A 144,179-nucleotide genomic window follows, 5' to 3' on the forward strand; every position below is an offset into this window, starting at 1 on the left:
GTAATCATTGTTTTCAGATAAAGTGATTGTGACTATTCTTCAAGTTTATGATGATAGAGTAGAAAGAAGTTTCATTTCTCAATCTAATGACTAATGTTTTTACAAATGCTCTACTGGATGAAAAAACTTGTGTTTTGTTGAAATTACTCTGTACAGGGGAAAGGTTGAGGGTTTTTTTATGGCTTTTGATAAAACTCTGAACATACTCCATTTTCATAAAACATCCCTGTATAACATAAAATACCTTTTTTAATGAATAGTCATATACATTTTCACACGTCACAGAGGAGGTTTCATTGTCAATACAGGAAAGCTGGTTATAGGAGGGAAGTGATTTGTCTATTTAGCTGAACTGAGTCTGTCCAAATTCTGTGTAACTGATTGTATGGGATAATAGCTATAATTTCATCTAGACAGGAGAGGGGAGATGGGAACAAGAAAGTAACTTTTCTCTGGTCATGTTGTAATGTAATTAGTTGTCTGTTTTTCAGTTTTTTGCCTCCTTTATCAGTTTTTGAAAACTTATTAGCATTTTTTTGTTTTGCAACTGGTATGAAAAATAAGGCAATTTGTTCAGCTTCACATGGGCTTGTATTGTAAAGCATATTTGTAAACATATATAGACACATACATTTATAAGAATGAAAACATTAATGAGACTTTAGGTGATCTCAGCTGGTACATTAGAAGAACCAGCAAATAAAATATCTGGCTTTTCAATTGCAAAGGATATAAAAAATAGAAGCTCAGATTGTGTGAGGAACACAGAATTCACAGAATTTTTCAGGTACCTGTCTTTGACCATTATGTTAGAGCCCAGCTATTAAAAAAGTCTGATTACTAGTGCTTAATTTCTTTCTACTTTTGCCAAAAGAGATACATAGCACCTCATACCTTTTTTCTCAATTATGCACACCTTTCCCTGCCCCCCAGTTTCTAATGAGATAGTACAGCAACCCCCAGAGTTTTCAGAAATATTTGTTTCTTGAAGGCATCAGTTTGGGTGTAGCAATTCGACTGCCAGCAAGCCGCAAACCTCTTTGCAAGAGCTTGGTCTCAATGTTGCTCCCTAACAAGAACTTTGGTGAATACCAGGGGCCACACTGATCATCTGGGCTTTGCAGCCTCCCTGGTGTATTTTCTGTGATTACTGCCATCCCAGAGAAGAGTTTTGTCAACAGATAAATGTTCTCCTATTATGAATAAGAAGACAGGCAGATGGAGAGCAGCTTGGCTTTTACCACTGCTCCTCAGGGCCCCAGAGCAGCACAAACATGGGATGCACTCCCACTCTCAGCTGGTGGGCACCAGCTCCTTCCAGCTTCTGGCTTGTAAAGTTCACAGCAGGGATAAGCATAAACAAGGGCAGTCAAATGGTGGAAGGGAAGAAAGTAGGAGAAAAAGACTGAGAGAGAGAGAGAGAAGCCAGCAGCAGGAGGTAAAAACTGGGCAGAGCAAACAATTATGGAAGCTTCAAAGTTGCAAATATGTCAGTAAGCAGCATTGGTGAAGAGGGGATCTAGGAAGCAAAGCTGATAATAGAAATCATGCATCTGAGAAGCTACTGGTCTTTCTCAGAAATAACAACCTTTTATCAGATTTTTACCACATTCAATTGACTCATAGCCAGAACTGCAATTAAGCTTCAATATATTTTATAAAAAATAGTACTTAGTTTACTTTCACATAAGTGAAGAGATACAATTGCACAATGGTGGTTACAATGGTAGAAATACATACTGTTGATAAAATGTTTGCAAGAGATTTAAAAACATACTGTACAGCACCACATCTGAAATTGGATGATGGCAAAATGAATCACAGCCTTGTCTAAGAAAATGAAATTCCTACTAAATCTGTTTTTCGGAATAAATAAAAAAATACAATGTGCAATATGTGTCCGACACTACTGAAATATTTCCTGAAGTTAAGCAATATATTAAAACAAAAAATGAGGTAAAAAAAGACATTCATGCATTTAAGCCACCATTAGTCTCTGACTCTAAAATAAGGCAGATCATAATCTTTTAAAAACTGTCTTTAGCCATTTAAATCCTCTTTAGTGCTTTTCAAGACAAGGTCTTGACAGACCTTGCAAAATCATGAGTTAAGATGCTTTTTATTTCTGACAGATCATTTTTGACAGATTCAGCCATATTTGAGATGCATTACATAGTAGAAAATGTTGCTTTTGTTTAATGAAGAAAGAAACGTAAATTAAAAGGAACTGAGAGAGATGGATGCTTTTAGAGTTAATCACAAATGAGACTGCTTTGAGGGAGGGAGGGATAAGGGAAATAAAATTATGTGTCATCCTCAGTTTTAATGATGTGGAAAAGGGTGACGTTAAACAGGACTTGATGTCCATTATTCCAGGCATAGAGAGCTCTATCTCTTGCATTGTAGTCAAGCATGGATATATGAAAATACTGATTATGGAAAGGAATGTCTGTGTACTCATAAGTGGAGGTTTTTGTGGAGTAGGAGTAGTAGACCTTGGCTCCTGTTAAGTGCGAGTTAGTGACATACAAGGTGCCACAGATCATGAAGGATTCTCCAGCACTTCTCTTTGGGTAGCCCGTGCTCCAGCTCTTCAGTACCTCCAGCGTATCCTGGTTCAGCTGGCTGATGACAATGTTGCCTGCATTCTGATTGGTGGCATAGACAGCCCACAGCCCAATTTCATCTGCCATCAGGTCGATATCAGAGAAGCCCCCCCAGGTGTAAGGGTAGACGTTGTGGAAGCCAGCGTACTCCAGGCTACGCTGCGCCAGCACCCGCCCCGTGTCGAAGCTGTACTTGATGATGATGTTGCTCTGGTACTTGTTGAAATAGAGGGAGCCATTGTAGACAACGTGGTTGGTTCCTGCCCATTTGAATGGAAGGTTGTATGTCCTTGATTCAGCCCCACTGACGAAGTCTGCGATGGATTTGTATTCACGGACAATTTTATTGTTGGTGTAACTATCCATGTACCAGACCTGGAAAGGAAACAAAGATTGGGAGTGACCATCTCAAACACAGTGTGTAGTAGGTGATCATGATATGGCATTGGGGAGTGTTGTGGTTTGGTGTCAATGTGTTTTCCTCTTGTGGAGAAGCCTCCATAACATTAACAAGAGGGACTTCTCTCCCTAAGTGAACAGAAGAAAGACTATTTTAGAGGCGGTAAACTGACTGGGAATTTTAGGTTTTGTTTCTTTGCATTGTCAGTGGGAAAGAAAAGGTTGTGGGGTGAGGAGAAGTGTTCTGAAGGGTTTGTTTTAATTCCTACTACTTTTTTTTTCCTTTTAGTTACTGTTGATAAAATTTTCTTTATACTCTTTTAAAGTTTTGAGCCTGCTTTGCCTTTCTCCTAATCCTATCTCACAGCAGGAAGTGAGTGCATGGGTGATTGGCCAGCACTGAAACCTGCCACACTCTTTGGTGCATTGGCCAGAAAATGTTAAAATTGAGGAAATCTTAAATTGGCAAACCAAAACCACTACACAAAGACCTTGCATAAAAAAAAGGAAAACAAGTTTTAGCTGTGCAGCAGGCTATGAAAGTGCAGTATTGCCCACATTCCTGTTACAAAAGCAGGAGGAACTCTTGAACTTCTGAATCAAACTTACCTGTACAGGTGAACTCTCAACACAACTGTTACTAACTACAGTGTCTGCATTTTCAGAGAAATTTAATTCTGGATTATTCAGTGTTTGGGTTTCTGCTATATCGTGCTTGCTTAAAGGTATTTCTAGAGACTAATAATCTAAGAGAGAGAGATGGGATATTGGCATGTGAGATAAACTTGAATTTATACTTAGGAATAAATGTGGTTAATATTTTTATAACTGATTCTCTATTCAAGGAAAAATAGTCTTAGTAAAGGAAACAAAACCAATAGCAATGAAAGAGTAAAGTTTCAAAGCCATTTTCCCCCCTTAAAACAGAATTGTTACTTTTTTAAAATGTTCCTTATGCAACTTCCATTCCCCCATTTTTTTCCTTCATGCAATTTGCTTTTTCTCCTTTTAGTTTCTCAGAGTTTGATGCTTTCCTAAAGGCAATTGAGATTTCTGGAGTCAGTAGCAAACATGCATGGACACAGTGGGCAGGGGAGAGCTGCACACAAATCTTTATTTATTTTCCTGTTGTGTTTTCTGTCTCCTGTGGTTTTTTTTTCTGTATTCAAAAAATTAATGTTGTGGGTTTCATACAAATGAAACCTAGAGTTTTGACTTCCAACGCTCTTTGATGAAGAGAGCATCTTCTCAAAACTGTAGCCAATTTGAGATGCTACTGCAGATCCAAAAAGCAAAACAATAACATAACTTGGATATGATAAAGCAAATTATCTGACTAGAGTCTACATGGGGCCTAATCCTGCCAATTTTAACTGTGCTGCATTATGGGTCCTGTTCTTGGGTAAAAATGTTGATGCTTTAGATTACTCTGGTTCTAAGACCTAAGCACAATTAAATATGTTAGGAAATAAAAAAAAAATTAAGTTGTTAGTTCTGATAGATGGTTGTCAACCCTGAAAAAATTGAAGTAAATGGCACAAAAGTGCTTAGATAACTTTTGTATTTGGATATTTTTCCAAAAATACTGTTGCTTTTTCTCTGGATATGTTTGAGTGTGAAAATGACTGAAGCAGAAAAACGTGCTCAGGAATGTAACGTGCTAGGGGAAAAATATCTTTTAAAAGATTAAAATAAAGCAAGACTCCAGGACACAAAGATAGTCCTTAACATACTCGGTTATTCTTCTCTGATGCCAGTGGATCTGTCATCCAGGCTCCAAATCGGGTTCCAGATATCTTCACTGTAATGGGGCCTGTAATTTTCATCAATTTGCCACATGCTGAAATCAAAAAAATCAAATGCATTAATGCACAACTCTCCTTGATGTCAGGGCACAAGACCAAATGCTCGAAACTACACAGTGGCTCCAGGGGATTCAGGCTTATGTTGAAGATTGATTGCCACCTTCACAGGAGGAACTTTTCCATATTGAAGAGTAATATAAATATGCAAAAATATACACATAAAATTTTATTTGTATGTGTTTTTGTATTTACATCTTTGTAATTTACATTTTGTATTTACATCTTACATCAAAGCACAGTTGTGGTCTTTGGGCATAAGCTAAAATACAACCGGTAAAATATCTTCTGAGCTGAAGAGCATTTAATAATAATTGAAATGAAGACATAATTCCCCTTGCCTTTTGCCCTCAGAAAGTTCAGCACAAAGCTGGGATTGATGGATGTTTCAGTTTTCCATTGGCCAAGGTAACAAGGTGGTGAAGGGCAGACACACAAATGAGCTTGTACACACAACATTGCTGTACTCTAAGCTCGTGCCTGACTGCCCCTGCTTACACACACATGGCTCTTTCTTTACTGGAGCCTGCCTGGAGAAAGTGAGTATGAGAATTATTTAGCAAGCCTGGCTGTATTGGTTGGCTTCTAATCTATTTGGCTGCCTGGGAGGAAATAATGGAAGTCAATACCATCTCAGATGCTGACCTTCCTAACTCAAAAAATCTATATTTTAGGGGACATTAATAAGATACCTCTTAGAAACAAGCTCCTGGTGGAATTCATGTGTTTACCAAGATGTAATATCACACAGGGGTGTGCATGCAATTAGGTTGAATAGCACGATTTTAAAGAAAAGAATGTAAAAAGAAGTGAAACAATTTTTTAAATTTAAAAGGAAGTGCTCCTCTGTGCTACATGGTTGTGCTATACTGATAACCATATCTATCTAGGAAATGTAGAAACAAATGATATCTGTGTTGAGAGGGAATTTATTCAGCTCATAAGAGAGGGTCACATCAAGCCTGAATTTTATAGTCTGTAACTGGAAAGGAATGTATCATGCCAGCCTATTTGAGTCACTTAGAATGGGGTTAATGCTGTGGTGAAAACTCAGAGGCTGCTTGGGTATTTTTTGTTCACAGCCAGGGAAGCTGGACATATCAGAAATGAAGATAACTGAATGCATGCTGAGACCTCAATGAGCAGGCTAGGCTGTGTCTATTTTCTGGGTCAATTAAGAGACATTATTAAGAGACATATCTCAATCTATTTAGGTTGCAGTATTTTGAAGATATTTTTGGAATTTCCCATTTTAAAGAACTTTATAGTTCTTTTTTTAATACTTGGCTATGATAGGACATAATTTTTTATTCTGGACTTTTTTTGTGGGTAGGCTGCTAGCATTGTGTGCTGAGTGCTCTTTTTCTGCAGCATGAACTGCTATTAGGTTGGAAGGTAGAGGACTATAGCCTATCAAGGTGAAAGCTTTTATTTTTAGGTGGTCTGTTGGTAAATAGTCTCAGAAATGGGCATGAGATAACGCTTCTGAAGGTGTGAGTTTGAATTTAGAATACTTAATTTGGAATGAGTTATCAGAAAACTAATAAACAGAAAGAAATCAGAATAACAATTACTCCTGAATTTGTAGTTTCTAGGGTAATTAAAACACAGTGAACGCATGAGTTATAAGGTATGCTAATAGTAATTGGTGCCTTTACATCATAGTATTGCAATTAATGGGAAAGCATAAAAAGAATTTGGAATCTGAAGCACTGTTTCTTCTATGAAAAAAAGAAATCCAGGAAGCTAAAAGTGGACTCATAATGAGTTATGAAGTTTTGCTTCTGAATGGGCAAAACTATGGAAGAGCCCCTGGCAGAGATGTGAGGGCTCCTTGAGGCACCTTTTGTGTCGGGGGCCCAGGCAGGGCAGGTGCATGAAGACTCCAGCTGGGCTCAGCAGTGCCAGGCCAGGTGGGAGCAGCATGGGCATACAGCAAGCTCGAGGCCCTGGAGCTGCAGCAGGACAGGGCTAAAAGCAGGGGGTGTTTGCAGTCCCTGTGCAGGGTGCACACAGCTCTGGGGCTGTTTGGCTGCCGCTCTGTGTGTGAGGAGCTTTTGGAGGTTAGAGAGCGATTCAGACATTTGTATGCCTAAGTGTCAGTACAGCGCTTCCACTGTTGTATTTATCTTGAATGTATAGCTCGCTGATTAAGAGTTAGTCACACATTGTCAATAATTAATGAACCTCTTCAGCCTTCATTTAGTTTAAACTATATGAATAGAACTGTGTACCCCTGTCACAGGAGTTAGATGCTTTTAGAGAATAATCTTTCAAAATGTATTGAGATGCTGTTCAATGTGAAGAGATGACTTACTTCAGCTGCTAAATGATCAGCAGTTTGAGTCAGGGTGAATTTCTGATCAAATCCTTATTCCCAGACAGCATGCAGTGATCAAGAGAGGAAGACTCCTAGGAGAGCTGCTGTACAGCTGGGGGGCAGCTGACTGAAAAAATGACAAAGCTTCCCTTTTTGGCATAACAGAACAGAGCACTTTGTAAGAAGGATTTTTTTTCCCCTCCTGCCCTATAGTAGGTTCCATTTTTCTTTTCCTTCCTCATTAATCAGAAATCCATAGATCTGCCTTTTTTTTTTCCCTTGGCAGAAGGGAAGGTACCAAAAGTTTTGGTTTATAGCGGTTTGATTCCCTGATAGAAGGACCAGATGCTAGTAAAAAGTTAGGTCAAATGCATCTCCATACCTGTGAAGAAGTTCAGTAACTCTAAGAAAAATGTGATACTTTTAGGCTTTCTTTTTTTTCTTTCCCTAGGGGGTTCAGATGGGGATACGCAGAAAAGCAGGGGGATTTTTAGAAGCCCTCAGTCTCTTTTCCTTGGCTTTGAAAGAAGCAGCTGCCCTACATTAGCAAGTTTCAGCCATAATTGATTGTAGTAGTTGGAAAATCCCAATCATAGTCTTTTTAGATCCTAAACTGAGCTGTACAGGAAAAATCCTATGCAGAATCCAAGTGTTTCTGGCTTGATTCCTTTCCTGCCACAATTCTGTGCAGTGGATTCCTGTAAGTAAGTCTGTCCATGATTTTCAGTATTTATTTATATTTAGGAAGAAGTTGAGCTTGAAGCGACCATTAGAAGAGAAAATAGATGTACTTCTGTACAGCCTGTGTGCTGTGAAAGTCCATGAGGCAGGATGTGTAAGGAAAGCTCCAGAGTGATCAAGTACCAGGAGGAGGCTGTGATAGTGCAGCTGGAGAGGAGTTGTTCTGGAATAGCTAGAAATGGGTGGATAGTCCCATCCTCTGTGATGTGACTGAATATTGGTAACTGTCATATAGAGCAACTGAATGTATCATTTGTAGAAGGACTGGCAAGGGAAATAAAACCACAACATTCTCTTGAAGTGTCCATAAGCATCATTATTATGATTTTTTTTTGTAGGTAATAAATAAGGGAAAATGAAGTGAGGTTTTTTTGGCACTTGCAAAAATGCATTCCAAATGTTTTACTGCTTGGACTTTTCTGCTTATGGTCCACTTTGTCATAACATACTAAAATGAGTGAATGAAGAATTAGTTCTTAATGAATGTATATCTATTTTCCTGCATAATATGAATCCAGGAAGCACTATAATATAGTTATTAGAGTTTGCTGAGAGGAAGTCCCTGGATTTTTCTGCATAAGTGCCATGACTTGCTGTGTAATCTTTGTAAAATCCATTTATACTTTTGGGCTGCTTGTTCCTTCATCTACAAAATAGGGATAAGAATCTATATCTCTATTGTCCAGTTTTATACTAAATGATATAAGTAAAGTTCTTCAAATTCCAAAGGGAAAGATGCTTTGGACGCAGAAGTACCACTGCAATCAACAGTCTCATGCCTGCACTAATAGCTCCTCTGCCACTGATGTAACAGAACTTCTTTGGATACATAGAATATTAAACTTTGGAATTTTTAACAAAAAATGTTACCGTTAAATATTGTTCAGACTCTACATTATAATCAGATGCAGTTAGACCTTAATCTGATATATATCTACTCTAATTATATATCAGAGTATTGGCTTCTATGAATGCTACCCATGTAAATTTTATTCTAATTTCATAAACATGTCATGACCAGAATAGGAGGGTTCCAAGCATCTTGTGCAACCTGCATTCTCTTATAAATACCCATGACTCACAGGACTATCAGCAAAGGACTCATACATGCATAATTACATGTGAATTTGGAGTGTGTGTAATCACATGCACTCTATTGCTACATGGTTAGCTGCATGCACCCCTTAAAAGTTTTGTCAACTAATTTTCCAGCAGCTTCATCTTGAATTCCAAGAGGAGGAGCAAAATTCAGTCATCACAACTGCTGTGGTAACCATTAAACCTCAGTGAGAGCAAGAGAACTGCTTAGTGTACTGCAATGAGTGCTGAAAGTGTTGCCAGTGCAGATGGAAGAGCCCTTTTAAGTGGCCAGAACAATATAAATAATGCATTATACTGCTGAAAAACACCTGCTGGGGAGAAGAATAGAGAGTAGCTATTGCATACACTGATTAGAAAATTGTATTGTGAAATGCAACAAAATAAAATCTATGAAGATTCAAGCCAGGTCCTGTGGCACACTGGGGCCATTGGCTTCTGGCTATCAGCTGGCATGGAGAGGCACAGCTGGGTCATCTCCAGCATGGCCAGTGTGGCCACAAAACAGGTGCTGGCATGAAAGCTGCTTTCTTTTTATGCTCTCTGATCTGAGCATGCAGCCCCAGCTCTCAGCAGTTACAGGAAGCCAAACTGAGGCTGCTTGTCCTTCAAAAGGCACACAGGGATAGGCCAGAAAAACAGCCAGTCCATTAGTAGGGGACCATAAAAGTCATTTAAGCATCTAAGGCCAGGGAATAATGCCAATAAGGATGAATGATTCTGTGTTACATCTTGAGAAGGTCCACTCCCTTTTGTTAATGGGAGTTTAATAATTTATTTTATACAAAAACTTTGTCTATAGTGGTAATGTACATAATTTTAACGTTTTTTTTTCATTAGGTACATCAAGAGATTAGAGTGTGTTGCAGGAATTCAGGATAGCTAGGATGTCAATACACCTAGTAATTCCATTGTACAAAATATATCTCGCACTCACTGCTTCACTAATTGTTGTTACAAGATGCTGTAAAAGCAAAGCCAAACAAGATACTTGTAAAACTTGATTTTTGGTATCTAATAACGTACTGAAACACTCACTATCAGAAAATACTGTTTATTCACAGGAATTTTCTTGCTTGCTGCAGTATTGCAACACAGCTGTTTTCTCCTGACTGCCTTCTGTCAATGCAGTAATGTGCTATATTTTGGGTGTACTGAGGGGAAAATAGGATCATAAGAAATTTCTGTTTGAAGAAGTCTTTCATGTATTTTAGCACATCACCACTGTGCTATTTCCAGAATAAAATAAAGAAATAAATTATTTAAGAGGCTAACTTAACCTAGATTTTTCTCATTCTACTGCATCACAAAAATAAGGAGGCTCTGCTTATCCAGTTAAGAAGAGATTTAATGTCCTGGGTAGCATTTAAAAGTAAACATCCCACACTTGGTAACTAAAACACTCATCACAGTGTCTCAGGCCTAAACCTTGGAATTTCAAGTTTATTCATGTTTAGTGTTAAGTCAATTGTTTAGTGTTAAGTAAATTGTGAAATGTTTATTTTTCATAAAGGGGCTGGATTGTTTCCTGTAATTATCCAGGTTGCAATAGTGATCCATTCAGAAATCTCCAAATGCATGGATAGACTGGGAAGAGGGAAGACTGCATTGTGTTTGTAAAGCAGGTTACCTATCCCTGATGGAAGTTGAGGCTGACACTTGATATTGATCCTTCATGCCCTTAGTTTTAGTAGCTGATACTGAGCTAGTGCTGATTTTCAAAAATGCTCAACGTTTGACTTGTAGAGGCAGTTTGGGAGCAGCCAGGGTGGAGGTGGCCTGAGGTAAACCTGGTGCAGCAGCAGCAATGGATTGCTGCTGTGCATCCTGCAGAAATCATGCTTTGGTCTCTGTAAGTTGGATGTGAAGTTTGGTTAGATTGTAATGCTAATTGGAGAATGGGAGATCTCCTTAACACTAATATTACAGGCTAAAGACATTACAGTCAGAGTGGCTTCTCAGGTGACACAGCAAGGTGCCAGGGTTATGGTGTGGACATCTCAAAACTGATTCCATTCTACTTCTCACTGTTTTTTTCACGCTGACAGCCCAAAGATGTCTCTAGTAGCAGTGTCTGTCTGAGCTTTTTTGAAAGAATATTTGTAACTCTCCAAGTGGTTTAACCTCAGATTTTGAATTTGCCATCTGTTATGATTTTTCATCTAATTCATTTTGTATACAGTAAGGCATTACATTATGTCATGTACTTAGAATGATATAACTGACCTTAGGTTGTTACTCTTGTCTTTTTTTAGGGTAGCAGAGATCAGAATATAATGCAGTCTTTCATCAAAGAAGCAAACAAATCCTCTCTCCCTCCAAACCTTAATCTTTCTAAAGAGAGACAACTAAAAATGCACAGCCAAGACAAAAATTATCCATGAACTTGTTAACTTACTGAGCTTTTTCATGCAGTCACGAAGCCTGGTTTCTAAATTGACTACACGCTGGTGTAGTTCCTCATAGTCATAAGCACCAATTTCTTCCTGAATCCCAGTGAGCACAGTAGACAGATTCCTGATTTCCTCCTTGAACTGTGTGATCAACTTGGCATCAGTTTTGTATTGTTCCAGAACTGGGATCAGTGGCAGAAGCTCGTCCATCTTTTCTTTCAGCTCCTGTTAAAGGCAATCATATGTGCATTAGAGATGTTTAAAGGAGTTCAATCCCCTAATTTCCTTTAATGTAGTATTTATGCCTGACTATTAAAAAAACTTGAAAATTATTATTTTAGTTAAAAATCTATTATTAGTCTACTGTGAAAGTCTCAGACACTTCAGACTTAATGGTAGTAAGCAGGAGATTCAATGCATGAGAGAATAGTCTTTCTATTGAAAGTAAAGAGCTATCTTCAAGTGATCTGGACCAAACCCATTGACTTTCCATCTAGGGGATATAAACCACCCCTAAGTGTGTCTTTCATCAGAGATAAACAGGCCTGAACTCACAGTAGTGTTCAAGATCATACCTGGTTTACAGAGCAGTCATATGTAGTTGGTGAGCTGGTAATCACTATTTCATTCCCTAGAAGTACTAAATTCTTTGTTTTTCTCAATGTCTGTTGAAAAGTGCTTATTTCTATTTCAGCCACAATGACAGAAAACTTTTTCTTCTGAAGTAAAAATCCACAGTTCTGAACTGTGATTTGTACTTGTCAACTCACTGCATCACTAAATGCTTTTGAACTTGCTCAGTTGACATCTCTGCTGGAATATCACCAATGGTTTTTTGGAATGTGCAGTTGTTGCATTGCCAATGCTATTCTTAAACATTGACTGAAGGAAATAAGACTCCATCTTGAAATCTCAGACTGCCCTTTTCTCAGAATTTTTTGGACTCATACTTTGAGAATTTGTCCTAATCTGTAGCATATATTGGTTGCCCATCTTTCATTTCTTAATTATTCTTTTAAAAACAGTAATAATAGGGGCTTTACTAAATTTAAACCAATTGTTTGAAGTTGTTTTTTGTTACTATTCTGTAGAAAATGTCAAAGAATCCTTGTAGTCAAAAGACTTTGCTTTACTGAAATGTAGCAGATATATCATTATATATGGATTTCAGAGTATTACGTCTGTTGATTCTTTTCTCAAGGGGTCTTCCAATGACATTATGGCAGCAGTTACCAAAATGGGCACAAAGAAATGAAGTCCTTTTGTTTACAGTTAAAACTATTTTTATTTGGCTGTTTTTAATAAAATCTTAACCTAAACCTACTTTATGCCTGTTAAAATGAATAGTAATTTTTTCCTTGATGACAAGGGAAGTAGGCTTTGTGACAGAGAAAGAATAGCTCCAGAAAACAAAATTATTGTTACTTCATTTTGAAATTATGAACTTAGGCTTCAGTTCTGTGGGACAGTGAATGGCCAACTCAGGAAGAGAAAATATTTTTGAGTTAGTGAAGGTAATATATTCCTGGTAGCATTTATACCAGATGATGTATCATATTTGAGCAAACTTGCTGTAACTTTTTGTGGCAATCAGATACCTCCTGCCTGGCACAAAGTATAGACTGAGTATATGCTCAAATGTGATCTGGACCAAATTTGTACTCCTTGGTTCTAGTCAGCATGAAAACACAGATTTAGAATATCTCACTTCAGTAAACCATATAAAGTTAATTCTCGTATTTTGATTTATGATAAATAAATTTAAAAAAATGGCTTCTGCTGACACTCCAGAACTTGTTGCTGTGATGAGTGGTACAAGAACTAATTTCTGTTGCAGCACAAATAGTTGGTAGATGTGTTCTGGCACTTCGTGGCAGTTGATATGAAAGGTAATATTATATCCAACAGGATTTCTTTGTCTCAGGAAAGATAAAGCACTGGAATTTGAGTAGACTAAATTTCAGAACAACATATTGTATTATTTTGACTTTTAAAATTATTTTGTAACTGGATTGGCTGGAACTCTGTTTTATACTCCTGGCAAAGTGTCAAATGAAGGTAAATGACTGGCCAATCGAAATATTGAATATTTAAAAGGTTAGAGCACTGGAGTGCTCTGACCTCTGATATTGTGTATCAGGAATTCAAATTTTGGTATTTTATTCCCAAGGAAAACTAAAATAATAATAAAGAATATATAATGGAATTATGCAAATGTGTTATTGTAGCAATAAGGGATAAAAGGGAAAAAAGGTGAAGATATTTTCTATTAACTAAAAACTTGGGCGAATGTGCTCCAACAGCTCTAAACTAAGAACAATTATATAATTTATAAAGCTTGGTAGTCAGATCATTAGTGTACTTAATTCCTGATGTTATTAAGACCCACTCGATATTCAGTAGCTCTGAAGAAAACCCCTAGACCTCTTGGCTATGTAATTATTTAGGTATCTAACTCTAGCACCAATTGGAAAATTAGGTTCATTTTATGTGAACCTTCAGAAACACTTCAAAAATATGTACTTGCTTAACATAATGTAATCCTCAGAATGTATTTTCTAGCACCTATTTTGTGCTCTCACAGTCTTGAAAGATTAATTTATCAGACTGTATTTAAAGAATTTAAATACTCTATTGAAATATTTTTCTCCTGAAGAGTACCTCAGGTAGCTTTTCAGAATACACAATATTACTTGTAGTATCTGTAACCCTTCTTCCTCACAAAAGGTTTGGCTTGTGGTTTTTGTTGTCATTAAAATTCAGTGGAAGTCTTTTTTTTAATCACACAATTGTGACTGGGAGTGATTGCCCTCCTCCTCATCCCAAATTCAAAACAGCAGACCTTCAAACAGGAAATTAGATCTTAATCGTACTGGATAAAAATTACAATAAACTGATTTATTATAGCCTTTCTTCCCTTCAACTGCAGTAAATGTCATAGAACACTATGAGCACAGAACTCTACTTGTTTGCTATTAATTCCACTGGATCTCCCCCTTTAGTACTGGAGCTCGAAAGAATGTAAATTTCTCAGTATGACATGCACATTGATACAGAAAGAACAGGAATCTGTTTATAGTGACATTTCTCTCATGACTTAATAATTAATAATTCCTCCCTATTACAATTAAATTGAACAGAGCAAAATATTATCATCATAAAGGAAGATTTATTATGCTTTTCTTTTAAATGGCACCCTTGGAGGAGCATTTCCAGCTGAGACCTTAGCAGTCCATGCACTGTCACTCAGCACATTGTTTCCAGCAGGCTTGGGAGTTACTGTAAAAACTGGAGCTACCTGGAAGTGCTTTGTCATTAACGTCTTCCGATCGTCTTCAATCTGCCGGAACTTGGCCTTCAGCCCCTTCATTTGCGTCTCCATTTTTAAAACATACTGGAAATCCCTCTGAGTCCGTAGATTTAAAACTTCAATAGACTGGGACATGTTCTGAACCTGTTAAAGAAGAGCACTCTCTAAATGCACTTTCTGTTGCTTTGCTTTTTTCCCTGGTTAAATGTCAGGCAATGAAATGCACTTCTGTCAATTAGCTGTGAGTCATTCTACCACAGTACAGCTCTACATTCTGTACCTGCATGATGGGACAAATACCAGGGAACAGGGCAAGGCCTTGAAGCCAAAAATTGTTTGGACTACTTAGAGGTAAAGAGAGAGATAAATCCTTTAAGCATCATTTTCACTGGGCTCAGGCAAGGCTGTCAGGCAATGAGTCTACTTTGAGACCTGTAGTAGATGTGGCTGTGGTTCAGAAGGTGCTCATATAGCATATATTTCCTTCCAGGCACTTTGGGAGGGACAGGACTGAAATTTGGAGATTTTGGTCAGTATGAGGAGCATGACTTTCCTTGTTAGTAGGCATCTATAGAATTACTCAATATAAGGCATTCATAACACTATCCAGAGATAAGCCGGGCTGTGTTAATCACTACAGAGGTATTTCCCCATAATTCCATAAGTAAATGTAAAATTAGAAACTTTATCCAGTTGTCTCAGTGGTAGAAAACCACAATTTTTCTTCCAGATGAAAAGTAGTGAATGTTTAGGTAACTTCTGCAGAGCAAGTGAGGACTTTTGTAGCTATAGGGAGGACTTTCACCACAGTGATGCAAGAGTAACTGTCATCCAGAGTAAATTACACATACATTTAATTACACATACATTGCTGTTATGAAAGCCAGCCATAAAAAGAACACACTTTCCAAGTGTAGTTATTTTGTTTCAGCAAATGTTTTGTTTTTCTAAAACATGAGAAAGCTAGACTGCAGTAAATGTATTAGGCACCTTATTGAAGTTTTGGCTCAAACAAAACATATTGTACCTTCCTAAGGAAAGACAAACCCAGGAGTTTGCAAGAATATGCAGTATTTCAAGAGATATTTATGTTTGGAGCTAACCTATGATCTGCAGAATGTATGGATTTAGAAACTACTCTTAAGAATAGTATACATTAATTATTGTACAGTTGCCACTAATGGTTTTGAGAAAGGATTTTTAATGAAAAATGCAGAGCAAAGACTGGAATATTCCTTTCTTTAGTAAACAGCATGAGGGGAGGCAGCTCCTTTTCTCTGCTGGTCCATCAATGTCCTCTCCATGGATCTCATGTTATGGGCTCTGTCAGCTTGAAACTTTGTCCCTTCTGGAGTTCATGGAAGCACAGAGAGCAAAAATCTATGGGGATCTGGCACTATATTAATACTGGAATGATTTTTCTGTAGCTAGAAAAATACTAAAAATTGTGTGGTAAAAATGTATTTTCAAGTCTACATTTTATGTCGATTTTTGCTGCTGTTCAAACAGTCTCAGGCCTCAGCTTCCGTACCACTGGCTGTGATACAGTAACTATAACCTTGCTTACTTATGCAGGGAATGTAGAATGTTTGTGTTTTCATAGTTGCAGCATTTTTCTGTTGATGCAAAACAAGACTTCATTGGTTTCACCATATGTGCAATAGTGGATAACACTGGAATTAAGAATTAGGCTGTTGGGGAAAATTTGCACCATTAGAAAATGAATAAATAAACTTGAGAAAAAGAAACAATGAAAAAATTAGAACTGTTTATGCTCTTCAGTTTGCCTTCAAGATGCTGTGGTGTCTCTCTCATTATTTTTTGATAAGAGATGAGAAACGACCTTCAGCAGTCTCACGTGATTGAAGCAGAAGCTGTAGTTTAAATCCCTGAGCTAGCCTGAAGTGGGATTTGTAACTGATTTTTACACAGAAAAATCTGTCCTGTTGTATGTAAGAAAGAATTTGGGAGGACTGACTAAGAGAGGAGATGAAACTTGGGTTGGGAAAGGTGTGATGTAAGGAAAACAAATAACAATCAGAGACGAGAACACAGATAGGGGATACACCCTGAATAACAATTTTTATCAGGTAACTCTTCATTAGTTCATGATGTATTAACTGAGAAGGAAAGCAGTAGGTTTCCATGGGAAGTTTAATGACCAAGAGGAGGAATTTTTTGGGAAGACTTACCTTCTCTAGTAGTTGTCTGAGCTGCCTGCTTTTGGCATCTCTCGAACACAGGTTTTGTTCAGGTGCAACAACAGTGCAAATGCAACGGCCATCAGGATCCTGGGCTGAACTATAAACTTGCCACCCTTCCTTGGGGCTAATCTGAGTCTGTAACAACAAAATAACAACAAAGGAACCGAACTGACTTTTTTATTATTTGAAAAAAACACTGCAGCAGAATAGTTTTATTTTTGCAGTACATGTCTGCAATGAGGTTCCTACTAGCCAACAATTATTACTCCTCACTAATTAGTTTGGTAGTTTCCCAGTTTTGCCATATCTCAGACCTTTGCAATAGTTCTCTAGAAGAGTTTAGGACACGCAATTTCCAGGGTGGATGAGAATGGTACTCTGCTTGTGATTCAGCACAAACCAGGTGATTTAATTCTCTGCAGAGGGGCATTAGAGTGTTTCATCAGCCAAGAACAAACCTGTCCTTTCAGCCTGGATGACTTTTACTTTAGACTAATGGAAACAACAAAGACAGGAAAGAACAAACATATGAGCCTGGGGAGAGCACAGTGTGTGACTCACAGGTGGGAACTGGCTCTGCAGCACTTTGGGGTGGGGAACAGGTTTGCTCTGGAAGCTGCACCTCACAGGAACTGCTCCCCCTGGGCTCCCAGTGCACTTAGCCAAGGGAACAGGGGCTTGCTCAGGGTGGGATGGAAAAGTGTCTGGTTGGGCCAGGGGAATGGGGCTCATGGCAAGCAAGCCACTGGGAGATTAAGACACTGCATGTCCTTCACTGGGATAGTAGAAAACTGGAAATTCCTAACCTGTTCTTTTTACAGCAACCATGACTGAGAAAGAAAGGGGAAAAAAAAATACATTTGTTTGCAGAGCAGGGTGACACTGAACTGCATTTAATGTTTGAGTGGGATTTGGTATCTCTTTAATGGGATGTACAGAAATAGTGTAGGAATGACAGTAAACAATATAATGAGATGATTGAAAGCATTCAGGCGATGTAACTTAACAGATACAAGAAACAGTTTTTGAACTTTCTTTTTAAATTGTAAATTGCAGTTAATATTGTGTTTTATTCTTTCCTAATATTGTACTGAGTGATGAATTTCATGGTACAGATGCTAATGGATATCATTGAAGTAATTTTGGTCTGGACACAGTTGGAATCAGTTGCTATTTATATTACACAATTGTACTCAGTGCCAGCAGAGAAAGTGATTATTTAAACTGGGAAGCTTTGATACTGATGCTTTCCTGGCAGCTTAGTGCAGGAGTTGCAGAGTTCCTCATCTCTGAAGAGGTGCCAATATCTCTGTGGACTGACTCGTCTGAAGAAGTAATTGAAGATGGCAGTAACCTTCTACAATTTTGGCTACATGAATCTTATGAATTTTTCTGTTATTCCTCTATTTGGAAATTTAGGCTTCCTTCATTAATTAGGATGGGTAATATAAGTGATGGCAGAGAAAAACATGCATGTGTGCAAAGGTGCACTTTGCTTTATTTTTCTGTTATTGTTTTAGTTTGACATTTAGTCCCTACTTCAAGCAGAAACTGCTGTGCTGAATAAGAGCTAAAAGTCATCAAAACCTCACAGAAGCTACTGCATCAACTTTTCAAACGCAGGCTTACTGCTGACAGGCCTTAGTAAACAAGAAAGAAAAGAAATAACAAGTGGAAAACAATAGTAACTTTTAATAGTTCTTGAAAATCTGGGGAAAACTGAGGAGTTCCTATAAAGTCCAATATTAACCACTGCCATGGCAGGCTGCTGTATTAAAGACTTAGTTCACTTCTAAAAGATTTAGTTTTTCACTTGCACTGTCATATATTCTAAAAAAACTGTTACAGCTACCTCTGTTGTTACTGTGGTGACAGGTCAAAGGACAGTACCTTACTTAGGATGCTTGCTTAAACAGTATTTTCTGGCTTGTCTTGCAATTTCAACCCTGGTACTGTAACAGGGCTCAAAAGAGGAGTCCCTTTACCTGACCCCACATCCTTGTACCATTCTTCCAGCTGAAGGCAGGAAATTGGGAGGTTTTGTCCTTTTTTTTACATTGTACAACACACACAATTTATGAGCTGTGTATGCGCTGGGAGAGAAATTCTGGAGAAGTGCTCATGCTGCAGAGTTCACTGGAGAAGCTGCAAGTGGGGAACTCTGGATGGCAGCCAAAAATCAGTCAGTGATGACCCTGGTATTACTGAGCACTTGGGGCATAAAGTCTTTCAACCAGCATCTACAGTTTTAAGAAAGGTACCAGATTTGTGGTGCTTGGTTTTGTGTAAAAAGAACCCTACATGATTGTAATTCATGTTTTTTTATTTGGCAGATATTGCCAAACTCAGATAATCAAGTTTTTATGATCACTTTCCCAGCTCTACTGGCACTCTTGCTAGCCTTATGAAAACTAAAAATGTGCACATAGCTCAACTCAAGGAGTGAAAAGAGCATTCTTGAAGGCATTCTTAATATTTAGAAGGCATTTCTATCAGCAGTGCCTTGTTGTAGCCAAGGGGAGCATGACAGTTTTGTGCTACTTGGAATCTGAACATATCAGTACAAACACATATATTTGTGTGTGTGTATAAATATATATATATATATGTATCAATATATATATCTCATAATAACTAATGTGCCTCTTGTAGTTACACAGTGGCAACTTTAAACTTGGATGTAAATGTGATAGGGAACTTCTACTTATCATATACAGCCACAAGAACTAGCAATACATACTGTGACTCAGTGAAATGAAATTACATTTAAGGAACATAGAACTTTTCTTGTATTCTCAGCTTGCTGCTCTAAAAGATAACTGATTTTTTCTTACAACATATTTAATTTTGAAGTATTAATATTTATAGACTAAATACAGTGATTTTCTGCAGTAGTATTTTTCCTGCATGCATATATTCAATCATTCAATTTTGGTTAGTAAATGCATAATTGTTAGTTACAAAATTCTGAGTTTTGAGAATTGTGAACTGCTATACAAATAATTACATTTATATTTTACATAACCTACTATTATATAAACATCTGATTGCAGTTACACAAAAAGATACATAGACAAGAGTGTTTTACTAAGCATTTGGGAAAATTATGTTCTAATTTAAATTATGAATACCAGGATAGTGTTCCCTCTAAAGTAAAAAGTTACTTGACGTTTTAGGCTTCTCATGAGTTCATAGGTATTCACAGCTTTCCTGGAGGTTTTTATTAACTGAGGCTGCTGTATATGAGCATCAATGATACAAAGTGATATTTCTGTCATTTTTATTATTCCCATTAGCAGCCTTTCAAAAATTCTGGTATCTAACCTCCTAGTACCAATTTTATTTTGTTTCTAACAGCTGTTTATTTGTTTAACTGTATTCCAATAAAGAAAAATAGGAAGGAATCTGACCCTTTTTATATTACAGTGAATAGTTACTAGGTAACATTGTCCAATTTTCAAAAAGAAAGCTACTGCCAGATATAATATTCTAAACAACACAATGCATTTTTCTGGAGCAGTAAAGATAGGAAGAACAGTCTAGACAAATGAAAAGACATTGCTGTACTCTTTTTAGCATTTCATGCTCAAGGTGAAGGCATTTGTTGTTACATATTTAAGGATACTATTTTGAAACCTTCCTGTTCATAGTAAGACCACAACATGCCCACCAATTTGCAGTTTTATGATGCCCAAAAATAAGCATGCATTAAGAGATGAAGGAAGATTAGCAACTAAAAAAGAGATTTACAAAGAGGCAACAAACTAACACTTTTGCTGGCACTTAAATACTAATTCAGCATTAAGATAGCTTGCAATATACAACAGCTACTTACTAGAGAGTCTGAAGTGGTTATTCTGGTGGTATTTAGTCCTACCAGAGAAGGGAGAGTTTGGGACATCCAGTTAGAGATCATTGCCATGGTACTAAGAACAGCACCAAGCTTCAGCAGTGGAGGGCTCATTGCTGTGGAGCTAATGAGTTTTCATAGTGAGTGATTATCATCCCAGTGCAGGCTGGCAGTGAGAGGCGTGACTGCAGCACACAACATCCACAGCAGGAAAGGAGATCAAGCTACCCAGATTTAATCATCCATTAAAAACATCCACGTCCTCATCTGCCCTCTTTCTGCTCTTACTAACAAATACTTATGAGTGTCTTATGCTGACCACTAAATAAACAATCCTTTCTATGCCTATAGTCATTGCAGTTTCCAGTGGGAGATGGCGTGGGTGAATTATCTCTTTATAGGTGCTAGACAGTCAATTAGCCCTTAATTAGTTCAGTCCAGGCAGAGCAGAATGTTCCTGTCTGAAATGCAAAAACCTGAGCACAAATAACCCCCCTACTTCCCATCAGTGCTTTGGCAGAAATATGCTCAAGCCTGTTTGTAAATATGGTTCTGTACTTGTCCATGGGGAAGGGGCAGAACTATCAGCCTGCTCATCAAAGCACCAGAAACCTTTCTGGTCCTCCTGTGATTTGCTGATCTCTCATAAATCACAAACATCAGAGACTTTATTATTTGCACAGCTTGTTATTAAGATCTTTATTGTTCATAAAAGACCATTGAGGCTGTGAAGAGTCACATTTCTCAGTGTTCTTGTTAGTTTACAAGTTTTTGTACCAAGAGTTATTGCATTACTCCCAGGGTTGGCAGACTCACTATGTCTTCATTGGTGCTGGGATGGGAACAGAAGATAAATTGGGGATCACGCATTTTGAGACTTCTTTTGGCTTTGCTGTTAAATCTTCTGCTCTCTAGTGCTGTAAAAGGAACTGCAGGTTCTGTAGCAATTTATCTTGCTTATATATTGAGTGTGGGGGAGGAAAGAAAAGCAGAAAAAACAGTCTAGAAATCATTGTGCCATAGGGGCAGTTTTACTTTTTAAGAATTATTTGTAAAAGAAGTGCTGAGCGAGGACTTCTAATGGCACTTTTTAAAAGAGAAAACTTGCATAAAGTTTGCTCAGAGACAGGCTACTGCATTTTCCTCAGGGCAGTTATGGACTTAGTTTCTGAATTTGCTTCAGAAAAGCAAATTACTTTTTCTTAAGGACTTCTGGCAGTGCTATGAAGGAACCCTGTGAGCAATGAAACTGAAGGGATGTATATTTATGGGTGTGTGTCAACATGGATGTATTTATTAAAGCCACTGTAACTCTGCAAACAGTTTTTCAGATTCTCAGAGTTTATGCATCAATTCAGGGTAGACATTTCTCTTTCAATATCCATTCAGAATGATTTCCATAAATCTCTGCAGTTTAAGGAAGACACATGTAAACTCATTTTTTAAAAAAGGCAATGAAAACCCATTGAGAGCTATTACATAAACTTAAGGAGTCGCCCAGCAACAGAATATAGAATATCTGTGTATCCAGGTATTAAGTATCTTGTGCTAGTTACACAGTAATGTGGGCTGTGAAATATTTCAAATACTCAAAAAATTAATTCACTGAAGAGATTTGTATACAGTGAAACACAGTGAAATATATTGATGGTAGAAGTTGTGCAGAGATGGCAAATTTGAGAAAGGCTATGTGATCACAGCTGTTTTGCTTAGAATATTTTCTGTGTTTCAGGAGATAAAGTTGATATAAGTTTGGATTGCCTGATAGTGGTCATTATGTACATTTCTCTGTAGAGAGAGTCCCTGTGGTCCATTTGTGATATGGAGATTTTGAGACTGAGAGCTGAGTCAGGCCTTTACCTGAGCCTGATGAAGGGCTTAGTGGCAGGAGGCATTTGAGCCTTTCCCTGAGTCTGTGTTTCTGAGGAGAGGGGCTCAAAGCCGTCCCCTGAACACATGTGCAAACTGAACCATCCAGACTGACATCAAATTGAGGCTTTTTGCTGAACTGTCACATTTCATTGGCAATTTGTCAATTTCCCAAGGACCTCCACTGATTACTTCCAATATGGACTAGGTAACATTTGACAATGTTGGATAATTTTCCAGTTTTATTAGATTCTTCTGAAGTGTCTCAGCATCCTATCCAGACCTAATACAAAAAAGATTCTAATTCATCAGTTTTATCACCTTTTTCTATTCCCATCCTCTTTCAGAAGTTTAATAAGCACGGTGATTCCCTCAGTTCCAGGACATTTCCTGAATGTAATGATAGAATTTTGTTTTACCACACTGAATTGCAGCTTTTGACATTTTTGGTTTTCTTCCCTCCAACATTTGCTATTTCACAGAAGAATGTAATTGGTCTCCTTCTGAATTTTAACATTGGACAAAATATATTCAAAAGGCAATAAAAGACTTTTCTGATGCCCAGATTAAAAATTATTGTTGATTATCCTCCATCCAGGGTATTGTCAGCTCCTGGAAAGAATGCTGCTTGTTGAGTTATTATGATTAGTCCTAACAGATGACAAGCTTCTTGGTTCTTGTGACAGAATATTCGTTAATGCAGTTTAGCATTTATTTTCTTTCAACTGGTTTAAGTGCAGAAGAGAAAGCTTGCTGCCATGTGATTCCCAGTATTGCTGCTGGATACATCTTTACAGAACTCAGCAGGAGGTGATCCTCCACTCCTCTGGCTGGTTAGGTAACTTTGCGTTACCGGAGCTCTGGCATGCCCGTGCTGCTGAAGTCAGACCTGCTGCAGCTGCACGGGGCCTTTAAAGCCCCTTTGTGCTGCAGTGCAGGGATCAGGGCAGCTTGTACAGGTGTCTGGGAGCCCGGGGGCTGCAGGAGTGAGGCTCACCTGGGAAGCTGGAAACCATTCCTTCTAAGGGACCTGCAAATGCATGGCAGCTGCAAAGGGAATGGCAGCCCAGGGTGTGCCTGCACAAACAGGGACAGCACGTGCTCTGGGAGATTGTCAATATTCCACATACCTGATATTTTCCATTTTGTGCACCCACTTGTCAAGTATTGCTTCAAAGCAATCCTTGCTTCTGTTGCTAGAGAAGATGCGCAAGGAAACACAGTCTTACAGATGTTTTCTTCCTGAACAGTGGAAAACTCAATGAAACTATATTTTGTTTGTGTTTTTACCAGAACTAAGTGTTCAAACCCCCTTTTTGTTAAGGAAATTAAGTGTTAAAATATTTTTAGCTGTATTTTACCATAAACAATTGGGTAAATTAAAAAATGGCAAGCAAATAGTAGAAAATTTTTCTACCGCATCTCAGGTCACATATACAAAGAGAGCCATAGAATAGCTGAAGAGTTGTTCTCATATTGTTAGAAAGTAGAAACAAAACTTTATGATCTGTGTTTCATTTCAGCTCTGTATTTTCTGTTTTGTTGGTTCTTTTTTTAAAAGTTTCCATTTCACATTTCTAGTTTATGGTTAACTGCTCTGAACAAAAGCTAGAATACAACAGCAATTCTAAAATCGGAACAACATTCTTTATTACCCTAAATTTCTGCTGGTATGATAACTTCCTCTCTTAGTTAACTTCTAAAGTCAGTAAAAGCTGAAGCATCCATACAGAATAACTTCAGATGCCATATTTTGATCTTACATAAAAATCTGTTAATCTGTAGCAATTTCAATGTTGTTAATCTTATTGTAAACTAGTTCTGTAATAATCAATTAGTATATTACAAATTACTAGGGTCATTAAAGGTATTATTTAAGAGCCTTATTTAATAAATAGTCTAAAGGCTCTTCTAGTCTCTGATATTTACTTTTGCTTTGAGATCCTGTTTCATTTTGATAGGGATTCAGTCTACTGAAAATGAGAATACATCCCAACATTATCTTATTACAACTGAGGTAGTAGGATCTCTGTACTGTAAAAAGTAATTAACATCAGTATTAGGAACAGCAACAGAGCAAACGTCCTGAGTCAGCAACATGTGAAAATATACCCAGCCATCCAGCCCAAAAACTAATTACCTCCTGGCCAGAGGAAAGCACTGATTTTAAGAAAGAGGAAATTGTGACGTTCAGCCACAGCAACTTAACCCTGATGTCAGCGTATTTAAAAAACAATGCTACCTTAAAAAATTCTTACAATTCCAAACTGTGTTCATGGGTAAATGCTATGATGTAAACACCTGAAACCTTCCATTTTATGATGCACACTCATGGCTCAGCTGGCTTAACTACATTCCTTTGAAGCAGAGCAAAATCAGGAATCTTAAATCTCAGTAAGTTTGTATTTGAGCTCAGTAAGTAAGCTCAAGAAGAAAAGCCAAACCTTCCCTCATTGCACTGTTGTTCTACAGTGTATTTAGTTCTTTATCTTCTCTGATATATTGTGCTCAGTAGTACATTGGTTTAAAAAATGGCAGTTCATTAGTCATGTTCCTGAGTATGATTATTTATTCACATTAGGTTAATGCATGCACAAAGCAAAGTTCTCAGAACTGGAATGGCAATTACCATTCCTAGAGCTGCAGATGGACTGAGAAAGCACAGACTTGTACTGTCAGTTCTACTGCAGTTCTCTGAATATAGAGAATTGTGCCTTCTTCCTCTTACTCTGGTTTTGTTCAACAAAACCCTGTGGCTTTGCAGTGCTACCTGTGAGTAGCAATATCCAGGTTTTTTAAGGGCAGTTTGAGAGGTACGTGCCCTTTCTAGAAAATCTCTTTTCACAGCTCATCAGTGCATATACAGTGACATTCTGCAGTCAGGTGTCTCCACTTAGAGAAGTATTGAGCAAGGGATTTTTAGTCTGTTGTCCATTACATGTTTCTGTACCACTGTTCTTGAGGTGAAGTGGTCTTAACTATCTGCTTGTTAATTTTTCAGGCTTCAGGGAGCTTCTTTTGAATGAAGACATTAAAGAACATTTTCATGTTTTTTTCACACCTATTCTCTTGTGTTCTGCTGTTAGCAAATCCCAAGTGTACAAAATAACAAAGTAGTGTCTCTACAGAAGAATTAGTTCAGTATGAGAATTGACTGAAACAGGAAACACTATGGGCAGTCTGCTTTAGCAAAGTCTGCAGTTAATTGAAACAGCTGGGAAAATAAATGGGTGGTGAAGGACTAAGTGAAATAAAAAGAAAAGCTTCTTCTGTTGATTTTCTGCCATTTTAATTTCCAGTAACATTTATATCAGGTACTCAATAAAACCTCATAAGCTTTTCCCTCGAATGTGTGATGTGATGATGGACCTAATGGGAGTAAGCATATTTTCTAAAATATGTGGAGACATCTATTTAGTAGATAATGACTGAAGATTGTGCAGACAGTCCTCCTTTTAACAGAGACTGGAAATCTGTATGCTTTTAGAGTATTCCGGGATCCCTTATCTTGCTCTTTGCAATGAGGATGCAGTGTTGGATGGTTCTGGGGCTGGAATTTGTTGCAGTTTTGTTTTCCTTGAAAACTGTATGGATTTTATATGAGAATTTATACAGAATTCCTCCTGGAGTAATTCTCATGCTTAATGTACTATTTTGGTTTTCCATCTTGAAAAGACATATTATTCTATTGAGGCTGGATGAGGTAGGTGAGCTGGCTTAAATTGAAAGTAAATTTTAAGAAATTAAAGGAGCTGAAACTGAAATTCTCTGTGAAGTTAGATCATATATAATCCTGGAAAGAGTTTGAGCCATGAAAATCAGTAAATTCTGTAGTAATTTAATAAAATAAGTGGTTTCAGCTGGCTCTGACTGCAACTAGATGTTCAAAAACAGAGACCTAAGGTATTTAGAGCCAAAGTGCATTTAGAATGTGACAATGGGCAGTATAACTGGCCCTTCCTCTGGTTAATGCAAGCTTACAGCTTTGCAGTCAGCACTTAACTGAACTGGAGCTTGCCTGTCACATTTAATAGATACAGGTAAATTTGTTCAGTGCCTTTTTAAAATCTCCTTGAATCTTTGCAAGTGAGAAGAAGACAGAAATGAAGAAAGTAGAAAAGGGTTTGTGACACAAAATTCCCTGTCAAAGGGGAATTTTGTCTTAGGGAAAGGACTTAGTGGGGTATGTCTCCAGTTACAAATACAAAAGGGTTGGGGTAAGGGGTTGAATGCTGGCCCACAGCAAACCATAGTGCTTGTTGGTGCCACACACCCTAATTACCTTTTCCTTTTATGCCTGGGCATGACTCAGTTTGATGGTTTAGACATGGATGCAGCATTTCAACAGGAAAAGAGTTTTGCTGTGTGGAAAGGAGCTGTCCCTCAGAGCCCAGAAATCAGCTCATCTCCTTTTTATTTAGCAGCTGTATGCTGTATGGCTGTATTTGCATTTGGCCAAGTGCTGTCTTTGGAACTGAGAGCAAAGGAACCATGTACTGTTTGATTTCTGCTGCATTCTGACAAGCAAGTCTTTGTCTGTTCTTTGTAAATTTACAGCTTTGCATTAGAGAAACACTTGGCTGTATTCTCCTATATTTTCCAATGCAGATAATTGTCAAGACTGACTAATAAAAATTAAGTTGGGGAGGTTTATCCTGCTGACTTGCCCTTCATCTCACCATGTTTTCATACATTCTTTTGGCAAGTCTCTTAAACTGTCACACCATGCTGATACCCTTTTCTAATATATCTGTCATATACTCTATAGAGATGAAATATGGAAAAATTCTTCAGAAGTTTAAAGCTGAGCTTACTCACAGTGGTTCGGCAACCCACAGGCTAAAGTACTAACCAAGAGTTTATAGGTTTAAGCAGCATGGCACTGATAATGGCATTTAAAGGCTGTAGCATCTTCCTGTTTGGATTTTCTAAGAATGGTGGCATTAACAATATTTCCTTCCTGAGATATAAAGATCTTTTTCTGTAGGTAGAAATTCCAAGAAAGAAAATTACATTTCTGTTCAGAAAGCACCACACGTTTCCTGCAACATCTTAAAATAACAAGATTTTGTGAATGTGTCTCACTGCAAGCAAATCCACTCTTAATGTATTCTGCTTCTTGACACCATCCTGGAAGGCCTGGTTTACTTTTAAATAGGGATGAAAGCTTACAAGTAATGTAAGTGAATAATGAGAAAACTCCATGGGCAATCTTGCCTGCAAGACAGAGGTGTTAATCCAAATGCTGTGGCCAAACTCTAGTAGTTAGCTTTGTTCTGTTGAGCAAAATGCTTCTTGCAGTTTCAGTTGGATACTTAACCTTTTCTAAATGCAGTGGAGTGCTTTGAATACAATGAGCCAGGCGCTGTGTTTCAGCTCAGTAAGACATGCTGCTTTTCAGTAGTGGGTAAAGCAATGTATGGATATGCCACAAAGCATGATCCCAGATGCTGTAAAATACTTCTGTGTTCAAATCTGGGTATAGAAAGTAAGCACTTGCTGTTTTCTAAGGCTGTTTCTGAAACTGAATAATTCTGAGAACTGAAGACATTTATTTGGGAATCAAAATTGTATTACTTGAAAAAATAATAGAGGCTATACAACAAACCTTACTGAAGTTATGACATATGTTTTTCTTGCTGCCTTTTAAATTTCCTATTTATGTTTTACAGAACAGAAATAAAAGTTTTAAATACTGTTTCACTTTAAGGGATTCAATTGCTCATTTCTATTAATCTTACCTTGCAGGAAGGAAGAGATGGGGAAAAAACAGCTCTCAAAAAACTGACATATTTAGTGGTGAGCTATTAGGGATTACTGCCTCTTTGTTCCCACCTTAGCACTTGAATATACCAAAAGAAAGATGCCAAAAAGACAATTCAAAGCATCTTTTAAACAAAATTTAGTATTTATGTATGGGCACAGTGGCAGTCATGGTAGTGTGCCCATGCTCAGCCTGGTCATTCTGTCACCTTGGGCATACTGCCTGCTGTGTGAAGGTTGAGATTCTTCCTTGAGACTTTACAAAATCCTGAACAGGTTAATATTCTTAGTTGCCTCTTCTTAGAGACAAAGGCTCTGTCATTCATACAGCTCATGATATTCCAGGATCTCAGGCTCAGTAAATGTGTTGGAAAACCAGAGATTTCTACATTGCTTTGAAAGAAGTGATTTGAATTCTGACTTCCCTTCCTCCATTTCTACCAGGGGTTTGACTCAGGTGTGATTGCCACACCACTCTGTAGACTTTTAGTATCAGCACAATGCTCAGAAAAATCCACATGGGCAGCAGTTAGCATCTATTAGCAGAGGCCATATTCTTTTGATTACAAGTGGTGTACATTGAAAGTTCTCGTAAAACTAGCACAGAAAATTGTGAGCCAAAGTAAACACTGACATAAATGTAGGTATTTTTACAAATTTGTGGAAAATGAAAACTGGAGACATAATCTAAACAACTATGTTCACAATATAAGTATGTAGTTTGCACGGTAGTACTTAAAGGTAATAATTTCAACACCTGTGACTCTTCACCCTGTCATGTGTTATCCTTTACCCTCTCCTTGTGTCTCTAAAAGAGGCATTGAATTCTGCTCTCTGAGTAAGGAAGTTGTGGTCTTAGACTAATACTGGGTGGTTTTTCAGCTGCTAGAGACCAGGACTGCAGCAGCTGAGGAGCTGGTGGAAATGGCTGCGCTTTGTGCCTTTGCACAGATACAGAGCAGTGTCTGATACTCCAGGCTGGGACACTGGAGGGGAACAAAGCTGTTACAGCTCAGTAAGCAGGTCTGACACCAAACCAATCTATCACTTATCCCAGACAAAAATGTCATTTTTCATCTTCCAAATGAAGATGAAAATGTGTTTTAAAAAACCTTAACAATGCTCATCAAGTCACATTGCAGTCATTCTTTAACAGTTGCAGTTTATGACCCAAGCAAACAAGGTCATTCCCAATTTAGGACATGACTGGAATTTTGCAGTTTTGTGGGATTTAGTGAGCTGACAACAGTGGAATATAAATGATGAAGACTCAGGTGATATCCCATCAGAAGCCTTCTGACACTCTTCATAACCCGTATTTTTAAATGTCTCTTCAGCACTTTAGGCTATTATCAACTCCAGCAGTTAATCCCCACGTGCAGTCATAATCCTCTAGTTACAATATCAAAATTAAAGCACCACTATTATCTCTCAGGAGAAAAACATGAAATGAGTGAGGAGTGAGCATCAGTGAACAGCTTAGAAGCAAAGATTTCATTTACAGAGAAAAAAGTTTCTGTCCACAAGAAGTTCAATGCAGGCATTTATTCTAGCTTTAATGAGGGCAAATTCACCAACTGAGCATCACAAAGTCAGTGAGTCTTTAAAGGATGGCTTAGCAATGTGCCTATGAGAATAAAATTAATGGGTAATGCTGGTGAAGTTTTACATAAGCTTTTAGATCTAATTAATAAAAAAGGGCCAAGATTTTGATTAATGAAGGCATTTACATAACCTTAAAGATTTGATATTAATTTTACAGGGAGATTTAACTAACTTATTAGCAAATGGCAGAGAAATTTAATACAATATTTCTACTAAATCTTGTAATTAGTTTCTGCAGCTTGGCTAGCAGTGCTACAGAAAGTAGAGCTATTTGTACAAGAGCAAAATATAACTCTGGACACAAAAGTTGTGCTGGAGCTCTGAAAGTGTTTTCAATCCAAAAATACAATTTTAAAAACATGCACAAACTCATATCAAGGACCACAAAACAAGAACAGAAAATTTCAATCAAAGCCACTGTACAGTTCAGACTATAAAGTTCTTATCTGTGTTTTATAGCCCTCTCTCCTGACCAAGCAAAAAAATCTGTTCTGAGATTTTGTCTTGCATTAGTGTATTCCTAGCCAAGATTCCCATCTCCTGCTTCTAAAAAAGCACCAAAACATTAAGCAATAACAGTAAAAACTACTAACATGAAACTGGAAAAAAAAACCTTAACCAATTTGTCAAAGTGCTTGTGGTGTTAAGGTAATTAAATAGCAATAAAAAAGCATGATGGCTCATAATGGTTAGCTTTGAAAATCCATTTTAGATTTACAACTAGAATAAAATTATTTAAAATCTATATAAAAGGAGATGGTTTACAGAAATGGGAAGATGCTGAAGATAATATTGTGGAACTCAAAAGTGGGAAACTGAAGAAACTGTATTTCACACACTTTTTTATTGACTTTTTGCTTTTGATGGAACAAATTATTGCTTATTTGTTTTCTTATGAGTACAACAGAGTCAATCTGTCACAAATAAGGAGAAAAGTGATTCCAGATGGAATCTACTTCAGCCAGTGCTTTGGGAAAATATTTATCTTTGGGGCCAGATGGAATGCCATGGGGTTATTTGAAAGAATTAGTTGTTGTTTTTTTTTTTTTTTTTAAATATAGCATATAATGGAGAAAAAAGAAGGTGAAAGTACATTCACTAGTATGAAAATATGGCTGCTAGAGGGAACCTCCTCCTGTCTGTGCTCCTACTTCTCTCTCGTGGTCAAGGGGAAGGTGGGCAGGCCCACTTCTCATCTGCTTTAGAATATTTAGGAAACAGACTTCTGCAGGCCTTGTATCTAATGCAAGGGATAACAACTTTAGCCTCAAGACTGTTAATAATATCCTAAATTAACCCTTTTGGAAGATCTTTTTGTTTTACTGCCACACACACTTTTTACAGACAATATAAGTCATTTCCTGAAGGGCACTTCAACAAAACCCAACCTGATTTCATACCACATTTATTGGAGGGATTTAAGGGGAGTTTTAAAATAAAGTGCTAAGTTTTAGCTCTGGAGTAACTTAATTACATGACAGTCACTCTGCAGACAGTTTGTGCTCATTATAGTCAAAACCAGTTTTTAAAGGCCAAGTGTGACTTGCACAGTTTACACCAGAGCTCTATCACAACCCTCCTGATTTGGATAGATTACCTCTGCTCACATTGTTAAACTCTGCTCTGGACTGTGAGATTTTGTGATACGTTGTTCAGTGAACTCAGGATACAGAGAAGTTCATGAGTTAAAGGGAAACTCAGTAGATAAAGTTTGTGACATGCCCATTTTTCATCCATACATTAAATTTATCATTGGGGATTTTATCAAATGACGGATATAAAATAAAATGTTTCCTTTTAATAAATTATTAATAGGTGAAAGACAAGTCCTTAGGTTGTAAATGACTTTTTGATCCTCAGAAACTTGTCAATCAAGTCATTTCACATAAATTCAATGGCTTATTAGTAAGAAGAATGGATGTTTTTGGCTAAGCAACTAATTCTTTTTAAAAGCATTTAGAATAAGTATCAGTTTAGGCACTTTATTTGTTTTGAAAAATTGATAAGCGACCTGAAATACATTCATTTTGTTGCTTACACCCACAGTCTATGGGAATGCTCCAGTGCCTGGAAAGCAGGCAACAAAAACACACCTATATGGAGACATTCAAGCAATCTTGTTTTATTCTGATTTCTACCCTCATGTTTTGCTGCTGGCAGTCTTTCCTGTTTGTTTATTGTTAAGTTTCATGTCTGAGCTATACAGAAGCTGTTTGCAGCTCTTGTGTATTTTTGATTCTTCAGAACTCCTGGTTATGGTTTCTTAAGCCATATAAATTGCTGATTCTTTCCCTTAGAAACCATTTTCTCTATCTGTTGGTTCAATAAATGATACAACTTCCTAAAAACTTTTCCTGGCTTATATACATACATGAACCTGGAACCCTCCCTTAATGTGTATTAGTTTTCTACAGTGCTACAGTTTGCTTTCTGGGGTTAGAACAATTGAGTTCAGCTGAGATTCACAGATATGGATCTCTTTGCAGAAGAACTCTAGATTTGCAGATTTTCCATCCTCCCTTGCAGGATCAAAGACTCTCCCAGGAGCTGGAGCTTGAGGGTACCTGTATTAATTAACGGAGGTATCAGACTGTAGACCTAGCTTTGCTAAATCCTTCTAGTGTGATAAGCCTTCCTAGTTCAGACTTTCCTTGTTGTTACTTGAGGGTATAATGAATTACCTATAAATAAATTTTGGTCTGTGCACTACATGCAGACCAGCTAGGAAAACACAAATTAGTATCTCAATCAGTGTTCCTTGAAGGCTTTAATTTCTGCTATGAATTCCATGTACAGGAAATGCCACTGCTATAAATCCCTTGAGCTGATCAGCAGTCTCAGAGACAGAATATAATGGATTTGGAAATATTTCTTTCAAAATATAACAAGATCAGGTAACACACCAGAGCAAGAAGGCAGAATGGAGGAGATAAAAAACCCTGGTTTACAAGGCAGATGAGACTTCAGCTTTTACCTCAGTAGCACTGTGCTCTAGAGATAAAACGGGAAAGCCAAGGTTGTATAATGCTAATTCTATTTAGATACAAATGTAATTTATTGTTTTTACTCTTTCTCTTTGCACTTTGGGTCTTGGAGGAATTAGTGTTTAATTCAGCAGATATTGTTCCTGCATTGCTGCAAGTTTATGTTGTCCTGGACTTGGCAAGAATACTAGAATCTAATTAAACCAGTATAAGAATGAAGGCTAGGAGTCAGCAGGTGCAAGAGATTCACAGAAAAAAAAAAGGTAAAATCTCTTGCTTTGACTCAAAAGTGAGGTATCAGAAGTCAGATACATTAAGCAGGGAGCAAATGAAGTCTCTAGTGCAGCTTGCTTGGCAGTCAAAAGAATGTTATTATAATAGCTTTTTAGTGGAGTGGAAATATCCAATTTCCCCCAAGACCAATCTGGCTTAGCAGTGCAGACTTTCTGACTTCATATTCTAATGCTTACTTCACAAGATGCCTCATTTCTCCTTATGTAATGAATTGGAAACAACATTGTTTCAGAGCACAAAGTGCAAGTGCTGCTCCATTAGATAAAAGAATTCTCAAGGAACTTTACAAATAATAAAAAAGAGAAAACTGACCCTACAGTCTGCATGCGAAAAATTTCATATTTTAAATATTAGATGCCTCTAGAGATGATTATCAAATATTATTTATCTCTAAGACAATCTGAGGAAAATAGTGTGGCTGATATAACAACAGAGTTCCTTTAAAAATGCAATGGAACGTGAAAGGGCTGAGAGTTGGGAATATCAGTATCTTGGAAAACAAAAACACCCCTAAACAAGAAGGTGCTTTATCATATGTGGAGGGACTGATTATATTTCCAAATTACTTAACACTGTGACTTATGCCAAAGGTATAAGAACTGCAGTGTAGCTGTAACATAGTACACTGTTTTATGCATTCTGAATGTAACCAGCAGGATAAAAGCCTTTCAGCATTCTATACAGACAGCTTCGATGCTGCGCGAATTCAGTCTTGGGTAATTGTGAAGAATCTAAGGCAATTCACAGTCTGTATTCATATTGTAATTTAAGCCTTCTGGGTTGGCAAACAGTTGTCTGCAATCTATTGTAAGAGAGGAAAAAAGAAAAAAAATACTTCACATGCTAATATAAGATTAAAGAAGAAAGCAGGGAAGAAGAATACAAATAAAAGTAACAGATTAAACTGAACAAGGTAATATTCTTTACTCCTTATCCTATGTGACCCTTTCTTAAGACATTTCCTCAGTCTAGTAGGATGCTCCTACCTGGTAATACAGTCTGCCAAAGAAAACTACTGCAGCTGAAAACTGAGCTCTTTCAGAGAGGGCAGGATGGAAGTGTAAGAGTGAAGGCTAACAAAAATCGAGAAACAGGAGCTTTCTGATTTGTGTGAGAATGCTTTGGGACTCTCTGGCTGTCCTGCAGTGGCTGAGCAGGGATGTCTGAGCATGAAAACTCTCTGGATTACATGATTCTCTCTTCCTCACTGTTTTCCTGGAGGCATTAGTTGGCATCACAGGCTGCACTCAGCTCCGGGTTATGCTGCAATGAGCAGGGACTCCTTGAAACACCAAGGCTGCAGTAGCAAGTGATTTATGAGCATGTCAGTCCTTCTCTGGTGTTTTTACTGGATACATGTCAGAGAGTCCTGAAAGGCAAGCCTGTAATCTTTAGGAAAATGCAGCAGAAATGCCAGCCCCTAGTACTGAGATACAAATTTAAGGGAAAAGGACTGGTGTGTTATTGTCTCTCATGAGTTCCTTATGAATAGTAAAGGAGTGTGGACATATCACTAAAAATCTTGTGTATAGTGCTTTTTGATGGTTTTTATTCCATGCATGGAAGAATCCCAGTACCCTGGACTGATTTAGTTTTACTGAAGCACAAAGATACGTAAATATGAATAAAAATTTTTGTGGCTCAGTGAAACAACTATTGTTCTAATCAGCAACTGGAGAGAATTTTCTGTATGAATTGGTTATTTAATCCCTGAAATTAGGAGAGAAGACCTCATATTCCACCTAATGATTATTATTTCAGCACATTTTTTGGCTACTTATTACACAGATTCATAGATATCCTATAACTAAAGGGATATATGCAAGACTCTGAACATGGGTTCTGACTCTGAAGTAATATGCAAATTACTGGTTACTCTTTGAAAAGAACATTTAGATTTGAGGAACCTGTAATGCAGCTTTTTAAAGAGTTTTATAAAATATAATATGAATTTATGAAACTGCGTCATACTCTCAATCAATTAGTACATTTCTCCTTGCAATGTTACATGACCAAGTACCGTTGACTTCACAGATATCTGTGTTTTAGTGGGTTTCTGAAACAGGAGACAGGTAAACCTTTCCAGGCAAGTCCATCCTGTGCTGCTCTAATGAGAGGAGCCCTTGCAGAGGACAGCAACACCTCCACTTTCTGAACCTAGACCTTGCATTGTGCTGAAGAAGGGAAGCTCAGGTTGTTTTAATACAAGCATCATCCTGTTGGTTGAAATAGAAGGGCTCTAAGAAACTTTCCTAGGAAACCAACATCAAGTCCCTCCTTTGGAACATGTTTTTAAAAGTCGCAATGTAAGTTACCATCTCTTGCAACTGAGACAACATCAACAAAGGAGTTAATGAACTGGAAGTGATATGAAGCCTAAAGGGGAACATAAGGAATGCCAGATATCTTTAGAATAACACTCTTGAACTACAGGCTGCATATAATTTGTGACATCTGATCAAGCACTAACTTGATCAACTGTTTTCCTTTCTTTGCCATAGCACAGTATTTGGATCTCCTCAGTCACACCTGCACATTCCATCAGCCAGCTCCATGCACAGTTACAAGTTAGGAGGAGTGAAAACTCTGTAATGCTCAGACAATTAGTTCACTGATTTTGAAGACTTCAGAGCAAATGGCCTGAAGTCTTAGTTTGAGACAAATGTGTTCATATTACTTTTGAGAAAATGCTCTTATGACATCATCTGTCAGCATAAAGCACTTTAATTTTGGCTGTATTTCTAGGGCAGGGCTAAGAGTTTATGATGCAAGTATGCTAAATTATTCTGTTTTGGAGGAATGGATTAAAGGCATTTTGAAGCTTCTGTTTCTAGTTTATCTTCTATGATTCTGTGAGTGTTCTGGTGAAGGTATGGAGCACGAGATTTGTTTCTGGGCGGAGGGAGTGAACTGGGAAGGAGAAAAATTTCTGAAGTACCTAAGAGAGTTTTTTTGCTTTTCATTTGAGATTAAAATGGGGGGATAGGATCACCAAAAATACCATTCAAATGAGCAATGCTTTTAGAGGGCCGCAGAGTGGCAGAAAATGAGCTCTTCTGAGCTGACAAGAAAGCAAAGCTAATGTCAGTAACTACTGATTGGGCTCACGTCCACTAAAAGCAGTCAAGCAGAACAATGGTGGCATCTATGCATAGATAAAGTAGCTGTGCCTCCTTAAATCAGTAGTTTAAGTTTGGAAAATTTTTAAAGACACTGTTTCATTTAATATTTTCTTTGTGTTTGTATGTGAGCTCAGACTATGAAGTGAGAAGGCATAATGAAGGTTAATGGAGCTCTCAGGTTCATGCAACTCACATGAATTAGAAATAATTTACTAAGAGGAAGCTTACCAAAATCAAATCTAAAAATACTTTATGCAGAGTTCATAACAGACTAAATATCACTTCCAGACAGCTGCAGTGTAATTTTGCCAAAATGAGATAAAATAAATGCCAAGTGTCAGAGTGAACAAAAGAAGGGTCCCTCCTGTGTCCCTTTACAAATACTTTTTCTTCTACATTATTGCTTTTGTAAATGGGGAAGGAATAAGAATGGAAAGAACAAGGAACATTAAAAACCAAAATGAGCTCTGGACCAGTCTTTCCTTCCTCTCATTGGTACAGGAGTATATACTCCTGAAATCTCATAATCTGAAGTCAAACACAACAAGCATCATTCTCTCTCTTATTTTGGTAAACACTTGGAAGCATTATGAACTCAGCATCATATTGTGAGCTCAGCTGTGTGACCGCTGAGGAAGAACGAGTCCTGTTCTTTTGTTCTTCCCACAGGGAGCTATAGAGAATTTCAGAATAGGGAGGAATACAAAAACAATTCTCTTCCCAAGATAATATGCCATTGCAAATGAGGCAGTGTGACAAGAATAGTAAATTCTTTCTTTTATTAATAGCAATAATTAACATCTTTGGGATTAAAGAGGGAAAGAAATCTTTCTCTGTGTTGTTCATATAATATAAACCAATCTAATGATCATTGAGAATAGTATCCCAGGGCATACTTTGGAAGTAGATGACCTATATGGTTTCCAAAGGCTTTCTTTACAATTTTATAAACAGAAAGAATGTCTCACTTCATCTGGAAATGAGTTGTACCTATACGTGCTAGAAAACCTTGAAGGTTTTGGAACACAATTTTCATTAAGGACAAGGGATCAACTTGTGTCACTTGGCACTTCCATCTTTTCAGGTTCAGTCAGTAAAGAATAGACTAATAGTACAGTGAGGGTTTCCTGATAGGCATGCTGTGGAAACTCCATGGAGAGGGAGCTGCCCCAGCAGTGCAGTTAATCAGCCATCCCCTAAGGGCCATGGGAGCTTCTCAGAGGGACACCCAAAACTGCTTCATAGGGTTAATCTTAGCTTATCCAAGCTTGGGTTCTTTGGTCAACCAAACTTGAATTCACAGAAAGTGTTTAAGTCTGGAACAAGTCTGACTGAATTATTTTCTATTTCATTGTGTTTCAAATTTTAACATTTAATGTCAATATTTTAATGTGTTCAGTCCAGCCTAGCAACAAAGAGGAATTCTAAAATCCTGTTACTTTCCATGTGCTATGAAGAATGTTTGTTCTTGTCATGAATATGAACCCACAGTTAAATTGCTAAAGCCCTGGAGTGACAGCAAGGGAGGTAGAGCTGGAAGTGACCTCTATTGATTGTAATTGAATACGCTGGTGGTGAAATCTAGCCTGTGACGTGCAGATTTGGAATAATTAAAACATAACTTGTGGACAAGGAAGGAACACATTTGTATGCTATTTCACAATGTATGGAGAATATAAATGCACATTGTTTCTAGACTGAGTACAATGAATACCAAACACTAGGTAACAACATATTCTCTCACCATTACACAGGGTAAAGGTAATCTTATATTAATAATGTGAAGCAACTGTTATGCAGAGCTAAATCCCCAAATTCTTACTCAGTTAGACAGGATAAGGATTAAGAATTTTGTTCCATATTGCCTGTTTACCAAACCTAATTACTTGGTTACAGGTGTGCACGGTAAAAGACATTGTCTGTCACTGTGCCCAGAAAGAATGGAACCATTCTCTTTTTCACATTCTGGTATTGCACTGTTCTCAAATTAGTCCCTGGAAACTGAACTAAAAAAAACCCCAGAAGTGTGAGTTCAAACTACCATATCTGTATTTTGTAGATATCCAGTCCTGGTGTTAGCAAAAAATGAAACAATGTCTGCGTGATAACTAATAGAAAAATGATGAGTGAAACACTTACTGAATATAAATGATGTTCAGTTCCATAAACATTTCTGTGTATGAAATGCAACTCTGAGTGTTCTTTAAGGTTGCTAGTGATGACTCTAAGCATCAAATGTCACTGTATTATGCAAGTGTATCTGTCTTCTCAAAAATTATAAAGGCACATTGTGTCTTCTGATATCTAGGACTAACCCTGAAGTGACTGTCTCCAGTATGGTACCTAGCTTACACCACTAAGGATGTCACCATTTTTTTCTCTGGAAATTGCTTTTGCTCATTGGTTCACCAGACAAATGGAATGAAGACACTCAGTATTAACTTCTGTTTCCAAACATAAAACACAAATGACTATTGTTAAGGGCAGAAACAAATCTTTATATGTGCCTGATCAACTCAGAGTAATCTGCAATAATTGATGCGTTTGCTGGAATATGTTGGTTTATTTGAATATTAAGGCTTTACCAGAACGAAATATTTATGGAGTTTTATTTAGTTAATGATGAACAGGGAGTAAATAGCAGCATGACTTTCTTTGTTAAAACAGTTTCAAGGAGAGGAGAAAAGGCAATTAAAAATTCCTCTACACAGAAAACAGACTTTTTTCCAGTGCTAGAATGGGTCCTCAGCCAGAGTTCTCTGAGAACCTCTGGTGACAGAAATGATGCAAAAAATGTCTCTTGTTATTTCAGCTTAGGATTCCTTTAGTGAGGAGGAGGGAAGGAAGAAAATGGGGGCAAGGATATTAAATAATGGTGGACAGATTTTGTCTTATCTAACTTTTTAGTGTTGTGCTGATGTCAGGCCCAGGCACAGCCAGTAATTACTGGCTTGCGGATGGCAGCACCACTCTAGACTCAGTAACACCACAAAATTACAACTGGGAATTTAGTTAGAGTCAGATCTTCAACTGGTATAACTTGTTTGACTTGTGAGAGTGCTCAGGGGGTGCAGCATTTCTCAGTTAGAAACAGATACCAGAGATAAGGCCATAAGTCAATCCTCAGCCTTTGCCACTGTTTCCCCGCTGCACTGCAGACAGAGTTTGTAACTACACTGGTTATTGTACAGAAACACTGACCTAGGGCTCCTAACACATTTTAATTGTACCTGAGACTCCAACACATTCTCTTTCTAGCTACAGAATAAGAAAATCTATTTTCTTGAGATTGTACTATACAAATCCCTTGTGAATCCCATAAAAACAGTCATGTTGTTTGCTCTGCCTACTCTTTCTCTTATGGAAGATTTCTTTTATTTCTTCTGCAGTAATGTATGATATCCTTAAAAGACAGAACTCTGGACAAAAACAGAACAGGATGGCTTAACAGTTCGCAGAAACACAGTACAAGATAGCACAGTTCAAAGCAAATTCATACACTGAATCCATTCATAATTGCATATTCACAGCAGGCCTCCAGAACAGCAGCAGTGGAATGTGTTAGGCTCTATCTCACTCTTCTCAGAAGTGCTGAGAGCCCCACTCTGTAGTTAAAAATAGACTGCACTGTATTCTCAATAATAAGGCTAAGCAGATAATTTGATTTAAACAATTTAACAAAATTAGCTTTCTCTTTCACTAGACTCAGTCTAAAAAGAGTGCTATTTTCAGCAACATTTCTATAAATAGATCCTACTGCACAGCTATTTTATGAATAATTCACAAATCTGAATGCTAAACTTTGAACAACTTTGAATTGATAAGCCATAAATATATTGGTATTTCTTGAGTACACAGAAAATTTGTTATCTTACACAAATGCAAGTACAAATTATAAATGTGTATTCAAAATTATAGTATTCACCTAACATTCTGCTTCGTCATTGATTTTGCTTGATAGGAAAGTAGTACAAATAATTTTTAACCTACACTTGTTTAAAAATCAGAATAGCTATTTGTGAAAGATTTCACTTCTGTTTTCCTTCCTATCTACTGAGGGCAGTGTGTTAGGAAATACAAATATTGAATAATTTGCTTTTTCATCCTCACTTTCTTCAGAGGTGTTTTGCACTGACGTGCTTGTTCACAATAATCTCCTGTCCACATGATCTGTGATGGGCACAGCCTGCAGACACAGCCAAAGGTATGGGAACACTCTAGCTCACAACTGTTGGATACAGCAGGAGATACAGCCACAGGGCTTTCTTCAGGCACTCAGCAGTGTATTTTTAATGAAATATATCCCAGTCCCAATCTATTTGGGTACTGTTAGGCTTATTTTTATTAACAGGTCAGTGCCTTTATGAAAGACAAAATAGTCTTCAGGTATTAGCAATTTTTTTCAGATGCTCCTATTTTCAGTGTTTCCAGGCTGTTCCCAGTAGAATTATTTATTTTAACCTCATATTGTGTCATTTGGATTTCTTATCTTCCCTTTCTAAGCCTATTCTTTCCATTTTTCATAGTACCTAGTACATTTTTCACAATGTGTCCACTAGTTAGCTTATTACTTCCATCCTTCTTTACATCACAAACTCTCAGTTTCACAGCCTGTTCATTTGAGATAGATTTTACATTTTATCCTGTAAGGCTCATATCTTGTGCATTTTTAAAATGTATGCATGTTCCAAATGACACAATTCAAACCAAACATTTTTGGTGCCACGTGACAACAGAAGTTGTTGTCTCAAGGGACAACAGAGACAACACAGTGCAGGTGGTCCTGCATATAGCTTTGAGTTGGATTTAGAGCTCTTTTTTCAGTCAGCAGTGGCATAGTCCTCATCCACAGTCAGGCATTTAAGGGTTTGTTCTGAACTCCCCATTACCTCCAGTGCTATCTTTGGTCTTTCAGCCAGCTACTCTTCAAGGAAGTTGATCTCCAAGTAGAGAGTTGTAATGAACAGACAGCATGGCACTCAGTTATACTGAGTTTCTGAAGGTAGGGGCCCAGAGGGACTAGAAAGTGAAAAGGTAACATTGGTCATTCTTAAGTATTAGAGGCTACTAAAACCAGAAAATCACAAAATACAAACAGCATATAGCCAAGAATGCTAATGAGAATGGGAATGTGAGTGTTGGATGATATCTAATTGCATGTGGTTTGGGAAAATTCTGAAGGAGAAAAGATGTAACCATGTGTCTATTTAACAGAAGAACTGAGCAGTTAGGGCTTATCAAGCATATTTTTCAGTAATCAGCATCACTCTTACCATCCATTTAGAAAGTGATTTGGGGAACCACATGAGAAAACATGAATGTTGTCAGGGTCTGAACAAGGGTCATGTCCCTTCTATAGACATGGACCCACTGGCTTACTCAGTCTTAACCTTACTTAATTTCTGTGCTATTTCTAAATGGGATAGAACTATTAGCAACAACAATTAATTTTATTCCTGAAAACACTGGTGAATGTAATATGGATGCCAATAGCATCTGGGGAAATTTTTCTTCTGTATAAGCAACAGTGGCGACCTTAACCATTAGCGTAGCTTGCACACTTGACAAATCTAGAGCTGGACAAATTGGAATACTTCAACTACTGCCAGTATTGCAGTATCTGTGAAAATCCCTTTTCCTTCATTTTCTCAAAAATCAAATCAAATCAAATTCAAGGCTTTCTATGTTGCCTGGTGGCTTCTTGTACAGTAGCCTTGTCAGAGACATCAGGGAAGCCTGGTGTCATTCTGTCTTCTTTAGGTTTTGAAATATCCAAAGGAAGAATGTTTCTTTCCTTCTCATGCAGGCTGGAAGAAACTTAAACTGAGCCAACAAAGTCCTTCCCTTGTGCATCACATCCACCAGGGTAATTTCATTGTCTAGTCTGACAAGTAGAGGAGCAGATCTGCCTGTACATCCCTGCACACACAGGTGATGTTGAAGGAGTTGGAAGAACAGATGAGTTGCATTTGTGGTCATCCTCATGTGCTGCTGTCTGAAGCACAGAGTGAGAGGAGGAAGAGGGGGAAAGCTAGCACTGACTGAAGTATAAATAAAGGTGTTTTGAGGACAAGAAACTACTACTCTGCTTGCCCTAAAATTCCACAATCTAGTCCCTGGTGGGGCTCACAAAATCAAGTTATTGCTTCATGAAATACTTTTAATGATGACTGAGTGTTTTAGCCAATACAGTTTTTCTCCTGAGTGCTCAAGATGAGAAAGACCACCTTAGAGAGGGAGAACTTTGTCTCTAAAAAAGATAAAACACCATGGTCTACATAAATGGGCATTCTGAGAACATTGATTCAGTAAATGTTTTACTTGACAGTTTTTTCAGAGGCATGCTCTTTTTCATTGACAGATAAGAGGGGAACGATATATATATATATGTGTGTGTGTGTCTGTAGGCTAAAGTCATATTTTGCTGTTTTAAAGAAAGAACAGAATTTTGCTGGTGTTGTGAGATCTCACAGAATGGTAACAGCAACATCCACTCCAGATAAGGATAAACATTTAAAGCAGTACACCATATGTACATGAAAGGCCAGTACCCAGAACTTTGGATACACTTATTTTACTCTATCACCACAGTGAAGATATTCACAACAGATGTATGCGGCTTTATGAGAAAGTCCAGAGGGCAAAAATAAGCAAAAAAAACCCCTACAGCACAGAAATCTGAGCTTCTTGAATTGTGCTGGACAGACTGCTGATCACAGCAAGATGTATGGAAAGGAAACAAAGTAGAAATATATATGTGTATCATCTGCTAATATGGAAGTATTTATTTTAGCAGTGTCTGCAGAACTAGTATAGCAGAAGGTCATTAAAAACTATTTTTATGAACTTTCTCTTGAAAAGGATTAGAATGCAAATCAGCTATTTAACCTTGCATGAGCCACAGCTGACAGATTTTTTGATGTCATAAGTGAACCTGTTACATCAAAGAACATAGCATTATGCAGCGCATATGTAACTTCAAGGGTTTTAAGTGAAAGTTCAGTAGAAGGGTAAAGACATAGCCACTCCTACTATTTACATGTGCCCCTACCTTAGAGGAATTTATTCCTTGCATACACTGCAAAGGTTTCAGCATAATTTTCAGGGCCCGAAGACTTCTGCAAGACTGAAAACATTTAAGTTTTGTATGATATATATAGATTATAGCTTCCAGTTTACTCATTTGCCTTTCCAGCTACATTTCTGCATATCTAGTTTAATTGCACGTTACTATACATACATACTATTGAGCTTGTTGAACAGTAAAGTCTATGTTATTTTAATATCAACATATTAATAATGAAAAAAAGCAAGAGCCCTTGCAAAATTTTTGTTGGAGACTGAGGAGGTACCCAGAAGTCAGTACATTCCTGTATGTTATGTGGCAGGCAGAGGTGGCAGTAGGATTAGCCTCTAGGTTAAAGAATAAGAAGTGAACTTGAGGCTTTAAAAAGTCAGAAATGCAGGAGATCATCCTCTTTGCTTGTGGCTAAAGCTGATTCTCATGGGAGATTGTTAACATGTATGTTTTTAGTGTTTTGATAATTGTGTATGTATTCAGGCACAGGATGGAAAACAGGTCAGTGGCAATCTTTGTATTTAGGCTACTCTACCTGACATGCATCTTTGTATTCTTTATGCAGGTGCCCAGAAACACCTGTGATGACAGCAAACAACACTGATCTGAGATCTCACTATAAATGCAAACCTGTCACACATGATTTCAGGACTGGACCTGTGTTTTTGTACCATCATTTACTCTGTGTACTGATGGTTACTCAGTACAATAGTTTGTTACAACTACACTACCTGCTATGAATTTTCTTGGGAAAAACATATATATTGAAAATAAACAGTCTTATTATAAGAAGGTAGAATAGTTTGAATAATATGTAGGAGGTTATGCAAAAAGAATACAAAAAAACTAATTGTAGTAGAGAGGCTGAGACTGAACAACCACATTTAATATAAGTAAGGAAGGGCATGATAGGTTTGTGTTTGTGAGATCTTAGATCAATAATTTTTGCTGTCATCACAAGTACTAATGTATTCTAAATGCTTCTAAATGAAGTTCATCTTATATGTAAATCTGATTTTAAATCTGAAGTCCAAACTCAAATAGCATTTACAATTTCATACATGAAAAACTACTAATGTGCTTAGTTATCTCCTTGAGAGGGACACACAAACACATTTTGAAGTATATTCCTCTAGCTGTGGTTCTAAGAAAGGAAATCCATGAAAATCTCTATAAAAGATCTTTTAATAACATGCCCCAATAATTTAAGAGCAATATTCACCATATTATGAATGGCACTTAATAAGAGTTCATTCAGTTCTCACTCAGACTGGAGTTAGTTTTTTCCAGTTGTTCCAGTTACCCCCTTATGGGTCACTTTACAGCTTGAGGAGGATGCAAACACTATTTCCCAAAACCACAGCAGTGAAGAGGGCTACTTGCTCTCAGAATTTGCTTAGGCTGTTGCTATGCTGACTGATATACACTTTTCAGTGAAACAAGTAAACAGAATCATTAAATAACAGTCACAAGGATTTGTTTGGTTAGAAGGCAGTGCAGCAGACAGATTACTGTTCTTAGGGGAATGCAGGATGAAAAACATTGAATTTGTGTTATCTAGGGCTGCTTTAGGTTAGTTACTTAAGTGATTTAAAAGTCTGAAAAAGGCTCAGAAGAGGTCAGAATATTAAAGTTTCTTTAATTCCTCCTGAGGAAAAAGATGTTTTAAATAAAGAGGACTGCATATTTTATGAGTAATTACATAAAATGTTTTTCTTTCTTATGAAAAGACATAGCTGCAGAAGCAGCTGGGTAGGAATTCACAAAATGCTATATCCATAGGCCTGGTATTCAACCTACTTTTGGCTATAACTCAAATTCCAATTTAAGATTGTTTACTAAATTATGAAAAATATACCTGGTTGTTTCTTTAGCTTTTCTGATGTGCAAAGCTCTGTCATGAAGCTGAAGACAGCACAGCATAGCATGAAAGGAAAGTATTCCACCATGAACCTTTCAGTATGTAAATTATCCAAAAAGTTCTGAAATTCTGAAAGTAAGGTTACTTTCTCACTGTTTCTGAATTCTCACTCATGAAAAGAATTCTGTACTCAAACCCAGGCACACAAAGTCCTTGCTTTCTCTAGGTTTGGTCCTAAACAAGAAATCTACTGCCTTGTGGAGTGAAGCAGTAGGATAGATTGCTGTTCTTGTTAAAGATGGTTCTTGAGAGGACTTGTCCCATACTTCTGCTGCAAAGATTTACAGAATGCTTTTGAATTTTCCCCGGCTTTCAGTCAAGATTCACTAAGAATGCCTAAGTGATGCCCTGAACCATTTCTGTCATACTGCAGTTTTAAAAAAGGGCATTTCAGTGCCCCAAACAGACTGGGGCCTCTCTGAAGACTCCCTGTTCATTTCTTAATAGGTCCCTTATGAATTTCACATATTTGAACTTGCAATTTTAATACAACTGTGTTAAATCTACAGCCAACTAGAAGCACCATTTTTAGAGCTGATGTTGTTTTAATAGCTTCAATACTGCATTTCTTGTTTCTGATGGTTGTCTTCTCTGCTCCAGCTTTTTCTTCTTTGCAGACTTAGTGAATTGATTCTGTTTCACTGGCTCATGACTTGGCCAAACATAGAAGAAAGGTGGAAGCCTGGTTACCTGAAGGCAATATGCCTCTACTGGAAAAATAATTGTTTCCTGTGAGGATACGTCTGGCTGTGTATAGGTATACATTTACAAGTATATTTGAGATTTTGTATAACATATATAATTAGTTTTGAGTGCAGTCAAATGAGTAAAAGTCATAATACCCATGAGCAACAGAGGAATTGGTTTTTAATCAGAGGAAAAAAAAAGACCTCTTCCCATCAACAGTTTTAAAAAGCCCTTAAAGACCACGCGGTATCTGATAGCAACAGGGGAATGAGCACTCATGCAGATGTCAGATATCACTCTCACATGCTTTTGCATATTCTTTTCCAATATCTTAATATATCTTACTTAAAATGATATAGTGAATACCTGTCTGGAAAGACACCTGGGAGAGAGCCCAGGGCATATTGATAGCAATAGGATGTTCTTCAATGGCTGTCTAGTCAGGTTCCTCAGAAATGGGAGAGCAGACACCAAGTGAGACTTGACCACAGTCAGCAATTAATGATTTAGAGCACTCTTAAACCTTGGAGGTTAAATAAATATGAATGATTTTCATACTGACTAACTACTAATGCTGTAGGAAACAAAGTAAATTAATTTCCAAGTAGGTAACAAGATTTAATTTAGCAGTGTATTGTACTCCTATGAGTAATATTTTCAGTAAAATAGTTTATTGTGGTAACCCTTTGCTGTACATGGTGTTCTTGTAAATTCTTGCAATGGGGATAAATTAATTTGTATTGCTAACCAGCACTAAAGCAGTGCACTCCTTCTACTGATAAGTTCTCGAAATCCAGGAAAAATAAAGATTTTAGTGGCTATTTGTATAGTCTGATTATGTGTGAAAATCATACATTTTTAAAATCTAGAAACACAGCCATTCCAAGGATGCAAAGTTTAAGCATTCAAAAACAGATGCCTGATTTCAAACCAGTTTTTGTTTTTTAATGTTAATATTCCCAACCATCCTATTATCCCATTCAATGAATATAAATCACAGTTCCTTTCTGTAACTGTCCTTTATAATACTGTACTTAGTTTCTGTCTGGAATTATATTTGGCAGTCATTTTCTGAAATTTTTTTTTGCAAAATTCAAACAATGGAAAATAAATAGATGTAGGATATAAAGACATTAAAGGCCTAAAGTTCATTAACTGCACTGAAAAATGAACGTATTTACCAGATCTATTTAGATTTATAAAACTAAACTTACAAAATGCCATCTAGACTTCAAAAAATGCTGAGCTTGATTTTTATGTGGAGCAGCTTTATCACACTACAAAATGCTTACTTGGTCATACCACTGTGATTATCAAATGATGGTTAGCAAAGCAACCCTTATAAAAGAAGTCCAGTTTACATACTATGAAGGTCATTACAGAAAACTCCAGGTGGAGAAAAGCAGCACAGAGATGCCATCTAGCAGTAACTCTTAGAAATTTCCTAGTATCCTATGGATACTTCCTTCTTTCAAGATACTGCACTTATGAGTAGGAGAAGGAAGGAAGATTTTTCTATCCAAATCCTTTCACTGTAGCTGACTTTCTGCTCAATGTCTACCCACCCTATTGGAAATAAATCTTTAATGAAATATATTATCATTGATAATTTTAAAAAATTTCCTATGTAAATACAGAGGAAAAATGGAATAAAGTCAATGAACATAACATTTAATAAGTATCTTAAATTGAAATTCAGTAATTAGCACTGTGTTAAAATTTATCATTCGTGAGCTGCCTTCCAGTTATTAAAGAAGAATTTCTAAAGGTGATCAATATTTTATATCAAGTTTAAAAGAAAGAATTCAAGAGCATCGACAATAAATTACTATGGTTGAAATAAAATCTTAATGTTTCAGAGACTGGGAAATAAACAATCTATAAATTTTTGTTACATATTTTACCATAAGATGGCGATACTTAAACACTTTACTATCAGTAAATAACTGAATAAGTTGAGCACATCTCTGTCATAACAAGAGTGCCTGGAGACAGCAGTCTTGACTCAGTGATAGCCTGGTACTAAATTAAAGATTTTTTTTACTCCCCAAGGCATTATTTGAAAATAGTTGATCAATAAAACCTGAAAATTATGTAGGACATGACTAGAAATGTATTGTGTATACCAGAAATATCTGCTGTGATTCATCTCCATAAGATAAGCAGCTTGTGAGTGTCAAGGGCATGTAGAAAGTTGTCCTTCTAGGCATGAGCATACTGCACAATTCTTCTGGAAAAGAAAGAATTTACCATTCCCTTGTTTCTTACAAATCATAGATTTGCTTCCCAAACTGCAGGGCAGAAAATTATTATTTTACTTCAATTTAGCATAAAGCAAGAGAAATAATTGAGCACTAATTCCATTTCTGAAGTGTGTTCAGTCAGAACATGTACTTTTCTGCTAGGAAAATGTTAAAATTTTACATACATAATTTTCCACAGAAGTATGCAATATATTGTTCATAGTCAAACAAAAAATACTGTTTGCTATGTGACATCTTCTTATGTTTAATGTGGTGTAGGATCCACTTGGTCTCACTTTTTTTAATTTATGAAAACCCAATTAGCTCTGATAAAAACCAGACTTCCAATTTTAATGTAATCTTAAGGACTTTTGAGCTTTTTTAGTCCTGACCCTTGACAAAGTCAAAAGTGCCTGGAAAGAACATCTGAATATCTCTGAAAATGTCACACAGAGTGATGAATAAAAGGCCATTTTCATGCCCTTTGCACAGCATGGCACAGCAAAAAGGGCTGGAAGCACAGTTTCCAAAGTTCATTTGTGCCATTTCATTCCAGTGCCTCATCCTGTTTTTCAGTGCTGGATGGTGACAGAGACAGAAAATGGAACATTTTTTCCCAGTGTTATTTTGGGGTCTGAACTAAAAAGAATTGTTCTGCCAGATCTGTTCACTTCATTAGTGGTTTTACTCTTCTGTGGACATAGAAGGACATAAATTTGCTCTTCCTGCTTTTATGCAGTCTCTTAGTAGATCTTGCTTAAATGCAGCAGAAGACAGAAAAGAAAGAAAATGAGTGTGTGGAAACCTGTAGTTATGATGAGACCATGTGCTGCTGTTCACACAGATGTGAAACTCCCATGTGTGCACTGTCTGATGAGTCTCCTTACAGGCAATACCTGACTCCCAAATAGCTTTTATTTAATAGAGCTGATAGACTAATTTCTTAGTTAATGTTATTAATCCTCTATCACCTCCTGCTTTTTTAAGTTGTCACTATATCTTACTGATTGAAAAGCAGTCAGAATACTGCAGCTGTAAATCAGATTTCCACTGAATTGCTTTTTAGGTTCTGTGTTTGTTTTTAAAGAGGAGAATCTGTTCCATATTGTTGGACATGCAGTAGATATTTGTATATATATAGACTAGTATCTTTATTTCAAATGGAAAACCTGCCAGAAGAGCTGAGCATTGCCTCACACCATTGTCAGGTACCTAACTGGTACCATTAATATGACATTCACCACCATGCAATGTAAATCGTGGCAACATGGCATGGAGTGCTGCTGGTAATGGACTGCAATACTATGGCAATGTTTTCTCTTTCCACGTTTCCTCTTTCTCACATTTTTATAATGCTCACAGTTACAAGACTGTATGCCACAAAAAAACCCCGACAAATGAGACTAGTTCTCCATCTATAAAATACAGCACTACAGACATCTGCAGACCTGGGGGCTTTCAGTCATTACTGCTTCTAAGTGGTAGAGTGCAATTCTGGTTTTCTAAACGACTTAATCTGAAATCTCCTTCACCAGCCATGCTGCACGGCTAAAATCTATTGTTTACTTTTATAATTATTTCAGTTTCAGCCGCGATCTCTTGGTGACTTGAACACGTTTGTAAATAACAGAACTGCAGCAGCCCGAAGCGTGGCTGTAGTACTAAATTCAGTCTTCACGTGACACCTCCAGTTTCACTCTAAACAAATTTATTTCCAGTCGGAGGCTGCCGATCCCCGCTTCCAGCGCCTCCCTGCTTCCCCAGAACTGGTGCAGTCACCCGCCGCTATGAACACCTCCCGGCCTGGAGCGGGATGGATCGCAGCTGGTTCGCGCTGGACAGCGACCGGCCTTGGACAGCTACCGGGCACGGCAGCGCCGTCCGTGCCCCTGCGGCGGGCACAGCTCAGCTCCTGCGGGCACAGCTCGGCGAGCTCCTGCGGGCAGCGCTCAGCTCCTGCGGGCAGCGCTCAGCTCCTGCGGGCACCGCTCAGCTCCTGCCGGGGGCCGCGGGCGGCTGCGGCTGCGGGGGCCCTGCCCTGCCCTGCGCGCCCGGCCCAGGGCCCCGCTGCACGGCGCCCGCACCCCGCCCGGGCCGGGAACCGGGGCCGGGGCTCTCCTCTCCCTCCTGGCCGCTCGGACAGCCAAGGACACCACCCGCCTCTCCCCGGAGCCACCCAGAGCACCACCCGCTACCGCGGACGCCGTGCGCGGGCAGGCTCCGCCGCTGCGAACTTGCCGCCCGGCCGGCTCCTACCTTGGAGGGATCGAGGCCGGCCAGCAAGGACAGCAGCAGGAGGTTGAGGATGCCGGCGGGCGCCCGCATCCTGATCCCGGGGCTGCCTCTCCACGCCGCTCCTCTCGGTCATTCACTCCGCTCCCGCCGCAGCGACCGCGCCGGCAGCCGCGCTCTCTGCTCGCCCGCCGGAGCCCGAGTGGAGGCGGCAGCGGCAGCCGCCCCGGGGACGCTCATTCCGTGGGCAGCCTCGGCGCGGGGAGGGCGGGCGAGGACGGCGCTGCCCGAGCTGGCGGAGCGGCTCCGCGGCCCCGTCCCACCCCGCCCCTCCCCTCCCCCTGGCCAGCCCACCGCAAAACTTTGGGCCCGGGAGACGGCGGAGCCGGCGCGGCTGGACGGGCGGGCGCGGGCGGCGGATGTGACATCAGCGCCGGCGGGAGGGCGCGCCGGCGGGAGGGCGCGCGGGCGGGGGGCGCGGGCGGTGCGGGGGCTCCGGGCAGCGGCCGCGCGTGAGGGGAGGCGTGGCCGGGCCGCTGGGGGGCGGAGCGGCCCCGCCGAGCCCCCGTGAGGGCGGCCCCGCCGAGCCCGCTCCCGGCTGCGGGGCAGCGCCGAGCCCACCCCCGGTCATCCCCCCGGTAGTGGCCGGCGGAGGCCCGCGCCTCTGTGGAGCGCAGCTGTAGGCGGGGAGGAGCTGTCCCGAAAGGAGCGCCTGGCACCATGGCAAGGGTGGATTGATGTGGGGAGCTGCGGGAAGAGGCTTTTCCTCAGGGGAATGCCTTTCGCATCTCCGTCTAGAAAGTTAAATCAGTGCTTGACTGAGCTCTGGTGAGGGTAAAGCCACCTATGCTTTCCAGCTGGCCCATGGGCAGCAAAGGACCATCGTGGCTCCTTGGTTTGGCCTGTGAGCTGAGGAGGGAAAGCCTGTGCAGCCGCCGGCAGGCGGAGGTCATTTGCTGAGGGGAACCCTTGAAAGCCTGCCCGAGGGCAAGCAGGAGTTTCCTTTTCCCTACATCAGCCAGCTTCTTGCAGTCCAGACAGCGCTGTTTTGCCAGCCAGGGCTCTGCCTTGGCTGCTGTCGCCTGTGCAGGCCACTTTCACAGGCCACTTTCACAGGCCACTTTCAAAGGTCAGTTTCACGGGACACTTTCACAGGCCACTTTCAAAGGTCAGTTTCACGGGACACTTTCACAGGCCACTTTCAAAGGTCAGTTTCACGGGACACTTTCACAGGTCAATTTCACGCTACAGGGATTTGGCTTCCTCAGGCGGGTCCCTTCAGCACAGCTGAGCATGGCCCAAGTGTAAATAACAACACTATCGTGTTAACATGGGCGAAGCATCCTAATGGTTCAATTATTTTCCCTTAGAAGACTCAAACTCAAGACCTATGGTCTGGGTAATCTTATTTATGACACTGTTAAGATTATTATAAATGTGTTTTTCATCTTTGTGTGGTAAACATCTATTTTAGCTTTACAGTTGGAAATTTTTTGGTCTTAACTAAATTCTCTGGGGGGGTTCACTGTGCTTTTTAAGCATCCTGTACACAAAGGCCAAGGCTGTTGTGCCTTTTGTTTTTTAGGTGCTATATAATCTTAACTAAGGGAAAAGTGGGCTAAAAATATCCTTAAAGAAGCAAAACTTGAGTGTTAAAGTACCAAACTCCAGACAAAACAAAACCCCAAGATTGGGAGGGTGTTAGGATAAGTGTGAACAGAACATGATTTTCTAACTGTCTCCAAGTCTACAAGATTGGTGTCCTTTGCTTTGAGCAGCTAAGACCACTGCTAAAAGACAAATGGAGCTTTGTGCTTACAGGCGATCTGAAAAGATTGCACATCCTTGCCATTATGTTTCCAGGTCAAAAGTGCTGACTTTTCCTGTAATTTCCAGTGTTTTATTACATTTTTGAGTTGCTTCTAGGATTACAATAACTAGATTTTGTTTTTTGAGTGAATTAAAATGTATATTTTATGCTAAGATGTCTTAGATATCCCCTTTTCATCAGCAGTATCTTTTACAGAGATACAGTCTTTCATTTCCTTGGAAGTTAGGTCTGCAAATTCTTTCCTTTTGGCATGGAAAGGAAATTATGAATGAGCTTTCATTGACATTCCAGAGTCAATAATGGAAAGAGATTCCCCTCTGATATAGCTGCCTTTGAATTATCTTTTACAAGGAAAATATAAAGATACAGAAAGGAGATTAGTTTTTTTTTTTTACCCTCCTGTAGAAAGTATGTAAAAGCCCTATTTTCTATTAAATGGCACTAAAAAAAATATAAAAGGGGACATACATGTATATTCATATGAATTTAATATAAAGTAGTGGTACCAATGTACTGAAAACCTCAAGTTGTCCAAAGGACAAAGTGAATGGTGCTTACAGCAGAAACAATTTCATACGAAAAAAGACCATAGATTCAAAGCCACAAAGGCACGACCGAAGGTATTTAAATATTTTCTAGAGCACCTCAGTGCCTAGTTCTCTAATTTTCCCTAGCATTATTTTCTCCATGCTTTTCTCCCCTTCTTTTTTTCTCAGTTTATCATAGATAAAGTTGGCAAAGCATATGAACTATTAAATTAATAATAGAATGCAAAGTTTTTGAGGAGCTTCAGTGATACAGTATGTTTTTCCACTTCTGATGCTACTTGGAATATCTGTCTTTGAAATCAGTAAAATATTGAAGAGTTAAGTTAAAAAATAAAACCAGTAGTTCCCCTAAAAACACAAGCCTTCAGAACTCCTGAACTTCTTGGATACTTTTATGTATTACAAACTAATAATTTGTTTGATATATGAAAAGGTACCAAAATACATTTCAAAAGGATAGCGTAAAATGACCCAATTCTTTTCTTCTTGATTTTTATAATCCATTCAGAAGAAAATGAAAATATGTAATAGACTTGTTCTTCTACCCTCTAGCAATCTGACAAGTAATTTCTTTTTGACAGAAAAGACTGTCTGAAGACTGGTAAGAATCATTAGCAATTAGTACCTGAAATAATTCGGTTTGTTAAAGTTTATCTGAAAATGAAACAAAATTCAAGTTCTCATGAGAAGTTTTTATTTCTGCCATACACCCTGAAGCAGCAAGGGAATACCTGATTGTGAAGATCTCTCTCTAGCAAAGCTTTTAATCATCTTTAAAATCTATGAAATTCTATGTGAATGACATTTCTTCTTGAGGTCTTTGTTTGGAGACTGACTGCTGCAGTCAGTGTGAAATACATGATTGTGAGAGAGAAGAAAAGAGACAGCAAAAGCTTTCCTGCAGGCATCAAGGGCCCGAGTGCGAGCAGAGTGGAGCACGCTGTGGGTGCAGCTTGTCTGGATGGGGAGGGATGTTCTCAGTGTGTGCCTGAAGTTACAGCAGCTTTCCTTCACAGCACATTGTGAGATCCATTGCTGGCAGTTGAGTAAGGCACGGGCTTGTTCACTTGGGTGCATGGAAAGCAAAGTTGATAAATTGGCTATAGGTACCAAATTACACATAAATAAGTTTGAAGTTCTGCAGTCTGAGTTTGGCAGCTGGAAAGTAGTGAGGGGTGTCACTGTCATGTTTTCTGGAAAAATCCCTTTGCCAGGATTTCTTCTCCTGGGAAGCTGAGAAGCACCAGAGAAAAATGAAAACAATAATTATCTGATTGCTTCTCCTGTGTTTAGCTGCTTTGGAATGTGGTTGGAGATTGTTTATCCAACAGGTGGTTGGTTGATTGGTTTCATGTGAATTGTTTTTACTTAATGACCAATCACTGGTCAGCTGTGTCAGGACTCTGGAGAGTCACAGGTTTTTAATTAGTATCTTGTTAGGCCTTCTGTAAGTATCCTTTCTCTATTCTTTAGTATAGTTTAGTATAGCATTCTTTAATTTAATATAAGTACACAAAATAATAAGTTAGCCTTCTAAGAACGTGGAGTCAGATTCATTCCTTCCTGCCACGGGGGACCCCAGAAAATACCACAATGGGAGTTATGAAAAAGGATACCTCACATGTGCATCTGTGGAAAGGCAATCTTCGTTTGTAGCTGGTAATATCTGAAAACTTTTGAATTGTAGTCCTAACAAATATTTTTTCCAAACAGGAAACTTCTTCATTAAATTGGTCTTATACCTAATACTTCATGTGTGTTGAATTTTCAGGTTAGGAAGGTGGTCTGGATTTTGAATTTTAATCATTCTCCTCATTGTGAGAATGAAAAGTTTAGGGAATTGTAAAGCAGGATTGAATACTGGCTCTTGTTGATGTTAGCTGCTCTGAAATGTCCTTGAAGAGGATAAATTTGTTCTTCACTACAGAAAAGATTTTGATATCTCAAGGAAGTTAAAGAGTGAGAATAAGGTACAAACAAAAGTAAGCTATCAGTGGTACAGAAGCTAAGCTTTTTGACATAGTGTATTTGTTTACATTTGGAAAGAACGTGATAGAAACAGAACACATGAAGTTTTTAAAAATCAGATGATTATAAAAATTAGTAAAAAAATTAGTTTAATTTAGCCAGTGAAGAGGGTATAGATGTTAAATAAAATATAAAAGTGTTGCACATGTGGGACAAAATTCATGGCGAGACTACTTTATATTATTAAATTTGCTAATATTTGGATAGTTTTTAGCATCAGATTGAAGTACAATTTATAGTTATCAGTCATATTAGCAGAGTAATTTTTGGAATCTGTCAATACTACAACTTTGCTTTCTAATCCACTTCTATATTAGTTAAAATATCAAAATGAGGCTTTAGAAGCATGTTTTGTCAGTCTAACTGTCCTAGTGATGACTGTTTTTCTAAACAGAGAATTTTTTGAAGTCCTACTATTACCCGAAAAAATGTATTTTGATTTTTTGTATGTTATCAGAATTAAAAGGTGACTAAATAATTATTGAAAATAATTTTAGGAGTGGATGTTTTTCCTACTCCTTCCATTTTAGAAGTGAGTCTTTCAAAAGAATTTTTGTTACTCAGAGTTGTTTTAGGAACTCTTCTGTGAACATTGGATATCTCTGTAAGAGTGCACTGAAAGTAGTTAAAATCCAAGTTTCTGCAGAAAAGCAGTGCTGTTATTTCCTGGTGAGCTTGTGCCGATGCCAGTGGCGAGATGTGCTGTGATGTGAGGAGCTGTGAGTCAGCATCAATGTTGCTGCCTCCCTCAACAAACATTGAAATTCCTGACAGATGGACTGAAACATTTAGGTACTGGGTGATGTGGACAGGTTTAACAGAGAACCAGTGAGTCAGGCACATCTTTAACTCTTTGTTTAAAGCTAATCTGCATCTAGAATTTACTTTTGCCAAAGTTTAAGTTTGACCTTAATTTTCATTGGAGAAGAAATGGCCTTAGTAAAGTATTCCCACATATTTACAGTTCCTATGAAATACAAGAAGGACTTAACTCTGTGGAAGTTTAAATTGTATATAAAGCTAAGATTAATATTTTTAAACATTTCTGTGATTTAGCTGGCTTTGTTTTTCTTTCAGATACCATGGTTATTTATTTACTTTTTAATACAGGAATTCATTAATGCATCAAAAACAAATTTATAAAATAAATCTTCTTTCTGGCCTTTTAGGAGCTAACATAATCTTTAGAGTAAAATATAGCTATAGGATATTCAGATTTATAGTTATATTTTAATCACCATGAATAGAAATGAGGAAATGTAATTAAAGATTTCATCAGTGTGAAATGTAGGAAGGGCATTCTTTGTGAAAGTGACAGCATCTATAAAGAATGTACCTGTACCAAAAATGCTTTTCTAGGAGGTTATGGAACTCTGCTCACAAGTGTTCTGGCATTTTCCCTTTCCAGTATGGACAAGTACTTTTCAACAAATCCTGTCAGAATAACTTTTAAATGTATTGTTGGTTATGCAATACTTCTATAATTTTTAATATTGTAAAATTTAAGGATTAAGATTCCCTTCTACAAGATCACAAAAAAAGTATGATCCTGGAGAATAAATGAAACTTGGAGAATTAAGATTAAAATACTTTTTATTTTAGAATAGAGTGCAGATAGAAAAATCTAGAAGCTGTTTGATAGAATTTGGTTTGTCTGACTTAATATGAGTAGGAATAATATGATTTTTAAATGCTATAATAATCACTTGGCAATATTTAAAATTTACTATTATCTCTAAAAATACATAAATTTTAGCCTGTCAAGTCACAATTAAAGTTGGGCTAAGTGGCTGATTAAGTCTCTCTGTCTCAGGAATCCATAGAATGTTTAATATTAAATACCTCTTCTAATTTATGTAGTTTAATGTAATCTGCAAATACAACTGCAGAAGTAACAAAGAGCAGTGTTCTGTATCATAATGTGTATGAATTTATTTTGGTGTATTCTCTAAGTATGCAGGCAAAACTAGTTTGCGTCTCATAGCATTTATATGAATATTTATTGACCAAAGAGTTGCAGTAAAGAGGCTGCTTGCAATATTCTGGTGTAGCAGCATGAAGTTTGTGGGAATTGAAAGGCCAGAGTATGCTCAACTATTGATCATTGTAGAGTTCCTGGGACTCCTCATGTTGCCAGACTGGATTGCAAAGTAATAAAATAATAATTAGGAATTGCTACTAAAATTGCAGCACCAGTCTTTGTCATAATCACTCAAGGGTGCATTAAGTATTAAGGGAAAGATTAGGTCATGATTGCAAATGATGGTGCAAACATTCTGATGGACTTTGTGTTCTGTTTTATTTTAAGGTTTTGAATTAACCATCGCACCTGATATTTTTCCCCAAATGAAGAATCAGTGTATGTAGAATCTTTCTTGGGTGCAGAAATTTTTGCTGGAATTGAGGAAGAAAACTGTAAGAACTTCTCACAAAGACAAACAGGGTTAAGAGGTGGGTGTTTTCTGTAATACAGTAGTTCATTGCTTTGATTTTTTAAATAAGTTTCATTTTTTAAAAGAACCTGCCAGTGTGGTGCTATTTGTGGTACTATTCAATATTCATGATTCTGTTCCATATAGCCAAGGGCTTGTTATAACTGATGGCATTAACTCAGGCACTGTTAGGGTACTTTTTGTAAGTTAACAAATGTTTGATATTTTAATTCAAGGTAGATGTTAGAATATAATTAACTTGGAAAAAAAGTAATTTCTCAAGATGATGCTGACTGGAATCCCCTGGGTGCTTCTTTAGGATTAGATTTTGAATACTGGTGTGGGTGCAGTGGAAGGAGCCTGTCAGTGTGCTCTCTGACATCAGTTTAAGTATGTAGGCAGCTTTTCAGGAGGTAAACATTAGGAAGAGAAATACTTTAGAAAGGCGGCTCCATCCAGGCCTCCAAGCAGTGCAGTGAGCTAATGAAGAGTTGTGCTGAACAGCTCAGCTACTTCTGAGCTGTTTTGCATTCCTGCATTCCACAACATTCAGTGTCATTTGTTTTCAATTTTCTCATTACAGTATCAGATTTAGGAGTCTATAACTTGCATGTGGGACATATTATCCCCTTTTTATCCTATTCCATTTGCCCAGTGCTACCCCAAATGTTTGAGAGTCGGCTCTTATGTAGTTTTGATTTTCCTCCTATCCTGTTGCTCAGCAGCCACAGAAGGACAGATACAATGATTCCATTCATTCCAGTTCCACTCATAGCTCTGACTATGGTACTTGGTCAAAGTAAACATAGGATCTCTTCTTTAGAGAAGAAAGTTTATAAAGATTTTATTCAATTTTCTGTAAGATATCAACCCATTTTAAAATTTTAGAGGGAATAACTGTATTAAATAATCCATAAAAAATAATTGTAAAAAAAGCTGTGCTTTGGAGCAAAATGTCATGTTTCTCCCTCACTCTGTGGTTTCCATTCCAGTAATTTTATCTTTTATAAAACAACCTGTAATTTATAACCAGTGTGTCTAAAAAGTGAATAATACCTACAATATTTAATATTCAGGAAGCATAAAAACTATAAATACCTCACATTTTAAGGCATAAGGAAGCTCTTCACTATTCAGCCAAGCAGTGGAACAAGTTGCCCAGCAAAGCTGTACCATCTGCATCCATGGAGGTTTCCTAGACCAGACTGAATAAAACTTTGAGTAACTTTGAAGTCTGACTTCACAGCTGACCCTGCTTTGAGCAGCAGTTCGAGCTGGAGACCTCCTGAGGTCTCCTCCAGCCTGAATTGTTCTGTAACAATGTGAATGGTGGTGATCTGCACAACTGCCTTGTTTCTCCTGCTGTGAGCAGGACTTGGAGCCAGCCACCTATTCCTCAGTATATCTGAGGAAGTGTAGGTGCTGCATTTCCCATCAGTATGGATTTTTTGACTGGTAGATGTATATTATACAGTTTTATGTGTATATATACATATACATATATTGCTGTGTAGATCAGTTTGATATTAATTTTGATTACAGGAATGGTACTGTACAAGTTGAAAATGTGCGTATTTTTGGAACACCTCTGTTTTTTTCAGAAGCTAGCTGTAGTCTTTGTATAAATGGTGTCAAACTCTCTCATAATTAACTATTTTAAAAAGTTGCTTCTCTGTGCTGGCCCCTGACCATTGTTTTACAGGAACTTCAGCTTACACATTAATACAATTTTTTTTGTCCCCAGCCAGAGGACAGCATTTTAAATCAGGATAGTACTGAGGGTGGACAATGAAGTACATAAATTGTGAAATTCCTTTCTCACATCTGCACTGCTTGAGGGTTCATTTAAATCTAATGATATTTTTTGAATATAACCTAGCTTCAGCTGTTAAGCAGTGGATTCAATCCCAAAGTTTGAATGAATTTGCTGAGACAGGCTGCTTTTTAGTTTTAAACTCTGGGGTGAAAAAACCCATGAGACACTACCAATTCTTTTACAGAACATGAATAGTCATTATTTGACTTGGGTATGAGGAGTTTGATAGCATACTTCTTGGAAAGCAGCACAGCTTTTCTTTCAGAGAGAGTAGTACAAATCCCTTGTCAAATTCAGCAGATGGCAGCATGCATGTTAACTGGCTGGGTATCTGCTCAAATCTTTTAGCTGCCATGCCATATTGATGAGCAAAGTAATTAATTTGTGAGTATCTTTAAGGTCAATCACAGTGGAAGCTTTCAGTGTGTTAATATAAAATACCATATTTACCCTGAGGGTGCGCTGTCACAGAAGGTAGAAATTAATTGTGGAAATAGATAATTTTCTTCCTAGAATACAACCATGTTGAAAAAAAGAAAATTTATAAAACCAGTAGAGTACAATTCAGAAGCCCAGTGCTTCAAACCTTAAAACACAAATATCACATTTCCACAAATGCATTTCTGAGTGGCACCAGGATTGGAGCCTGGGATTAGGCCATGAAAGGTCATGCAAAAAGGAAGAAAAAAAAAAAAAAAAAAGAAAAAAAAGGGCATGACCAAGCAAATGTTTGTCTGTGTTTATTTAATGTAAATATTCATGTCATTTGTATTTGGCCGGTTGTTTTATAATAGCAGATCAGGTGTGGAGTAAACAGCATTTTATCAAACTCTGAAAATAAATAATGGAGGCATATGATAATTATGTAAAACAAATTGCCATATTAGGTAGAAAAAAACCCTTGGTTTTTCCAATCTACATTGTGTTTTTCATTGTAATCTTGTCAGATTTGCAGAAACAGGAATAATGGGATACTTAAGACAAAAATCTAAAATGCTGTCTGAATTTTTCAGCAATGCTGAATTTTGCCCCAGGCTCTCAAGGTGAACTTTTCTGTGTGAAAAATGCTACAGACTTTGGCTATTGCTGAATGTTTTAAATATTCCTTTTTAGCTGTTCAAGAAACATTTCTTCTGTTGTGCGTTTGTCTAAAGCGAACTTTAAGGCCTGCTGATGGTATTTGTGTAGATATGATGAGAAATCAGTATCTCACTATCTTCCATTTACTTAAGAAAAGTTAGTGAAATATTGGAGTCATCTAACATAAAATATTGTTGTACTGTGACCCAAAAAAATCAATCACACAGACTACCATTAATTTATGAGTGCTAATTGCTGGTTTGTACCAAGTCCTGCTTATCTCACAAGAAACCTTACAACTTTGTTCAGAAAACTGTGAAAATTTCCCAATGAGTAGATATTTTTTATCTACTAAGTTACAGATAATTGCCAATAAAGGAACATGCTCTTTTTGCTCACTGATTTAATGAAAAAATCATTCATTACAATTTAAGTTCTCTCTGAAGCAGTGTAAGCTCCTGATCTGAAGAGATTTATATGCACAGTTATAATCATAGATAAAGCTGGTAGGAACATCAGTCAGTGAAGTTAATTAGAATGTTGCCTGTCTGTATTTCCATCACTGTGAAGTGGTTGCATTTATTACAATTCAGATGAAATGTATTTGTAGATCTTTGTAAAAACAGGATCTTCATTTAACTAGTTTGTTGAGGTTTTTTTTTCCTCTCCAACTCTTCGAACAAAGTTCTAAACGAACCATTTTTGGTTGCAGATTTTTATGTTAATTATGGATGCAGAATTCTGAAGCTTTTTTGATGCCTTATTAAAATTTTATATGGAGGTATAGGGATGTGCATAACCTTCAGAGAGGTTTCCAGTCAAACCATAAAGAAACCACATAGTTTCCATCCTGTGTTTCATGTTATGGAGGCTCCTCTTCTACACCCATCCTTGAAAAAATTAATTCCTCTAATATAGGACATAATGGGTTCATTTCCCAGCTAATAGTTTTTTGCAGTTAATATGGAGTGTGAGTCAGGTGGATCTTCTGTAAAAGTCAAGAACAAACTGTTATAATATATTTGACAGGATTTAGGGAGCACAATACATAAATCAGTGTTCCTGTCTTTGTTCAAGTGTATTAATTTCTCAACTGATTAAAGCGGGCTGGAGAGAAAGAAAAGCTTTATTCACACAATAACATCTATGTTTCTTTGGTTTGCATTTAAAGGCCAATATTTGCTTTCTCATCTTTGATCTTGTTACAAAATAAATGCTCATATAAAACCACAGCTCAGAATATTAATGTAACATTGAAAGAATGAGATGAAGAAAGAAAAATAATTAGCTCCAGTCTAGGAAGTCTTTAAAGTTTTTTTACAGACAGGCTATGAACATTAGTTTTGATAATTGATTCAGCCATAAAGCTAACATTTTGGACCACAGTAAGCTTTCAGTTTGATTCCTTTATAGCTGTCACTCTGCTGTGCTGAGATGCCTGCAATCGAGTTAGAAGTTGTTGGCACTGTCTAGGTCCCTACTGAATACTTTACATGTACTTCCATTGCAGTGGAAATTTTGTTTGCTTTGTAGAAATGGTCAAAACTCTCCAAATTACTGTAGTCAGTTTTTGTGTGTAGACTTTCATACTTTAATGCAGTTAAGCATATTATGAAAAAGAAGGAAAATTTCTGAGTGGGCAGATCTGCAAGGTGAACCAGGAAGAGAATGATTACAGCTTGTAAATTTTTAATGACGTCTAAATTCATATGTGAATTAGCTATTTGGAAAGTTACTGAAGCCCTTACTGCCTTAATAAAATATTTTCTATGGGCATCTGTCAGTTTAATTAAATAGCTGGATACTAGAAATCACAGAGAAGGCACACAGTGGCTGCAGACAAATTTCTGACAGAGGCTGAGACCTCTTAATCAAATCCCTGCATCATTTAGTTGAGAGGATGCTTTTTCCTTCCTGCCAAGGTGTTGGATTTCTTTGCTAAGGTATGAGGCTTAAGTTCAAAAGAACATTAAATACTTGAAAATAATTGTCTGGAAGAAGAAAAGTAATGTGATGCTTTTTGGAGGGCTGTTTGAACAGTAACAGACTGGCAAGGCGTGAACTGTGTTAGAGAGTGTTTGGGTTTTTTGATCCTGTTTCCTGCAGGAGAAAAAAGCAAACACTTTGCTCTATCCTTCATCTTCCCCTTATTTTTTGTAATGAAATGTTGGCTAATTTAATCCAATTTTAAGGGAGGGATAGATGTGTCAAGGAAATTATTTTAATATTAGAATTTGGGGGAAAAGTATTAGTGGTGGTACAGAGGAGAGACGTATATGAGCACTGCTTGCAGAGAGATCTTACCTTTTACTGTTCTGTTTGCTAGCAAGGTGATCAGCATATCTTTACTTCTGAACCAGTCATGGGCCAAAGGAATCTCTTATGCATTTGATATTGAGACGTCCTTGAACAAGGCAAGCATATTTTGAATTAGAAGTATTCCTAATCTTCTATTATGAATCTTCAGTTGGAGTCGATGATATTGGTTTGATGATTTCTTGTTAAATAATCCAGTTTGTCTGTACAAATTCTTAGAAAAAAAAATCCAGATTGTATCAGTTTTCAGACTGATCAATACCTGTCTGTAAACTATATGGTCTGTGACAATATAAATTAGAATAGTACTGAATGGTATTATCTTATAGACCTGTAACTACCACTCATATTCAAACATTTTTGAGTTATGTGTTAGATGGAGGAGTACAATTACCTTTGAAAGGGCAGGCTCTCTTGGCTGGCATGAGGCTATTGTTACTGACATTTCTTTACTTGTTAGATTCTGTAGGAATGTGGTTAGCTATGTTCTAAAATGTAATTTCCAAGTTAGTTGCCTTCATCTAAAGGAAATTAAAGTCATTCTGCATGTTTTGATTGTTCAAAGACACAGAACTAGAGTATCTTGATTTTAGTATTAATTTTAAATTAAGAAAATGTGTTGCCTAACTAGATTTAGCATATTAATTCTATTAATTATATTGATATTGATAATCTAAGAAGTAAAACCTAACTTTTTAAATCAAAGCTCTATAGAAATCTTGCTAAAAGATTTTGTAATAGTCTCACTTTTTCCTAAGTATTAAATGATGGCTTTTAGAAACATGCTAAGGATTTTAATGCAAATTTGGTTTCCCATTCTGTGAGACTGACTGAAACAAGATCAAAGCAGGATCAAAGGCATTCATAAAAAACAAAACCAGATACAAACAGTAGGTGCTTTCTCAAGAAACTTTGCATAACACAACAAAGATTTGTAAAGATGGCACAGCTCTCCAGGCTAGTTGAGAAAGATATTAGAAATACTTGCATAAAAATATACTATTTGTATTTCAGAACTTCAGCTGTAGTCTTCAGGTGGGTTGGTTGAAAAGTTGCATTATGAAACTCTTTATATTAATTTATTTTTATATGTATAGATCTTATGTACAGAGAGGGAAGACTAACTGAAATAGTATTCCTGGATTTTGTAAACAGTTTTCATTATTTGTGAGGAAAAATGGTGGGTTTTGGTAACTGAGAGGGTACGAAGTAGAAGGAAATCTTTTTGATTAGTCTTGATGTTTTCTGCCCCCATCAGTTACAGATTTTTACAAAAGTTTGGGGTCATATCCTAGACAATGTTTATACAGGGCAGATATTTTTTATGCACATAGCAGTAGAAGGGAAATGAAGGTAACAGAAGGGGACGGGCTCTGAACAGAGGTAAAAAAGAGGGAAAGGACTGAAATAAAAAAAAATATTGAGTGACAAAGCAAAACAGAAACTGAAACAAAAAAAAAAATTATCAATTTTTTTTCATTTCTGATTACTTACTTAAGCTAAAAAGCCCCAACCATAAGCACGTGTAAAGACATTTTTTACTGAATTTGTCTGATTTTCAGTTAGTTTATAAAATTTGTTTCAACTAATTAAAACTGAAAATGCAAAAAAATTCCCGTGTAATCATATTTGCAATGTTTATAATCAACTCTCAATCAGCAGTGACTTGTGATAGAACCCTGTGTCGTAGATGTACTTCTTTTTATAGATATGCATTCCATACTTACAGAGGGTGAGCTGACTTGAAATTGAGGAACCTTTTGAAATTTAGTCATCATTAATTTGCAATATGCCATTCCCAAGAGTCTTGGTTTGCTTGGATGCTGACCTTTAAGTCACTGTCAGTCAGTGTAAATGACATATATAACATGCATACATGGCTAAGAAAGCTGTTTCTGTTGTGTAACCCAGAGCTTGAGAAATGTTTAGTGTCACTTAACTTTCAGGCAGAAGAAAGCAACCCCTTAGGATATGGTTGTTACAGTGTTGGGTTTTTTCCCTTGCATAAGGTACAGTGATCTTAAAATGTAGTTTAATTGCTGAGATGATGAAGTGTCCCTTATACTGGAAAATATTTCTGTTGATGTTTTTGTTGTCCCTTTTATATCTCCACATCTGAGTCACAGTCAGAATTGAAGGAAGACTGCCTTCTCTTCTCAAAAGGTGTTTGAGAAGAGCTCTTGAAGAATGCACAACTGCTGCCTTGCTATCACAAAGAAACATCAGGAAATATGTGTGAGCTAAACCTCAGTTAGATGTAGCAAAGAATGAGTACAGTTGGCTGGAATTTAGCCATGTCTACTTGGACAATGCAAAGTTTACTCAATTCTTACTTTTTTCCTGTGGTGCCAAACTCAGTGAATCTCTCTATTTTTAATTGTGTTTATAAAAACTAGTGGAGTTTTGTCTTCTGGTTTCTCTGCTAGGCTCAGACCAGGAGCTATCAAGCAAATACTGGAAACATTGAGACTAAGTCTAACTGTTGTTGCCAGTTAAAAACGGTGGAGTGCACAGATCCTGGGTATCATTTTGTTTCTTCTGTAAGTTTCAGAGGCATACTTGTTGGAAAAATGTTGATTTCCTATGAGCCCTGTGATAAGTTACCCACATTGTGCCCAGTCACAATTTATATGTGGGTAAGGTCAGGCACCATTTAGTTGATGTAGCAGGTGTGCTCTCTGGAGTATTTTGCTGTTTTTATGTGTTGGTGTTGGGATGGTACTCCTTCATATTACAGTGGTCTAGATCATTGCAAACTGAAATAGAGATTAGATGAAAGCTCCTTGTTTGTATTTGCTCTAAGTGTGGCATATGGTCTTGTACAGACTAGAAGTTAATTCCATACCAGATTAAATACTTGAAATGTTAACAGCACATGAAAACTAAGCAAAAAGAAAAATCACAAGAAAAAATGGAAAGCACAAAAGGTATCCATAAGTGTAAGCATATAGCATTAGGGGTTTTGTGTTAACAAGCATGTCAAGATCCATATAATTTTTCACTCTTGTAGAAATTTAATAGTCCCAGGGCATTAGCTCATGAATCACTTGCAACTCTGAAGAGGTTCGTATTTCTTACCTATTCCAACTGCTGTGTATGAATCACTAAAGGAATGGGCTAGTATGGGATCTGCTAAGGCCTATGAATTCCTGTGGGGAAAAACGGGTCAGGAGAAGTGGTGACAGAATTTCATGTCATTTGGTTGTAGTAGATCCAAGTGTAGACCCTGTCTATCCTTGCCCTGTGCATTCTTGTTGGAGGAAGCCAGGGATCCTTTGGACGATGACTCCTCTTGCTTGGGAACCAGTCTGAGGGACTCCCACGGTTTCAGTCATTTAGCATGTGCCTGCATGAAGAGGGCTGTAAATGACATTGATGTAAGGAGGAGGTAAAGGAAGCTTTTCTCTGAGTGGACATGATTTGGTAGTGTGGGACATCAGAATAACACCGCTGAGTGCTGTAAGTTTCTGCACACAAGATGGAGTGTGTACAAATCCTATGCACTTTCTGGCTTGAACTCTGTCCCGCACTAAGATTACAGCTTCCACCCTTCCTCCTTTGGATTTAGTGTGTCTGAGTTTTTTTGTCAGCTTCGAGTCTCTCTGGGGTGTTAGTCTCTCTGGGCAATGGGAAGCTTTTCCCCTCAGGTTGGTGTGGGTTGGAAACTTCACACCAACCAAAGCACCTGTGTGTGTGTGTTGTCTATTGAGAAGATAGTTCAGAATGCCACCAGTTCATCAGGCAATGGATTGCTGGCACAGTTTGGCCAGAAGGGAGCTGGAACCATAATAAGCCACTAGAGCACAGTGTCATTTAAGACGGTGCTGAGGAGGGTTAGAACACTGAGGCAGGAATTGGGTAAAAAGCTTCAAGAGAAGGCTTTGCAGTCTCAACAGCACTAGAGGCACTGATGTCAATTCTCTTGTCAAGAGAAACAATCACGTAATATACTGTGATCTGTGCTTTTTCAGGCAGTGCTGAACTAGTGCTTTTGCTTAGATAAACCATCTCTCTTGCATGATGCCTTTCTTTCCTGATTTCTGGTTAACAACTCCAGCTACCTTTCCTATAGTGTTCATTGAAGACTGAAATTGTTCAGCTGTGAAAATCATAATGGAATTAATTTTGATAATTGAAGTTTGGAGGAATAAATCCAAAGCTCCATCAAACATTTCAGACTCAGAAGTACCACAGCCAAGATATATACCAAGAGGTGATAGAAACTGTGGCTTCCTAATTCAACAACGGCACAGTTTTTTCATTATTGTTCCTTATATGTAGATGTGAATATATATGAAAACAGGAGTTAAGGACTACTTGGGAAGTTATTTCCCCTAAACCTCATTGCAAGCAATTATTTAGGACCCTAAGTGGATATGGTAGTGTGTAAATTAATCCACAGACCTTCAGTTCTGAAGACACATGGTTCAGTTTACCAGTGAAATGTATTGGATAAACTAGAATTTTATCCACATTCAGTCACTGATCTGACATCCAGAATTTGGCATTGTGTATGACAATATCTTATCAACCTTCTTATGCTCCACTGTGCTTATTAGCTTTTCAAGACTAGGCAAAAAATTATCATTTAAGTTGTAATTAGTCTTTCTGATTCTTAATGGATCATACATTTTCACCTTTCTCTGAAGTATGTGCAGTACACGAAATCTCAGTCTTACAGCTAAGAAAAGGTGACAATGGTGATTAAAAAACTAAAAGCATTGACATATATGAGAAATCTAGTGAGAAATGTTTTATTACATTGAAAAAAATTCTGAAACCCAGTTAAAAATTAAAGCAGAAGAACACTAAAATGAGATGTAAAAGTTTCCTGTCTGAAAACAGCAAAGTGGCTATCAACTGAAAAAAATCAATATACTTGTTCAATAATTTTGTTATTGATTGTTCACTTTCATTTTTATGTGTAAAATTTCATAAAAAATTCTTACAAATTGACTCAGAATCAAGACTTCATTGAAAATCCTTATGTAGAATTCTTATCAGTTTGATAGTAACCCTCCAGAGGTACAAGCAGACTAAGAATCCTGGTCAGTGTCTAATTACTGTACACTCAAAATGATTGTGAGGGTTTGGGGAGAGTGGGAAAGAAAACAATTTATTGCTGTGGGAAAGCAATAGCCTGAAAATGAAATATGCCTGGTTTTGTGTTTATTGATGGCTCATCTGAACAGCTCCATAACCACAAAGGAAATAGCTTTCTTTTAAGGCACTGTAGGGAGAGTATTGTCTGAAGAGGGCTTATTGCTTCCTGTCCTTCATGAAAAGATGTGGCTTTTAATGAAATATGCATAAAAGTCATTTTAGATATGTGACCTACATAATCACACTCATCCTGAGAGGCCAGGGTAGAAAATTTTTCTCTTCAGAATAATTAAACTACCCCTTTGTATTATTCCTCATTAATTCAATATTCTTCTAAAAAATAAAGCTCCCACAACAGTTTTAGAAATCAGCTTTTCAGATTTATGAGCTATTTTTATGCTAGTATTGTTCTGTGAGACAAGGCTCCTTGATCAATTGCCAGGTGACTGTTTCAGTCTTTTCCCAACACCCTGCTAATCCAGCACATTAAATTATTTTTAATTGAGTAAATTCATTAATCAAAAAATCCCCTTTGTCATGATTCCGTAAACATTAACAGCATCTTATACAAATAATTATCTAAATATAGTCACGTTTCTTCCTTCATCCCCATATCTCTGTTTTGCAGAAGAAAAAAAATTTCCCAAGCAAAGAAGGAACATACTGGAAAAATTAAAGAAGCTTATTGTCAATGAAATTATTCCCCAAAGTACAAGACCAGTTTTAATCAGAGGTCCAGATATAAGACAGCTTTAAGAAAAATTTTGAGATATGCTTTCAGTATTCTTTTATGTATAAAAAACCAGTTGTTCTGCTTGTCTGCAAGGAAATGATCTATCTCAAGTCTTCATAAGTACACATACAATGAGAATGTAAAAATTAAGACTAAGCAGAAGTGATTCAGGTAGTGTATTTTCAGGTTGAAATGAGGAAAAGATTACAGGGAGAGTTTGCTTTAAAAGCAGTATGTTTTATGTTACCCAAAATGATGGAATAATTGAAATTAATGTTCATGCATTCTTTGCTGCATAGTTACAGGATACCAGCTGCCTCCTTTTCAGCTGAAGAGTGGCTTTTTGCATTCAAGTGCTCTTGCTGAAACACTTTATTATTCCAGCAACATTTTATTATTTTATTATTCCAGTCACAACAATGCCCTCCTAAAAAACTCCCAAAAGGAAATGAAAGGTGTGTCTGAAAGGATCAAGAGGGACTGAGGGGGAAGATGGTGTAGCTGCCTTTTCTACAGCATCTTCTTTGTTCTCGTAATGACTCAGAAATGCTTGACATTCACGACGGAAGAAGAAATCTTTGTTCTCTATAGTGAAAACGTTATATTTTATGATTTCTTGTAAGAATCCTTCATGTAACAGTATTCTTATTTTTACCAAGGGTGAGAACAAGATATTTACATCATCCAACATATATATTCAAAGTATATTCCCTTGATCAAAACTTAGGCCTCCAATATATTGCAGCAGATTAAACAGTATAGCTATAGAAGATACCTGAGCTGCCATTACTGTTGATTTTTAGCTCTACATGCTGCTCAGGGTCAATCATTATTAATTCTGTTAATTTTTCACCTAAAAGCAGCTCACATAGTAGACCTCATAGCACTGCTTTCTGTTCATGACCCATGCTTAAGGCAAAGAAGACAGAAGGAGTTTCTACCCAGACTTCAAGCAGACCAGTTGTAAAGTAGCTGAAAGGTCAAATAAATGCCTCTCTTGATGGAAAGAGAAACCTGCACAGGACTTCAGTGAATTTGGTGTAATATCACTTTAAGGAATCCAGACATCTGCGTGGATGATTTAGAGCCTCTATAGTGATTAATCAAAAGTTGACGTGTATTAAAGGCAATTAAAGGTTTTTGGAAATCAGCATAAGGAATAACAATTTGTGCTGATGTGATTGTTTTTGTGATTGTCCTTTGTGGGAGCCTTTTTAGGTTGGATAAAAATATACATGAATTTTGGAGGCTGGACTGCTAAACCGTGTGCCTTAAGTGTGTAAAATTAGGCAGGGCAATTGTCCTCCCATCCATTGACCATACACCGTTACATGCTGAGATATCGTATGAACTCATGTCTATTTTTGCTAGTAGTGTTAAGTATACTTTTACTTTTTATTGGTGAATTTTCTTAAGAAAATGCATCTGGTTTACAATCCAAGTAATTCCTGATTAGAGACTTGATCTCCAGTCAAATATTCAGTTGTTTTGAATTGATCTTCCTAAGGAAATTCAGTTCCCAATAAATGGTTGCTAAACTGAATACAGTAAGTTTTTTTATCAATGAAGTAAAGTGTGTTGTTTTGTGCTGGTTTTTTACCATTTTGTATTCAATTTTTTAGTTTAAAAGTTATTAATAATTTGTCTTTCAGTGTTATCCTGAAAAGCCATACTGCATGGTCACTAGCTAAGCTCTCTGCCTAATGCCTGCAAGTGCTTTTTTTGTTTGTTGATTAGAATGACTACAGTTATACCTAAGAGGTACCTGAAGGCTGCTGAGGAGCAAATAGCAGCCTGCACATTGATTTAAGTAGATATGAGCAAGTGCCACAACCCATGTACTCTGCAGATATTACATTGCTAAATGTGAGTGCAGTAGAGTCCTTTAGCTTGGTTGCCATGGGGTAATTCAAGTTGAAACCCACCCATCATGACAGCTGTTGATCTGACTCATTAATACTAGCTATTAACACTGTGCTACTGGTACTACTGCTGCTACTAGTGCTACTGTAAACTATTCCTCCTGCTATTGACTACTGATCCTGCAGTCATTTCTAAAATTTTACCTGTTAACAGAACTTACCCTGCTTCCATTTACGTCTGTCATTGGCCTTCTTTGGCTTCTGATGCAATGTGTGCTAGAGCCTTCAAGACTTTAATGCTTTGCTAATTTAGCCTTTACAGGAAAAAGTGAATGCCATATCAATATATGTATGCCTGTAGAGCTTTTTTTCTGTCTCAATTCTGCCTTTTTGCAGGCTTGTATCACTTTCTTCATAAACTATGTTTGCATAGAGTTGTGTGTAGAGGTTGATGATGGTAGAAAATTTCTCCTGTTGAAATTGACTTATATCTTTATGTGATAAATGTGTGCTGGCTTTTTTTTTTCCAGTTTGTTTTGTTTAAGGTGACTTGTAGCAGAAAAAATACCTAGTCCTTTGCATATTTCTTCTCTACAGGCAGTTAATTGATGCAAAACAAGTTCTGTCTTTCTAACTGGGTATCTAACCCCACTCATTCATAACAGTTAAAGGCATGAAAAACAGCAAGGGATTTGATTCATTGCCTGTTATGACCCATTCAGAAAAGTATAATGAATGAGATTTTTATTCCTACAGTTTAATAGATTAAAAAAAGAGTCCCAGTCCTCCAGAAATATGGTGTCATGTATGGTAGTGTGCCTTATTTTCTCTTCCAGGAAAGTTTTGTGTTGTTATTCAGTGGTCTGAGTCATCATTTCTGTTGTCAGTGTATCCTTGAATTCAGGCTATTCCTATTTATACTGCAGTGTGTGAATCCTGTCAATCATCCCTGCATTTCTCAGTTCATGCCCCTGCTGTATCTCCCTGCCTTATGCTTTTTGTCCAGCTATTTCCCAGTTTCTCTCTCTGGCTGTTTCCAGTCACAGTGCCTGACTGTGCTGTCCATGCTTCAGTGTTTTCCTTCTTATTTGGCCTCTGATATACCATACTTCTAGTGTAGAATACACAGTTGTGCCTGCACTGGAAAAATCATTGGATAAATACTAAGAAAAGAACATTTTTTTATGTTTTAGTTCTATGTTTTTTATGATTTCATTCTGAACCTAATTTTATGTTGGTAATTAGTTTGTATATGCAACATCTGTATTTACACTTACCATTATATATATATCTACATTATATCTCAGTTTGTATATACGTCTATAATTTAAATCTCTATTACTGATCATCACAACTGGGAAAACTTCCTGGGGAGAAAATTGTTTCAAACTCCTGCTTTTCTCCCATCATAATTTACAGTTACTAAAATAATTTTTGGATTTTGAAAGGAAGTAATCAAATTATTGGTGTAACATGGGTAAAACAACAGAAGATGGATGGGATAAAACCATGCATCACTGTTTTTAGTGTATTCAGTCATTTTTTTGTACTTGAGAGGAAGCCATGACTAGAAGTAAGGTTTTTCAAAGGGAGTGTCAATTCCAGTGCTCACTATTGTATACCTAGGCACGGTTTGAGGACCAATTTGAAAAACTCAAAGGATACCTAACACTGTAGTAAAAAAACTAGCTGCCTATCAGGTAGATCTCCAGTACTGTAGTAAAGATCAAAGGTTGTAACTGAAGTGTGCTACATGAAGAAAATGTGGATTCTAAATGAGCCTAGGAGATATCTCAAAATGCAGTAAATTAATTAAAAAGCTGGGAGAGGTATTCCTGCTTCACTGTGTGTAGGATGATGGGGAGAAGTTACTGATCTGATGTGGAGAGGAAACCCAAATACCTTTGACTCTGAAGTTGGCAAATAGCATGCAAATGGAGGCCCTGAGGGATATTAATGAAAGCAGGAATGGGGCACCCTGGTTTTGCCTCCCTGGAGAGCTAGTGCCAATACTCTGTGGCTCCTTGTTATAATTTATGCATTTCCTAGAAAATTGGAGTGTTGTGGTACTAATATTAATCCAAGCCTTTCAAGTTTTTTGTTTTACTGAAGGAGGGCTGGAATTCATACAAAGTAGATATTATGAAGAAGATGAAAGACTAAGTATGAATTTGATCTTGTATTTAAAAATCCAGGAATGATTGCTATTAGTTAGTTGTTAGGCTTTTAAATCTTTCTGCTTGATGAAGCAATTTTATTCCTTCCCTTGTGTGCCTTTTTGAAGAGCATAGGGTAAGCTTTTATGTACATCAAGCCTATACTTTGTTTTACAATATTGATTCATTGTTAATTGGACTAGAACCAACTCTGAATACAGATATTTCCACATACTCTCCTGTTAGCATTTATAAAATGAGGAGAAATTAGGTTATGAGGAAGTGCACTTTTGGATTGGCCTTTTCAGGGACAGAAGGCATGGACCATGTTCTCGTGTTCATACTTCTCTTTCTGCCACTTCACTTGGTGCACATAAATCTTCCTGCCCCTTGTAGTAGAGGAGCAAGACTTGCCTAGTCCTATGTGGTTTTGCAGGTACTGGAAATGTGTTAGTCCATTTAGCACTGAGCATTATGGTTTATACAGCTGATTTTTATTATCCAGCAGTTCAAGAACTAATTTTTTTATTCTTTCTAAGGATTTTAAAGAAAGTTTTTGAAGTAATATATCTGATTTTTTCCTGTCTTTGAGCATTGTTTGTGATACCTCTTTCACCTTGGAAGTCTACCACACCATTTGGAAGCTGACCACAAGGCTCCAAGTGATGTGTCTGCCTGTATTTAAATTCAACAGCTATCAGCTTAAACTACTGTGCTTAAAAGATTATTTATTATAGCATGAAGCCATTCTTTTCCTTTTTTCTCCCTTGTCTCCTGCCTTCTTTCTGCTTTCATTAACAAAGACTGAAAGACTTGGGAACTCAAAGGCAGATTTGCGTTTCCTCTATTTCCAGTCTAAATACATTGCATTTTGCTTATGAAATTAATTTTAGACAAAAGAAAAACTTCCCTTCCAATTATGTTTTATAAATTTGTAGTAGTGTAATAGTGGTTTTCTTAATCCTTCATAGAAGCTTTATGAAGCTTTAGTATTGTATTTATCCTCATGTATTTATGGATGAAATAATGTTAATTTCAAGCTGTGTCTTCCATTTGCAAAACATAATTTCTCACTGTAAGCATCTGTTTCTTTTTCTCTGTGCACAGTCTTCAAAGAGCTTATGCAGTACAATTTATAGATGAAGTTCGCTTTCTTGCATTGGAACTATGGATCTCCTAAATGCAGGTTAAATGCAACAGGACAAAAGTTGTTTCAACACCAAAGAGGATAAAGCTACACTAAAAGATCAGAGAAGCTGGTAGAAGACAATTGTTGAGTATTTGGGGGTTTTAGGTTAGGATTCTGTGTCTGCCTTCCCTAGACATCATTAATTAGTTTGTTGAGTCTAGGACCATATGAATGTTTGATGACAACATCAGTGAGGAAGGAGGAAAAGTCTCCAGAACAGGGTTTTCTGGAGTGAAGGCTGAGGAAACCACTAGGCTCAAAGTATGACAATGGCCAGATTATGCCCTCTAGACTCCCCCTTAAATGCCTCTGTAATTCTGAGGACATTGACTTCTGTCTTCTTGAAATTCTTCACTTGACAGTCTGGCAGTAATGCAATTGCCATACTATGTAATTTAGCCTAAACCAGCTAAAGATGCTTAAGAATCAAAAACTTTATGCCTTAGAAGAAGGTAATTTACAAACTGATCCTGGATCCATGTCTGATGACTGTCTGTCTGTCTGTCTGTCTATCTATCTATCTATCTATCTATCTATCTATCTATCTATCTATCATCTCTGTGAAATAATTTCTACTGCCTTCACGTTCTAGCATTAGCTATAATGGAGTATTGAAGGTAGCTACCTGGTAAGAATTTTAATTAAAAAATGCTCATGTAACTTTACATTTTGCATAACAAAAGATCACAGCAGCTGAGAATAGAAAACTGCTATTATCATAAATACATAAATACATATGTCATGATGAATATTTAAAATATCTCTTCAATCTAAATGTAAGTGCATTTTGTTGTGTATTTCATTTCTTCTTTCTTTCTCTGATTTTTACCTAAATGGCTCTATATTAAACAGGCACTATAAAGAAATTAGTAATGTCCAAACGTTATCTTGGCTCAGCCTAAAAACAGTGCCAAAAGGTAATAAAATGTTAATGTAGGTCAACATCATCCCATGAGTCAGCATTGACACAGAGCACTTTTATGCATTCAAGGTCAGCATCAGTTTATTCCTATTAATATTGTTTGTAATATTCAGTAAGGCACAGGTTTTGCTCCTTGTACTTGAAACAAGATTTTTCTTTTGATAATACATGCAGACAGAGAGCATTCTGAGCTAGAGAATTTTTTCAGTTATATAGGTGTTTACCCATTTAAAACCTGAATAAAACAACTTTATAATATAGCTGCTCCTTAGATATATAATTTTAAATCATCTTCATAATTGTTGTTTTCTCAGAGACAATTTGAGAAATACAAAACAATAAAATGTCTCACAACATAGCAAAGCAGTCCAGGAGTGCACGCATTTATTTGTGTGTTCCTCATAAAATCCGTCACTCTGTATGCGATGATTCCTCATATTGAGCTCACAAAACAATTTTAACACATCACTGTAAGGGAATTATCTAATTCTGCATTTTAAAGCACAGCTTGAACAAATTTTAGTTTATAATTAGTAAAACAAAAAAGCCACTTCTGTTAAATTAATTAAAAGACTTGCATTCTTACCTCTGAACTGTTAATTAAACCCCAAATACTGGAAACCCTTGGAATATCAAACATAAATGATTGTGAGGAATTACTTTTAGAGTAAATTTCCTGTGATTTCTTTGTGAAGAAAAAACCCAGGCCATTTGGTATTTTTAGATTCTTGTGGTTGAACATTCTGACTGAATATGAACATGCTATTAAATAGCAGATGTCAAAGTAAACAAATTCCAGAATGCTAAGAGAGATGTTTAAAAGTGGTAAAAATATCATAATCCTATTCTATTTTCTATCAAAATACAGAATGTGGAGCACAGGCACATAAAACCACTTGAAAAGACAGCTTGTCATACTTCTGGGTGTATTTGGGAAAATAACACATTTCACTGAAATGCCATGGAAGATTAACAAATTAATTATGTATAAGCTGACCTCTTATATCCTTGGGCTCTCACTGCTATCTCATTCTCTCTCAATGCCACTCTGATACAAATTTAATTGGAAACACAGTTCCTTGTGCCAGTTTGAGTTTGGGTTTTGCTGTCTTGCACAGGGAAGATTACCTCTAAAAGCAGGAAACATGCATTCTCTTTAATAGTTTTTCCTCTACTTCAAATAAGAAACCTAATTCTAAGGAATATGGACTGCAGAAATGGCTGAACTCCATATTGGCATTAGGATTAAACAGAATTTCTTTGCAGATTCCTCAAAAATAAAACAACAGTGTTCTGTAAACAGCATTGATTAAGTACATTACCTGCAAGAGACCTTTTAGAGAAGAGCAGATACAACAAATACATATCATCTGCTTTACTAGTCCACTACACCTCCAGTATAAAACTTTTATGTATGTTTTTTGTAGTGTTTTAAGGACCATTTAAAAATGAATTGGGTGTTGCAACAAGAGAAAAGCATCAGTAAGCAAAGCTCTGCATTTTCACCCCTGAAATTCTCTCTTGCCTTTGCTTTTCATTGATTTATTTTATTAATTTATTCTCTTTGCTTCTAATGACTTACTATTCATAACACTGTCATTAAAATATTATTTGCACAGAAGCATAAACAGTGTCAAGAACAGACTGCACAAGAAACAGCATGAAAAAATAGCAGAAACTTTTTGAAACCATATGTCCTTGAACTCTTTACTGCTTATGTGTTCTTCCTTCGTGCTACTGGAGTTGTCCCGAGGCTGTGCTTGTCAGAACTCTGTGGGGAGCCACAAGCAGCCACATTGAGTAGCTGCAGACAGGAGCACGAAGTGAGCCTGTTCCTTCTCTTTCCTAACCCTGTACCACACTGGGTGAGTGCTGTAGAAAGGAACATGTCTGTTGTATAATGAAGGAATGTACCCATGAATTGAATAGAGATGATTGGAAGTCACAGTGGTGAGGGGCAATAATTGCTGTTTTTTCCAGAGATTTGCAGTGTTACTGGTGGTGTACCCCAGGCTGAGTCTGGGGTCTACCTTCATTCTCCAAGGAAACCCTTCTGTGTTATCAGTTGCACATACATTCACCTTTTCCCTTGTGTTAAATTTTCTGTCAGTTTAGAAATAAAGTTAGCTGGTGTAAGGCAGCAGATACCTTTATCCTGCAGGCTTAACCTGACCTTTAGAGATTAAATTAACACACTTTCATCAGTAATAGCATTTTATTCTCTCTTTAAATTCCTTGGACCTGCCTGGTCCCACAATATTATTGATGCTTTTCTGAAACAATTATGTAAACTGTTATGTAAAATTTTTACTCTATTCTAAGCCATAAGGCAATGGCTGTGGGGAATAACAGCGCAGATGCTTGAACACTGTGAATCCAGTGCTTTAGACTCTGCATTTTGGAGGGAGATAGAGGTGCTGTGGAGCATGCTAGAGAAATGCAGGAGGAAGGAGATAGGGTTGTGTGATGGGGAAGAGGGCTGGGTGCTGTACAGCACAGCCCCTCTGGGAATGGACCCTGGGGCTTGCATGGTGGCTGCTGCTCTGGTGTAGAGTCCTAAAGCAGAAGAGACACTCTGCACTCTGTTATAGAGTCTGTTGGTGATTATAGTGCCAGCAGAAGATCAAAACTCAGTAAAAAGGTCTCTTACTGACAAGTTGAGACTGCTGATAAAAAAGTTAGTGTTTTCCTTCTAAATTCTAGAAATGCAGACTTGTAAACTTTAGTGAGGTGAAAATTAGTTTCCAAACCTTCAGCTTCAGTGTTTTCACAGTTTATTTTGCAGCAATGTTTTTCTTATCTGCTCAGCTGCAAGTGAATGTGCAAGTTAGGGAATAAGAGCAATAAGAAATTGCTCTTATTTCAGCAATGAGAGTATTTAGAATCTGATAAATCAGGCCACTTTGAAGCTTCAAAGAAGACTGTACTAGAGTGACATTCAGTAACAAGGCATATTGCCAATGCCTCATTTGTAAAATATATTAATAACTGTCACCACTTCAGAGCAGTCAAATCTTATTAACAAGCTTATCCTAAATTAATGGTGGTGCCACAGAGCTGTACAGTTAGTGCTGATGGATGTGGTCATAGTCACTGAGATTGACATATCAGGCTATAGAGCTCTTTGCTGAGAGGAGGTGGAAGCATAGTGAGTAAAACCAGCATTCCCTATTTTTCCTTTCCCACTGTAGGTGTTTCTATATTCCTTGCCCATTTTTTTTATTATACATTATGACAGTGTATGTTTGTGTTAATTTAAAATGCCTATATTCAAGAGAAGCAAGTATTAGTTATAACCTGCTCAATATATTTCTACTTTATGGGTTAAGCAGGCATCTGCTCTTCCTATAGCAGTGTAGCATCTTTTTCTTCATTTATTTTTGTAGCAAATGTAGTCTGTGATTTTCCTGCAATCTAAGCTTTTCTAATGTAAATTTTTTTGGTACTTGCTTTGGAAAAAATGGTACACACTGAGTTTATGTTAGTGTCTGGGAAGAGCAGAGATTTGCCAAAGGATCCTCTCTAATACAGAGGGGAACATGTCATGGTCAGCATGTGTGGATTCCCTGGGTTCAAGCAGAAAAAGAGCTTCACTCCTGAAAGAAAAAACATTTCCCTCCTTTCTAGCTTCAGGAAGAGGCTGTTTAGATGAGCTGACTTCGCAGGGCAAAAGAGAAAACTCAGGCCTTGAGAATCAGTGGGTGCTGCTAGCTTCTTACTTTAGTTTGAATTCTGGACCTTCTTGTTCACTATGTCAGAAGAAAAGAATGGCCTTTTTGCCTTTTTCCATATTTCTTAGCTTTCGTGATCTTGTTGAAAAGTGAAGTGTTTCATTTTTACACTCTATGGGCTTGTACTACTTAGTGCCTTGTACTACTGAAGTTTTGGACTGTGAAGGCTCTAACTTGTGGCTATGTGGCTTTCTGAGCATCTAAGACACTGATTTCACCATGACCTGGTCTCTTGGCATCTGAATCCTAATGACTTACAGAACAAAGAGCTTCTTTGCACCCTAGATGAATAATAATGGAAACTACTGTGGTATGGTAAGTAAAAGCCCTGTCTGGATCAATAAAAAAAAGGGCTTTCCATGAAAAATTTTATGGATACTGAGATGAAATTTAGAACCAGGTGCTTCTTTAATCTCTATGTATTTATAATATAGATGTCTCAAAAGATCACCTCTGAGTAATTTAATACCCTGAAAAAATATTCTGTTGTTTCCTTACTGCTTGTTTCATTTTATCTTTCTTGTAGTGCTCTTATTTAATAAATAAAATACTAAACCTTTACTAGCCTTATGCTCATTACTTGTTTTTTCTTGTGTTGTATGTTGGCAAGATCGTAACTGTTGTGACTCTTGTTTTTTTCCAATTTCAACATCTTGTTTTTCTCCTTCAACATCTCCATTTACAAACATAAAAATAGTTACATAGAAATATATGGTAAAGATACTGAAAAGGCAAAGTAGCAATTTTTTATTTCAGCTTAGACTTTTTCATATGTATCCTGCTGAAAGCTTCTTTAAAACATGGAGAGTCCTGAACTCTCTCAAAATTTAAAATGAGATCATTTCATATTCCTTTTGCTTGACAATTGCTAAATGAGATCTGGAACAAGCACAGCTTTGATTTCACCTTCAGACACAAATTTTGTGTCTAAGCACAGTGGATACATTTTTAGCTCTTCAGCACTTCCTATGACTAATCCCTGTAGCATTATCTTTTCTTTCCAGTTTTTCGTTTCCTTACCTGCCCCCATAATTATTGGCCATTTTTCTGTTTCTCAGCTGGGCTATCTCATGTTGTGCTTTTTAACAGTGTGCATTGAATGGCAGCTTTCGCTAATGTCTTGGTACTTTTTCTAGTCATTGTTTTTAAAATTATACTTATTTTGGCCAAAAAAATCACAAACCTGAAACCAACCAAAAGCTTAAATAGACAAATCTAGACAAAATTATAAACGTGCAGCAAATTCCCTATTGCTTTTGGGGGAAAAGTTCTCCCACCAGAACACTTGGTAGCCACTTGCCAGTTAAAACCAGTTAGTTTTCAGTCAACCCCAGTGATAATCATATGGAAGGAGTGCATGCAGATTATGGATTCTTAGAACCATAGAATGGTGTGGGTTGGAAGGGTCCTTAAAGATCTGTGGGCAGAAACACCTCCCACTAGACCAGGCTGCTCCAAGGCCCATCCAGCCGGGCTTTGAACACTTCCAGGAATGGGACATCCACAGTGTGTCTGGGCAACCTGTGCCTATGCCTCACCACCCACACAGGGGAGAATTTCTTTCTGATGTCTAATGTAAGCCTACGCCCTTTCAGGTTAAAGCCAATCCCCTTTGTCCTAGCACTGCATGTCCTCGTAGATGTTTAGAATTTTCTGCTTGTCCAAGTAGCCTGACCTCAGATAATCCTGCTGTGAGGCAGTAAGGGAACACATCCCTGTGAGCTCATTGCTCACCTGACAGTGAGCTTTATTGCAGGCAAATCTGACTGAATAATACTGTTTCCTTCCCCAGGCTAATATGTCAAGGTATAGAACTGGCTTATTTTGTTACAAACACAACAGGCATTGTCATTGTGTTCCAATTGTGAATTTTCATTTTTTCATCTGATTATATATTTCTCCAAGTTTTTGCAGTATTCAAGAAAAAAAGAAGTTTAGCAAAAGGTGAACTGTGTTAAAACATGAATGATAAATACTTTTTCTTATTTCTGAGGGCTCACTCCTGTTACTAGAGTGGTCTGCTCACTTAAGAACCTTGTACAATCACAGCTTTGTGCCTTTTAGAGAAATTATGGTTAGTGAGGAAGATGAGTTGTTAAATGCCCTAAAAGAGGCAGGTAATTTAGGGTGATAACCAACAGAGTTACAAGGGCAAATGTGTTGGCTTATGCTACAATATTTCTGAAAAATGTATTTCCCACTTGTATTATATCTAACCTTGTTTATGGTGGTTGTGTTGTTTCTTATTTATTTTACAGTATTGCAACACTGGAGTTGATATATTTTAAAATAATTTTTGTAAATGAGCTTCTGTAGTTGCAAATATCGAAATTATATAGAATTGAGGAGACCAGTCATAGTAAACAGTGCTGCATTTAGTTGCTTTTTATGTAGAATCTTATTTAAGTGAAATGTTTAGAGTTCTGGTTGGACTAAAGTTTGCATCTTAGAAAAACAAAGCTGCTTTTGGTATTCTAACTAGAAATTTGCCTAACAATTGGAAATCCTAGGCAATTGGTTCCTTTGGTAGAATTCCCTCACTCTGGAACAAGCAAGATAGGTCATCCTGTTACCCGTAAGAATTATTCATATAAGTCCAAGTTGAGAAGTTGTGGCAAGTAAAGAAAATTGTATTCCTTGTTACTTGTGGCAGAAAGTGAGTCTTGGAAGAAATTAGGAGAGGCAGATTAGAATGCTCTTGAACTTGGGAAGATAATAGAAAATCCTTTGGTGATACAGAGAAGAATATGCATAAATCTAAACTTACAGGAGAGTAAGAGTGCTTGAGGTTAGAAGCAGCCTGTTAGGGAGAAGGTCTATACCAACATGTATTGCACCAATGTAACTGAGCTGACACAGCACACTGCAGGTCAGATATATTTTGGGGAGTACCATATTTTAGTTAAGCTCCAAATGTCTACTTATGTGCATTTCTTTTTCATTGCAGATAGTTTAGATATTTACAGGTGAATAAAACCACTGTATTATGTTCTGTCTCATCTTTTTTCTGTACTTCTGTACCATCAATCCAGTTGTCTTTTTTATCCTGTCTTTATCAGGTGAGCAGATCTTATCCTGCAATGATTTCCTTTCCTTCATCTCTTAATTTGCTTAGAGAGTTGATAGTTCCTCAGAAAGAGATCTTGTTGGAACCTTAAAATCCTTGTCTGTTTACAGTAAATGAAAAATTCTGTAATAATTGAATTAAAAATATGCATAACATATATGCACATTTTGTTAACCTCTATTGTGTCCCCAGCAGTATTCACAAGAAAGGTGAAAATAGAAGCATTTCAATAGCTTTTACTTATGGCCATATCTCCCAGTAGATGTTAGGCTATTTCAAATGTAGTGTTTCAAAATTAAAAATTCTACGGCATGTTTGGCATCAGGCAATAGAAATAGATTGTTCCCTAGAGAACTGGCAGTGACAACCTCCGAATCATTTGTTCTTGTTCAAACGGTGTGTTATGAAGAAGGGATTGTGGGAGATGATATGAATCATAGTCCATCTCCTCACCATAAAAAGAATTGCAATTACTCTGGGAAAATATTGAGTCAGCTACATGTTGTGACTCTGCAACCAGAGCCATTGACTGCAGCAAATCATTGACCAGTTTAAACATCTACAAATCAATGTCAGAGCCTATAATTCATTGTGGGGTCCTAAAAGGGAGCTGACAATTTGTTCTGAAAGGAGTTTTCTCCTCCAAGGTGGCATGGGGTAATACTAATGCAGGGAATTACTGGGTCAGACTGACAGTCATGCCTGCAAGGGTCACCCGGGTTTCTAAGGGCTAGATGCCTTTTTCATAAGAAACTCTGAATCTTATTTTCATGCCTTTAGGAAATATAGGTCAAAAGCCTAATCCCTGGTACAAGGCCATGGACTTCAGCTGGATTTATACTGAGAATGAGTTTGCTCCCCACAAACTTTCTGGCTATGTAACTATTTTAGCTGAATGAATCATGCTTTATACATGTTTAATAATCATTGTAGGAGGGTGTCAACGTCTGTACCAACTTATTTATTAATTTTCAGGAAAATTTGCCAATACTCCATCTTCCTCAGGAGGCAATTTAATTTTTTCCCAATATGTGGTGCTAAACAAGAGGATGTTTCAACCAGAATGCTGCAGTGAAAATGTTCCTAACACATATGTGTTAAATTTATAAGAAAAGGATGGATTTATGGCAGCAAGTCTAACGATGCTGCTTTTAGCTGTGGTAGTTGCTATGATTTTAACAAAGGTATCATAAATGAGGAGCTTAAAGGGTGAGAACTTGTCATACTATTCTGGGTTATCATTTAGGTAAGTTTTAATGTTGCTAAATGATCTTTAGACACAAAAGATCAAAATTGCAGTGTTTTTAAATAACTTTTAGTTCTTTTCTGTTAAGGTGTCAGTTTACAAATAACATTGTGCTTAGTTTTTATATTTTGGTTCTCATTAGTAGGTGAGAAAGAAGGTAAGTGCTATGATTGTCTTACTTTCTGTGTGAGAAAAACTATGGTTTTCTTTATGTGACTCATCAGCAGAATGGAGACAAAAACACAATTCGGTTAAGTTGCCTCTAGTACACAATCCAACAAAGCACTTTTAAATCAAGTTATTTAGGTTATTAACATGATTCAATTCAATTATGAAATTCTTTTTAATATTCAGGAAGAAACCTGCAGGCTATCCTTCAGAAACACTTATGAAACAGCTGCTAGAACACGTAAACACCTTTTATATTGCTTGATGTAAAGGTTCAGCACTCTTCATGATCTCCTCTCATATTCTGTGCTGTAGGAAATGAAGTCAGCTTTGTGATTTGCAGATGATTCATTTAACTCCTTCAACACTATCTTAAATGTTTCTTTCTTGCTTCATAGAGTCTTCATTTGGATTGGTGGCTGTGGTATAAACTCCAGTGGAAAATTCAGCCCTATAAATACAAGCATGGTCTGAGTATAATTGGGTCTGCTCTAAACCAGGTAAAAATTGAACCAGAAAAGCTATCTGTTAATAATTTTGATTAATTAACTTTTAGTTTAAATTTACTGGAGCCAGTTTGTGATCTCAGTTGCGCTTATTTTAGGCTACTCTGGCCTTTACTATGTAGCTCACATTTCTCATCAGTGTGAGGAAGGAAACTTGTTCATAGAATCGTGTGGTTTGTATTTATCTTCATCCTTATCACTTGCATTTCTTTCTTCAATGAATACAAAGTGTATTTTTCCATTTAATGTGTTGGATTGAAGTCTGATTTTTGTAATATTTTTTTTGGTTTGGAATTCAGCACTACTATTAACAACCAATGAACCAGAAAGCCTATAAGCTTAGGAAGCTAATAAATGAAAGTGAGTGTAAGTCTCTTGTGATGTTCTTCAGTGCCAGTGTATAAGGAAGTCAATGACTGATGCTTTGCCATCTAATCAATAAATCACATTTGCAGAAGTTATAGCAGTTTCAAAAGAAATGTTTTACTGACTTTTCTGAGTGTACAAATAAGGGGTGGAAATAAAACTTACAGACCAATGAGGTTATAATTCTTTTGTGTACAGCACAGGGAAAACTGAACGTGGACTAACACCTTCTGTTTTGGGCAGCAGTGAAGCAGCAACATGAAGATTAATTGGAAATAATTAATGGGAAAGCAAAAATATGTAAAGTTGCACTATATATATATGTATATATATATATATGTATACTTTAAAACTGTGTAAGAGCTATGTATGTGGCTAAGATACTATTTGCTTAAAGATAACAAAGACATTCTAGCTAACATTTTAAGTGAGAAAATGATGTTAGGAAAGGTGCAGGCAGCAGAAGGCATTGGCACAAGTCAGCAGCAGCACTGATGTTACAGGAGGCCATGAATATCCATTAGAGATGTGAAAATTTGCCATAATGCAGGGAGTTAACTGCAGGTTGCTGTGACTGCCTCCTGCTGCAGAAACTGACAGTGCAATTCAGACTGACCCCAAATAGTTGTCAAGGGAGAACAGTGACCATTAGTTAATGATACCCAGACTCCTGAGTTTGACTGATCTGAGCAGGACGGAGAAGCTTCTTGGAGCTTGGATTCTTGTGTCAAGCCATGCTGTGACTGTGAAAGACATTGTATCTATTATATAGCTGTGTTCTTCTTCAGCAATCAAGCCAATTAACTTGGTTAGAACTGTCAGGGAATGAGAAAAAGCATTGCCATAAGTTATGAGGAAAATATTAAGTAGCATCCAAATCAAAAATAAGTCTATACATCTCTACATTATTTGCATACCGTCCAAACTGACGCTGAAATCAAATTTACTTGTTAAATTTCGAGACTCCCAAATTGACCAAAGCCACTCAGATTTCAAAATCAGTTGAAAAAGGATCAGATGGAATTGTGTGTAGTGTTATTATTTTTCTTTTAAATGTGTAAGGGTAAACTTTTTTTTCTCCTAGATTTAGGAATTATTTGTAATCAATGTGTTAGCAGATGTAACAGGACTTTACCTTGAGCAATGGAGTCAATTATGAATGGCTGCATTCCTTCCTTCTGTGTATCAGATTACAGTGCAGTGTGGTAAGAAGTCGAGTCAAGAGCTGTCAGCAGCATTTTCTCTTGCTCAGTTTACTGCAGTGTGATGCTGAACTAGGAATAATATTTCCACTGTTCATATACTCTTAAGACTTCCACTTTCTTCAGTCATGGACCAGTAGCCATGAAGTCTATGTATAAGGTAGAAGTTTTATGCAGAGAAATACAAAAAGAAAAATTACTTTTTGGCCCTAATATGGATCTAAAAGTATGCTTTTCTAGCTGACCAAACCATAATATTAATTTAAAAAACCCCTTACTGGAAGGAGAGTAGAGGAAGAAAATGCAATGTCCAAAATGGTGTACACTCAGGTTAATTGCTTGCAGAAACATTTGTCGAGATTTTATATTCCTGTCTCACAATTTTATAAGGGATAAATGTAGCAAGTTAGTAGAAAAATACTAGATCCATAAATCATTTACATTCTTATTTTAGTAAATCCATGTGGGACAAACAGATTCATGCTAATATATTGAGAAAGTGAGCTGAATAAAAAATACCATCTTCAGAGTACAACTGAAAATACTGTGCTAAATACAGATCATTATTACAGAACAGAATGGTTGCATAAACAGAAATTGTGGGTTTATGTGGATGAACCCATATTATGTGTTAAATTCCCCACTTTTCAAAATATAGTTTTAATCTTATGCCACCTTGCCTTTCCACCAGCAGAGCTGAAGTCGAGCTTGGTGGCTCTGATGATGTCAGGTTATGCCAGCAGAAGTTTTGCTTTGACTGGAAAGTTGGGCAATGTTTATATACTGAAGTTACTTTGAGATGATTTACTGTGTGCTTATTAATGTGATGATGAAAGCCCACATGCAAATGTTGTTAATCTATGGGCAAGCAGTTATTGAATGATAAAGAAATAAAGCCAGGAATAAGTACTGATTGCTTTTGTCCAAAGTTGTATTTTTCTAATTGTTTTTTTTTCAATATAACACTTGTAATCTCTGTTTGGAGGAGATTGTAAGTACATCATATGTGTGTTAGCTTTTCCAGATATTTTTTTAATAGTATGTAAAAAGTCACATCTTGAAGAAATATTGAGAATAGTAAATATGAGCAAACAGAGCATTTGATACAGCAAATGCAAACATACATGGCTGGGAGGGGGAAGCAGAACCCTTGATCTGGAAAAAGAGTCCAAATTTGGACTCTTAAGACAGGAAAGGGCCATAAAGTTGAGTGTAGGTGAGAAATTTTAATTCAAGAAACCATTTTTCAGGTAAATGAAAGAGGTATTACAATTTGGTATTTTTCTATGTAAATAGCGACTTTAATACAAGTGGTGTAAATTTAATTAAATGTGCTTTTGAATAAAATTGTAGACACAGTTTATTAATAAAAATTCATATTATGATAATTTGTATCTGCTAGGTATTCCCTATTTCCCATGCATATATTAAGTATTCATTTAGAACTTGAACAATACTTAATTTCAGTGTTTAAATGATGATAGCCTATTATGGAAATTAGAGGGTACACCTTGAAATTTTAATCTCGTTCCAGCAAGATGTATGGAAGTATTTTGTGGTAGTTAAATTGTTGCTAGCGATTTTCAGAGTTCCTTTATTCATCTAAACAATACAGTAAATGAAGGGTGATGATGGGTTATGATTCATTGTAATTTAAGAAGTTACTGTTTCTCTGGTCTCTGAATTTCTTTGCTTTGTGGAACTTGTGTTGAGGGTTTTTTCCTCCCACTGCTTCTCAGCTCCTGTGAGATGTCAGTGTTATAACTTGAGGAAAGTTCTAGTATTTCCTCACACTTGGCTTCAACAACTCTGGTAGGAATCATTTCTCGTTGCAGGGTTTCTCTGAATTATTGTCAAAGTAGAAAAAGAGACACTGTATCATTAAGTTGAAAGTCTGAAAAATATTTGGTTCCTTAAGATTACCTTGACTAGCATAAATTCTACTCTAAGAGCAGAATTTATGCTAGTCAAATAGTTATTTTATAGTGAATGAACCATGATGAATAATTGCATTCGCTTGAATTTCCTGGTGCAAGGTGTATTCAGCAAGGCAAAAAAAACCCCAAAAACCAAAAAACCCCCCCAAAAAAAAAAAAAAAAAAAAAACCCAACCCACTCAATAAGATTGAAAGAAGTAATAAAGCAATTTATTATGAGGCTAACAATACTGGTTGGTTGGAACAGTGCTTGCAGGTACTTGAAGTCTTTCAGGATTTTGCTGAACATAGCCGAAATTAAAGAAATGTCTGAACCTAAATAATATCTTAGGCCAAGCTGTGTCACAAGCATAAGGGAAGTGATCAGTTATACTTGAGATTTGTTAGACCCTAGTACATCTGCACTGAAGAGTGAGCTGCAATTGATTGTATACTAAAAGGCTGTAGTGACAAAGATGCATTCAAAGATGGATTTTTAAAAAATTGCAGTGTAAATTCTTCCTGAAAAAAAGAAAAACTCTGATCTCAGTTCCTAAATCACTTGGAAAATTCTTAAAATTCAAACTTTCCTGTTCTACTACACTGGACAATTATAGAAAGTTGTGTTTTGCGAGAGTCATTACATCTCCAGGTGTTTTATTTAGTTGGTGGAAAAAGCGATATTAACTGAGCACTCATTCAGCGCCATAACAACTTTTAAAGCCCTTAGAATTGCTTAAATTTAGTCAGAAATATAAAGGATTTATAAACTTTTGGTGCACTTCCTGTGGGTTATATATGCAGTAATTTATAAGTGCCGTGGTGGCTTCAAACTTGTCTGTGCAATTTTAAATTTTTTAAATTATTACTGTTTACTGTTGTCTAGCTGTTTACAATATTTTGGATTCTCATTTATTTATTCCTTCTGCAACAACTTAGTGTAGGTATTAAATGGTGTGTTTTAGTAGGAGTAGATAAAAGCACACCACAGCCTCTACTATAAATTGAAAACTTTAGCATGTCCGCAGCATTCTCACAATGACATCCCATAAGGGGAGAAAAAATCTTTCCCATCTAAATTAAGGAGGAATTGAATAGATCCAGTAGTCTCAAGAGTACAGGCTGTGTGTATGTGTATGTATCATCCTTTGATTACAATACACGTAAGAAAGCTAAATGCAACTTTAGGACACTGATTATTTTACCTTTGGGCTGTAATGGCTATTTACTACCTTAGTGGTAATCCTCACATGAGAGATTTTTTTCTTTTGCTGTCTGAGCAGTGCTTGAAATTTTGAATATACTAAATGAAAAATTAAGATGATGCATTAATAGGCTAACAGTAGAGAAGCATCAGCACCAGCACAAGACATAGATCACAGCTGGGAAAAGACTTGAGGTTTTGTGGGTATTTTCCACGTTTCATCACGCTAAAAGAAAAAACTTATTTAGTTTAAGCTTAGTCCCACGTATATGGCATGCCCCAGAGTTGTTGCCTGAGACCTTTGTAAGATGAATCGCTATAAGATGAAGTCTGGGGATGCTTCTGACAACCTGGACTATGACAGAGGCAATTTGAAGACAGCATCTTTACAAATGTACCATAAATTTTAGTGGGTCATATGCTGCAGGAAGGAAAAGAAGGGCTTAATATAAGAAGTAATTTTAACAGAATGGTTAACCTTTATTAGGTGCATGTAAGAGTAAAAAATTCAATTTAGTGAGAATCAGTGGAAAATATTTTCTTATCTCTGTGGATACTAGCTTTAAGATTTGTCTGTGAGAGTTAAACTGATAAATAATGTGGGGGGATAGAATGTAAGAAAATAAAGATAGTGCAGAAGGTAATCTCACCCCTGAGGAGTTGCAGCTGTACTGATCACCAAAGATTAGGAACAGGCGCCCCCTTAACAGGCCACAGCTGTGTCCAATGAGAATGAGTGCTATAAAAGAGTGGGTTAGGTGGTTGAGAGGAGAGTTGGAGTTTGTTGGCTGTGCTGTGAAAAAGAAGTTGTTAGTGCTGTGAGGAGCTGCCCCTGAGAAATCACCAAGAAGGTATGGAACTTTTGCAATAAGAGGACAACAAAATAGTATAAAAATAAATGTAAGTGTATCCTTTTCCTGGTTTTAAGATTGTTTGGAATTGAGCAGTATTCTGTTCAAATCAGGATAGTGAATTGTTCAATTCAGTGTTATTTTATTTTGTGCTTTGCACATCTGTGGCTTGAATTTCACTTGAAATTACTGGAGAATATGGCTCAGTGAAGTCATTGAAGATGTCCTTGTTATCTACTTCTGGAAAGGTCTGAAGACATTTTAAGACACCAGTAATCCTAAATTCCTGCATTAAGATTAATTCTGTTGTCTACACCTTTAAGACCATCAGAAATTACAGTAGTTGAAAGTAGTATGTAGAACTGGACTCTTTTCAGATCTACAAATGAAGTTAAGGCCTTGATACTTGTTACTTTTTTTTTTTTTTTGTGGTGGAAACCATGATAGTTTCTCTACATCAATCTAGAGCATCTGACGTTATCAGTGGATGAATAAATGGTTGTGGGTCAGCTTTTGACAAAAATGTAATGGCCAGATACACTCACACAAGAGCTTAAAGATCCTGTTCTCTGTTGTTCCAGATGAATATAATCCATAACAGATAAAACCCCACAATTGCTTAGTAGAAATAGATCTGTATATTTCTGGAATTTGACTCAAAACACCATCAGCTGCACTTTTAAAATCCTTTCTAATAGAAATAATGTACAGTTTTTATTTAGAAGGAAATGGGCCATGGCTCTGTTTGTATCTGCAGTCTGCATTACTTTTGTTCCCTTATAAATGAATGCTGATGGAACTTAGCCAAAATGGTAAATGCTGGCCGATACTGTCGAGACTAACAGTATAAATTAGGGCTCGAGAGCTCTCAGCATCCACAAGGCTTGTAATTAACCACTCAGCAGCCTCCTACCACCACTTACTCAGTTTTTACATACCTCTAGTGACAAAGTTAATTGCCATGGCTCTTATATTGGGTCATGTGCACAGGAGCCCTTCCCAGTGTGGAGTTGCCCAGGATGTTGCAGGCTCTCTTACTGGGGTAGGTGCTTGTAGCCCCTGATGACAAACAGAGAGGGGGCACTGCCACGCTGCGGGGTGAACAAATGCAGAAGTGTGCAGGGTTTGTCTCAGCTTTCAGCTCAACCTGCTGTGACAGACGCAATGTGGGTGAGGCATTTTTCCAACAAGCAAAGTGACTACTGGGAGGAAGGAAATGCTTTGATGACAAAGTGAAAGGAGAATGGAATGAAGTAGTAGAGTGGCATTGAATTGAATATACTGCGTAGAAAAGGACCTCAGAACAGCCACTTACAAAACATGGGGAGACAGACCCAATGCATAATCCTAGAGACTCTCGGAGTGTCTTCTGCTGTTGTTGGCTGTTTCTGCACCCATTTTCAAATTTTCAAATATTTGCAAAATTTTTACCTTTACTTCCCCAATAGGAGGAGTTTCCAATGTCCCTAAAGTAAAGGAAGGATTTTCCTTCTTTTGGCTTTTTGCTACTCAGAATTTTTCATACTAGAACTGAATTAATAATAAATTACCAGATGAGATTTTACTCTGCATTTTACCAGTATTAATCAGATGTTACTTACTTCAGATTTCTTCCTGGTTTTTCTTAATTTTTTTTTCCCTGTGTGAATGCACATAGACCAAATTTTCTAAACAAAGTTTAGCCCAGTTGGTTCATAAGAGTAGAGCTTTGAATTGCTTTCTGGGGATACAATGAATTGCTGTGTTTGTGCTACCAGTTACAGTATGGCTAAAACTATTGCAGATGGCCTCCAAATGAGATGTCAAAAAGTGATGTGATGTGATTTTAATAACGGAAAATAGCAGAACATGAAAAACAATGTACGGTCTTTACTCAGTTTATCTCTTATTTTAACTGCCACAGTCTGGAATTCAATAAAACACCACTGAATAATTTCATGGGCACCAACCACAGTGGTAATTTTATTTTTACTTTCTAATATGTAGTGACCCTCTTAAGCACATCACATGGCAATGGAAAATTTTAGAAGAGGACAATAATAATAATGTTCAGGTAACAATCAGAATATATGGCATTATCTGAACTGTTCCGATTTCCTATAAATTCATGATCAGCTTCTGAGAAAAAGTTGCAGTTCACATGAGGGAGCTGGGAAATGGTTCATCAGAGGGATGGGGAAAGTACACTGACCCATTGTGAAAGTTCAGTAAAAGATATGTGTATAGTTTGACAGGAAAGGGGCAATACATGGACAGAACACTCTGAGCATTCAGCTGGTGTAGTCTGGCACAAACACAGAGCTACTACTAGACAGGCACTAGACCAAACTAGGAGGACAGGCATTTTATCATCTTTATATCATTATTTACCCAATTTCTTTCCTCCTCCTGAAAGGCAGAGGAGTAGCAAAGGAGATGATACACTGTCCTGTGGAGGAGTTAGAGGTGCCAGATGCACACCTGTGAACCATTGTCTAGACGGGCTGGAAAGTCAAGGGAAGTAATTTAATTTTTGTCCTGCATAAACCCACTTTGCCTGTTTCATATTAGTCACTGGGTGTTTCAAAAGGCAACAGGAATGTCAGATGAGTTAACCTTCATTGCTCAGATGATGTACCAAGTTTCAGGTGCAAGAATTGGCCTCTTTTCTGCTCCATTAGCTCCACTGGTATCACAAGGACAGAGTAAATTATTTGCTCAGCTCAGTGGGAAAGATCAGCTGTACTCCATTTAGCCCTTCCTCTACTTCATATCTGTAAGCAATGGGAACCTATCGTTAGGAGTACTTTAACATTATAAATATATAAGATGGGCATGAGACTGCCCAGAGATTAACAACATAGTATCTAGTAATTTTTCCTGGATTCAATTTTTTTTTTCCAGACTGAGACTGGCTCCTTGGTAAGCCCATACTATTGTGTATTGCAGAGCATTTAATTGCAGTAAAATGGTTTGTAGATTTTCTTAATTCTTACTGTATTAATAAATTCATGCTATAATATGTAGAGCTTTATGTGCTAACTGTTGGATCTAATCTTTAAGTTTAATCATAAAAGGATCATACAACTTGTTTGCAGCAAGCAACCTTTTTACCCCTCAGTTACACAGCACCCCCTGTCTAGTCAATCATTAAAAGATATTTGAGATCTTCATGGTAGTCTTCAGATGATGGAATGGAAGATGCTGTAAAATATTTGTACTCGTATGCAAAATAGATATTTTGTTCAATACATAAAAAACCATGGTGGGAGAGAGGAAGCAGTTGGTTTTTTATTTTTTTTTTTTTTTAAAGAACAAAGCTTTAAATCTCTTTCTTGTTTGTATTCCATGCGTTCAGCATCATGATGGAACTTTACAATCTTAGCAGTCTTTTCTGTTAGGAACAATGCAAAATGGTGCTCTGCTGTCACTGCCAAGTCATCCATGGTTCCATGCCTCATTTTACTGAGTGTGCCCTTGGTGAAATATAAGAGAAGCAGGTATGGTGTTATGATTCCAAAATGTGGAATCCATTATGCTGATTTCACAGGAAGAAACTATTTTTGAAACTCTAAATTAGTCTGCTTAAAAGCCAGTGTATTCCTGTAGAATTTTCAAGTATTTCCTTCACTTTTTTCTCATATTCCCACAGGCTATTCCCTTCTGAGGCCATTTACATCCCTGTACTATTTTGAATATTCCCCTTTTGAATATTGTTTTCTCTAAAGCTGGAATGTAGTAGCACTCTTAATTTTGCCTTTGAGTTTCATTTTAATGTTTGTTACTGTTTAGGTAATGAGAAGATGTAGTCCATCCTTCTTAGCTCAATAGAATTTCAGAGAAAATGCACCTTCTAAGAAATTTTGCTTCCGTTGCATTAAAAAAACCTGGGATATGATGTTTCTACTCCAAGAAAATGGAAGTGGTACTGGGTGATACTGGGAAGCATAAAATGGAGGGAGCGTGGATGTGTAAGAAGATACTGAGATAACTTAAAATTCTGAACCTGTGCTTGACATTGTAAGAGAAAACAAATCTTTATCATTAAAAGTTTGGTAGAAGGTTCCTAAATACCATTGTGTAGAGATGTTAACAGATGAACATGACAGAATTGTCTTCAAATCCTGTCTATAGTTTCTTCAAACTGTACTGTGTTTGAAAGGAGAACAACTCTGTTTGCTTTGAGAGAGAGAAGGGTGGGTCAGCCTTCTCATATTAAAGGAGGATGGGAATTTTTGGCAGGGGAAAGGCAGTGTGTAGCAATAGAGCTAGGAGGAAAATCAGGAATATGAGATGCCTTTAGATAATTGACAGCCTAGGATTGTATTTTCCAAGGAATGTCTGCATTTTAAAGTGCCTGAATGGTTAACTCTGGAAACTAATGACTTCAAGTCTACCTGCTTAGTGTGCAAATCAGGCTTCTTTTACCTCTTTTATACATTTGGTACCACACTAAATGTCCATCTGTTTCTCTCACATGGTTTCAAGCTTTAAGGTTCTGATAGTTATTGTGCTTTTCTTGCTTTCCTTGGGCAACAAAGAAAGGTGTTAAGGTTTGGGATTTCCTTCTGCTACAAGCCAGCCAAAAGAATAAACTATCCAGAAGACTGGGTGGAGCCAGAACACTAGCTCTCACCTGCTGAACACTTCAAACCAATGTTATTTTTTACTATTTTGTAGCAGCATGAATATCTTACTACTTTCATTGTGATCTTTTCTATTGATTTTCACGGTAGCAGCCTTGTTTGATTTAACTCTTGGCAGTCAGGTGAACTAATATCAAACTGATAACTTGTGTAACATATGCCATCTATAGAAGCAATGCATAAGTGCCTAATTCTTCACAGAAGATGCCTGTGATAATCTTGGATAAAAGAAATTTGAGAGATACGTACATGTGCTGCTTTTTAATGAATGGTATTCAGTAATGTAATACAGTTGTAATTTTGCACTGTACTGTTTTTGCACTAAATGAGTTTTTATGAAATTCTCTTATTAAGCTAAGCACATCCTTGACAGCATTTCAGTACTGCAGCCTAATTAATACTTGCAGAAGGTGCTTTTATAAAGAAGTATTTAAATGCAAATGCAGTTCTTCAGACAAATGTCCTTTCTTGTGTTTGGACAATGAAACAAAGCAGTGCTTGTTACTGATTCACTGCAAGGCTGTCATTTTGCACAGTTCAGTCTGCACGACAAAAATCTAAAGAACAAAAGCAAATAAGTAATTTCATCATTATGGAAAGGACCAAGCCTAGCACTATAACCTGCAGTGTCTGTAATGCATAATGGGGTATAGCTGTGTCACATGTAGTATTTAACTCAGTAGAAACCAAGCACTATGATAAGACTTGTGATGTAAATACATTGACCTATTTTCACTTGTGTTGCTGTTCACTGCATATTGATTTTTGCTAAATTCTCCGGTTTATATTACTACATCTTAGTATATATTCATATATAGCCTTCATTGCTTGGATATGCAAGTGATTAATACATAAATTCTTGTATATTTCAGTAAACTGTAGTGCAAATTTTGTGGATGTTATACAGTGCTTAACTTCTGCTTTTAGAGGGTCACTCTGATAATTTAGGTTTCATGCTTAGCTCTCCATTAAATATAAACTGTTAATGGAACATTTTAGGGTTTATAAAATGTATCTGGAGCTTATTCATGCATTACTTTTTCAGGGTGGGCATTTGCTTGAGTGGGTTTAGGGAAATAATTTTCCAAAACCATGAGAACAGTTAAGCAATGAAGTGGTTTGCTCAGAGAAGCTCTATAGTCTCCATGCTTGGAGATTTTCAAGATCAGACAGGATAAAGCCCTGATCAACCTACTTTGGTCTAATATCTGGTCATATGTAATTTCTAGCATTAATGTGTGCAAATTAAAATTCCAAAATCTTACTTAGAAAAAGCCTGGTCTATTAAATATCCAGCTGTGCTGTATCAATATCAATTGCCTATAATTTCTTGAGACTGGGATAACATTTTAAAGTGGTTGGATAGCCTATGATTACAAAATGACTTAAGTCATCTGGGTGCACAGAGATGAGCAGCAACTGGGAAATCAACATGAAGTGATTGCAAAATGCCATTGCTACTTCATCATGTGGTAGCTGTGTTCCCACAGTAAAGTAACTCATGCCCAATGGTGGTAATTTGACTACAGACTGTGGCAATGATTTGCATGTCTAGACAGGAGAGCCACTGTTCAGCTGAATTACAAGCATATAAACTAAATGGATGGATGTTTGTGAGGTGTGATTATGGATAATTTGCTGGGGAAGCACAACGTATGATTGTATCGTGGTACTCATGATCGAGCTGTATAATTCCTGCATGCTCTATGTGGTGTCCTACAGCCAGTGGGCTTCATCTCTGCCAGCGTGTATTTCATCTGCTGACATCCCTCAACCTAGATCTCTCTGTTGTAATTTCTCTTTGCCATAGGCCAGGAGGATCTTCCCCCTTGGCAATTTTTTGTATCTGTCAAGATATATCATTAGATGCTATTCCAGAAGTAAAACCAAAAAACAAGCAAAAGATGACCAGAGCATGCAATTTTAAAAAAGAGCAGGTGTGACAGGAGACACAGATTTTCACAAACCAAAAATTCTGGGGATTTAAGAATAAATCTTAAGTTGTATGAGACACAGGTAACAAAGATTAAAAACTGTGAGGTGTTGTCACATTAGTACTTTTGACTTGGTTCCTTTTCTGTCCCAGGGCATTCATGTCTTTCTTTCAGGAACCAATGCCCATTCTCCTGGCAAAACTGTCTTTGATATGAAAACCACTTTCTTTGTGCTTTCCCTTCTTCCCAGTAACAATGCTTTTCTCCTGACACAGGGTTTTAAAGCATGTTTTTTGTGCATGTTGAAATTCTTTTTTCCCCTTGGTGTATTTACCTGGGCAGAAAACTTTTTCCTTCTGAGAATACCCTTAAGTCAAAGTTAACTAGAATATTGTAATGTAAATTGTAATAATATATTTCTGTTTCATTTGTATGCAGTCTTATCAGCTGGATTTTTCCTCAATTAGGAAAGGAAACCTGTTACTAAGGGATTCTATTTATTGTTCTTTGTACCACTACCCATTTTTTATGTTTCCATCTTCCTAATGTAATATTACATTGTCAGCATTCTGTGTTTGCTGAGTCCTTTGTTAATCATATGCTCTCCAGTTTATTAATGTTTAAACCCAATCTGTGTCCATATGTGTTTACCTAATTCCCAATAAAAGGGTATCTTTAAGGTTCGATCAAATGCTTGCCAGAGAACCACAGAGTAATGAACAAGTAATGTACAAGACAGAGTAATGATCCCTCTGTCTCTAAGTCTGTCATATGTAGTTTTCTATTCATGCACCTAAAGTCATATTCACTTTATTCAGGTACTTATGTTTAGGAGCAAAAAATGCTGAAAGATTTCGTGAAATAGAAAATTTTAAGAGAATCAACAATGTTGAAGGGCATTCCTAAGTTTGAGAGGAATGTCCATAGAATTTATTGTTTGAGCTCACCATCCAAGTAATTTTATTCAGTTCCAGTACTTGTTTTGTCCAATACAAATGTTCTGAAAACCAGTGTTTGAGACTCTCAGGGGAAAGACAAGCTATTTATTTAATTTGTCAGGTCTGGCATAAATCATAACCCTGTTGCACTTGATGTTGTACAAACAGAGTTAATAAATGATCCTTGCCCCAGGTGCTTACGAATTAAGTCTAAGACATAAGATGGTGTGTAGGTATGACAAATAGAAGAGTAAAGAAACCCAATAAATAATGCCGGTTAGGAAGACAGATTACTCCCTGGCATGTCTGCATCAAGGGTTTTGTAGACTTCCCACAAAGGCCAGGTTTTTATAAAGGATTTAAAGGGCAGGGAGAGGGGAGTATCTTTGCAGTATTTATAGGGAAATTTTTGCAATGATGAGAGGGAATATGGAAGAAAAGCTGGAGATGGCTTGTGTGGAAGATAAATAGACAAATTAGCTTGTTATACAATTTTAGGGCATAACATTTCACTTCTGACTGAGGGTGGAATGCAACTTGCTTTGTTAGCATTTTTCTCTAGATTTAGGACAAAAGTAGGAAAAAAGTTAGTAGGTGGAGGTGTTAAGTATGGTTGGAATTGCTAAGGGAGATTCCAAAGACGGTTACTGTTATTCCTTCCTTATTTGACTGACAACCCTGAAGGCTCAGTGTTAAAACACTCTGGATTTCTCTTCAAATATTTCACTTCAAATTGCATGAGCAAAGAATGGTCTCTTGTGAGTTTCCTAGTTCTTATATCAAGATGAGTTTGGGTAATTAATGAGTAAACAGCTATATGTATATATATAAAAATGTGTATGTATATCTATATCTTGAGAGGAACATACATAAAGAGAAGACACTGAGTATCCCATAACAGTGTAATAAATGACTTCCTCATACCAATAATAAAAAGCAAACTGGCAGAGCATCTGAAAATGCAGAAATAAAAATAGTTTTAGTACATCATTTAGAGGAAATTATCCATTGAGAAGTCTGGTAGACTGCCAGTGCCTCAGCCTTCATACCCAAATGCATGGGAAGAATAGAGAGGCAATTAATGAAAGGATTTCTTTTCTTTTTCGGTAAGATAAATTTTTTTTAATGGTTCTACAGCAACTGTAATTATTTAAGAACAGCACTTATTCCAGGCAGATATTTGAATATATGGGTAGTTTGTGCAAGCCCTCACATTTGTACTGTAGAACGAACAACAAAAAAAATTAACCACATTTTTTTACCAAGTAACCAAAAGCAGCAAAATATTTGAGCTCTGAGAAAATAATATTATGAAAGCTATATAAGGCAACAGGATTAAAAGAACTAACTGAAATCATCCTGATTCAGCAAAGCTAGCTGAAGTTTACATACTCCATGTTAAGCAATCTTTCTATTACAATGAGATCAGACTGAGCTGAATGTGCATAATCCTTCAGCAGCTTGCAGTCACCATAACCTATGAGGAAGAACAAAAATGCTGAGGAGTGTTTGTGGAAAAGGGCAGAAGTTACAGTGTACTATTGCATCAGTATACAGCGAGCTGTGGCAGTTCAACAGGTCAGAAAAGGAAGATTATCTCGAGGAAGAGTGTGGCAAAAAAAATCTCAATTAAAATTGCAAACATCACATGACACTGCTCTGAAGCGGTAGCATGGGTATATCTGAATACTGTTGGTTTCTGTTACTTAATGTAGGTCCAGTGTAACTGTTATTTTCAGTGACAGTACCAACGTCATTCTTTATAAACATGGCTAAGTACATGATGGAAATTACAGTTTGTCTCATCCTATGGAAGAGGAAAATTTTCTTCTGATAGTTGAGTAGAGCTTCCTTGAAAGTCCAGTGTGGGTGGATTTTTGTGTGTGTGCTGGTCTTTCCAGCTTTATTTCTTTGGTTTTCTCTTTTTAAAATTTTATTTATTTTCTTTCCATTGAAACAAACTGCACAAGCTGTAGTAATTGTTCATTCAATACTGTGGTTCTGTGATAACCACACAGTGTAATAATCAGACCAATTTTTTTTGTGTAATTGTAAGTGACAGATGTCTGAGGCTCACAGTCATTTTAGCCTGACATTTGCAACGATTGCAGCGGTATTGATGGAAGAAGATTAAGGAGCTCTCAGATGCCAAAACTGATTATTTCAACTTTATGTAGAGCTGTCAACTCCTAATAATTCCACAGGGATTTAGCCTTTACAGTGTAAAAAAGGCATGCAAAAGGTTTTCATAACAATCTTAAAACTATTATGGACCATCAAAATGTAAACTATCATAGTTTAATGAGTATCTAATGACTATCTTTTATAACTTTCACTTAGTAATTTTAAAATTATGCTCTGTCTTCTAAGCAGCATAGTGGTCAGCAGTAATAACCCTTAAATACCTCTTAAAACTGTTTTTTTTCCTGGCATCTTAGAATTGTGATTCATGAGAGTGCATAGTCTAGTCCAGTGAAAATATATCTAATGTGCAATAAAATGGATTGGATAGTTTTTCTTTTCATCTGACATCTTCATGTCAACAATCTGCAGTCTGGTCTTTCAAGTCTTTTCAAAGGGAGATAATTCATAAAGAGCTTCTGTGCTTTATTTTTAAGACACTTGCATGAAAAATGAGTCATACCCAGTACGTTGCTGAACTCTCTTGTGGTATTGTAGGATACTGTAAAATGAAATGATTCCATGGAGAATTGATTTTAGTTTATACCTTCTTTTGAAGATTCTGAATATCTACCTGTAAAATGCTATTTTTTAAATCTTAATGTGCTCAGGAAGCAGTTAACTCAGGCTTAAAATCTCACATGAAAGAAATATATTCTTTGTATTAGACCTAGCTATTTCTCTTTAATGACTCTTTTTCCTGACTCCCTCTGCAAAGGCAGACACTGGATTGTGCCTTGAAGATGACCCATCCTATCTGCTGGCAGACCTCTTAGCACAAAGACTTTTTCATATTGAAGGTTGTATTCCTTTAGTAGTTTAAAGTTTGACAAGAAGTCTACATGAAACTCAGCACTTTGACCAGCAGTTATTTCATCTTTATGGATGAAAGAAGCTGATGTTTTTAGAGATAATGAATGGGCACTGAAAATGTATCCAGAGACAAAGTAGGCTCTTATGGAATACCAGTGTATTCCACTCAGCTATATTTATTAGTTAAAACTTAGGTTGACTGTATTCCATTTTTCTAATTGGATTCAGAGGTGTTGCTTTGATTCCACATTTGTAACAATGAATTATAGCATTCTAACGGAGGAAGTGAAAATAAGGCAGGTGCAGAGCGAGAGGCTGCAGTATTTCTGTTTGGCTGAAATGGACCAATGTTTAACTGCTGGGATAATGTGTTTGTTCAGGAATAGCAACAATCCAATAGGATTTCCAGTCTGCTTAGAGCTCTTCTGGAGAAAAAATGCTCATAAAATGTAAGCAGACTTTTGTTCACTTTCTCAAAGTTGTTTTTGGTTTTCAGCCACAACTGGTAACAATTTCATAGTCTGATAAAGATGCTAAAATATAATCTGCATTTATCCATTGATTTGCTGAAACATACTCATACTCCTGACAGTCTCCCATTATGTCTTTGACTGTCTCAGCATGGAAGGTATTGCCTTTTCATGACCAGGTTGTCCTTTCCTCGTTGCAATTAGGCATGGACTTGAGACCACTGTAAGAGCCCTTCTGAACTCCACCTTCTGAAGTGATCCTTTCTAAGGATTATCCAAACCTTTCAAGGCAGGTGCTGGAATATATCCAGTGGGTTTTAACACTAGTTTACTTTTAAATGAAACCGTTGGACTCAGCGATAACGTAGAGCAGCAGACCTCCACAGGAAACAAAGCCATGGAATATCTTGAGATGGAAGAGATTCCTAAGGGTAATTGAATCCAACTCCCCACTACCTCAAAATAAACCATATGGTTTAGAATATCATTGAGGTACTCTTTGGTTTCTGACAGGCTTGGGGCTGTGACCACTTCCTGAGGGAGCCTGTTTCACTGACCCATCACCTTCTTGGGGGTAATTTTTATTAGAATATATAAAAACTATGTTATTGGGGAAGATGCTTGTTTTTTCAGTATAGCCAAAATCCTGAGATTGGTAATGATAGCACTTCTAACCTATCACTTTTGGATTTTAAGAAAAATGTAGAGACAGAAATCCATTTGAAATATAGATCTGTTTCTTCTTCAGAATGCCTCAGGATTGTGAGTAAAGCATTATATCAGTAAATGTGAAAGAATCCTTTGTGAGATACAAGACTCAAAAAGAGAAATAAAAATAGCAGAAACAAACAGAAATGGATTTATAAGTAAGGCAAAACTGAAAAAAAACTATAAAGCCCTTTGCCCAAATCCTGAGCCTTGTTCATTTTCTTATTCTGATTTACCTTGTGTAATTCCACTGAAAATTGATCTACAGGAGAATAAAAGAACACAAGGTGTATTGAGGTACAGTCAGCAAAGTGATATGAGGACAATTTTGTGCAATTGAAAATGAAGAATAAATCTGTCTCTCTACCTTACAGTATAGCATTCTGGGAAATTACGTGGCTTTAGGGAAACTGTTCTTTGGTCAGAAGAGCAAGAACTCTGCTATAGTTCCAGAAGTGCAGTGGGCATGCTTGAGGGAGGGAGGTACTTAGCATCACTGATGTGGAAGTGCGTATGAAGCTTTGACCTGGCAAAAGTGTTAATCAGATCCCAGGCTGCAGTACTTGCTTATTGCATGTTTTTTTGTCTAATTTTTAGTAACTATCAGGTTTTTTTTCTGTTAGTTGTTAGGACATGATAGCATTCGGTGTATTCCTCCTTGACAGCTCAAAGACCATCAAGAATCTGGCTGTTCATTTGACTTTTGTGTTTGCTGTGAATGATTGCTGTGTATCTTATGTTCACTCTTTTTTCCCACTTCAATTTGTAGTTAGCTAGTTTGCCTAGAGCCCAGTAATTTGTTGCTATGACTGTTGGATGCTATCCCATGCTTGTGTCTTTAATGAGCTCAATGGTTTGTTTTGAGCTTCTGCATCTGGTAAAGATAATAAGGATGACATCTCTGTTAGTCACAGCCCTGCCTGCAGTGAAGGGCACACTGAGTTTTGGGCTTAAAATAGATTTTTCTTCTATAGTCTGTGTGCTCAAGCCTACAATAATTACTGAACAAAATGTTCTTAGACATTTGCCTGAATAGCATCAATCAATGGCACTGTTTATGAAGGAGAAAGCTATTTTTGAGACATAAAGAGGCTATGCATATAAGCTGGCATTTGCTTTTGTGTAGTTTTAATATGTAGACCTGACATTCTTTTTCCATTGTCATTTAATCAATAGCTATGCTTTGATCAGACAGCTCAAAGTCTGTTTGTGCTCCTTACCTACAAAACAACAGATTGGGAGGACCACTCTCACTTGTTCTGAAACAATACACCATTAGCTCTTCATCACAGCAATAGCCATACTGGGGTGGTTTTAAGGAAAACTCTCAGTGTTCATCTGTGCAACAGGAAACTGACAGAAAGAGGAATAAAATCCAGCGAGTCTTCACATAGTGATGTGAGGAGGTGGGGTTTGTTTATCCAGAGAATAGGGATAGTCTTGGTTTATTAAAATGGGATTTGTCTCTCTTTTGTAGAAATTCTCCAAGACTAATTTAGCCTCTTGTTCTGTAAGTTGTTCTCTCCAGGAATCCTCCTTGTAGCAGGTACAGCCTTTAACTGGGTAGCTTCTATGGCGATTCATGTCTGAGCCTCTTCCTTAGGAAGAAGCACGTTAAGAATGCATCTTACGGGGCCAGCTGTTGCAGCTACTGGTAGTCACAGTGGGATTTGGCAGAATATTTATTTGGAAATACTGTAAATTGGTCTAAAATGCTATAGAAGATGTAGTATCTGGTGTCTGGCAGTTCTCCATGGATTAGCAAGTCATAAAGTCCCATAGTCATGTGAACAGGGCAAATGAGTAATTAGAGCACAGTCACAGAAATGTTGCTTTGGAGTGACAGGTTGGGGCTGGCAGCTGATCTGAAAGAACTGCCACGGGGCACACTCTCAGTCAGCTGCAAATGCAATTAGCGTTAGCTGAGTACTGCAACTTGTCCAGGCGTGTAAGCCATTACTTAACAAAATATTGTTTCTGATATGCAAGTTATTAAAGAAAGACAAGGGAGTAGCTATATTTTAGCCATAGGGTACAATTAGCTTTTAGGGAAATGGCAGAGTTTGAAGGAAACAGCAGTGCTAACCCTGAAACATGTTATTCATTGTAATTGTTTTGTAAGGAGTCCAGTTCTTTGATAAAACACAATCAGGACAGCATAAAAAGTATTTATAAGTTGGGTAAGAATGAAAAAAGAAGAAACATAACACATCCAGACCTTTCCTCCTCACATGATGACCACTGAGGCCCATGTGGGTTTGAAGAAAGGAAGAAAGTTTAATAATTTCTTCTGTCAGGTGAAAGAAGTTACCAAAGCCTCATGGCTGTGTTGAACAAATTACTGCCAGTGACTTACAAAGGCATCAAAGTTAGTAGATTGCCCTAGACCTTACACGTTTGATTTTTTTCTTTCCCCTTAAAAATCCAAGCAAAAATAATTCCGTAAAGATCAACAGAGGAGAAAATGTGCGGTTATTTTTAGAATCTGTAGAACCTGGATCTTCAAGTGGATTTACAGTGGATTTTCTTTAAAAATGGCAGAAAGGGCAGTGGTCTTTTATATACTAGCAATTTCTGAAGAATCTTGCACCACAGACATGAATTGTGAAAAATTATACAAGTAAGTATTTCAAGAAATCCAGTATTAACATTTAAAATCAAATATGTAGATGTAAGATACTTGGAAGAAGTTGGTCTAATTTTGAAAATGTGTATTCATAGTTGTTTTGGTTTGGTACTGCTGAGGTAAGATAAGTAGCCTGTAAACAGTTATTGTTATAGAAAACCAAATCAGTGTCCTACTGGCAGGAATTAACAAGGAATAATTTCATTGCCTCATTTTAAAGAATGCAATCTTTTCTAGTAACTTGAAAAGCCAGTTATTTGGAAGTGAGTTTTTAACATGGAAAATGACCTTCATCTTTCAGTATCTTTCTGAATTGGGGTCTAATGACAGTAAAATGGCTTCTCACCTCAAGGTGCAATTTCAGTGTCAGATACTGTTGACTTCTAAATGTAAAACTGCCTCTATGTGCCATTTTCACTAACAGTACTGTTAACACACCTAAGATGTGCACAAGGTCTAGGCCATGCATGTTCACTAGGCTTTTATGTCTGGATCACATTCAGAGGGAGAGACAGACACATCTGTGAATCTGGCCATGTTTTGCTTCTGAATGCTTTGTAGAAATGTTGGCAGTATTAGACTTCTGAGCTAGTGGAGAAGGCTAGAAATGAAAACCATGGTATTTCATGGTGCAGAGTTATGACACAAAGTGAATAAGTTCAAGTTCATACTTTCTAAAGACAAACAGAATTAAAAAAATATTTCAAGGAAAATAGTATGAATTCTGCTGTTATTTTTTGGGTGTAAAATCTAAGCTGTTATGAGATGCAAGAATAAACAAGTAGCTTCTTGCTCTATAGTGCTATTTTTTATTACATTTGAATTGACTTAAAATGTGAAAATTACTAGGATAAGCCCCACTTCTCATTTGACATTTAGTTTAGAATCCTAAAATCTTATGAGAAGCCTTTAGGATCCAAACCCAGCTTTCACAAATCAGACCTCTTTAGTCCATGTTCAGTGCATCCATCAAAGAGGCAGCTTGAAACTGGCATGACTTGGAAGTAGATCTTTTCAGGATGAAGGGTATGACTGTGACAAGCATATGATTAGCAGGACATTTTTTTCCCAAAGGGCTGCTTTACCTGCAACTTTTTTACCTACATAGAACTCTGCAGGGTTCTATTTCCATAGCAGAAATAGTTTCACCATATAAAAAATATGATAAAAGCACATTTTTGAAGAGGGTTGTGGTAAGTAAAGCCTTCATGATATTTATTTAAAATAATATAAAATTTTTAAGAAATGATGCTGCTCTTAATATATGTGGTAACTGTCTGTGTTCAGTTGCATCACTTTGATCAGTCTCATCACCTTTCCTGTGTTTGCATGTTGCCTTGCTCTGTTCCCTTGGGAATTCTCACGTAAGGAACCTTCAGTCTAAGAGGGGAAATCAATATGGGATCAGAAGATTAATACCATTAAATTATTGCTGCCCATATTAAAGCCACACAGAAACAGTAAATACCTCAAGTCTTGCTTCTTGCTCCAAATATTAAATGTATAGTTAAACAGGACCTTTAGATTGTAGATTCTCCTTGGCCTCTTTCATAATTTCTAGCTTTGCTACTTCAGGTGTTAAGATGGGAATATGCAGAGCTGTGGGATTTAATACCATCAGGAAAGACAGATTTTTCATGCCAGGCATTTTGCTGGGTTATGGGCTGCTGAATAAGATCCTGCTTTCCAAGAATTTTAAAGATTTATGGGCAGTCTTCCTGAACACACTCTCCATTGTTCTCTTAACTCCTGCACCACAATTGATACATATAATTTCAAACTGTGTGTGTAATTACTGCAATACCAGTCAGGGATGCATCTGAGAAGGAAAGCATTTGTACAGTTTTCAGCTCTGAGCAACTCGTGCTTATTTTCCTTTCCTAACCCAAAATCTTGTAGGGATTGAAGTGGAAGTTAAGTTTGATAAGTAAATCTGCAGTTGGAGAGGACCTGTTAAGTCTCTGCACAGACTATATTCATTTAATTCTAAGGAATGATGACACTATAGAATGTTGAAATGTCTCAGTGTTTCCTTATTTATTTGGGCCAGAAGACATAGGGAATATATGAGAAATATCTTCTTCTTATCCCATACATTTTTCCTTAGAGCAGTTTCAAGGATATTTTCCTTAAAAAATAGAGGTAAATCTCTACAAATATTTGTGCTCTGAAAGACACATCTTCACAGATGTGTAAGAATACCTTATGTTAAACAATATAATTAATATGTCAATATGTGAAGGTCTTTGAATTCTATAAAAATTTAATATTTCAAAGTGAAACTTGGCAGCTTCTCTAGTGTTTCCATAGAAATCAATGGGATGAAATAGGAAGAAACAATTGTAGCTTTGCATTGCTGTATATTTCCGAGATATACATATATATTTTTTTTAATTTTTATTTAAAGTGGGTTTATACTTTAATCAAAGTTCTGGCTGAAGTTCTGCTATGAACCATGGCTGAATTTACAGCAGGTCTAAGGCTGACGTGTCAGGATACCTGGAGAGACAATGCATGGATTTAATATCATTTGCCAGTGGGAATTCCTGGGGCTCCAAGTAATAATGTCTTCTACATTAATGTGCAGTGAAGTGAGTATAGCATTAATCTTCATAGAAAGTTCGGTTCTCTTGAGAATGTGGAAGGATAATGTAAACCATGGTAATAGGAAATAGGAGCCAGGTAACAGGGGGTTGCTTCTATGTAATTTCAATCTGATTAAGGAAAGGTAGAATTTTCTCTCTGCAATTTGTCAGAAGCATGGCAGGATGGCAGATATGAACCATCTCAATACTGTGAGCATGTGTATGACTCATACATCTTACCTGAGCTGGAAATTGTAAGATCCAATTAATAGAATTATTTCTGAAGTTACTGTAACATCATCATTTATGCTACTGCATCTGAGAATCTGGATATTATAAATGCCCTGTTTTCCAGATGCTGCATTTCTGCTATGGAGAAGTGTGCCTTAGTCTGAATCTTAATTCATTATTTACCAGCTGAGAATAAATTATTTTCTATATTAGCAATATTTATTAATGTAGCCAGAATTTGATGTGGATGGGGAAAAGGATGGAAAGCTGGATGACTTCAAATAGGCTGACTTGGTAGTACAGAAATGTACAAATGAAAATGCACCATTGTGCTTTGTTTTTTTCCTTTATAAATGGAAAAATCTTTGCATTTGTGAAGGTAGTTAGTTAATTGTTGCTCCTTTAATGAAAGAAACATGACTTTTTAACTTTCTCCTTTCTTGCTATCGGTGTGATTAGAATCTCATCAATTGATTTTAAGCATGACTTCAGGATCAGAGGGATGTGGGCTAAGAAGAAGCAGAGCCCATGAGAGTCATTGAACTTGATGTTGCAGTGGAGGGGATGTGTGGGAGAGACAGTCTCCTGAAGTGCAGGAGGGGATTTGATAAAGAGGTCAGAGTTAGCAGGAAGATAGACTGGTGATCTACTAGGAGAGCTGTGCCCTGCATTCTTTATGAAATGTTGTGCAGGAGCAGCAAGGGCTTTTTTTCAGATGTGTCAGAAAAGGATTTCTGTCCCTGTGGCTAATCCACATGACAGCCTCAGCTCACACTTTCTGTTAAGGTCAGCTCCCCTCATACTTGGCCAAAGCAATACTCCAGGGATGCAGGAGGAGTAAGATGACAGGGGATGCTAAAGTTCACGTGTATTCACTGAATTGTACCTAAAGCAGCACGACCTTACCATGCCTCGTGTCTGCCCTGCAGCTCAGCTGCTGTCTCTGGGCACATCAGCCATTTCAATTTACTTGCACTGCTGAAAGCTAGGCACAATTTTCCACACCCAAGTTTTCCTACATGTCCTTTGTCATTTTAGAACTAATTGCTGGATCAAAGCCATTAATTTCTGTAGCTGAGGAGACAGGATTAGGGTTGTGATTTTCTTTGTGCCGCAGAAATCTCAATGACATCAAGGGAATAGGCCTACACAATATCTCAGTTTACAAAGGAGAAAACACTGAATTTCTGATACAGTGTGATACTGAGGTTTAATTTATGGATGTTTATGCAAAACTTTGATACATATGTATCACTCTGCAAGAAATACAGTGCAGCCTCCTCGATGGGATCTCTTATTGCTCACAGGAGCAACCCAGACTCTTGCCAAAGATCCTAAAATCACTAAAGCCAGTCAGCTGCATGAAGTTTTGGTGGGAGAACATTTTAATTATCCCAGATGGCAATGAACAGGTACAAGTTGTAATACAGTGTCTAGATAGAGGCATATCTATTTTAGTATTACTAAGTTCCTTTACGTGACCAACTCTTGATTTTTCCCAGGCATGTAAGATTTTTATGAGTAATTTCTTTTACTATCTACCTGGTCAGTGGTATTTGCTCCAAAAAATCATTAGCCTTCGTTATTTTCCCCAGCATGGGACACAAATGGCTTTTATACATAATAAGAGACATTGAAAGGTGTGACAATTAAAGCCCTTGTACTTTTTTGTGCTGGAAGCTTGTAGTCCACAGACACTCACAGATCATGGAGTGATCTGTGTCATGGTAGGGACAAAATTACAACCAACTTTGCAACCCGATAGGTTATAGGAACTTATTTCTTCCAGATACCTTCCAGAGAGTGAGGGAGGCTTTGCTTAGCCTTACAGACAGTTCTTTCACATACACAGTTAATGGACATAAACATCAGAAATCTTAGACTACTGCAATTTTCAAATACCGGTACTGAAGTGACACGTTCAGCACAAATTCACTGAACCTTAGATAAATGGAACAGTATCCACTGCTGAGTTCCTCTCAGGGCTTTCCTACTGGTCTGTGCTGATGTAGTGAAGGGAGCAAAGGGACAGCTTTGATGTGCTCATGAGAATGATGGCCAGGTTTCTGCTTTATGTGGGGACACAACTTCTGATATTCAAAGACAGAACACCATCTTTCAATGACTCAGGACACAGTCAGGCAGCAATGTTGTGGGGGCAGAGTTCCACTGGCAGTGCCAGCAATAGAAAGCATATTCAGGGAAGCCTGAGACAGAAACATCAGTACCTGGGTCAGTTATCTACCTTTCAGAATATATAGTCACCACCTTGTCCTAAAAAATAGTAGTATCTTAAGAAATGCAAGTAATCTGAATGAGCCCTTAAGAAAAAAAACCACAAACCATGCTGCTTTAGTGATATATATATATATATATGTATATATATATATATATAGTATTCCATATATGTGTAGACATGTATAAGCAGGTCTTAACTAAAGATCACAGTAATATCAGAAGTGTATTCAAAACTGAAATTATATTTCTGTGTTCTTTGGACAATACTGTGTTACACAAATGGACTGCAAGGATTGATTTTTAAATACCTGCAGTGCAGACAGTGAAGATTTAATAATTACAGCTAATTAGTTCTCCGGATAACAAAGGGCCATGGTTCATGCCATGGTATGCTGTGAGGTTGTTGGTGTTTAAAGTGACAGGAAACAGCTAGACTGACCTGCATATTAGTTACGAATTCAAAGAGAGCTGTATTTAGAACATCAGAATTGTGTAAGGATGAGTTTTTCATTTAAGTCTGAACCTTTCATAATTGCTATCTTCAGTTTCCTGGAACTTCATTTTAATGTACAATATTAATTAATAAAAATTACTTTAAAAATTAATATTTCAAAGAACTTCTCATTAAAATAAATTCTGAAAACACAAGCGTTCCGAAGGAGTCCATAGTAAATTCAAAAGGATTTTCCTGTATTACATATGATGGTCTTCTCATTGTTTAGTTATTTGTAGCTGATACAGAAGTGATAAATTGACTTTAATCTTGCAGTGATTAATATGTAATAAGTTATAGAAACCAAGTTAATACGAAAGTAAAATGAAACATGAATTCTGCCTTTCTGAGATAAGTGCAGAATTCCGACCTGCATCTTCTCTTGGGCCAGGCAAGTAACTGATACCTTATAGAGGAAGAATGTTCTCTTACAGGATGAGTGCTCTTTGTGGGTTTCTGTCTGCTCTACACAGCAGAGTTTCTAGAGTGCAGTTTGTAAATGACAGTGTTGGGTTTTTTTACTGATACAGTTTTTTCTTAGTAGTGAAGTGCTAAGCATCCCCCTTTTTTACTGCTTTTCTTCACAGTTACTTCTTTCTCTACTGAAACCTTTTATTTAATTTTTAAATTGATTTTCCCCACAATTTTTCTTGGTCATTACATCTTTCGGTAGAGTATCAAAATTCAATCTTATATTTAATGAATCAAATAAAAATCATTGGTAGAAGCAAATGATCATGCAGAGATATTAATTGTTTGAGCTAATAACACTTTTATCCACAAAGCTCTGATTTAATGCTACAGTAATAGAAAAACCATTCAAAGCTCTTGAAAACACTCAAAGAAATTTTATATTTCAACTTGAGAATACTCTTGCCTAGAGGGTGTAATGCACAGACATTAGAAATAGGGTTTGTGGTTTTTGTCCTTTTTTTTTGTTTTCCAAAGAGTGTGAAAGAGGAACTATTACCTGACTAAATGCAGGCTGGGGCTGGGAGTTGTAGTTATGGGGAGAAAAAGATGCTACATTAAAATGCAGATAAAAAGGAAAGTAAGCTAATTGATGATAAATTAAATATAAGCTAATAGAATATGCTGTTGAAATACCAAAAGGTAATGTACATCTGAATAGAATTGAATTAATTTTTGTCCTGTTCTAGGGTTTCACTGAATTTTTCTTTTGAAAGGTCTGAGTTATTTCCTGAAATAGCAAAACACTTTGGTGAAACACCAATTAAGTATATTCAAATGCTTCTGGAAATTTAGAAAGCATTCACAGTTTATGTGCTTACATAGGACAACAGCTACAGAAGAAAACAAAGATGCTTTATTGTTTTATTGTCACTGAGCATGCAGTATTTTTGGCTGTCTTTGAAGCAGAATTTAATACTGGGTATATGGTGAGCAAAAGCTTCAGTTGTCATTCAGAATCCCTTTGGTGTGTAGAGAACCTGAGAAGATGGTGGAGGAATTTAAAGGGAAAATTTAAGGCTCAGTCATGCTTTCAGAAAGTTAATTCTAAGTAGAAGTGGTAAAAGTCTGGTGAGAGTCACTCTGAAGTCAGGGTGATTGAGTATGGTATAAAGCATTGATTGAAAAATGCATTTAACACATGCTTTAGTAGTTCGTGCAGTTCTGCCTAGCTGTGCAGCTTTACTGGGAGAGTATAACTAGAGAAGATTGAAAGAATTCTGGGAATAGAACCCAATACTAAAGTTTTCCAAAGTCTGAAAATGGGTTTCATTGCTTTATTGTGAATCGTTAATTTCCATCAAGACAGACTTGCATGCAAAGGTAATAGAAAAGCTGGAAATAATTTTGGGATAAGGAGAGAATTTATTTCTTTAAAATGTATTTAATAATCTTTCTTTTTTATTTCAACCTCTTATCATTCTGTACCTATAATTAAGGGAAATCCATATTTCAGACTTGTGATTATAACTGCTTTTTGTCTTCTATTGAATTTTGTTTTAGGCACAGCAAAGCTGCTGGATGAAGGTGTCATAGCCATAAAATAGAAGAGTGGGTTAGCAAATGGGGAGGTTATTTTCCAAAAGAAAAATAGAAATGGGGAGAAACTATGTTGATGACTCCTGTCTTTCCTTATAACTAGGTCTTGCAGTACATTCATACTCTGTTAAATTAACGTCTTTCATACATTAGCAATTCCCCTCTTTTTTATTGGTTAGAATTTTTTTCTGCTTCACTGGGGGCATGTTAATACAAATAAAAGCATTGCACCATCTGCAGATGAAGATTCTTGCCTTTTTTACTGTAAAAATAGGAAGAGTATATAATGTCAAATATTTTTTAAAAGGCTATGTTAACTGCTTGGTTCAAAGTTTTACAGACCTCCTCCTGAGCACCTCCTCCTCCTCCTCCTGAACAATGCATGTTCACGTAGAGGACCTCAGTGTTTTCTCTCTATAAGGGAGTTAGGCACTGCTTGTACTAAAACACTTACTTAGAAAACTAGATTGATTTGCTATTTAAAAGGGGAATGATCTTCTGGTTTTTATTTTAGTCTCACTCTGCAGCACATATGAGATGATTCTGGAGAAAAGTTGCTTTTGTTATCTGTGCAATGAAGGTGGCTCAGCATTCCTTTACAGCTCTCGTGGGGTGTAATGTGGTTAAATTCAGGAGTGGCTTTATCAGTAAGGACAAGGGCTGTGTGATGGGAAAGTGGCTGTGTGCCTGTGCAGCCCTGAAGCCAGATGACAGTTGGTTCCTCTTTTCAAGTACATGCTGGTTTCTTAACCACTTAGATTTGCTTCAGTGCAATCTAGACCAGCTCGTGATTTATGGAGACGTTCTGATCCATTCCCGATTCCATCTCTGGGGTTGCCTGCACACCCCCTGTGAGTTAAACATTCAAAGTCTGAGTGCTGCTGAATCCTGACAAGATGAATCTTCACACTGTAATTATTTCTTTGCCCCAATGTGTAGCAATAACAAATCTTGATCTCTTTGATGGTAGAAAATATTTGTTTATGGAAAGTTATTTATTACTTACTGTTTTTATATTCAGTATAATTGACATGAAGGACTTGGTATATGTAATTACATTCCCCTGAGATTATTCAGGCTAATGGTTTATAGGTAATTTAAGCATTAGATTTGTAGCTTAAACAAGAAATTATTTTATGTGATCTGCATAGCGTAACAGTTTTAGGCAAATACAGTATTTAAAATTCTTTGCATGAATTATTTTGTTTTACATTTTCCTTTGTCATTTTAATGCCAATCCTATTTATGGATGTTATTCTACAATAGATACTAGTGTATTTAAATATTTTATGGGTGTTATTATTATCCTGACATGGAATGACTAATATATATGTCTTTGAAAAAGAATTTTCTGCAGTATCTTCCAGTCATTGGTGTTTCTTTTTTATGAATTATAAATCAGAAAATAGCTATATATTTGTTTGTGAGAGAATGCAGATTGTGACTGTACTTTATCAGTTTATTTTTTGTTAATCATGTTGAGCTTAAACTTCCTATTTATTGACCTAAGTAGGTGAAATAAATAAGTGCATTTAAGAATTAGGTTATTCTTGCAATACAATTGCAATATATAAAGTATTTAACTTTTAGCAGCTGTACACCTCTCTGAGCTTCAGTCATGCCTTAGTAGTCAAAGCAAATTTCTCTTCAGATGTCCCTTTTTGGACAGTAGTTGTTTTTTGAGGTAAAATAGATTGTGCTTGATATCACAAGTGTCATTTTATGTGTCTGTGATGTTGTCAAAAAGAATAATCTGTAATCTATAATGTTGACATGATAAAATTGCAACAATGCCTAGCTTAATAGCATAGTTACCCAACATTTGTTGTAACAAGTGCAACAATGCACCATGACAGGGTCTGATTAAAAACATTGATCAATTCCATTTCTCACTTCCTGCTGTAAACAATTGTAGGAATTTACTGAAACACCTCACGTTTCTTATTTCTGATTTTTCTAGAGGGAAATTGTGCCATGAAAAAATTGGTCAATGTAACTGTGTTTGCAAAAATTACTGTGAAATTTATTAGAACTGATGGATAAAGACAAGGAAAGATCCTTTTCTATATATTTTTTTCTCTTATTATATCACTTCTAATACAAAATTACTTAGAAAAACAATGTCTTTGATTAACACAGTTTTCATAATCCAGGGCCATTTTCTTCTATATTAGGAAAAAGAACATATACATGTAAAAAAATTGGTTAAAATTTACCTAAGACACTGTGCTTGTAACAGAAAAGTTCCTCTTTTTTTGATTCCACTTTTTCCTTGCTCTGTCCACTCCCTATTGCCTGCCAAAGGGGTTAATTCTATTGCCCATGTCTGCACATGAATCAGATTGGGCTCAGGTTTGTTCTGAAGTCTGTTGTGCAGAGTGATGTTCAGATAACTCCAAGTAATTACATGAAATATTTTAACAATGCACAGTGTAGTAATTAATTTTTACAAAGCAATGCATTAAATAGTGTTGGATAGTTGCTGATGCTGCAGTATTTTGGGAGAAAATTGATTTGTGTATTGATGTCCCTTTCATCTGTGCATTGCTCTTACTTTATATGCCTTCCTCCTTTGGTAGTGTATGTGTAAACCGTCCTGGTTTAAGCTGATGCATTCATTCTGAGGCCAAAAGAGAAGCTGAGGTAAATTCAGTGACAGTAGAGGGATTGAATTGAAAGCTTCTGAGCCCTATCCACGACCTATTATGTTTTCTTTTTAATTTCCTAAAATGTTTCAAATAGGATAGGGAACCATATAATTTTAGAAGCTTGGATCTCATTATATATTCAATATATTTTCTGTGATAGCTTTTTTTCCTTAAGATTGCTCTTTGTATTTCTTTATATCCTATCCCAGGATAGGCGCAGAGTGATTTTGCCTTGAGACAGAAGGTTGGTCACAAGTCTTTATGCTCCCTGGATGTAGGGGGGCAAGAGACACTATGGCTCGATGAGGAAGACTGCTTTTATATGAAGGAAAACAATGTAGTGCCAACAGAGCTGTTTGGGAGCACTGTATGCACCCTGTGATGTCACACAGTGACTCTGGCGTTGATGTCAGTGGCTAAAGCAGCTCTGTTGCCCTGGATTTTCAGGGGCAATTCAGATATCCTGCCTCTGCCTGTGTTATCTCTGTAGAGCAGTTTTTTTGTCTATGACAATAGTGTATTTCACCCTTAGATAGCTATTGAGGTGCTTTCTTGTACTCTGAGGTTTAAACCGGAGCAGGGCATTGTAGCTTGAGAAATTATGCATTATTATTGCTAATAGGTTCACTGAAATACTTGATAAGAGGTTTGCTCCAGAGAGTATCTCCGTAGCTGCTGCTTCTTTTAAGCAGAAGAAGCCATACTGCTGAGAAAAAGAGAACCTTTTGTAAAAAGATAAAAAAGCTGGTGATGTCTGTGTTAACCGCTGTGCTTGGTCAGGTTAAATTTATAATTATCAATGAATTGGTTCTCCATAAAGGCCAACTGACAAACAAGGGACTACCAAGTTCAAGGAGTGAAAATGTGCTTATATGAATTGATTAGAAACAAAGACGTTAATGCATTTGTTACTGTTAGTAATTACTCTTACTCTGACCTCTAAAACCAATATTCCTGTGGATGAAAATGAATCTTTTTTTTTTTTTTTGCCTTGCTGTTCGTATAACAGCATCAGTATACACACTTCCTGATTAAAGACCTGCTTTTTTCAGACACATTGATGACAAGAAAAAAAATGTTTTTCTTGTTGTCTTTAGGAGGAATAGGAAAAACTGTACTGCTATATGATCATCCAGCTGAAATACTGTTATCCAAGAACTCCAGAGTTTAGCTATATGAGCTCCCCATATCCATTTGGTATTAGTTTTGTGCAGAAATACACTTTTGATGAAGTTCTTGCTTCCACAAAGCAGAATTTGACACCCAGGTTTAGGGATTGCATGGAGTGCAGCAAATTAAATAAATTTCTATTTATTGTCCAAGTGCCATTTCTGAAAACAAAACTGTATTGCAAGGCAGTTGAGCAGTCACTTTCTCCCTCACTGTGCTGCTCAGCATTACACTTTGCACCTTCTTCTGCCACCTTCCAGGGCGAACGATACAGATGCTGCTCTGTTTGGTGCTGCTTTTTTTTTTTTTTTTTTTGAGGATTACCAGGACTGATGCTGCTGAGAGCGCTATAAAACACAGCAAGGGAATTGGTATGTCATGAATCATGTTACTACTTGGAGCTGGTAGCTTCTGAACTGTTCTTTCCTCTGCTTTTTCTCAGAGAGAAAAGTGAATTAACCTCATGGAAGATGTGCCTAATTTCCTTCTGCTATTTTCCATCAGGAATCTTAGAACTCAAGCTTGTTTCATTCCTTTTGGAATTCTGGTTGAGCATATGGAAGCTCTCTTGTAAAACTTGTGGTATCCTATGTTTTCTTCTTGTTTAGTATTAATTTATTTAGGATTATGAATTTTTTGTTGCCTTAATGCAGTTTAAAAAAGAAAATCAGAAAATCAACTGGCTAGCAAAAAGGAGGACTTTCCACTCATATGAATATTAAAAGTTATAGTCAGTGTTAAAAGAGATCCATGTTACTTCAAAAAGCTTTTTCTCTCCCTTATGTCGAAATGACCCTTATGAATGCTAACACTAAAAATGGCTAGAAGATTAAAAATGTGCCTCACCCTGAAACAAAAGCAAGCATAGATGTGATCTGCAGAGCCTTTAGTACTGGATGACCCCTGGCTATGGACTGCATCTTTAAAAGGACCAGTGTCTGTTCCTCTCATTGCTGAGGCAGCAAAGGGTTTGTGTTTAGATTTGAGTAAGGGCCCACTATATTGTACCACAGAGATCTTACTTTTCTGGCACTCATTCCTATTGCTGTTTCTCCTGTGGTCCTCCAGCATCTCACTTGGATTCATTCTGTGATTGAACTGGGACATATAAATGGTTTGGTTGAATTGAATTTTGAATTGGTTTTGAATATTATTTTTTCTCTGAATAGCTTCATTTTACTTTTTTTTTGCATTCCCATAGTTACCAGTGTTACAAGTAGGGTGGGGAAAGGAAAGCATGTGTCTGACAAGGCCATTGGCCTTGTTTTTGTTTGATGGCACTATAGCTAAAATCAGATCTGTCACTGATGTCAGCACTTTACTTAAAGCTGCCCGAGTTTCTTCACCGCTGTTTTCATCCTCAGAATTGTAAATCAATACCCTTTGATCTAAACATAAAAGCCTGGGAAGCTTATGTTGAGGATGTCTTCCCTTGTGCCTCGCTTCATTCAGTTCAGCCGCTAAATCTGGTCTAAGGAAATCAAAAGCAATACTGAATTGACATTTAATAGCTTTCCTCAAAACTGCCAGAAAGTAATTTCTCAGAAAGTTTGAAACAAACTTTGCATTGTACTGGTCTATTATTAGCATTCCACTTACCATATGCAAGTAGCTTTTTGAAAGCAGCACGTAATATCTGAACAAGGAATTCTAAATGCTTCTGCCTTAATTAAATTGAATTTTCTGAGGAATAATAAAAAATATTCAAAGGAATATGGAGGAGAAAGAATTACTGTTCAGGAATTCTGAGGAACAAATGTGTTTTGTCAACTGTACCATTTTTGAGCATGTGGAGTAAACTGCAACTAGACTAAAACACAGTTGCCTCCAATTTTTGCGAAAATCAATTTTTAAGCATTTCAGTGTCTTGTTAGTTCACTTCTACAGACTAGTACTCAATGGTGTGTCTCTTTTAGTTGCTATTGCACAGCAAGAATTAGTGGGTTTTTTCCAAGCTTCCAGGAATCCTAATGTCTACTAATCAGCTGTTACAAATGTGTGCTTTCTTTTAATTGATTCTGTAAGGGAGTAATGAGGTTTATATTCAGAATTTTGCAACATATTGGAAAATTAGAATGTATAGGAAACATTAACTTACTATTTTGCTGGAGTATAAACTTCTTCTTACATCTGACATTTTCCCATGAGGGAAGTGGAACTCCTAAGGTGATTTTTCTGATTGTCAGAGATATTTTATAATTATTTGTAATATTTATGCTTTTTGCTGGAACAGCCTTGGTTCTGTTGGAAGAAATTACTGCATGAGTTCAACAAGGAGCCGTAGTCCTGCTTACAACACAGAAATCCAGTGCTGTCAGTGATGCTCTGACAGTGGATATGAGAGTGGGAATTACTCGAGCTGAAGTGTTCAATGAGGTAAATAGAGCAATGCAAATCTCAAGAGTTTCTGAAATACAGAATATGCAAGGACGATTTTGAGAACGTGTATTACATTGCTGCTTCCTCTCGACATCTTTTTCCTCTCTTCAGCTTTTAAAAATCACATATTCCCCAAGGAAAGCTGCCACCTTAGACAGTGTCCCTGTAGGAGGGAAAATGAGCAGCTGCAATATTGTGTGTATAAAGTGTGTGTGTGCATGTGTATGGTGACATGACACAATGCTTTGTGACAGCTCATTTTATTTTGGGTTCTTCACATGACAGATGAAATGATTTCTGTAATTATTCTTAGGTATAAGACCCAAAGACAGTTCTGTTAATACTTGGACTGTTTGGCATAAAATACATTTGGGTATCTCATTTAAACATCCCTCTGGGAAAAAAGCTCTGGAAATCAGAAGTGATTGAGTGGATGAGCTCCAACTGTATTGCGTCTAGGCCCGGTAAAACGGAAAGTATAGGGGGCTGATTTTCATTTCAAGTGTTTCATTTGAGGTGCAGTTTCATCCCAAGACTTACATAACCAGACTAGCTTTGCTTGTAGTTGAATTAGCTCTTGTTTTACTTCTAAGTTAAATTAAGATCATTGCTCTTTTATGCCAAGGAGTAGGAAAAGTTTAAATATATTCTTGCTTTAGAACAAAAATGTACATTATCCATAACCAGTGATAAAATACTCCTTGCCATTGCAAGCCTTTATCGCTACTTAGGATTAGAAATAGATCAATTATATAATTTGATATACTGCTAAGGAAATTATTGTACATGTGTCTATGCCTTATTTTAAAATAATCAATAGGTTTATAATTTAAAGTGAATGTAGAATATTTTAAAAATACATACTACAATTAGTAAACTAAGTAAGAAAAAATGTATGTAGTCTCCTGAAGCTTGAAGGGGATTTGTTGCATCTGTATTTGTTGTGTAGCAATAATGCAATTCTTATTATTAATTTAGAGAAAATATTATTGAACTTTGGTGAAAATTATTTTCTCTTTCTGAACATTTAGTGTGACTTTGTCATACATTTTTAGGTTTCTAGCTGGGCTGGTTTGCTTTCATTCAGGATTGAAGTCAGTAGCTGTATTTCCAGGATTACTGAAAGGTTGAACCTACTTCAATGATATACAGGGTCTACAGAATAACAGTTTTGCAGCTTATATGCTTAAGGGAGAGGGAATATGTTCAGAAAAATTCACTTAAATCATCTATCAAAGGTGCCAGTGCACCTAGTGGCTTTATTTCTCAGGAAAGCAAAGAGAGATGGAAGGGCACAAGGGGAACTTTTATTGATTGCTTTCTGGGAAAATTATTCTATGAGTTACTTTTGCAAAGAATGTAATTTGCCTGGGGTACAGCAGGAATAGTATGAAAAGCTCTGGGAGAAATAGTTCCCTGGTTGATTTTTTTCAATATGAAATGATGATGTTCTCAGAACCAGAGCTAAATCAGCTCCACAAATATCACTAGAGATGGGTAGGACTTTGTGTGCTTGATAATGCTACAAGTAACTTTTGAAAGGTCTACTGGAAGGAAAAAATGGAAATTGGGAAGAAGAGAGATTTTTACTTCTCATTGAACTGTTCCATGTAATAAAGAAGAAGGCAAATAATTAATTGTGGGATGTAATGCTCTAACTGACTCACAGGACTACTTTCTTTCCCATTTCTATGATGAAAGCCTTGAAAATATACTAGTGCAGGTTATGATACTTTTGACCTGTACTGTCATGTTTTCTGTTTTAAGATCTGAAGCCAAAAGCATTATCATCCTTAAAACTGAAACTGGGACAACTCAATCAGTTTTTCCACATCAAATTCTATATATATAGCAGTCAATCTGTGATTCAGATATAGGCTTATCTCCCACAGGTGAAAGAAGCTTAAAAAAGAAAAGAAAAAGAAGAAATTCTCAGTTTACAAATTATACTATTTTATGAATTTGTCCAATATTTACCATTTTGCAGTATTAGAGGAATCTGATAAGTGAATTGAAGTTGAACTTGAAATTTATAGAAATGTTTTTGGAAAACTGTCTTTTATAATTAGGGAAGAAAAGCAGTATTTAAGAAGATAAAATACAAAAAGAAAAAAGAACTGCATGTCCCTGCATGTGACAGGTGGAAGGTCTAAAGTCTGAGGAAATTTATTATCACTCAGTTACTATCAGTCCTCATTGCTCACTGTCACGCTGCAGAAAAAGAGGTAATTTTTTCTGAGTTGCAGTCTTACTGTACAGCCACACATTTCACATCATTTGATGTGAAATTTGATTTGATTCTGACATCATTTCACATTGGCATTAATGTACAATATTTGTAAAGCAATCTTGTTGCTGGAAAACATTGCTTCAGTAGTCAAAGTGATGGAGTCATGTTCTGAATTTAATTTTGATATGCTGTATTGTTTCTTAGAGCATTGCAGTATACATATTTTTGTGTTCGAGAATCAGGAATATATTTGCAAGAGGTGAATTGTTTTGTCTTCCTCCAGCCTAAGAAGAGACCCATATAATTTGAAGTTCACAAAGACAGCTATCAACAAACCAGCAGAATTATAGATGAAGAACTGTTCTGTGGTGAGTCAACTGAAGCTTTTGTACTTTGGGCTTCTTGAGTGAAGATTGTATGACACATACTCTCAAATAAGTAGAAATGACAAAGTATCAGTAATTGATTGAAACCTCAGGGAATTGCTCTTACAAAAATAGTACTAAAAATGAAATATATATTACTGTTTCACTATTTTAGCTAAAGTATTCTGTTCTACTGCTGACCATTATTTTTCTTCTGGTTTGATCAATATTCTCACATTTTACAGTAATTTTTTGACATCTAATACTATATATTGTAGTTTCCTCCAATAATTCCTGTAGCTGATACCATGAAGCACTTTTCATTGCTAAAAAATCTCCTAATCCTTGACAAGCTTGTATCTGAACATCCCATTTGTGCTGAAGTTGCAGCTAAGTACTGTGGAGTGGCACTTTAGGCATTGACTGTGTAGGGACCTCACTGTTCTCATCTTTCTGGTGACAGCTAAAAGATACAGCCCATTTTTGCCAATTTGGATCAGTTCTCACTGGAGACTGTAATGTTGCTGGCATGAGGATGCTCCTTGGTGCAGCCCCTGGCCAAACAGCTGAGAGGGAATTGCAGCAGGCAGAACAGGATTCTTCCCACAGGGCTGAGCCCTTGGTGACAGCTGGTAATGCAAAGCACTTCCTGAACTGAGTGCAGGGGCTCTAACACTGCTCCTTTGCTCTCCTCATATGCACAGTCACCACTTTTCTGGAAGGCAAAGCCCAAGTATTTGTAAGTGATTGTGAAAATACTGAGCTTTGTTCCTGTGAATTTACTCTTTTTGGAGGGCTGACTCTGCAGAGGAATAAATAAAAAGGAAACTAAAATTTAAGAACTTTTTTTTCAAAATTGTCTCTTAGACTGTTCAACTGAGCGCTTGAGGAGTGACACAGCTGGAATAAATGGAAATAATCTGAAAATTATTTGGCATGCATATACCACATTTTATAGCTGAGAAGTTATTGTAAGGATCTCTTGATAGCTGCAGAGAAAAAAGCCCCAAAAATTCCAGTGAGATTGTCATGCTTAAATCCTTCTGAACCAATGTACTAGTCAGTAGCAAGAAAATGATGGCTGGAAAAACTGTTGCCCAAGTGAAGACATTTTCCTAATTCTCCTTCAAAAAGAAGCAAGGTTGAAGCTGCAGTGGTTTTCTAGAACATACAGAGCTTGTCTTAATGGATTAGCCACACTCTCTTGTGTGGCTTTTCTCCCTTGTAATTATGCAGGAAAATGTGTTTGCTATACAGAAACATTGAGTGACTACCTTCTCCCCCAGGGAAAAACAAAAAAACTTTACAGCAAAGTAGATTTTGCTCCTTAGTAGTTGTAATGAAGCACAGACAGCTTGCCAGTAAAAATTATGTATTTGTATATACATACATGCATATAACATGTGTGTCTTTGTTGTTGTGTGTGTGTGATATTTATATTTGCTACATATGTGTACATTTAGTAAATGCATGTATACCTATATATGCACATATGTAAAAGAGAAATCAAAAAGTGGTCTTTAAGCTCTGTGGAAGAAATAGAAGATAGTGCTATGACTTCCAAGATGTGTTTCATGGGAAGGATCACTTAAATGACACTTGTTGGTTGGTAATGACTCTTTTCAATGTTGGCTCACTTCTTCAAGCAAAGGTAAGACTGCTGTTAGAGCTATTACATTCTTTACATCTATTGTTTTCCTTCCTCTGTTTTTATTTTCTGCCCAAAGTTTGTTGCCCCATCCAAAATGCCTTTAGCTGGTACTTTCTGAATGCATTTGCACTCAGTTCAAAGGGTTTTCTATTTCTCTGGCAATGGTGCTTAAAATGAAGAGATCCAACACACCTTGTGATTCGAGCACACTGCCAGCATAACAGATGGATGTGATTGCTGGCAGCCAAGAAGCCTCATGAAATATCAGTGTCAAATGGTTAGAGACAGCATTTCTAAATCAAAAATATATGTTAGATGCTCTGGGTTTATGCACATGGTGGAGCATAGTCTTATCGGGTTGACTGGATTATTTTAAATTTTTAACTTTAATTCTTCAGTGTACACTTTGAGTCTTAGTTGCGTAACTTCCGGCTTTTATATTTCTGTATCTTCAAGAGTTATATTTATTTTTCCCTAAAAAAAATTAAATATGTTAGGAATAGGTTCAAAAGTCTAATACTGTGCTGGCTTCTTGGATCATGTGTATGATGTGACATGATATTAGCATTATGTCATGTATCCTAATTCTTTGCACACATCTAGAGCATGTGGAATTCATTGCAGGGGTTAATTTACTTTTCTTTTTTTAATATTACATATTGCTGCCTTTTCACGTTGTTTTTTTTTTTTAGCTAGGTTAATATGCTGAGGCAGGGTCACATTTTTGAGATATACCTGGCCTACTACTCTTTTCCCTCCTTTTCTGTCCCACATGGAGAGAAAATATTTACAGGTAGAAAACAGGGACAGTTAGGTATTTAGGAGATCCCACTGGATGCTTGTCTGTATCCCTTAGTTCATAATTACCTTGGAAATGAACCAATTAAATAATGTTAAACCATACTGATTTTTATTAGGGTTTTGTGACCCTAAATCAAGTAAGTGCTTTAGGACATCTGCCCTAAATAATGAACAGTAGACTTCCTTTTCTGAAAATTATTTTATTATCTTGTTGAGTATGAAATGCATACTCAAAATACTTGGGATTCTCTGATTTGTTACACTGCTCAGCATAATCCCATAAAACCAAGCTCCTGCCTTATTTATTAATATGTTAACATGTATTTCTTTAAATTTAATTGTAAGAGAGCTTTCTGTATCAGAGGATAAGGGGTGCGATGGTATGTGGGAACTTGTGTTGTGTAATTTTTGTCACATAGTGCTCACATCCAGATAAATGAAAGAGCGAATATTTTCATGAAGAAATAGAAACAAGGTGTTCTGAAAAGAAGATTCACAACTTATCACTTTAATGTGATAAATTAGCACATTAAATCTAATCACATAAATCAATGTTAAGCTAAAGACAGATGGTTCTACTTCATATTTAAAATTAATGTCTGAGGATATTTTTTTAAAACTGAGATAGTTTCTGAAATGAAATATCAGTATTATCCTCTGAAATCCAAAGGACTATTAAAGAGATAGGCAAGCCAGTAGGTAGCAGGTTGAAGAGTCATTGCGAGCAGTTCCATATTCTTATCATAAATGTGCTGAAATGACAATAGAGAATGTCATGAGGAATTTAATGGAATTTCCTTCCTCTTAAGATTAAGAAGGCTTTAGAGTTTGCATTTATTCTGGTTCTCAAGTATAGTTAGGGTGCCTAGAGATGAGAAATCACAAATGCTTAAGACTACATGAATATAAAGTACAAAGAGAGATAGAATAATTTATAATGAAGTGTTGATGTTTCTGATTTTAGAACACCATCATGTCAACCCCATTTTTTTTCTCCATCATATTAAAAAGAAAAGACATGTATTGCTCCACAAGACAGTTTTGCTTTAATTCAGGTTTCATATTATGCTTTGCTTATTCTGCAGCTACCTAGATATTTTCATACCAGATATGATAATTAAATTATATGCTGGAGGATAGTGTAAAGTCAGCATTTTAAAAATAATGAATTTTATAGTCATCCAAAGAGTCAGATATAGTAGAAAAAAACTTCACCATTGTCCATGTGGTCATGTATATTTGTAAGATTCTTGCCTATTCTGTAAATTAAGTCCAAATCTAGGATGTTTTTATATTAGACTTGAACCATAAAACCCCCACATAATTTTTAGTCATGTATTTGTTACTAGAGGCTCAGCCTGTCCCTCTTTAGATATATACAGAATTAGAGTTTGGTGTGGGAACAGGAGAGATCACTCTCAAACTGAGGAAGTGGTGACAGTACATGTCAATGTACTCATCTGCACCCTAAGGCTCCTGGGGAGGGCCATTACTAGGAGGAAAATTCATCCTCTGTGTTTCCAGGGCTGACTCCCACTAATAAGCATTGGCACTTATATTGAGAACTGTGATAAGGTATTGAATAGTTCCAAAAGCAAGGCCAGCCTGTGACTGCAACCTTCAGTAGCAGTATGCCTGCTGGTGCAATTGTAAGAATCTTCCAGGAAGCCAAGGAAAGGCTTTCAGACTTTTTCCTTGGCAAATGCCTTCAAAGGAGTTTTTGAAACATCTCTATTTCAGCTCTCACTCTTTTCAGTGCTGGCCAATGTACACACTATTTTCAGATGTACTGTGACAGCATATGCTCGCTCTCTTACTGAAATAATTTTATTTGATTTCTAGAAAAGCAGCAGGACAGAGCAGGCTGAAATGGTGCTCTTTTTGGAAGTGGCAGCGCAGTATGTCAGTGTTCTGTAGGATGCTGTCTCTCAAATGAAAGCAAAAGAGAGTTTAATTTTTCCCATCTTCCATAATAAAACACAGTTTGCTGAAGTTAAAAAATAATTTAGATTAGTTTATGAATTTTCTACAGTGCTTTTAGGGGGTGGGTCAAAATGTTCTAATTCTAGTTGAAAGGTTGAAGCTGCATCAGCAGAGATTAAAATGCCAAGATGCATCTTTTAATTCATGGTACTGACAGATGAAGTGAAGTAAGGAAGTGCTGGTGCAAAGCAGTGCAGGGCAGTGCATGGGATATGGATGTAATTCAGAGTGAGCCATAGATTCCAAAGGTGCTGCCAGGCTCAGCGAAGGACTGATGCTGACAGGTAGCCCCAGCACTTGGGGCAGTGGCTGAGTGAGACACAGTAAAGGGAAGAAGAGATTCAGGCTATTTCTGCAGTTCCAAAAGTGCTGGTAAAGGCTATTTTTTACTATTAGAGTGTCTGGAGTAGATTTAATGTATAAACATTATATATATATATATATATATATATATAAAACATAACACATGAACTGCAAATACAGAGGAGCTATAATAAGGTGTGAATTCAGAGAGGCTATTAACACTGATCTAAGACCTGAAGCTGGCATGTTCCAACTGAAAACAGCCTTTTAGGTTGAGGTGGGAAAGTGTCACTAAACTGTGGATAAGTGATTAGAGCTGGGTTTTTGTTAAGGTTTAGGTAGCAGGGTCATTGAGTTGGAGAAAAGTTTACCTGAAAATGCCTTGGTATTGATGGTGAGGGGGCACTGGGGGACTGGGGACTTGTACAGAGGAAGGATGACATGTCCAGCATGTCCAGCTTGCCCAGCTTCATCTCTGGTGGTAGCACTGACTACAGACTGCTGATGAGGCAGGTTCTGAGTGTTGGCACTGAGAGGCCACAAGGTATTTCACTTCCTTTGGCAGCCATTCATCAAGGTGATGAATAGCTGTCTTGTACAGGGCTGTGTATTCTTTGTCAAGTGAAGATATGACAGCTCAGACATACACACCGTTCATGGCAGCTGTTTTGGCAGTTACAGGAATTAAACACATTCAATTGTGATTCCCTATATGTAATATTAAGTTAACCCTTTTTTTAATCAGTAGGTTTGTAAGAAGAAAATAAGGCAAAAGGCTGTAGAGCTGGGTGCTGCTACAAAAAAGGAGATTATAAATAAAGAAAATTTAAAGCAACCAGAGAAGATAGAAATCAGAGATGACTGAGTTTACTCCTTCCTCTTTGAAAACATTTGCTTTTTAGGACTCAAATTTTGTAAATCATATTAGCATATGCTTAACCTTTATCACCTTAATAGTCCCTTTGATTTAAGGGTATTTACACGTATAAAGTTGGAGATGTGTGTGAATCTGCAAAAAGTAAAATAAAGCTAGGCAGGTGGTCATACATTTATACTCTTTCACCCAGTTATACTCTAATGCTGCATGTTGAAATCCAAATGAAATAACACACAGAACACCATGGTGGTGATAAGCATTCTAATTCTTAAGTTTCCCACTGGATTTAAATTAGATTCTGATTTGCAGACATCAAGGCTACATTCTGAAGGCAAGTCAAGTCTTGCTATAATTGCATTGTCTCTGGTTTGTTTGCTAAACCACCTTTGTGCTTATTTTAGGAAATAAAGCTTATGTTGGATGGGAAGTGATCTGAAATATTACAGAATATCCTCTATATCTGTAAGCATTTAGGACAAAGAAAAACTAACTGTTTTGAAAAAACACAAGTACAGCAGAAGTAGAAATGTAATGTATAGTTTGGACAGGGCTTTTTAATTGGAAAACCTATCACATATTTAGATGAATTTTCTTGTAATTTACTAACTACTTTTATGCACTACTATTTCAATGATTACTATATGCTTTTTTTTCCAGCAAAGGCTGTATCTTCCCTTGTGGTCATTGCTGCACTTCCAGCTTCCATCAGTGGAAACTCTGCCCTGTGTTCCAAATCTACTCTGCTTTAGCATTTACGAAAAGCTTGGCAGTGGCAGTGGTTCAGCAGGAGAGATCACTGCTTGGCTCTCTAGTATAATCACATCCCTTTTGTGTCATTCAGTGGTCTCTTTCTCTCAGCCTTTCTCATTTCCATTGAGACTTATTCCAAAAATAGACAGTCACTGGGATGTGGGGTGTTGTAAAAATTCACTTTTAGATGCAGTGAGAAGCACATCAGCTCCTTGAGCAGACAAAGGTCAGCTCATGCCTTGCAGGGAGGTACCAGATCACCAGTAGCCTTCTGCTTGAGAGCTGGTTGGAGACACTGCTCAGACTGGGAAACTTCACAGTGCTTCATGAGACCCTGAACTCTCTATGGCGCTCCAAGAGCTAATGCAGTCCAGAACTCGATCCCTGCCTTTTCATGGTCTCCATCTCCGCTCCTCTTAAACCTACATTCTGATTTCCAGAGAAGATAAGTCTGTACATCAAGGTCAGACTGAAGTCATGTCCTTCACACTGGGAGCAGCCCCCAGTGTGCATCTGCAGGTCACTTTCTAAATATTTCTGTCTTTGTTGATAAGGGTTACAACTCACTTATCACCCTCTTGGGATTGATAGAAAACCTGAATTTTGTTCCCAAGGGAACCAGATTTTCCAGTCTAGATGTGGTAACTGTGATACTTCCGTAACTAACTGTGATGTGAAAAGTCCAGGTCAATTTTTCAGTTTTGACCAAAGATGTTCATCTTCCTGGCATGTGGTTCTTGAGGCTGCCTTAATTATTATGATGGGGTAGAGAAAAAGGAGCAAGAGAGAGGGTGAGGAATTGTTTAAATATGTTGAAATTTTTCCCCAGATAATGGTACATACCTCATACTGGTACAGTGAAAAATTAGAGAAACCAAACCCAGGAAATTAACATTTTAGAAATGTTTCTAAGCATGTCTAATCCTTTCAGATCCCTTGGAACAGCATTATAAAAATGAATTCAAACTAGGAACAGCTTTTGAAAATTAATTCAAACTAGGAAACAGCTTATGAAAATTAATTCAAGCTAGGCATATACGTGAAAAGCTGCTGAGCAATGCTACTGAAACTGAATTGCATTCAGGTATTCAGGTCTTTGGAGATCTGTACAGTGAGCAGCTGATGTTTCTTTCTGGTATGAGTAACTTCAGTGTTAAATGAAACTCCAGGGGAGGTTTAAGGATAGTTTGGGAACTGGGCTCCGAGTTTTCGTGCAATTATTTCTGTGATTGTTTTTCTTGAACCTTGCCCTGTTTTTTTTCCACGTATTCTTTTCTAATACAGTGTGTCCTGTGACTCAAATTTGGAAAACTACTCCAAATAAATAATAATTAATGAAAATATTACAGCAGTATTAGTAAGGTCAGTAAGGATCCACACTATTCTGGATACTATTGTAGAGTAATTTTCATTATAGTTTTATTCATAATACTGTGAAATCTATGTGAGTTCTGTTTTTAGCTTCATTGGGGTGGTAAACCTCAGCCTATGACCCTCTACCTCAGCTATGGTAAAGATATCTGAATCCAAATAATTCCTGCAGCTGCAGTTATGTATTGAGCATTTTTCCTGTTGTTACTTCTGACTTACTGCATCTTTATTTGAAAGAGAAATGGAGACCTTTAAATCATACTCTTAAGCTAATTAAAAATAATTCAGAGTTGTCCTACCACATTGATTTTGAACAAGACAACAAAGTATGCTGATTAGTACTGAATAACTGGTAAGAAAGAGTCAATAACACACACCTCCCCACTCATTTTTAATGCTTAAGGCTAAGCCTTAAATTGTAGCTTTTCTCTTGAAGATCTCCTGGAGAATGTTTGCTGAGGAAATTAAGTTTTCACCTTCTCCTAAGGGCATTCATCTTTTATCAGTATGGGGAAGATTGGGGACTAACTTTGCCTACATCCTTCTCTTGTGAAATATTATATCACAACTGGACTGGTCAGAACTGATGTCCAGGTTATGTTAGACCAATTAAACAGCAAAATGAATCTGTCAGATTATACTTTCCTTTAATTTGTGTAATTTCATTGTGTGGGATTAACACTGATGATTCTCTTTTATAGTGTTTCGTTATGATAAAATGAAATCTTTCTAAGCACATCTAAAAGAAACACCTGTATGTTCCAGTCTAATTAAAAACAACCATTGTCCAAAGTACGAAATATTCCTATCGAAGACCAAACTATTTCACCACTTTTTAAGAGTGCTTCTCTGAAACACTGAGTGCAGCAGGGTATATATACTTGAAACCTTTGAATTTTCAGTGTGGTTCATGATACATTATATATGTCATAGGTTGGTAATATGGCAATATTTCCTCAGCCCACTGTTTAGATGCTTCCATTGAGCAATGTGAGTTGATGTTTAATTCCAACTCTTGATAACATTGTTCCATCATTATTTAGTGCTGTGAGATGTGGAGAACAAGCTGATTTATGTGAAGGAGAGGCCTGTGGGATTAAGTATGTTTTGAGCAGAACTTAAGTCTTATGCTGGACTGCAGCATATGAGTGGATGTCATATTGAATGAATGTAATAATTACAAAAAAAGAAACCTTTTTCATGCTAGAAAGTCTTTAATCAAATCTCACTAGCTTGGAATTTTTTAAGACTCTGGAGGCTAGGGAACTCTTTCACAAGATTAAGAGCTGGTGAATGGACAAATATTTTTTAACATATGTACTGAAAAAAAGCCTCTTAGTTTGGAGAGCTGCAATAATTACTGCAAGCATTTGGTTTTATACAGTTCAGGAAAGTTGGTCTTTAGAATTGTTTAGAATGTTGGTATATACAAATTCTTTTGACAATTCCATCTCTAGTTTGTAAGTTTAATGCTGTTATTAGAAAATAAATTCTATTATTGCTATTGGAAGTGTGGCACCATAAGTGACACTTTAAAGTGAAGTCATATCCATGTGATCATGTGGGACAGAACAGGTGGGGATCAGGGAATGGCACAAGCTGTGAGAGAGGGAGAGGGAGTAGCAAGCTTTCTGTGAACCTGCCTGCAGCAGCCAGGTGAACAGAACAGCTGCAATGTGCTACATGCATCACCTTCCTTCTTATCGCTTCCTCTGGGGTTTCTTATCTTCCAGAGCACCTGTGCTTTAAGCACAGACTCCTGCCAGTCTGTTTGCCTCGGTGTACTGATTAAGGGCACCTCCCAACAGTTGTTTGTTCATCATTAGGATGAATCCCCGTGGCAGTGACTGGGAGCCAGATAAAGACTGGGAGCCGGGAAGGTGAAGCTGACATTGGCTTAAGTTCCCTCGATTTTTACATAGCAAATTACAGCAAATAAAGGAAAGCTTTAAAGCACTCCTGCAGCCATTTTCATCTCTGTGACCATATGAGATGCACAGTATCTGTGCCCTGACCAGTGACCAGACTGCACTTCTGGGGATGCACTCAGTGCTCCTCACTGAGAGACTTCAGTGTGGCCTCGAGGGAATGAATTGAGAAAGTCACAGCTTCAGTTCTCACTAGTTTAATAAGGTTAGTGATAGACTTTGAAAGAGATCACTTGATTGATTTCTTGGCAAGCAGCCATTGCAGAATTCCTCATTAGGATGTCTCTTTCAGTCTCTCCTGAATTATGGTGATGAAACAGCCCAAGCCTGACCAGGACTAAGAAAAGAAATCAACTTATAATTTTTTTTTTTTTTAGGGCAGAGTAAAGTGAGAAATTTAGAATATACACTTGATTTTAAGTAGGTAAAGTTACTTCTTATTCCTACACTGTTTAGGTCTGTGATTTTTGTTGCTGCATGTCCAGTACAGGAAATGTAAAGATTTTTTTTTTATTTTAAAAAGTTGAGGGAATGAAATTTGGTAAAGTTACAAATTACAGAATAAAATATGACCCAAAAAATATCTTAAATTACATTTTTCTCTCTTTCTCCCCATTTTACATTAAAATAAATATATATTAGAAGAAATGAAGTATACCTGGGTAATTTTAGTTATTTGCATTCCCCTGAATACTCATATTCCATATAGCACTGCAACCTAAGAGTTGGAAATGCTATCCCTGGTGCTGGAAGTCATCCACTAGCCTATTAAAAACATAAACTGTGAAAAATTTGTTCCTGTTGGACCATCTCCGCTATTTGGAAATTTGCAACATGTGCAAATATTACTCTAGGTCTCCCTGCTTGCCTGTGGGCAATTTGTTGAAGTTGCTCATGGTTAATTGTCTAATTTGCTCAAGTGGATTGTCTCTCATCTAGTGATGATGCAAAACTGCTAGCACCAGATTTATAATATGAATGCTCATAGAAAATATTGTAAACACATATTTTCCACTGCATTTACCCACCACTTAGGGAGAAGAAATGGAATCCCAAGGTAAAGTAATTCTAAAAACTTAGCCAAGTAATTTCTAATGTTAAACTTTATTGGACTGCTGTTCCTGTCCATAGGCTGAGTGGCTACCAAAGTGCGTAAAGGTCATGCAAACAGAATTCAATCATCAGTGTATCTCTCTTATATTCTTACCTAAGGATACATTCCTGCCTCATTTACCCATTTTTAAAAACAAAATGCCAGGCTGAGTGCATCTGTGGTTTTCACTGGTACTATCTTCTAACAGTAAATGGCAAGTGCCTGTTGGCTACATTACAACTGCAGTCCCACATACTTAGTGAATATTCATTAAAAAGAGCATGATTATTCATGGCAAGTAAACATACAAAAGAGGTAAACAATGTAAAATCAAAACGCACAGGTGAAATTTCAGTGCTGTTGCCAACACAACTACCATGGAAACTTTGTTACTGTATTTTAAAAATATTCATCATTGGGTTTTTTTCAGTTAAAATAGTCCTGTTATAAAGGCACAGTTTTTAGGAGATATAAAGCATTTGGCTGGGAGACCATTTGGGAGTGAGGGAGAAGAGTTGAAGGTTATGTATAGTGAACTTTTAGAATTCTTTTCCACTAGAAACAATTTCCAGTGAAGTAAAGACATTTCAGTGGAGTATGGGTTTTTCTTTTTTCTTTTTTTTTAAATTCTCTTGGTGGTTCTCTTGTAGAAGGTACCGTTTAACTGATATTTTATTTCATATAAGGAGTAGCAAAAATATCAGAACAAGAATGTCACCATGTGTATTTCCAGGAAGGACAGAGTAGAAAAATGTAGAGGTATTGTGTATTTAAAGAATTAGATTTCATGCTGTTTTTCTGGTGTATCTTTCTAAACTGGTTACATTTCTAGCTTAGGATTCTCCCAAAGGACGAATTCCTGTGGCATTTCTCTTTTGCTCTGTAACCCCTCACAAGACAGTAGATATGTGGGTCAGAGATAATTGTTTTTCAATTTCCGATTCATGGCTCACATTAACTGGCTCTTCAAATGCCCTTGTTTAAATACTCAATAGAAGAACAAGAGTCCTTATTAGGTAAACATCACTTAAAAAAAGGTGCAAAAATTTTGTTGTATTTTTGAGCTTTTTGTTACTCTCCTCTTTGAGTCCCCTGCTGTTCTTTTATGCCTGCCTGATAAAATATGACAGTTACTATTAGTATTTCAGCAGGTGCTGTGGCTGCTACATCAACAGCTAAAAATGTACCAATCTCTGAAGCTTTTAAAAGCTGTGCTGAAATGCAATTAATGCTGCAGTGCTCTGTTGTATTTTTATCATCACAGATTAAAGTCAAGGGGAAAAGAAACTATTAGGAAAAAGAACTTCATATATTTCAGAGGAGGAGGGCCCGGCTCTCCTGTGGCATTGACCCCATTTTGATTACAGGTGGCCAGCAGATACCAGGAAAGCTGAGACAGTCCATCAGCTCTGTTCTGTAGAATTGAGGCTGTCTATACTTTATAGCATTTAATTCCCCTTACTGCTAAAAAAGAGAAAATTCTCTGAATTGAAGTTATGGTTTTAGCCTTAGCTGTATGTTAAATTTGTTCAGGACTAGAAAGTTGGTTGAATAGGACTCTAAATTAATTGTTTAGGTTTTGGGAATGTGGGGCATTTCAGTAACAACTCAGTTTAGTGGAAACCCAGGTCTTTCTTTCCTCCCACTTGTACACTTTGAGAATATAAGCCAAAATTTTATTCTGTTTTTATGAACAGAAAGGGTGTTAATACATGGCTTATGCCATGGCATAATATGCCTCAGCAGAGACGTGGTCAGTGCTTGAGAATAAACAGATTATTGGACAAGGTTTGGGGTGGGAGGAAAGGATGGGTGCAGTGGGGTGTTGGTGTTTGTTGTTTTTTCCCCCTTAATCAACTCTTAAGAAACATACAAGTTCAAAGACCACCTTTTTCTAACTAACCCTTCCCGTGATCCATTTGAAATTGAACTGCTTGAAGTGTTCCTGTGTTTCATATAAAAACAGTGTGGGCATGTTTTGAAGCCTACTCTTTTTTTTTTTCTGTATTAATCTTTGTAGATTCGCCAACTCCTAATATGTGATATGCTAATATGTAGCTAATTTGAAATGGGTATTCATATCTCGTCCTAGTAATATAAACAACACAATTCAATTTTGGTTTTGTCAGTCTCTTACATAACCTCAACCATTTGTCTACTGTTCTGAAGTACTTATTTTTCTCTGTGACATTCAAGAAGAAAAGATAGGTTTTTCCATGCTTCACTGCACAGCTCTTAGGTTTATCTTTATATTTTTGATGGACAGTTACTATATTTTATTGATCCATACTTCACGGTTGCCATTAAGCATATCTGGACCCAGAACACTTTGTCCTCTAAAATAGAAAGTTTAGTTTTGAAAGTTATTTTTCCAGTCCATTTACAGAAGTGGAGTTTTTTAATATAAGTATGTTCTTTTTTTATTTTTAGTGAAAAGTAAACCAGTGCATGCTACACTATTGTTTCTCTTCAGTAGAGAAACAGGCTGTCACAAGAGAGTACTTAGTTTTTTTTTCCTGGCTGACTATGGTTGCAAGAAAAATTGAGATATTCAGCAAATCTTGCAGTGGTGATAACTTAAATTTTGGTTCTGATCAAAACGTCTAAATACTGGCATTATTACAAATTTTCACACTCAGAAGAGCTAATCATGCTACCCTCTGTAACTGAGCACATACTGAGCGCTGACTGTGAATAACTGTGCCAAAGTGTAATTAGAACACCAACTGAGCTGCAGAACTGCAGGAATTTCTCTTTCAAGTGGGAAAGGGATTCCATTTCTTCAGTAATTTTCCTGCATGCTACAGCACTTAAAGGGTTTTCTTAATTTGCTACTACATCACAACTGCTTTGTATTAGAAGAGCTTAGGAACAATCTTTTAAACAACCTGAGTGTTTTACTCAGGTCTCTTTTACTTTTCTATATATTCACCTCTACAGATTGCTGGGTTTTTTTGTTTGTTCAGAGTATTTGCAAGACATCATATCAGCATTTCTTGCTCCCTTTTCAAAATCTGAGCCTTAATGACTGTAATTTATTTGCATTTGCAATCCTAAGCCATTGCCATGGTTTATGCTGAAGGCTGTGATAATGTAGGTTGTTCCCTCTTCAGAAATCTCCTTCCTTTGCACTGATCTTCTGGAATGAGATAAAGTAATGCAATAGATCTTATTTCATGTCAATCACCATCACTCCATTCTTGAAATAAATTGCTCTTGTTAACCTTAGGTTCATTTCCTTCTCTTCCTGGCTTGTCTTTTTTAATGTTCATTCTCAAGTGTAGCTAAAAAAATAAATGATACAAAGGGAAGTAAAGATGGAGGGAGATACTATAACTGTGGTGATTCCTGATGCAGTTTTCATCATGCTAATAGTAATTATTCATGTCAAATCACGTGATGCATAGTTACCTTCATCCTCACTATTAATAAAGGGCTCTGTTTTGCAGGTCATTCTGAACAATTAACAATAGGTTTTTTTTAATTGAAATAAAGATAAATCAATATTCCAATGTTCTCTGCATATAATTAATTTATGTGAAACAAAGTCAGTAGGTACAAGTTTTATGGTTTTCTGTAAGTGGAGTTAAAGGCAAAATTAATATTCATCTCTATTAAACTTGCAAAGGAACAAATTGCTATAGAACTGCTATTCTTCTAAAATGGAAGTAAGTTTATGTCTATTTTTTGTAAGTGGTTAGTAGTCATTTTAATACTGAAAGGCACTCCAATTTAGTAGGGACATTCACCTCTTACATTGTTAAAACAGCACTGTGAGCTTGTCATGCTCACACAGTTCCCAGTACGTGGGTATTTCTATTCTGTATCATGACAGTGGTTTAAAGAAGCACATCAGGATTGATGCTTCACCTCCCTCTGAAATGACAAAGCCAAACAATTAATACAAACAATTAACCAAAACTCTAGCAAGCTGTCTCTATGGCTGGTACAGATGCTAAAGAGAATCCCACCAGCAATTTTTTTCATAGATGCATAAAAATAGTTATAAGGGTTTTGTCCAAGATTTATCTGGATGCCTTTACTATCAGTTATAGAAATACACAATAAAAATCTTCTCATTGTGAAATAATTGTCCCTTTTTGCAAATAATGTCTGCAATAACAAATGGTGTAAGGACATGTGCTTTAGTGAATGCTGTGGAAGAGTACAGACTGTGGTTTTAGATATGGGGAGGTTTGTAAAGAGTTGTGTCATCACCCTTAACTGGCCAAGAGGATTCCAAGAGGAGAGAAGAGTTTATTCCTCACCACTAGCGTTTAGTACTTATTCAAATGTCTTGAGGAATGGCAGCTAAAACCAAAAACACCACAGGACAGTAATAGAAGGGTCTGCCTTTCTAAACTGCTATATATTGATGGCACTGAAGTTACTGGGGAAATATCCTGCAATTTTCTTTGGGAGTAGAACTTACCTGGTTTGAAAAGTTTGGAGTAAAGGCATCAAAATAGGGTGTGTTTTTGAGGGCAATGCTTGTGACAGAGCAGTTAAGAGAGCTCCACCTCCCATGGACTCTGTTTGATGGGGAGCACCCAACATGGGAGATGCTGCAGGGGTCGTGGAGGCTGCAGCTGCATGGACACTAAAAGGCTACTTAATTCCAGATAAGTCTGGTCTGAGCCCTTGGACTATGCCAAGCCCTGTACTTGTGCAATAAAAAAACCCAAATTATAAGTGCCCTTCATCACAGCCTTTTGATTTGTCTGCCTGTCTTTTAATTTTCTCTGTATTTCCTGTATTTCCCCTGCCCCTGTAAAGCTTTTTTGCTTACATTGTTCAGTCACTACATCAAATATTAAAGGTACAGCCTGAGATAAATAAGGTCATCCATGCTGTTTGTGTTAGCTTGGCATCAATAGCCAGCTAAAGAATATTATTCTGAGAACTGAGTTGCCATCAGTTGATGAAGCTGCCGTGGGCAGCAGGGCCTTGATGGGTTAGATTGCTTTATGTGAGGTGGAGGCTTTTTGATTTAGGAGCCAGAAAAAATCACCGCAATTTCAAGTCCACCTAAAACAAGAAAAATCTCTGTTTTGGAGAAATAGAAAAGAAAAAGAGCAGAAAGAAGAAAGAAAATTGAACAGTTGGTGCCTGTATATTGCAAGTATTTTAAACAGCAAGTGAATATTATGGAAATTGTGCTAACTCTCCCATCATCTGATGAGATGATTTAGGTTTATTGAGACCACAGTGAAGAAATTGAAAAATTAAGATGACAAATTTAAATGGGTTGGTTGTTCTTTAATGAAAGAAGTATGCTTAGATCAAAGTGAAAACTGAAAAGGGAAGCTAAAAGGTTAGCCATACATTAATATTTTAGCATTCCTTGAGATTACTTTCATCATAGTAATTTTAAAAAATGCTTTAGTCTGTGTCTTCGTGTTCATCACTGAATCTGTGTGGAGTCTTTAAGTTGTGATACAGGTTGGCAAATAGGCAAAATACGCATTCTGGTCAGTTTGGCCCTTCTGTTACCTGCAGGAGGCAGTTTATGAAAAATTCCAGGGCTTCAGAAAGGGCTCCAGGACTTCCAGGGGACACTGCTAGTCAGAGAAGGTGAAGCTGAGGGGGTTAGCTAAGGAAGATACTGATATTCTGCCTAGCAGTGATCCCTGGAAATGAAAATGAGGTGAAAGGAGCAGCAAAAAAAAACTTAAGAACAGAGAGCAGCCTCTAACTAACTAACTAGACTAACTAGAACGAATCTTTTTTTCTCATATATTTGTGGTATCATACTGGTGGTATGATGCATACAACAAAATAAATTAAGAGTGTTTGTATGATAACAAAGGTGTCTATACTTTGGAAATCCAGTTGTACCTTGGATTCTTGGGGAAAGCTGCATGTTTACACATGACAGTGGCTCTGCGTGTGTGTGTACATAGTGCATGGTGTAATGTATAGACCTTTAATATGTAAATATTTGGTGGCACTTTAAAATATCTTCATAATGTGTTAAAATGTATCCATAACAAAAAATAGTACTTTTTTCTTGTTAGATATTAAGTGTTGATTGATTCTTACTTTCACCAATTTAGTGCATAAACCAAAAATTTCCCACATGCAGATGGCTTTCTGAATTCTGCACTCTTAGTTATCATTTACTGTTTCTGAACTGCAAATGTGTGAACACAAATTTAAGTTTGAAGACGTTTGAGCAACTGAAAAAGAATATATAGACGAAATCTATGAAAATAATCAGAATTTGTATCTATGCTTGTATGCCCAGATGTCAATTTTGGTTCAATAAATAGTTGTCCATACATTAGGCAGCTGTCCATAGCAGTCCCTGCAGTTTAAAAGATTTAGTGAATCTGTTTTCCCATCATTAAACTTATTGTGAACACACAAGTAAGACTGAAGCTGGGTGGTTTTGTGAATTTGTTGTTTTCATTTGGTTTGGTGTGTTTGTTGGGTTTTTTGCCCAAGTTAGTAAAGGTTTTTTGACAGTTGTTACATTGGAAATCACATGACCATTTCCAACTCTGAAATTGAAACGGAAATAGCAAGAGCCAGGCAGACAAGATTTACAAATATCTAGCCAGGGGAAAAACTTCACATCCAGTTTTGGGAGAATTCAATGCAAATCTTTGTTTTTTTTACAAACACAGTTTTAATTTTGGCCATGATTATTTGTGTGCTTGCATTTTATGTTCCAGTAAGAATGGTTTTCATCAGTTTAGGGTGCTGTTAAGCATTTCCTCGGGGTTTGTTTGAATGATCATGTTTTAAATTTATTTTTTTTAGGCAAGGTAATTGTAATTGATTAGATCACTGTGTTTTCAGCAGGTATGTTGTACTTCTACAGATACATTCACTGCAAATATGGAAGGCTGTAGGCTTGGAAGTAAAATTCTCAGAGAGAATAAAAATGCAAAAGGCAGAAATACTTAAACTTGAAGTATTATTAAATGAGATGGCAGTCATATTTGTGGAGTGCTAGTAGGGAGATCTTGACAATGATTTATGAACTTTCACATAATTGTCATTGCTGTGGATTCCTTTTTCCCTCTATTCAATGCAGCACTTTTATTTCTTTCACCCCACCTAGGATTCCTCCTCTGAACATGGTTTAGTGAGTCATTGTATATTGTGTTTCAATAAGAAAAATGGCATGCTAAAGAAGAAAGAAAAACAATTCAAAAAGAGACACCCAAAGGATTTGAAAACCAAATTCTTTTAAGCAAATTTTTTTCCACTTCTGCAATAAGAAGGAGCAAGAGTAACTTGGAAAGAAATGCTCTGCTTATGTTTGTGTGTGAAGACCATAATAATAAATATTAATTTTGTACCTTCTAGTTGATGGTCAAAAAGATCATCATGACTTCTTAATTGTCTGGCTTTAGAATAAGGTATTGCAGATCCCAAGGCTTGTATTAGTTTCTTTTCTCCCTTTTTACTAGGTTAGATATTTTTGTGCTGGTTTTATGTAGATATTTTGCTTTGAATTATGAGATAATTTACTGTTAAGAGTAGGTCAAAGAAAAGTCCATAAGCTACTCTATTTGCCAGTAGAAATACAGCCTTTGTGTTTTCCCATTTCTATCTGGTGGCACAATACAAAATCTTAGCTGCCTTCCTGGTTATGTAGCATTCTTTTATTCCACTATCCTAGCCCTCCCAACAGGGATAATTTATGTGGAGCCAATTAATTCTTATCATCTTGGCAGTGTACAGCATTTCAGTGTGCAGGGTCCTCCTTCAGCACCTCTGCATTTGAAGCAGCAGGCGGGCAGCACATGCATTTCCTGCAGCTCCAGGGAGCTCCTGCTGTGCACTGATCTGGGTGAGCACCCACGGCTCTGCTCACCCATCACTGCTGTGACACAGAACTGAGGCGGGCAGGTTTTCTTAGCTCTCCCTTGCTTTTATGCTGTGATCAATTTCCAGCGGCTTTTAGCATTTTTCTTAGCTCCTGTAAATGTATTTTGTCCTAAATATACTAAAATGGTAATACATAATCTATTCGAGTCGATGTACTAAATCCTGGAAAGAAATCTTTCAAGGACTCTATAAACAATTCAGAAGATTTTTTTTTTTAATGTATGATCTACCTTTCCATTTAATATCCAGCCCATTTCAAATAGTTAATACTTTCCAGTTACTCTGTGTGAGAGCTCTAACACTGTAGAGCTCTGTATTTCTTTTTCAGCTTTGGCTGAAATTTTGCCAAAGGGTTGCAATCTTTTGCAGTGAATACTGTGCAGAGTCATTACAGAAGCATTCCAATGTGCTTGAATATGCAACATACACAAGGTCCTAGTGGGATTTGTAAATTATTGCTGTAGAACTACTGTGAGATGCAGGACAAATGGTAGAAAAAGAAAGGCTAAGATCAGGATAATTGAAAGAAATGGGTGCTGTGGATATTTTAATACTACTTTCTGTCACACCTTCTGTATTTATAAACTCTCCAAATGCCTTGCAGGTCCCATGAGGGAGTGTGTGTTCGGTGTGTGTGGAAATATCTACCTTGCCACTACTGTCCATTACCGTTGGCATCCCTGTGAGGCAGATAAAATGTGTTTAATTAAGGTAGTGATCCTTAGCCATTGCAGCCCAGGTATGCCAGGTGGTATGTGCCAGATGACACAGCTCTGATGAGGGGAGGCTTCCAAATACCCAGCTCTGAAAGATGAGGGAAACATCAGTGACAGTGTTAGAATGATACAGTGCCCCTGAGCACATAATAAATACTGTTTAAGTATACCTTGGTTCGGATCTTATTAGAGGCTTTTTAAAAGCTAATTTATTTTCCTCATAGTGAAATCTCCTGCATAGTATAAATAAGAAGCCATACAGCTTCAAGCGTACAACCAGCCTTACTGCCTACATAAGATGAAAATTACAGACAGGTTCAATTACCTCAATCATTTAGGACTTTTGATTGTTTAACCGCCAGTGAGACATTTCCAACATTTATGTAGCATTACTAGGTTATGTGGAGTGTTAGCACAGATGAAGACAAGATAGCAGGGTTCACAAATAGGACTAATAGATCATTAGACTCTTTACAAAGTAATAATTGCTTTAAGTGGTAAGCCTAAAAGCTTAATTGTCCTTGCATGTTCTGATCAATATTGACAAAACCAAGTGTTTCTTCAGGTTGATTAATGCCATAGCTGAGATTGTTAGTGCCAAATTGAAATAAATATTATTCCATCTAAAAGAAGAGAAAGATGGAAAAGTAAAGAATTCCTGAAAATATTTTTTTCCTTAAGTTTAGGGAAAAATACAGTTAATTCTCATTGCAATCAAATTCTTATCAGCTTTAAAAATTGGTAAGCAACAATAAAGATGATAGACGGAGTAGATAGATATTTTAAAAAGATTTTGAAGGGAAGAGGGAAAGTGAATTGAAGAGATATGGATGTTTGTATCCAAACAAACTTTACTACTGTGTCTGGGGGGTTTTATGCCATGTCTTTTTATTTTATGTCATTGAGTAGCTTTGCTGCAGAAGTGAGCTCTTCACCTGAGCAGTCTCTTTGGTGCTTGCTGAGCTGTTGCTGAGGTTTCAACATCTGACATTTTCAGCATGGAGCCCCTGGTAGAACAAGACCATAGCTGTGTAAATTCCTCCAGTGTTTGTTAGTGTGACCTGCTTATCCATCATTTCTTCCTGCCATTTCATTTGGAAGTCACAGTCCCTTGCTGTTCTGAAGTTCCAATTTAATTATTTTATAATGTCAGCACTAAATGCATGCCCAGTCAACCCTAAAAACATAACATAATACTAACCATTAAAAATTAAACTGCTTTTCTGTTTTGGCTTCTCAAATTCCTGCAGACACTTGAAGTTTCAAACGACATTAATTATGCTTATGGTAATTGCAGCAGAGTTGCACATTTTTATGATGTTGTTTGAGGTCTCTCAGTATTGAAACTCCCTTACTTAAGCTTTCCCAGATAATTTAAATGATGTTGGATTAGAATATCAGTGTTGTCTCTTTTCTTCTTTAGGACTGGTCAGAAATAATTTGGTTATGATAGAGAGTGATTTTGGTCATTATTACTTGACCCCCAAAACATTTTCCCACAAAGACATTGACAGTCTTTTTGCAATGTGAATCAGGTGATATTATCTACATGAATTCACCTTTCATTTTAATTCTTGTGGAGTTCACTGTACACCTTTAGAGATATCTCAAGTGCAGTTGTTAGTATAGTGGACTAGATTGCAGTGAGAAGAGGTCAGTTCAACATCTGTCTTTCCTATTTTGCCTACACAGTAATGCACACGTTCTGCTACTTTAGCAATCTCTGGAGCATAATATAAACTGAGATTTAATGACTTGGAACCCGCTGTTTCAACTGATACTCCGACAAGCTCCTAGCCTGCTGTAGCTTATGCAAAATTGTTGGTTTTTATTTCAGACTGCATGATATCACCAAAACATTTTTAATCACAAACTTCAAGGTAAAACTAGTGGATACAGCAATTTCTTGACTGAGAGACCCACCAGACTTTAACCTGTCCCACTAAAGTAAGTGTCAGTGTGTTAATAATTTCTGCTTTCAGCTTCTCCTAGGCTTCACTAGTTTTCTGGGAGGCATATCTCTTCCTATGACACTTGTCAATGCTTTATGATAACAAATGTGTGACATGCATCAGAAAAAGTGATTGATTTTTTAACTGAAGTCATTAAGCATGTCCTATACTCTGACAAGTTACAAGGAGCAGTACATCAGAGCTGGATCTTAGTTGTCTAAGTCTGATCACAGATATGCCCATGTGAACTGTAGGAAATGGCTTTTACTGAGCTCTGGATGTTGTGGGTTTTTCTCTCAGTGCAGGGTGTCCTCGAGTAAGTGTGTGCTTCTTTGTTAGTGCAGTTCAGCTGAATTCTACAGTAGCAGAGGGTAAACTACTTTTAGTTAATGTGATTTAAAAAAAAATCAGTCTTACTTTTCAGTAAAAGCAGGGCATAGGCTATATGTAGGATTCTTAAACATTCTGAGCTTACTTTGTTCTATCCATTCTGGAATATATTTAAATCAGTGAAAAGTTCTACTTAGAAAGGGATCTTGCAGTCATTTTAGTAGAGAAGATTCTGGGTTTGGGGCTTTTTGCAGTCACTGAAAGTTAAAGTAACAGCTAACAACGAATAAACAATAAATAAACATTGTCAAAGGATTGTTTCTGGCTTTATACATTGAGCTAATTACTATGTCAGTTAAAAATTGATTTATTTATTTTTTTTTAATTGCAGGGCACTTAGCATATTTGTCTTTTCCTAGTAATTTGCTAGTCAGGTAACTTCTCTTTGAATATTGTTCATTCAATAAATTTCAGTACTGTGGGTTTATTTCTACAGTAAAGTGGATTACTGTAGAAATAAAAAGCCATGTTCCCCCTCAGAGCACTTTTCTGTGGAAACTAGATGTTGGTTTCTATTCTGGAAAGCCTGTGACTACAAAAACCATTCATGGGTTTGGATTTCTCACGTGAGCCAAACTAAGACTGCCTGGAAAATGGGGCAGCATCTGTAGGTGCCTTGCACAGCCTGTCTTTGGAAACTCGAGTTAAAATTAGTCTCTCCATGCCCGATGTTCTTTGACAAAACCAGGAGGCCAGGAATTATGAGCATATGAGTTATAGAATGTTTTCTTTTTCAATTATAAAACTCAAGGCCAGATTAATTCTGCTCTCCTTGTCCTTGTTTGTTGGGAGAATTTTTTGGTCATTCATACTCTAACAAAGAAGACCAAACATTCTGATTTACAATAGTGTGGGTTGCAGTTCTGTAATTAATGTAAAAAAGGTAGCCTTGTTTTGTAGGCTATGGGTGTATGGGACTGTAATACAATCATTTATGTTTTTGTGTCTGATCAAATCTTTCTTTTAATCTACTTCCTCAACCTGGTGATGTGATATTTTAAATGTTATTTATTACAACAAATAGTTGAAAATTGAAATATAATTTGAGTTTGTTCTGCTTGTAATCTGTTCAGGAACCTGTAACAAGAGTTTTAACACTTAGTGATGGCTCTGGTCTCGCTGAGCTCAGAGACTGCTACTAATATTAGAATGAATAATGGCTGTAGGAGAAAATAGATTACTCTTCAATTGTAGTATTTTGGAACTTACCTCAAGTGCCCAAATGTACAGTACCACAGTTTTATTTTTTTCTTAATTTTTATGAAAGATCCAGTAATAGTAATAACATATTATTCCAATATGCTTGGTATCTCAGGAAAATGAATTTATTTTCCTTATGTTCTACAATGCTGCATTAAAAAACCCCACCTTTCAAGAACTTTTCAAAGACTTGCATTTCAATAGGAAGTGATGTTGTGAACAAGTGATGGCAGGAAAATATCCTCCCATAAGTCACTGTTAAATATACTGTGTAGGTTCTATTATCTCCCTTAACTTATAAGGTTATACCTTAACCTATAACCTCACAGTAAGTAGTATCTGTTTCAGTGAATGTGCCACTTTTTATTGTATTTTACATTCCAGAGAGGTTTTAGCAAGGTTGATGTTGAGGAAATATTTCCATCAGGTAGTAAGGCAGGTTAAGCCTTTTTTCTGAATTTAAAAAAAAAAGAGGTTTGGTTGCCATTCTGGTCAAACTGATCTTTAAATAACCCTAGATCCAGATAAGCTATTGATTTTTTCATTATTCACTCTTGAGAGGTCCAACAATGAGTTTTGAAATGCAATCCCAAAGGACTGAAAATTTGCAAGTTTTGCCTCTAATTTTGACTATAACCATGAAAAATGCAAGACAGTGCAAAACCTAGGCATTGCAAAATTCTAAACAATTTCTGTTTCCTGTGTACTAAGGCTGTAATTGTGTCCTGTCAGCTCTTGTATGACCTTTCCCAAAATTCCAGCCGTTTTTGTTTTGGAACAGGTTAACAGCCGTGGTGAGCCTCCAGACACAGTGATTTTCCAGAGCAGTTGAACCCTTCTCTGTGAATACCTGTCACTGCTCCCCAGGGCAAGGCTCTACAATTCTGCACCACCTCCACCACCAAATCCTGTCCCCAGACTTTCTGACTATACTCATCATATGCCTTGAATTACAGTCTCACTTTCTGGAGCTGTTCTCTGATAACTCAGCTTCCAAATAACAAGGTCTGTGGGAGACTAATTCCATTTTGCTCCTTCTGGTAATCCAAACAATAAAATTACCTTCCAAATTGGACGGTTACAGAATCATCCTAGAAATCTCCTTGGGCTACATATTACCCCAAACATGCTGATGAATTTTAAAATGTACTTTGGTGTTTTTCCAGTTTTTGGTTTTTCACTGACCTGGAAATTCTGTGTATGTTCTATGTCTTGTAGTTTTTCTTTGACACAAAAAGCATTGACATTTCCAGACTGTTTATCATGAAAACGCAGTATGAATATTGTCCTTGATGTCCTTTCTGGCTGATCCAAGCTTGTTTCTTCTGCAGATTATCTAATTTTCTTGCAGCTGTGAAACATACACTAAACCTGCTCATTCAGTGAAAAAGCCAGAGAATTGCATTTCCTTGTCAGGTTGCATTGTTTCAATCTGTGCAGTACACAAAAAACAATTTCCATTCATTCCTTTAACCCTTGCTGAGTCGAGTTCATCATGATTTTTCAGATGCAGCTCCTCTTCAGGAGTTAATTAACTTCTTTTTCCATTGGCAAGGGAAAAGACTTATGCAAACCCCACAGACTGGTCAGGCAATGGCGTTGAACTTCTGCAGTGGCAGTAAATGTTTTCTGCAGTCTTTGTAGGATCTCTAAGATTGCACAGTAGGTTTCTATTTTCCATGCCTTTATTAATTTCCATTCCACTACACCAGACTCCCTGGTTTTCCTCAGACAGTATGATGGTGGTGCAGAACTGAGGAGCCTGGTATTTGAGGAAAGGTTTTCCAAGAGGAAGGATTAGAGATTTTTGCATTTTACAATCTG

The 144,179-nt window shown here is 37.0% G+C and overlaps 1 protein-coding gene and 1 long non-coding RNA gene across 3 annotated transcripts; one reads left to right on the forward strand and one right to left on the reverse strand.

Moving 5' to 3' along the window:
• Positions 1-210: 210 nt before the first annotated feature.
• OLFM3 (olfactomedin 3) lies at positions 211-50,919 on the reverse strand. 2 transcript variants are annotated; one of them, XM_030953028.1, is made up of 6 exons: positions 50,606-50,919; positions 16,922-17,068; positions 14,718-14,873; positions 11,425-11,644; positions 4,739-4,845; positions 211-2,981 (listed from the first exon to the last, which is right to left on the reverse strand). In XM_030953028.1, exons 1-6 carry the CDS (start codon positions 50,672-50,674, stop codon positions 2,304-2,306), a joined length of 1,377 nt encoding a protein of 458 aa, XP_030808888.1. In that variant the 5' UTR covers positions 50,675-50,919; the 3' UTR covers positions 211-2,303. The 2 variants fall into 2 exon arrangements, with proteins under 2 accessions (XP_030808888.1, XP_030808890.1); XM_030953030.1 differs by lacking the exon at positions 50,606-50,919 and adding an exon at positions 20,769-22,176.
• A 6,453-nt stretch (positions 50,920-57,372) lies between these two features.
• On the forward strand, positions 57,373-119,473 carry LOC115906508. Its single transcript, XR_004060916.1, has 3 exons — positions 57,373-57,439; positions 83,208-83,309; positions 119,417-119,473. It is a non-coding gene; the product is annotated as an uncharacterized LOC115906508 (long non-coding RNA).
• Positions 119,474-144,179: the final 24,706 nt, after the last annotated feature.

The sequence above is a fragment of the Camarhynchus parvulus genome, chromosome 8 (genome assembly GCF_901933205.1).
Source record: "Camarhynchus parvulus chromosome 8, STF_HiC, whole genome shotgun sequence".
Classification (NCBI taxonomy): Eukaryota; Metazoa; Chordata; class Aves; order Passeriformes; family Thraupidae; genus Camarhynchus; species Camarhynchus parvulus.

Bases quoted from the DNA above. Each gene is read 5' to 3' on its own strand.
- OLFM3 (XM_030953030.1), bottom strand. From the start codon at position 20,897: ATGAGCCCTCCACTGCTGAAGCTTGGTGCTGTTCTTAGTACCATGGCA. The intron at 17,069-20,768 runs GTAAGTAGCTGT...TTGTTGTTACAG, and splicing joins TAACCACTTCAGACTCTCTA to ACTCAGATTAGCCCCAAGGA. The intron at 4,846-11,424 runs GTAAGTTAACAA...TTTTGATTTCAG, and splicing joins TGACTGCATGAAAAAGCTCA to CATGTGGCAAATTGATGAAA.